We start from the raw sequence: 104,727 nt of genomic DNA, 5'->3' as shown, positions 1-104,727 counted from the left end.
GAAAAGTTATTTTAAATGACAGTTAACAACTGTTAAAAAAAGTCTTTTTAAATGAGTATTTATAACTGTTGGCAAAAATATTATATAAATTAAAGAAAAATACATTTAAACTAATTTATTATATATGAATTATTATTTAATTACAATAATAATATAAATTAATTTCAGCAAAATAATAATATAAATAAAAATTAATAAAATAAAATTTATAAAACATAAATTCAATTATCCTTTATACAACATTTTTTCAAGATCTACAAATTTTTCATATCAGAAACAATTACATTAAATAGTAAATAAATTTATACCCAAACAATTTTATTCAAACTTATATTCACAAATTCTATGAGTCTCAAGATTCAAAGCTGTAGCACCATGCCTCTAAAAAATAATTACACTCAAACTTATACCCTTGCATAGCCTAGTGAGTATAATTTTCGACGGTAACACCCTTGCATAGCCGAGTGAACCCAGAGAAGACGCCCATGCCCTGTACAAAAAAACAAAGGGACATTCAATTCTTAATTCATGCCAGCAAATGCCTCTATTTTCTGCCTAAGTTTGTTTGGAATTATTTGTATATGCATATGTATAGAATTAGGTCCTACACATTTGATTATATGTATATGTATAGATCCACTCATTCAGAGTAAATAAAAAAGAGAAAAAGAGAAGTAGAAAATTTACTTACAGCGAGGGAGTGGCCATGGCGGGCGGGAGAGATATAGGAGTGAGGTTGGCTCCGGCGAGAGAAAAACCCAAAAATGGCTCCGGCGAGAGAGAAAAATAAAAAATCTTTGGGATTTGGGTTTTGCCGTGGTTGCGAGCACCGTGGTGTGGTTCGTTTCGACTACCGTGGACTGGAGGATGGCCATCGTGGCCTAGCCGTCCGTGTGAGACAGTGAATAAAGAGAGAGAGAGGTCGGATCGAGTGGGAGGAAAAGGGAAAGAGGTTGGGTTAAGGGGTTTCGGAGGGTGGAGAAGACCTGGGGTGACCAGACTTCCGTCCAAGCACATCAGTTGCTCAAAAAAAAAAAAAAAGCCAGAGGATGAAGAGGCGGAAGGAAAAAGATGAAGGGAAATAGGGTTTGGATTAGGGTTTTCATATTTTCCATTTTATACCCTAGGTCAAATTTATTTACTAAAATAATTAAGTATTTTTTTGAAAAAATAAATATTTAAGTTAAATCTGATTATTTTATTAATTATTTAATTTTACCCTTAATTAATTATTTTAGGAAAATTTTATTTACACCCTTAAAAAGTAAAAAAATATTTCATTTTAATAAACATTTTTATAATTTTTATTTTATACAAAATATACATCTTTAATTATACGATTTTTTTTTAATTTTTTCTTCCAATAAATTATATTCTTAAAAAATATACCTATAAAATAAAAATAAATAATATTTTAAACATTACAAAAAAATTAAAATAAAAAGTTATATGAAATTTTCTTAAAAAAAAATTATACATGATTTAAAAAAAATGTATATAAAAATAAAATTAAAATAAGTATTAAAATTAATATAAAATAATGTGAGAAAGAATTAAAAATATTAAGAGTAATTTTTAAAAATTATTTTAAGTTTATTTTTTTTAAATAATGGGGTGTACTTATATTTTATGGAGTATAAATAGAAATCCTCTTATTTTATTATTTACACTATTTAATTTTACCCCCAATTAATTATTTTATTATTATCCTATTTAAATTTACCCTTTATTAATTATTTTATTATTTACTTTTTTAAAATAAAATAAAATTTGATTTAAAATAACATACTAAAAAAAACATTTCCCAACAGTTTATCACTGTTAGGAATACTAAGTATTCACTACAGTTATAAACCGTTGGGTATACTTAGTATTCCCAATAGTTGTAAACTGTTGGGTATACTTAGTATTCCTAACAGTTGTAAACCGTTGGGTATACTTAGTATTCCCAACAGTTATAAATTGTTGGCATTCATTGTTTTCTTTCATTTAGTATTGCCCACAGTTTTCCACCGTTGGCATTAGTTTTTCCCAACTGTTTCTTTGCTTCAGTTCTAAATCGTTGGGAAAAATCTCTGCTTATCTTTTCCAACGATTTTCATAATTGACCCCCTTATTAACCGTTGGGAAAAGTCAATTTTGTAGTAGTGTTGGTGGAGGCCATTCGCGTGAAAAGATCTCCTAATTGGAAGCTGACTGCAACCTTTTCTTTTATCTTACAGTTGTTATCAACTTTTTCTTGCTGTCATGTTGTTTTTGCTAAAAGAGATTGCCTTACTTACGTGGATAGTTTAGCCAAGTCCACTCGAATTTGTAATGGTGGCAGGCAGAATTTCAAAGGGGAGGGATTTCCCATCCCGATTTCTTTTAGCGTTAATCAATTTCGAACTGAGGTTCTTAAAAAAAAAATGATTCTTCACCATTGCTGCATAGAATATAGCAAGAATCCATGGCTATGTTAAACTTTTGGAGCCTGTCTTTGCTTTTGATCCTCTTAAGCATAGTTAGCCAAAAAATAAAACTATGCTTAGAGTATTGAAACGGCTCCAAACAATAGAACTCCAATGGACTTTAGTAACAACATGAGTAAGTAGTTGATATCCTTGGGAGACTTGGTACCTGCTGTTTGTAATGGCATTTCTATCAACCAAGTTTTTCATTTTATCTTTAATGGCAACAAGTTTCCTCCAATACCAACTTCCTCCTGTAGCCGTGGCAATGCTCATGTGGTCGCACCTTCCATTTTGGTTCGCTTTTAGTTAGATATCTTGTTACTATTGGCTGCATCATCTACCATTCTAGTCAGTTAATTTTTAGTTTGTTTTGTCCGTAATTTTCAAAATATGGATTGTGCCATAAAAAATGTAGTATTTTCTGAAAAACCGTGTTTTTGCAAATGTCAGTTGTATATAAGAAAATATAAAAACTGTAATCGTTTGCAGCAGCAGAAAGTAATTCTGCACAAAGAAATGTAGAAGTAATATAAAATATTTGCAGAAAAATAAATAACTTGACACAAGAGATTTATACGTGGTATCAGTGTTCTCACGAACACTCCTAGTCCACGGGGCCACGCCCAGAGAATGAAATCAATTAATAAAGTATCAAAATTACAAAGACAATTGACTTAAACAAGTTTAGACTCCCTCTAAAGTATTGCCGCAATCCTTTGTAATCCACTTTATGAATCTGACTTCTTGAAACACCTTCAAGCCCGAACTCCCTTCGTCTTTGAAGTGTGAGTGCTTACTTCCTCCCGAAGTAAGGCTTCAATAAGTCTTCTCCCGAAGACCAAGTGCTTACTTCCTCCCGAAGTAAGGCTTCAACAAGTCTTCTCCCGAAGACCAAGTGCTTACTTCCTCCCGAAGTAAGGCTTTATCAAGTCTTCTCCCGAAGACCAATCTCTTGTTCAGTCAAGTAGTTCTTCACAACCTCTAGGATAGAGTAAGAACAGAAATAGAACAACTAGAACCTAGATGAACAACTAGGCTCTCACAAAACAAAGAAAGATTCTCTTCTCTCAAAAGATAAATGTAGAAAATGAATAATGGAAGAGGTAATTCGAATGGTTGCTCTCTAGGCTCTATTTATAGACCATAGAAACCAAAGAGGCAACCACAAGTTCGAATTAGCAGCTGTACAAAAACTTTCCAAAAGAAACACGTATCCGCTACATCGGATTCGGATGCCGACGCAAATAGATCTGACCAGAAACGGGAAACTTGCTAAAATCGGGTCCGATCCTCTATCAATGCTTGATTCCTGCCAAAAACAGATTAGATATTCTGATTGTATCAAGATACAATCGAAATTAATAAGGAAAAGGCAATAAACAAAGTTTCCCTAAAAAAGACAACTTTCCAAAAGAGAATGTCTTCTCTTTTGAGAAGTTTTCAACAAAGGAAAGTTCAGCTGAAAGTGCAACTTTCCAAACAAGGAAAATGGCAACTACAATCCGAATTTATAAGGCAAGAAATCGAATATGAATGCACAACAATCTTACCATAAATGGAAAAATTATTTTGTCAACTAACTTGCCAAAAAAGGACTTTACAATCTCCCCCTTTGGCACTTTAGATGAACAAAATAATTTTTAACACAAAGTACCAGCAAGATAAAGTTAGCAAGACAAATGACTACTCCCCTGAGTAACACAATCGAAAACCAACAATAACCAAAGAAACATGCTAACTTTTAAACCAAATAGTTCACAAGTACTCAACACAACTCCCCTTGGAAAAAGGGTCCAGAGTTGATAAAAACAAATTGAATGTTCAATAAATATGCACATTAATTAAAAAATATTTTGACAACTAAATTGCCAAAAAAGGACCTAACAATCTCCCCCTTTGGCACTATAGATAATCAAAATATTATTAATTAACAAACACCTACAAAACAAAGTTAGCGAAACAAACATAAAAACTCCCCCTGAGAAGCACAACATTAAATCAAAATAAAAAGCTAACTTTGACCAAAGATGAACACAAACACAAACACAAACACAAACCTCAACTCCCCCTAGACAGTTGAGTATACAATTACTCCCCCTTTTTGTTTATCTATAAGGGCCAAAGACAAAAAGAAATGAAAATATGTCCAACAAAAACAAAAAGAAAGAAAACTTATGCCCCATAAAGCTTGATCAATGAGGACAACTGCTTGGACATCTCTTGCTGAACCTCCTCCATGGCAGCAAGACGATTGGAGCAGCAAGAAGAGCATTGGAGGGGGCTTGTTTAGATTCCACCATTTTCCTTTTTGGGATGCCCTAGGTTCTTTGTTCTCACCATTTTGATCTAAAAGAGACAATGAACAGCAAACAAGCAAGAGAGACAAAGAAATAGAATCGGGTAGGTGGTGAGAGTAAATGACAAAAATTGGTTGAAATAAACATGGGAGAGTTTAGCAAAAAGGAAACCAATTTCAAAATATTTGAGAAACCACCAGCCCACGATTACAAAAGGTAACTGCCCACTCCTTGCAACTTCTTTCCCCTTTTTTTTTTAAAAAAAAGGAAACTAGAATTACCAACAATATTTCCAAAAATAAGTCAATCTTTCAAGATTAAAGACACATTACCATATAAAGATTAATCTTTACTTGGAAAAATATCAAAATAAATCAAAGAAGAATGAATGTTGATACTTACCATTTATGCACAAGATTTTCTTAACCCATGAAGCAAGTCACACGCCTCCCTCCTTTTTTATTTTATTTTTTTTATTATTTTTTTTTAAATTAAAACTGAAAATAAAATACAGTGTGTACAATAGATATATGTGATTCGAATCAAGCAGAGAAAACAAATATCATTGACAATTGACAAAATAAAATACATGTTATGCTTTTAAAGAAAATAACTAGTCAGTATCTCAGGAACAAATCATACTTAATTGATGTTGAGGAAAAAGATATGCATGTTACTAAAAATTGTGAACCAGGATTTTCAATTTAATTCTAATAGAGGAGACTTACAAATTTGAACACACTTGTTAGACATAAGTGTGTGCAGTGAAAAAAGGATCATTGTCCTTGGCAAGATTTTTCATTTTCGCCTTTTTCAATTTGATCCCGCAACTGGATGCTTTCACACCATACTGAAGGTAGCCCTTTTCTATGGTAGTTCATCCTCATCATAATTGCTAATTACAATGTTCCAGCTTACTCAACAGATGGCTTTCACACCTCAGTATGGGTAGCTCTATTCCAGCAAGGGGCCTGACAAGACTGAAACAAAAATTGCTCAACTCTGTATAAGTACATTATGTAATCCTAGACACAAATAAAGAGTAACATGAACCTTTTAACACAACATCACAAAGTATGATCAGAATGAGATCCTAACTGATTATAATCCAAAAGCATAAACATGATTTGTCAAAATACAATGATAGAAGATTAAAAGCTAGAGAAGAATCACATAATACTATTGTACAAAAATTATGAACATGATAAAATTAAACAGTGCAAACTCCCAAAGACTTTTTGAGGGAGTCAAAGCGACTTGCATCTAGGGCCTTTGTGAAAATATTAGCTAATTGTTTTTCAGTATCAACATATTCTAATTGCAATGATTTATTTTCAACAAGTTCCCTGATAAAGTGATGTCTTATATCAATGTGCTTTGTTCTAGAATGTTGAACATGATTTTTGGAAATATTTATGGCACTAGTATTATCACATGCAGAATGACAAGTAAGAATAGATGTGAGAGAATAGCAATTATCAACAGATCTAAACCCTTGTAAAGTGCATTGTTTATCACTGTTAAAACAAAACAATGATCATTGTCAAAATTGACGGAAATCTGACTAATGCTAAGTAAATTAGCTTTTAGTCCCTCAACAAGCATAACATTTTTCAACCTTGGTAACCCTTTAAAATTGAGAGTTCCCATTCCAATGACATTTCCTGTTAAACCATTACCAAACGTGACCTCACCACATTGCATTGGTCTGATATTCACTAAAAAATCCTTGTCACCTGTCATATGTCTAGAACAACCACTGTCAAAATACCACATTTGAAAAGCAGCACTTTTATCAGAAAAACCAGCTAAACATTTTTCTTTTTCAATCCATTTTTGTTTCAAAGCACTATGTTTCTTTTGAAAAAATTTCAAATTACCAAAATAATTTGTTTTAAACATATTTTGCAACGTAAAACATTTAGGCCTGATATGTCCTTTAATACCACAAAAATGACAGATTGGAACAAACCTTCTTACCTGAGATCTTATCCTTTTTGAACTTACTGGAGACTTTGCTTCTGTAGACAACATTTTTGTTGCAGCAAATCTTAAATTTGCAGTAGCAGGTAAATTCGCTGGAACACTAGATTTTACAAATTTTGTTTTTCCAGAACTTTCAGTACCATTTGATCCAAGACCAGCAAAGCCTCTTTGACCTGCATTCTTGTAAGACTCAGCCAGAGACTCCTCACAGATGTCAGATTCATCAGAATCAGAATTAGAATTTCTTTTTCAATGGTATTATTCAAACATACCAATCTTTCTTTCACCTGTGAATCACAAACAAACTTGGAAGAAACTGAGGTTAGTGCAACATTTTTAAAAATATCTTCATCACTATCAGTTTCATCGTCACTCCATGTGACATTGAAACTTTTCTTATTCTTTTTCAATGTATTTGCACATTCAGATTGAATATGTCCAAAACCATCGCATTCCACCTTGAATTCCCTTTTTGTTAGTCATTGAGGGTTTTGAAAAAATATTACCTTTGGAGAATTTTGGAAAATTCTTTTTGTCACTTATCTTTTTTATGTATTTTTGAAAGTTTTTAGTTAAAACTTCCATCTCATCATCTTCTTCATCATCTGAAGTTTCTTTTTCAGCAACATTAAAAGCAATACCTTTACCTCTATCAGAAATAGACTTGGGTTTGTCCTTTTGCTTGATTTGCTGATTCAATTCAAAAGTGCGCAAAGAACCCATTAATTCTTCCACCTTCATTGTGCTAAAGTCTTTAGCCTCCTCCATTGCTAAAAGTTTAGTATCGAACCTCTCTGGAAGAACTCTAACAATTTTTCTCACAAGAACAGAATCATCAAGTTTTTCACCAAGAGCAAAATATTCATTACCAATATCAAATAGTTTTTCATAGAATTCAGTTAGGGTTTCATTATCTGACATCCTAAGATCATCAAATTTGGTCTGAAGCATAATATATCTAGAACGCTTAACATCAGATGTTCCTTCAAACTGTGTTTGAAGGATCTCGCATAACATCCTTAGCAGATTCACAAGAAGATATAAGCTTAATATAACCTTCACCTACTCCATTAAATATGGCATGTAAAGCTTTGCTATTATAAGCAGACAAATTATCATCTTCAATAGACCATTCAAGTTCAGATTTTAATTTAGAATTACCTTCGAAATCTACCACAACAGGAGGAGACCATCCTGAAAGAACCATCCTCCATGCTTTCTCATTTTGAGACTTGATAAAGGCTCTCATTCTAACCTTCCAATAAGGATAGTTGGAATCATTGAGGAGTGGTGGGCGAACAATAGAAGTTCCTTCTGCAAAGGGAAACATATTGCAAAAACACAAGAAAACGTTGAAAGGACCACACTAAGAGTTTAGTGTCCCGCTCTGATACCAATTGAAAAACCGTGTTTTTGCAAATGTCAGTTGTATATAAGAAAATATAAAAATTGTAATCGTTTGCAGCAGCAGAAAGTAATTCTGCTACAAAGAAACGAACGAGCGAGAATATAAAATATTTGCGTAAAAATAAATAACTTGACACAAGAGATTTATACGTGGTATCAGTGTTCTCACGAACACTCCTAGTCCACGGGGCCACGCCCAGAGAATGAAATCAATTAATAAAGTATCAAAATTACAAAGACAATTGACTTAAACAAGTTTAGACTCCCTCTAAAGTATTGCCGCAATCCTTTGTAATCCACTTTATGAATCTGACTTCTTGAAACACCTTCAAGCCCGAACTCCCTTCGTCTTTGAAGTGTGAGTGCTTACTTCCTCCCGAAGTAAGGCTTCAATAAGTCTTCTCCCGAAGACCAAGTGCTTACTTCCTCCCGAAGTAAGGCTTCAACAAGTCTTCTCCCGAAGACCAAGTGCTTACTTCCTCCCGAAGTAAGGCTTTATCAAGTCTTCTCCCGAAGACCAATCTCTTGTTCAGTCAAGTAGTTCTTCACAACCTCTAGGATAGAGTAAGAACAGAAATAGAACAACTAGAACCTAGATGAACAACTAGGCTCTCACAAAACAAAGAAAGACTCTCTTCTCTCAAAAGATAAATGTAGAAAATGAATAATGGAAGAGGTAATTCGAATGGTTGCTCTCTAGGCTCTATTTATAGACCATAGAAACCAAAGAGGCAACCACAAGTTCGAATTAGCAGCTGTACAAAAACTTTCCAAAAGAAACACGATCTGCTACATCAGATTCGGATGCTGACGCAGCAGATCTGACCAGAAACGGGAAACTTGCTAAAATCGGGTCCAATCCTCTATCAATGCTTGATTCCTGCCAAAAACAGATTAGATATTCTGATTGTATCAAGATACAATCGAAATTAATAAGGAAAAGGCAATAAACAAAGTTTCCCTAAAAAAGACAACTTTCCAAAAGAGAATGTCTTCTCTTTTGAGAAGTTTTCAACAAAGGAAAGTTCAGCTGAAAGTGCAACTTTCCAAACAAGGAAAATGGCAACTACAATCCGAATTTATAAGGCAAGAAATCGAATATGAATGCACAACAATCTTACCATAAATGGAAAAATTATTTTGTCAACTAACTTGCCAAAAAAGGACTTTACATTTTCTTAAGCATATCAATACTATTAATAATTTATTATAATATAAAAGTCTGGCTCGAATGTACACCTTTAGCTTATTATAGGATTTTAGTCTTTGAATTTTGATGTGTACTAAATTATACTTTTGAACTTTTTAGGTTGTTAAAAGTTTCTGATAAGTCGATATTTTGTCTTATAAGTATAGCAAATTTATGTAATAATATTCTTAAATTGATTCTTTAAATTACTGATTAGTGTGATTATAATTTGTTAGGCTATTTTAAAGACTAATCATGCATTTAGAGTCATTTAAAGGGATGTTAGCATATTTTGGTTGAAAATAGTAGAAGCCGCGTCAAGCTCGGTTTGAGAATATAGAATTTATTTACAAATTTAGATGACTTTAAAAGTAGAACTGGACTTAGAGTTTAACATGAAAGTTGTAGATCTCGTTCTCATCTTTCCAGAACATCTTGAATCGTCAAATTTTAAGTTGTATTGAAGAAGTTATGGCCAAAATACTAATCTAAACACGAGATAGGATTTTTTTGGTAGCAAGCTATCGCCGCGGTGAGGGACCTCTCGTGGCCACGGCGGGGATGCGATTTCTGCCAAATTTCAAATTTTTATCTTTTTTTTTTTTTTAACTAGAGTTTTAGGGATATTTATAGGACTTTTAGGGTTCGTTTTTAGCAACTTTTGAACTACTTTTTTGAGAGAGAAACTTAGAGAGAGAGAGAGAGAGAGAGAGAGAGAGAGAGAGAGAGAGAGAGAGAGAGAGAGAGAGAGAGAGAGAGAGAGAGAGAGAGAGAGAGAGAGAGAGAGAGAGAGAGAAGAAGAAAGAGATTGCAACATCAATTGTTCTACATATCATTGTTCTTTTTCTTCTCCTTAAAGTCTTATTTTTTATTATAATGTCTAGTTTAGATAGTTTTTCTTAGTTAAGGGTTATTTCAAAACTCAAGACATGCATGATTTTTTAATTTCATTGATGAATGTTAATTTTTAATTTCCATTATATCAAATTATTTCTATTTTTCTATGTTCAATATCTTTATTATTGTTTTAATCTTGTTTAAATGATCGCTAAATTAGGTTTTATTTTAATCTATTGTCATCTTAGGATTACTATTCACCTAATAGTTTAAGATTCTGAGTGTTTGTGATAAATTACAATTTCTAATATTGTCAAAGGTATATTTTAATTATGACGAAGAATAGAACTTAGGTTAAATAAATTATATGCTTCATTAATTTATTGCATAGATTAGTCTATCTCCATAAATCTAAAAGCTTTATATAAGTTAAATAAATTACATAGTTTGTGAATTTACTGCTTAGGTAAAAAATTTAATTATTGAGTGCTTCACCTTGATTACATATAATAGATAGATTGAGATAATTTAACTGTTTCAATTTTATCTGTGAGATTAATAGTCTGATTAGAAATTTGAAATTACATTTATTAATAAAAGTTAAGAATGATTGTTGAGGGTGAAGAATAACATTTAACTATTTATCTCATATCGTAGTATAACATTTAATTTGCTTTTTAAAAAAAGTTATTTTATTCCCATAATCAAAACTCCCTTTTCTTATTCCTGTTATTGATTTTTGAATAATAAATTGATAATAGTTCTCGTGTGATCAACATGTATTTACCGTTATACTGAAGTAATTGGTAATATAAAAATAAAAATAATTAGTAAATTTGTTGTGGCTTACGACACACATGAAATTATTGTATTTAAGGATTTTTGTCTAATTTTACTAACGAAGAAAGTCTAACATAGATAAAAGTTTAGAGGACACATTTTGATACGTATCAAAGTTTGGAGGACAAGATTTGGTACATGTCAAAGTTCAGAGGGTACAATTTGATAGATATCAAAGTTCGAGATGCAAGATTTAATACATGGACAATTGTTGCATTAGTAAACTTGAACAAAATTGGATAGAAGTTCTTAAATCTAAAAATCTCAACAGTTTGGAGATACTTTTAACAACTTAAAAAATTTAAGGAAACATAATTTAATATCTGCCAAAGTTCAGAGCACAAAAATTATAATGTGCTCTTCATTTAAATGTCAATTTCACTCCTTTTTTATATATTTGATGAAGCATGCATCTTCAAAAGTACAAAAGCATAAGCTACTTTATATGTATATATATTTTAAAATGTTCCATAAACTATAAATTAATTTTCTAAAGTTTAGATATATTAAGAGAGAGAGAGAGAGAGAGAGAGAGAGAGAGAGAGAGAGAGAGAGAGAGAGAGAGAGAGAGAGAGAGAGAGAGAGAGAGCATTAGAGGGTCGAGTGTGTGTTTTTTTGGACAAACTTTGTACTGGTTTATTGAGATTGAATAAAGATTTTCAATGCCCGTGTGGCTAAGAAACTGTGACTAAATCGGAGTTGCAAAGCCTTTGGTGGAACCATATCCTGTCAGGTCTATTTGCACCACCATCTTTTTCTGGAAAACCAATTTAAATTTTCCTCATTTGGGGTCGACGCTACGTTCCACAGCCGGAGTATTTGACGATGCTTGCTGCCATCGTCGGAGCTTCAAGCTTGCTTTATCGCCAGATCTGAGCTTCAACAACTCGGAGTTTGACGACGATTACTGCCATCTTCAGAGTTCGAAGCTTGCTTCTATGGCCTAACCTTGATGCTAACGGGTGGAGTTTAAATGCCGATTTGGTGGTCAGATTATCACCATCTGTAGTGAAAGAGAGAGCTACAGATTATCACCTCGGTGCTAACAGGTCTGTTTATGTTGGCCCATTCCTTTGGTCTTATTGGTTCCTCGTCCTCGGCTGGAAAAAGAATGGAGGAGCTGTGTTAATGCTGCCGGCGTCTACGGGCGACGGAGAAAATGGATCGAAGGGAGTTTCGTCCTACCTGTCTCGACGTCCGAGCCAACTTGTGAAAATGACTGCTCATGCGGCTGATGGTCTCGGGAAGTCCCACCGTGCTGTGTGGTTTCTTAAGAGTCGTCCGTACGGAGTAGAGAAGTCAATTGCCATTTCTGGCTTTGGAGGAGAGAAAGTTGATCTGGGTGTGAGAAAGGAACCTGAGTCTTTACCTGTTTTGCCTTCAAACAGCCAAGTCTTTGGTGTTAACGCTGGTTATTTCAGTTTTTTGACCGTTAGAGAAAAAAACATGGAAAGTGGGCCTTGTGTTAATGGGCCGTGTGGTAAGTTAAGTGGACAGGCCGGTTCTTGCGAGGTGTTTGGTCATGGGCCTAGTATTAAAGTTAGTAGTAATGGTAATGCTGATAATGGGCCTCATTTTATTTCTAGTAAGACTCAAGTGGGTGGGCCTGTTTTGGAGGAGACTTATGCTGAGTCTAACTTTAACCAAGGATTGGTGGGGCCGTGTATCTTGGGTAATGGCTCTAATTCTAATGGGCCGACTTCTCTAGCCAAAGACAAAGTTGGGCTTGTGGATGCTAATTTGTCTACTAATATCCACGGAGCCCAGGAGCAATTAAATGAAGAAAAAGCTTTGGCTCAATTTTTAAATGCTCAAGAGAGCTTATTGCATGACCTCAAGCACTTTGGGAAACTTGATTTGTATGAGTTTCAAAGCATAGGAGGTGACATCGGGGTCCCGGCTTCCTCTGAAGTTAATGAGCGAACGACACCTTTCAAGAAACGAAAATTTGAAGCGTCTGCTTCTCTCTGCGCTAGGCCCCATAAAGTTCCACGCAAGTACCCTGATGTTGTTCGTGTTTTTCCTTGGGACACCAGGAATAATGTGTCTAACCCTGAGTTGGAGATTGAAGATCCTTCGGAAGACAGCTCTAGCTCCCCGAGCTGCTCGGGTATCTTGAAGAACCCGATTGTGGGTTCCTTTGTGATTGATGAATCTATTTCGAGTGGGTCTGCTTACTCCCACAACCCTGTGGAGGAGAATGTCGAATCTCCTCCACAGGAGCCATGAGAGGTATCGCTTGGAACTGTAGAGGGTTAGGGCAGACCTCTACAGTTCGGGAACTGAAGTCCCTGATCCAGTCTCGTTCTCCGGATTTTGTGTTTCTATCTGAGCTCAAAGTGGACGCTAATCCTCTGGTACGCATTTTAAAGTCTTTACACTTTTACTTTAATATTTGTGTTCCGTCTATTGGTAATGCGGGAGGAATTATTTTGGCTTGGAAGGCGGGCTTTAGTTTTGAATGTATCTCTTGCTCGCGTAATCATATCTCGGGTCTAGTGTACTCGGACCCCCCGTCTTCCCCGTGGCTTCTTTCGTGTGTGTATGGTCCTCCTTACATGAATGCCAAGAAGAAATTCTGGCCTGAGTTATTGAAACTAGGGGATAGGTTCGGCGGGCCATGGTTAATTTTGGGAGATACAAATTTTGTTCTTAGAAGATCTGAAAGGGAAGGTTCCTCTGGCCGTGATCCCTTTATTCCGATCATTTCTACTCTGATTGAGGGTAGAGGACTTATCAACATGCCCATCCAAGGGGACTCTTTGACTTGGGATAACCATCGGTCTGGGACACACCACGTGAAATCTGCTCTGGACAAAGGCCTTGTGAATGGGGCCTGGATCAAGTTATTTCCAAAGGCTATTCTTTTCTCTGCTCATACGAGTAATTCAGACCACAGACCTCTTTGTCTCTTCTCTACGGGCTTGGAGCCCAAATTCAAGAGATGCTTTAAATTTGAGGAAGGATGGACTCGTGACGTTAGAAGCAATCTTGTAGTAGCCCATGCTTGGAATTCGGTCAATCATAATTGGGCTCCCTCTCGCCTTTTTAAGAAGGTTGGTGCTACCAGGGTGGCCCTCCTGAACTGGAATCGTTCCCAATTTGGAAAGATGGATGTGACCATAAAAGAGCTTGAACAAAAGCTCAACTCTCTTCAAAGCCTCCCGGCTGGTTCCCGGGACTGGAATCAGGAACGAGACATTCGTCGAGCGTTGAATGAATCTCTAGAAAGAAAGGCGATATATTGGAAGCAAAGAGCCAGAGTGTCGTGGCTAAAGGATGGAGATAAGTGTTCTAAATTTTTCTTCCTCTCGGCTGCCATTAAAGGCAGAAGAAATGCCATAGAGAGTATCTTGAATAAGGATAATGTTTGGATTACTGGCCGAGGGGCTATTGGGTGTGAATTCATCGAGTATTTTAAGGGTATTTTCGCGGGAATAGTCAATGATGTTGAGTACAATTGCGCTCAGTTATTTCCAGAAAGAATCTCTCCCGAAGACTCGGAGGCCCTGGTTAGTAGCCCTAGTCCTGATGAAATTAAGAGAGTTCTTTTTGCCATGAGTAACCATAAGGCCCCGGGTCCTGATGGGATGTCAGTTCTGTTCTATAAACACTATTGGGATTCAGTGGGAGCTGACTTCTGTGATGCGGTATTAGATTTCTTTGTGACGGGTAATATGCATAGAGGTATTAATGCCACAAATGTTGTACTTATCCCAAAGGTCCAAAATCCGACCCGAACCAACCATTTTAGACCTATTTCTCTGTGCAATGTGGTCTACAAAGTCATCTCCAAAATTTTAGCAAACAAGATCAAACCTCTGCTTCCCTCGCTCATCTGTCCGACTCAAGCTGCCTTTGTCCCGGGAAGGAATATCCATGATAACAATGTTATTGTTCAAGAAATTATTCATTCCTTTAACCGGAAGAAAGGTAAAGAGGGTTTCTTTGCTATAAAAATTGATCTGGTCAAAGCCTATGATAAGTTGTGTTGGAAGTTTATTGACCATGTGTTGGAGTGCTTTGGAATCCCCCAGAGATTCCGTATGTGGATTTCGCAGTGTATCACTACCACTTCGCTAAACATCTGTCTCAATGGGGGTCAGGTGGGAAGTTTTAACCCTTCCTGTGGGCTTCGGCAAGGTGACCCCCTCTCTCCTTATTTGTTCATCTGGGCAGCAGAAGTTTTGTCAAGACTATTTCATGTGGCTCTTGATCAGGGTTCTATTCAGGGTGTCAAACTAAGTCGAGGTGGTCCGACTCTTTCTCACATTTTCTTTGCGGATGATCTAATTCTAGTCGGTCGAGCTAATTTAACAGAGGTGAATAGATACTGGAGATGCTTAGAGAATTTCTGCTCGTGGTCGGGCCAACAGGTCAACAAGCTCAAAACTTCTATTTTCTTTAGTAGAAATACCCCAGTGAGCTTACGTGGGGAAATTAAGGAAGCTTTGGGAATCGATTCTCCTGAAGGATGTATCAAATACTTGGGGCTGCCCCTTTTTCGATCTAGGCAGAAAGATGCTGACTTCAATTTTATTCTGGACAATCTCACGTCAAAGCTTCAGGGTTGGAAGGCTAAAACTCTATCTAAAGCAGGGCGTGCTACTCTAATCAAATCTGTGGGCTTGTCTATGCCTATGTATGCTATGCAAACAACCAAACTCTCTTCTCGTATGGTTAACAAGATTGATGGCATGGTCAGAGATTTTTGGTGGGGTTTTGAGAAAGGAAATCATGGAATTCATCTTAGAGCTTGGGATAATCTGTGTCTTCCTAAGTCGCTTGGTGGTCTAGGTTTCCGAAAAACTAAAGAAATGAATCAGGCCTTTTTGGCCAAATGGGGGTGGAATATCCTCACCGGAAGCCAATCTCTGTGCTGCAGAGTTTTAAGAGCTAAATATCTAAAAGGGAAAGACTTCCTTAATTGCAGATATAAAGATGCAGATTCTTGGTTTTGGAAAAGCGTTGTTAAAGCAAACGCTATCTTAAGAAAAGGTGCCTGCAAGTTGGTTACCAATGGTGAGAACACTAAGATCTGGGAGGATCCCTGGATTCCGCATCGTAAAGGTTTCCGTCCGAAACCAATTGGGGGGCCCTCCCCCAATGTAAATTGTGTGGCTGACTTATTGTTAAATAATGGGCAGTGGGATGTTCCAAAGCTGAGAGGCTATTTCGACCAAGAAACAGTCTCTGACATTCTTAAAGGAGGCCACCCTTCTGGAACTGGCTCCGATAGTTGGGTTTGGACGCTAGAAAGTACCGGGCGATTCTCGTCTAAATCTGCGTATCTGTCTCAGGCTCAGGAAAGAGCTCCTCACTGTGAGGTAGCTCCGAAACTCTGGAATAAGTTATGGAATAGCAAAATTTTAGAACGTCACAAAGTTCTGTGGTGGTGTATCCTTTCTAGTGCCCTCCCGGTTAGAGCGGTGATTGGAAAAAGATTCCATATAGACGACACAACCTGCCCCTTATGTGGTTTGGGGGAGGAATCGTTTGAACATCTTTTCCTGTCCTGTGATGTGGCGTTTCATTTATGGCGCTCCTCTCCATGGGGCATCTTTCCAATTTGTGACACTGGCATACGAGTTTGGGATTGGGTCAAGTTTATCTGGGATTTAAATACCAGAGGGGTTCGAGTTGATGATGTGTTTTTATATGCCTCGATTGTTGTGGATACTATTTGGAGGGCGCGCAATGAGAAGGTTCACAATAATTGTTCTCCTGATTTAAAAAAATGTATTGACAATATTTGTACCTCTTATGCAGATTTACATGTTACTTTGCTTCCTAGTCCCACTCCAGATCTAAAGGAAGCTTGGTCCCCTCCTCCCCCGGATTGGATTAAGCTGAATTGTGATGTTAAGGTGGGATATAATAGTATGTGCATTGCTGTTGTTGCAAGGGATCATTTTGGCAGAGTCATTAGAGTTCAGACGGCTAGGGAAGATTTCTCGGATGTTCTTTGCGGAGAAGCTGCGGCCTGTTGCTTAGCTGTCTCCGTAGCCTTAGATATTGGTTCTAAATTTGTGATTGTGGAGAATGACTCGAGTGTGGTGATCAATGCTTTCAATGGGAAGGTCTCTCGCTGGGCTCTTGAAAATTACATCTCTTTTTGTACTAAGAACTCTCCCTTTTTTATTAGTTGTAATTTTGTTCATGTCAGTAGATCTTGTAACTTCGCCGCACATAATGTGGCTAGATGGGCGTTTGCTCATCAGGTATTTGGGTCTATCCCGATTTCGGATTTACCTAACAATATGTTGTGTAACGACCGCGAGGTCTAACTATTTAATTATATGATTTAAACGCTTTTTCTCAAAAAAAAAAAAAAAAAAAAAAAGATATATTTATTAAACTTGTAAAGCTTTAAGCCCACAATACCGTTCAACAGCTATCTCTATACTAAATTAATATAAATAAAATAAGATTTCAAAAAGTATCATATCATTTCGACATATGCTTAAGTATATGATATCATATTATTGATATTCAAATTTTGGGTATGTATAATAAATTAATTTGTGTAGTACAGCTGAAAGCGCTTCAAGTTCCATTAATAATAAATAAGGTGCTCCCTTCCAATTTAATTTTGATGCAGAGACAAGCCCAGTCTGCCAACCTATAATTTGAAGTTAGAACTTGAAAGTAGCTTGGTAAGTTAAAAAATGCTTCTTTTATTAATCAATTAATCAAATTTACTTCTAATTTTATATTTATTTGAAACATATTTATTTTTATATGTATTGTACCCAAAATATACTTTGACATAAGAGAGTTGGAGAGTATTTTGAAGTGACAGGAGCAAGATTGGTATAATATTTAAAAAAATAGGTAAAAATGATAAACTTTAAAAAAGAGAATAATAATAAAAGAAAATAATATAAAAAAAGTATAGAGTGTAATTTCGTCTGGTTAAGTTTGTAGACAATGAAGTCCTTAAAATTAAATTAAAAATATGGGCACCACAAGAGACAAGTTTTCCCAAAACACAGTGCGTAGTAATTCAGAGGTATAGTAGTTAAATGTAAAAAAGACAGGCCCAAAGTCAAACTCAGAATTTGAATTATCAATCCAAAGAAATTCAAATTCAATATACACATGTTTTGAGCAAAATTTAATTTGTATTGTCCACCAATTCGACCTTTTTTATTTATATTTTTTTCTAAATGAATGATATTTTGACTTTAGAAATCAAAACAGTATAAATAATAATAAAGAAAATTATGTATAAAAAATTGATAAGAAGTATAGTCACAATATTCTAAGTACTACCTCTAAAAGAGAAAAATAATGGAAAATAAACATTAAAGTAGCGTATGACTGAGATGAATGAAATAAAATTCAATATATATAAAAAAAATTAATAATATTTTGTAATGTGACATATTTTTTTTTATCTAAAATGAAATATTTATTTTACTAAAATTATAGAAAAATCATTCAATTAAAATAACATTCTAATACTTTAAAATATAACTAAACTAAAAAAAATAAAATAAAAATTATTTTATATCCATTTTATTTCCTCCAACTCCAAACAAACACATTTAATACACAAGTATAATTTGACAACTAAGATAATTAGGCATGCGAGCTCATGATCCAATAATATTGTATTAAAAAAAATCCTCCACGTTACAAAAAAGTATTGTTGATAAATTATATTTGATGGCTTTTGGTTTTTGGTTTTTATTTTTCTTAAAGGGATATGGCTTTTAGTTTTATATAATAAGAAATTCATACACATAACATAAGTACAGGCTACAGCGATTTGGAGGCAATTGAGAATTTACGAGTGAGACGCATGTTCCGGAATTTAACTTCACATGCCATTTTATTTTGTTATTATTATTATTTTCATTTAAAATGAACAAATTATTACAGCTTGTTTGTCAGAAAATGTGTTTGTATATTTTAACCAAAGATAAATATGTATTAATCGAGTACTACGTACTATAACAGATCAACAAGTTAGAAATGGTATGGTATAAATATGAGCCGGCAAAATTCAGCAGAAAGCATATAAGCAGGGGTATAATAAGGACCAAGTCCAGCATTTTGGGGACCAAATCGGCACCACACGGTTGTTTTTTTTTTTTATTTCATTCAATTCAATCCATATGGCATGGTATATATGCGTATGTGATAAAAAAGATATATAAGTTTTCTTTTTAAGGAAAATATTGGTTTGATAGGTTGTCATATTTGGGATTATTACATAAATAAGGCGGGTTGAAATTTTGGCCATTATAATATATTATAATGTGCATATATTATATATAAGACTCCTTTTCAAAAAAAAAAAATATATTATATATAAGACAAGATTTTGTGATAATAATTTTAATAAATAAATAATTCTTCTAATCTTGAACTTTAAGTTGAAAATGACCAGGATTTGTGATTTTTTTTAAGAAAATTTATTATATTTTCTTCCTCATAATGATCCCTTTTTTTTAATAACTCGAAATGGTCCCTCTTGATCATCAAATATATATTTTCTAAAAAATATATGGTAGGATATAGTTTTAATAAATGTTAATGGGTACCTTAAGGTGCCAAAGCATCATAACAGATTTTTTTTTTTTTTTTTTGAAGAAGACATAGCTCAACTACTAAACACCAAGAGCAATAAGTACTCTAAAAAAGTGGAGGTGAGGCCACCAAATAGGATTCTCTAGCTACCAAATTATACTATTGTTTGTTGTCATAGCAAGTTTGGCCAAAACATAATTACAAAATCTATTACAATGAACAAAGCTAGCACATTTGAGCTTATTACAGAGACCAAGAATATCATCCAACACTAGATTCAAAGAAGTAATGATAGATGCATTGTTTTTAATTTTAAGCACAATATTCAAATAATTCAAACTCAATAATGATATTTTCATACAAAAAAAAAATAAAAAATTGAGACAAAGCCTTTCAAAAAATCAAAGCTTCTGCTACCTCAAGCACGAAACAATCATTCAAATATCAACTCGATGATACACGAACAACGCCTAACTTATCTCTATACCACGCCCAAGCCACTGCAATTGCTCATAGAACAAATAATATCATCAATATTAATTTTGAGACAACCACGGGGGGTCCATTTGGGAACCATCGGAAGTGAAGGAGGCCGCAACTCAGGCCTACTAGAAGAGACAACCCTTGTCGGCTGTAATGGAGAGGTAGTCGCTACCAAACGCTACCTATTGTTAAGGTAGTCACGAGTCCAATAATCAATAATAAGCATATGAGATAAATCAATATTGTTATGGACCATTTTAATCTTTTTGTACCAAATTCTCCACATAATTGTCGTAACTAATTCAATCATCTCTTTAGCAAGGGGATTAGTAAATCTATGAATAAAGGTAGGAAATGATGATTAGTTTCTTCTTCCAATCCACATAAAGAACATAACCCATCAAATAAGAGACCATGACGTGTCAAATTGATTTTAGTAGGAATCCAATTATGGGATACTTGCCAAGTTACCAACCCACTGACGACTACCAACCCAAGATCTCCGAACGACGAACAACGCCCCATAAATGTAAGTTTTTCATTTTATTTTATTGTATTATATGTAATCTAACTAGGGTTGAAATGTATAATTTTATTTATAGGTTTGTTGATTAGGAATAAATTGTATGATTAATATTTGTTATCTGTGACTTGATGTTAAATTTAGGGTCGAAAACGACTGGATCTGAGTTTTGGACAGAAAACTAATTTTTTCCCAAGCTTAATGGTTATAACCTGATGTCTTCCTGTTGTTAAATGAGTGAAGGTTGAAGACGAAGGTCCGATGGTAGCTCGATGCCACCTATAAATGTAGGATATGGTCTGATAGTGGCCTGATGCCACCTATAAATCTAGGATATGATCCGATAGTAGCTCGATGACACTTATAAATGTAGGATATAGTCTGATGGTCGTCTAATTTTAGTCCGATGACTTCCTGACGAGCTTAATGAATGGAGCTTAATATCCATAAATGTAGAATATGATCTGATGGTGGTCCAATGGTAGCCTTATACTACCATTTTCTTACGTACAAAAACATAAAAACATAAAAAAAAAAAAATAGAAATAGGTAGCATTAGGCCACCATCGCACCCCCATCAGACCACCATCGGTATGGATGAGAATTAGAGTATGGATGGTGAAGTTAGAAGAGAAGAGAAGGGAGAAGGGTATTATAGGTAATTGTTGTAAATACAGGTTGAGTTTTTTGACACGACACGAAATCGGCACAAGCCCAGAAGGCACGAGCACGACTAGGAACGAAAAAATACAGGCTTGGGCACGACACAACACGATGCTACAAATTGGCATGACATGGCACGAAAAATATGTACTTAAGCACAACACGACACAAGAAGCACGAATAAACTAGCCCAAAAAGGACGACACACAACAAGCCTAAAAAGCATGACATGACATATTAAAAAACTTTATAATTTATTAATAATAATAAGATATGAATTTATCAATTATAAATAAGTTAAAATAATAAAAAAAAGTATAATACTAAATATTATAATTTTATAATTAAAACTATTAAAATATAAAAAATTAAGATTATATATTAATTTATTTATAGAGTACGATATAAAAATTTGAGTATTTATAAATAAATATTTAAATTATAATAATTAATAATTTTTGTATAAGATAATGTGTAAAAATATTATTCAAAAGTTATATAAATATAATTAAAGCTTTGAAATATACATATAATTTAATAATTGTAAAAAAAAAAATATAAAAAAGTAAAAGACAAATTTAAGCCCGAATATGAAAATGAGCTGACCTATATAAAATGAGCTTATTTTTTAATTTTGGTAAATTTGTGTTAAAAAATTTAATATAGACTAAATGTTTGCATATTAATTTAAAATTCCTAATTAAATTTTGTTAATTTTATAAAGGGAATATCAAGAGTGGAACTTTTCATATAAATATAATTCCAAATATTTCACAACTTTCGTGGAATTGAGAAAAGGAATTTGGAGTTGGACATCATTGTTTCTTATAATTTTTATGGGAATGAGTCAAACGATAGTGAGAGCTATGCCTAGATGTTCTCATTCTATCCATGATGCACTCTCTATCACATGGTTAAATATCAACTAATCAAATTCTGAAATAATTATGTAATAATTCTATCCCTTTTCATTTACCAAATTTATCTTATCTTTCAGTTTTTGGGTAAGTGCATACTTTCTAATTTCTATATCTAAACCAAAGAGATAACATGTCTTGACTATGTCAACTTTTATTATACAACACATATAATATGTATGTACAGAAGTAATCCAGTCATTATCTTGAATTGATTTTGTACAGGAAGAGTCCAGGTATGGTATGGTGGTGGTCTGTGTCAGTGTGTGCTTCACCTCAAATTCTCGACAATATATCAAAGTTTGTTATCAAAAAAAAAAAAAAAAGACAATATATCAAAGTCAAAAAAGAAAAGAAAAAATTGTTTTAATGATTGAACTTAAATTATACTTTTACTTTTGAGAAAGTGCTTTGAGGCTACTACAATGTTTTGTTTGGAATTAATTTAATCACATACATGCAAATGATTCATAATTATATGTGTGTCAACGTAATTAGCTTCAAAGAAAGATTCCCAACTCCCAAGTACAGTTTTATTACTACTCTTAAAATCATCATAAAATCCAAAAACAGCAAGGGACTCCAAACTAACTCAATAATGCTAATTATTATAAGGTTTGCATTGGCACATATGGTACCAAACCAAGATCAAAATATATATATAAAGATTAATTGCTGGCTATTTTCAAAGGCAATTATTATATATATTTGTACTCTAATTAAGTAGTTTTAGAACATGTACTTAAAATATTTTAAAGTTTCTAGCTGCTGTATTATTTTAGCTTCAACTTTTAATTTTACTTTGAATAATATCTAATATTAGCTTCATTTATTCCCAACAAACCAACAATAAAACAACCAACCCCACGCGTTATTTATTCAAACTGATGTGCTTCTTCATTCACATTTTGGCTTTTTATAAAGACTAATGTGTTGGGGTATGAGGATAAAGTGAAGAGTTTATATTTCTTTTTTTACTTTTCAGATGTTTCAAATTCACGATTTTAGCTAATAATGTTGTTTGAAAAATACCAATAATAGTGGTTAAGAAACCTCCATCTCTAGTTGAAAATTGAAACTACTAATGCATGTTAGTTGGACAAAACTATATCTGTCAATTACATACACCAAGGTTTATAATCTATATTGGTACTTTATCTATATATTAAAGCAAGTAGTTGGGAAAAAAATGCATCATATTTGAAAAATAGTTTGATTTGAAATGAATTGCTTTCATTCATTAATTAATTCATTCTTATAGTTGTGATGTTGAAGCATGAAGTTACTTAAAAGAATAAAGGGATCCCTTTGTATATGAGTGTACGAAAATTCTATCTCGAAGGTCATCGCACTCATAACTTAATTGGGCTTATCTTAATAAACAAAAAAAGAACATAATTGGGCTTAATAACAAGTACTGCTTGCTTCACGTGGATTTCATTATGATTGACTAAAACTTAATTATTTTTTTTTCTATCAAAAAAATAGACATTTTATTGGTAGCTAGACCGATATAACTGCATGAATAATAATTATTATAATGAAGTGTGCATATCGATGTGATAAGGGTTTGATTCAATCAAGAGGCAAATATTCGTATCGCATTTTTTCTCAAAAAAAAAAAATATTCGTATCGCATAATACTATATAGCCATACCTATAACTCATAGGGTGGTGTATCATCTAACTTTACACGCTAATAAATAGACAACTATAATTCATCCTATAATAAATACTTTTCTAAATTTGATTTGTTTCAATGAAAAAGAGAACACAAATGACGATATTTAGTTTACAAGTGAAAGAAATTTATTGTGACTTTCATACAAAATTTAATAACTTTATAGACTATGCTGATTTTTTTTTTTATGGATTTACTTAAATTATATTTTTACAAACAATATGAATACTTGTAAACAACATAGCAAAAATGTAAAAGTAATGTAAAAACAACGTGTAAACAATATAATATTATTATTGTAAAAATAAGGTCAAAAACAACAATATAATAGAATAAGAATAAGAATAAAATCAAATTTAAAATATATAAAAAAATTGATAAAAAATAATTAAATTTGTTCTCATCTTGCATTAGATGGTCTACCATTTTATTTCGAAACAGAATACTCATTCCATTAAAATAATAAAAAAATATTACATATTGGAATGACAGTCCAATAATTTAAAATGCTGGCAAATAAAAATATGAGGAAATTACACTTAGTATGGGATTTTAAAAGTTCTTATGATAAATATGGCACATTTAAGTTTGGCCAATTTATATGGTATTTTTTTGTTTTTAGGTTTTTGTATGGTATTTGATATGTCATATATATGTAATTAGGTTTCTAAATCCCATATTTACTGTTTTTATTTGTTTAGGAAGTTTTATTTGTCATTGATGCCGGAAAAGTCACCGGAGTTTGTCGTCATGCGGAAAAGTCACCGGAGTAGCGGTCGGTGCGGAAAAGTCGTCGAGTTATTGCCGGCTGGCGCGGAAAATTCGTCGGAATTGGCATTTTCGCCGGAAAAATCATCGAAAACTCACCAAGAAACCGGCTTAAAGTCTAAGAAACCGGTTTCTTGGTGATTTTTCCGTTGACAATGCCAATTTCGACGACTTTTCGACGCTAAGCTACTCCGGCGACTTTTCCCGCACCGACAAGAACTTTAAAAGTCATTAGAATTGGCATAGTCGCCGAAAAATTACCAAGAAATCGTTTTCGGTTTCTTGATGAAGAAACCGCTTTTTGGTAATTTTTCCGTAATTTTCTCGACGACAATGGCTCGACGAATTTTCTAAGCGTTGGTAGCAACTCGACGACTAATACACCGACAACTACTCCGTGACTTTTTCAACATCAACAAGAACTCTAGGAAATTCGTCAAAATTGTCATTGTCACCAAAAAATTATTCGGGCTAATCACCAAGAAACTGGTTTTTTCGGTTTCTTGATGAAGAAACCAGCTTTCTTGGTAATTTTTTTATATTTTTTTCTCTATTTGGTTGATTGATGAACCGGTTTCAATTATTTTCGGTATATCATTTTTGTTTTGTTTTCATAATCTTTATTATTGTTGTGTAACAAAATTAGTTCCTTGATGAAGAAACCACTTTCTTGGTGAAGAAACCGGTTCTTGATGAAAAAACCACTTTCTTCGTGATTTTTCTAATGATTTTCTTGGCGCAATGCCGGCTTCGACGACTTTTTCTACGCCAATAACTCTGCGATTTTTCCAACACCAGGAACTACTCGGCAACTTTTTCGCACCGACATCAAACTCGTAATAGTCGTCGGACTTGGCATTGTCACGTAAAATTACCGAAAAATCACCAAGAAACTTGTTCTAACATCAAGAAACCTGGTTTCTTGGTGATTTTTCCGCGACAATGCTAATTCGACGACTTTTCGGCGCCAGAATCTCCGATTTTTTTCAAGACTTGGCCATGGCTACTCCGGCGATTTTTTCAAGACTTGGCGGCGATTTCCGTGACTTTTTCCGGTAAGCCAAGAACTCCGTGACTTTTCCAAAGACGAGTGACAACTTTAATCACTATAGTTTTATTTGTTTTATTTTTTTTAAAAAAATAAATATGAAGGGAATTTTAATATTTTTTATGGTAATTTAATTAAGTTTTTATTTTTTATGAATTTTAAATTCAGATTTCTTTTTAATGTTTTGTATGGATTTTTTTAGAAAAAAACCATATTTTTAGTTTGATTGGTTAGATAATGCCATATTTAGTGGTATTTACTTTTTATGCCATATTTATCATAACCTTAATAATTTTTTCCATATTTTTGAAAATAGCCCTAAAAATATTGAGTTCCATTCCATTTTGTTACTACGCCACCTAAATCCATAACAAGAATGAATTATAAGTTTATGTTTTTACTTTTAACTTGGTAGTCATGAAAAAAAAAATCCCAAAATTATAAGTTTGATGATGAGCCCAATAAAGAGTTTAAGGTATGTACATTTGGGGCCTGGGGTCCATGTAAAATGGACAGGTGGAGGTGGTCCATGAATAAGAAGCCCGGACATTAAGCATTACAAAGTGTGTACATGTCCCCTGACCGACACTGTATTATATATTATGGTCCCAACACTCCCTCCCAACTCCAAAATTTCTTATTTCCCATTCCCACTAATCAATAATCTCTTGTTTATTTCCTATTCCGACTAGATTTTCTTGTATATTTAAATGATATATAAATGTGTATAGATCATTTTAAGCTTTTGTATTTTGCTTAAATATTGACTTAGTTATTGAGGTTTCAAATATACGATCTAATTGTATTTGTGTGTTTTGTTCACATGCCTACTTACTCTTTATGTACAACATAGTTATTACTTGTTACATGTGAAACGATAATTATACTTCAACATAATGGAAAATGCTAAATATTCTAAGGGGATTTATAACTAGTGTCATGTAGCATTTCTTAATTAGTGCCTCATTTTGATTTGACATCAACATAATCTTTTCATATTAGATTAAACAGACTTTTTTATCATTGGAATGAGAATTATTATTACTTTTTAATCTTCAAAAATCTTCCTCATTTCTCTGTTACTAAACAAATTCAATTGAAACCTTCAAGTCAACATGTGTGTAAAAAACAACTATGTACGAGTAGGGCTGTAACTTGGAAGATTACAAGAAATGGACCAAGCTAATGAGTTATATTACTGAAGGCCCAGCCCTGAAGCTGGACGGATTATATACATGGCTTGATAAGCGTTTCTCTCATCTCATACAAAATCACGGCTTTAAGGGGGCCAATTTATTTTTATTTTTAGATAAATATCATAAAAAGTTTCATAAGTTTATTTATTTTTAACAATATTCTATATCAATTTTTCTTATAGAAAGTAAGGGGAGTATAACCATTGAAAGTTTTCAATAAGTATTCAAAGTCTAATTTAATTTACTTATGTTTTATGGATCTATGATTGTATTAGTTATACATATAATACCCCTACATTTCTCCTTTTCCTAAATTCAAAATTCTAGGAGTAAATTGTCAGAAAAGGAAAAATATGAAATTGGTTTTTTTAATGTGCATATTTTCAGAAAAATCGTGTATGCTTGAGGTGATTAAAAAATATTTCACTGAAATAGAATTAACCTTAATTAAAACAACCTTAATCAAAAAAAAAATCGTGTATGCTTGTAGTGATTAAACAATATTTCACTGAAATAGAATTAACCTTAATTAAAACAAATGTCACCTATTTCAGAAACAAAACAAAAAAGTGACCCATACATGTATTAAAATGAGCAAACATTATAAATATAATAAAATTCAATTCAACACTGCCAAAATCAAGGAATATCGAAACTTAACATTCCCCACATACTTGAAGGGATAGACAGAATTTATAGAGGAACATGTGCACTAACTCGAAATAAATTGATGATAAAACTTAGAGGAAATTACACTCTATACCCTTTTTATATTGTCCTCTTTTATTTTTACCCTCTTTTTTAAAGTCTATCATTTTTACCTCTTTTTTAAAATATTGTACCAATTTTGCCCCTGTTATTTCAAGATACTCTCCATGTGACTCTCTTATGTTAGGGTATTTTGGGTACAATACATATAAAAAGAGGTATGTTTCAAATAAATATAAAATTAGAGGTAAATTTGATTAATTGATTAATAAAAGGGGTATTTTTCAACTTACCCCTAAAACTTGGGAGTATAATTAGGATGATTAAATTAGGCCCATTTAAAATTCAATTTTACAAGGCCCAATTTCATAGAGAAGCCCATCTATTGGGATATGAATTAAATTGAGCTTTAAATGCCTCCTGACTCGTTCGTTAATAAGCTGGAACTTATGGTGTAGTAAACGAAGATTAGCCCTTTTACTTCTTAAAAATGAAAACAAAAATGGAAGATTAAAACGTAATTCCCATGAAAATCACAGACTTCTGTTTACCTCTCACGACATGTTGGGGAAGTCACGTTTTGTTTTGATCAAAACTGTAGTCATATCAACATAAACGACAAGAAAATTACAAAGCCTGTAATCAGCTAACATACAAATGTTTTTGGGGAGAGCTACAGGTTTGGATGAGCTATCCATAGTGTTTGTGGTGCATTGTTATCCACGACTGCCATAAGTTCATATCCATATCCACAACTCCACACCCTCAATTTTCAGTTTGAGCATTCGACAAAAAAAAAGTTTCCATTTTCCACATTAGTACTACTATCACTCTCAATTTCTTTTTCTCTCTCACACTAATATTCTGTTTTATCTACGCTGCTTCCTTTAATGGCATCCATTTCTAGATTGACCATCAAAGATTGCTCCTTTAATAAGGCGAGCCCAGCTTTCTTTCACAGGGCTGTCCCTGCTTTATGGGATAGGAGACTTAAATCCCATCTGGGTAAGTTTGATTTTTGGTTCTTTGTGTTGGTTGTCTTCATGGTAGTATATATTTTCGAATTTGGCACATGGGTTTAATTTTTTGTTTTTATCTCTTGTTTTAGAAGTTTAGTGCTTTTTTGTACTTCTTTTTTTTTTTGGGCTATTTCCACTTTTTCTAATTTTTTTTGGACTGTTGGAAGTTTTCTTATTCATTACTGCTATATTAATTCAGATTTGAGAGTTGGCAATTGTGTAACTCTGAATGGAGAGAATTATGCTATTCAAAGTAAGCCACGGAGTCCCATTGCTGCTCTTTGTTCTCCTTGGTTATTCGTCAAAACTTCAAGGTATGTTAATGTTTTTAAACGAGCTTCTTACGTTAAACAAACATAGTGGTACATTGTTCATTTGCATTAGACTACGATTGGAATTAGCAGCATATTGAATTATGTTTATATTGGAAGTATATGTAATGTAATGGGAGAAAGGAAGTATATGTTTTGCTGACTTGTACTTGTAGACAGTCCCACGTTCAGTGCAAGGCTGCAACAAATGTATCTGGGGATGTTCCAAACAGTTCTTCCTCTTCAAATGAGATGAATCTGTATGAGAAAATAATTGAAACTTTGACGACTCTTTTTCCTCTTTGGGTATGAATAACCTTTCTCCTTCTCCCTGAGGTGGTATATAATGTAATATGTTATATGTTCATATGTTTTTTTAGTTTAATTTCAGCTTTACTCTTGACATGTTTTTTATATTTGGCACTTTTGAAGTTAATTTCTTAAGATGTGCTACTTGCAATGACAGGTCATACTGGGAACCATTATTGGCATCTACAAGCCTTCTGCTGTAATCTCTCTCTCTTTCTTTATCTGCTACCTTGTTGACTTGCATATCAACTGTTGTCTAATTAGTTCAACCTACAGGTAACTTGGTTGGAGACAGATCTTTTCACTGTTGGCCTTGGTTTCCTTATGCTATCTATGGGATTGACCTTGACTTTTGAGGATTTCAAAAGATGTTTGCGAAATCCTTGGACTGTAAGTAACATTCACATTGATGAATTTTCTTCTGTGCTGAATTTGGTATATAATTATTTTATAACTTTTGTATTTCAGGTTGGTGTGGGATTTCTTGCTCAGTATTTAATCAAACCTATGTTAGGCTTTGCTATTGCAATGGTAATTCTTCTTCATCAAGAGTTTTAGCTTATTGTGTGTTGATTGTTGTGAGCAATAATTTTGTATGTACCCTTTGATTTAAATCCCCTTTTTTATTCCACTGGAAACCAAGATATGACTGACAGCATCAATCATCTTTTTTCTGTTATGTTTTTTAGTATCTTGTCATTCTTCTTTGTCAACATTTCTTAAATGCCCTTATCTTGCCTCATCAACGTTTTAATTATTGATATTTTAAAGTGAAGGGAAACTGCTCCTGTATTTCCATCTTTTCATGTTCTAGTCTAAAAATAGTGTTTTATAACTCAAGATTAAATGACGAAAAGATGATGGTTGAGGAAGTGTAAATACTTGTCCTGTCCTGTTGCTATTATTGTAGTGGGATTTTAAACTTAATGAAAAGGGGTGAATATGCAGCATGCTACTGTAAATTAGATGCAAGAACTACGGTAGGCTTATATAGATCAATCCATAGATATTATATAATATACTTTTCTATTTAGTGACGGAGGATTAATGTATCTTAAAAGCTAACATTGTTCAGTCACTTCCTAAGCATGTGTAGTGTTTGATTACTTATACTACCCTAGTTCTAAGTTGTGAGAACCCCATCCTCTACTAGAACAAGAGGACATGTGGGAAAATTTACGATTTGTGGATTTCGATTTTGACTATTCTATTGAGGATGGTAACTCAATTTTTTGCTAGACATGTGAACAAATTACTATATCTTATATATGTCTAACAATTTTCAATATGACCTTCAGACTCTAAAACTTTCTGCACCTCTTGCAACTGGTCTCATCCTTGTCTCATGCTGCCCTGGAGGTCAGGCATCAAACGTTGCTACTTATATATCTAAGGGAAATGTAGCACTATCTGTTCTTATGACAACGTAAGTAACACGAGTTATATATGTTTTTTTTTCTTGTCATTATTTCTTGTTTCCAGTGGAAGTGTTAGAATTGAATTGTGTGATATTAAAGGTATCCCCACTGTAGCAACAAACTATATACTAATTCAGTTTGGATGTAATTAATTTTGGTCTATACCAGTCAACTGAATTTGAGTGGTTATGCCTTGATAGCTGTCTTTTTTTCGTGCTGGTTTAGTAACTATGTTGGCATGCATAATTTTGTGTATGAACTAATTTGTTTTCAATGATAAATGCACGAATGGTTTTAAAAATATGACAATGCATAAATCTATTCCAAAAGGTAGACTATTGCGCTGATACATAGAAGTTCGGCCTTGTGTATGAATGATAAGACCCGAGAACTCCAACTCTAGAACACAATAAAACAGTAGCAATAATAGGAGTAGAACAGTAGCAAACAATAGGAAATGTATATTGAATGTATGAGAAACCCAATTACAAAGAATAGGAGCCCTTAGGCCCCTTTGGTGCAAATAGAGATTTACTCAAACATTGCATACCCCCCAATTCCCCTCAATATTCTATATATATTATTGTATTCCCTCCAAAACACTACCCTTAATACAAAGACTCAATTACCCTTTTATTTAATATATGTTAGCACACCACACTAATCCTAGGTCCTAACAATGAATAACGCATATGACTAGGTAATGGTTGCGATGCCTTGATAGCTGGAAAGTAATGTCTGGTGATTTTTTTTGTTGACTACTATAATATACATGAGAACGATCTGCAATAATCTTGATATACATCTAAATTTATGCACTTAAAGAATGCTTATGTTTGTATTATATTTTGTGTAGCTGTTCAACAGTTGGAGCGATTATTATGACTCCACTTCTTACCAAACTTCTTGCTGGTCAGCTTGTACCTGTTGATGCTGCTGTAAGTTCACCGTAACTTAATTATTGCTTGAATTTTTGTACTATAAATCCAATATACAGTTGACAAGGTTGAATTTTAGTCTAACACTAGACAAAAATTTCGATAATATAATCTCAATCCCACAACCAACCTAGATATTTTATTTGTCGTAGTTATGAGGAGTATTAATCGTCTCTATCCTTGTTTCTCCATACTTTTTAATTCACCCAATGGGAGTCTTACTTTAGTCCTGCTTGATTTTCATAGCACCAATCTGTAATTAAGGAAAAAAAAGTAGTTTGTACAAACTATTAATATTTATATGGAAATTAGTCTGGACATCCAAATTGTAACAAAAATTCCACATCAGTGGAGAAGTATGGGGCATGAATCTTAAAAATACTTCTATATCTAGTATTTAATGTGTTATATGAAGGTTTTAATGTAATTACTGAGTAACCAGTGTCATATATTTCAATTTTAGAAAATTTGCTTTTACTCTGTCTGTGATGTTTCTTCCTTTAAGCTATGCAGGGTCTGGCGATGAGCACCTTCCAGGTTGTTCTAGTACCAACAATTGTTGGAGGTAACTAAAAGGTGTCAATACTTAAGTACAAAAAGCATTCATTATCAGTGCTTTCTGCATCTAATGGTTTGGTTTTTATTCCTGCTCTTTTCGGCAGTGTTGGCAAATGAATTCTTCCCCAAATTCACTTCAAAAATTGTGACATTGACTCCTTTAATTGGAGTGATTCTCACTACCCTTTTATGTGCAAGCCCAGTAAGTTTGAAAAGTATTCATAGATGCCTTAATTACGTTTCATTGTAGTGTAATAGAAGGATTTCCTTTTCATCAAATGAACTAACTAGAATATTTAAAATTCAGATTGGGCAAGTTGCTGAGGTCCTCAAAACTCAAGGAACACAGCTAATATTGCCAGTGGCTCTTCTTCATGCTGCTGCATTTGCTCTTGGTTACTGGCTTTCCAAACTATCATTCGGGGAATCCACTTCACGAACCATCTCTATAGAGTGTGGGATGCAGGTAATGAACTATCTCTGGATATTATTTGCTCATGATTTCCTTCTAAACTGTCACTGTTCTGCAATTTGCCACTGTTACTATGTGCTTGAATTTGAATAAATTATACTGTCTTTGTTTCTACATGTTAAAAAGTTATGTCCACATAACTTGGTGTGAAGAAAGAATTAATCATTACCAGTTGCTGGTTGGGTGACCAGATTTATATATTAGCTAATAAACACAAAACTACTAATGTACTTGTTTTTATATTGGAAGAAGAAGCACATCAGTAAATGCAATACTTTCCATCATAAAGAGTGAAATTTCAGAATCATTTATGCTCACCATATGACACGTACTTATGAACAGGATAACAAAGTACTATGGAAGCTAATAAATATTATTCAATTCCTCATCATTTATTATCTTATATATAAACAAAAAGGCATTATCAATACACTTGATAGAATATCTAGATTTTTATATTTTCATCATATAACTAGCATTTTCTTTTCCCAACTTCTTGATTTTACTAGCAGATAACTAAATCTAAAGTGGCTGCTATTATATTGACCTTGATTTTTTTTATTATTATCATTTGCAGAGCTCTGCATTAGGATTTTTACTTGCTCAAAAGCATTTTACAAACCCCTTAGTAGCTGTTCCTTCTGCAGTTAGTGTTGTCTGTATGGCGGTAAGACTCATTTACTACCCTTCACTCAGAACTCTTTTTTCTTTCCCAGTTAATTTTGAATGCAAATAACCACTAACTGTAAAATATAACCATGTCCTTTACAGCTTGGTGGGAGTGGTCTTGCTGTCTTCTGGAGGAACAGACCGATTCCTGTCGACGACAAGGATGATTTTAAGGAGTGAAGATTTCTCTTGATGATATGTTGGTTTAAGAGATTTCACACTTCTCATTCTTAGTTTTTTCTTTTATCTTTTTTTAGAACATGAGTAAAGGACATAGCTTTTAATGATTCGAATATCAATGTGGGCTGTTTTTTCTTATGAAAATTTTCATGAATGTGTTTTGGAGTTTCCTTTTTTCTGCTTTGCTTTTTTGGGCTCAATTCATATTTAAAAATTATAAAGTTTTCTATTATCAGCACATTAAATTAATCATGAGAATGGAAAACATGATGTATATTTTCCATGTGCTCTTCTGGGAAAATTCCTTGCAACAGATTTGAAATCTCTTCCCATATTTTTTGAGATTTGTGTGATGCTTTTCCTCTGATTTTTTCTTTTTCTGAAGTCACTGAATAAAAAAAGTTTCTGTAGCTAAATAAATGGTAAAAAACAAAAACAAAAAAGATTAAATAATTACCCATCATGATTGAATTTAAAGTAATAAATTTTCAGCAGGCAGAAAAAGGAGAAGCTAGCCTTAGACTTCAGTTGGGTAATTAATAACTATTCTAACTTATTTAATTTCAAAATCTAGATAGATTTTGTTTACAGAATATTTGAATTTATGTGGCAAAGAATATATTTTCTATTATTTGGTTGGTTTAAAGAATATATATATTTATGAAGTGAAGTGAAGTAATAAAATGTGTGGAAAAGTTTGATGGAATTTCATTCTAATATTTTTCCAAGCAGACAAAATTGAGTGGGTCTGTCTATCTATCTCTCTATTCCTTGGGTGGTGATTTGAAAGGAAATGTATGGTGTTTTGTAATTTGACTTTTAGAAGTCAAATAAGGATTGCTTTTTTGCCTTTGGGCCCAACCACTCATTTATTAATAATAGCTTCTTCTTCTTCTTCTTCCTCTACTTATTTCTTAGTACACCTAATACTGATACAGATAGTGATGCCAGCAGGGATCCATGGTCACTTGCATAACAAGTTTCAAATTACCAAAGCAATGATTCAACAATTTCTTCATTATTATTTTACTTTAAAACTCATATGATTGAATCTGATTGGAGGCCCCTACATATAAGTATCCTACTATCCATAAGTGATCCATTTTATAATACATCTTTCGCTTCTAATTTTATCTTAAAAGTAAAAAAAAATAAAAAAGATACATTTTAAATTATTTCCAACCATGACTTTAAACATATTTTTCTTTATTTTAAATCTGCAAATATTAACTTTATCTTTAAATAAAGTTAATTTGTATTAGGGCAAAAGAGGGCAATTGGCTTATTATATAAGAGTATGTCATATATTTAAGTGTGGTTTAGTGGTAAGTTGATAGGTTTATGTTTATGAGAGCAAAATTTCAAATTTTGCCTTCTATTGTTAATAAATTTTACCTCTCGTGACAATTTTTTAGGTCACCACTATTGTAATTTTTGTGAATAAACAAAGTATACATAAATAATTAAAGGAATCACTCTAAATTTTGTTTATTCATTCACATGGTATCAGAGCTCCAATTGATAATGTGTAGAAACTTAATGTCATATATAAAATGTACGATCTACTCCTTTTATTGCTAATTAATTTTGAGAATGAACCTCATACATCTTACCATACACTCACCTTATTCTACATTCTCCACCACACTCTTACAATCTAACATGATATCAGAGTCAGATAAAATATAACGAGTATTTGACCCAAATCCAAATATTAATTAAAAAGGAATAGCCAAAAGAATGACTTGTGATTTGAGAAAAGTGAGCCAGAAAAAACGCTTGAGCCAAATAGTCGCTTATGATCAAGTCATCCAAGATTGGTAAGCAAAAAAAAAAAATAGTCATTATTTTGAGGGAGAAAGTCTCACATTGATAATACATAAAAACTTAATATCATATATAATATGCATGAGTCACTCATCTCATTGCCAATTAGTTTTGAGATGGAACCTCATGTATTTTATCACACACTCATCTTATTCTACTTTCTTTATCACACATTCACATTCTAATAATTTAATGAACAATCCAGGATTTCATAAAAACTCGGGATTAAGATTGATATATTAATGGTCATCATTGTGATATGAATAACTCTTTTATGATAAACGACACGTTGATAAAAGATATTAATTCATATTGGTTTAGTCATGCATAATCAAATTTACACGGTACCTACATTGAATGTCTATCCACAAATGTGGTCCGAATCAAAATCACACGTGCTAGAGTATAATGCTTAGTAAATTGTACTTGGTGATTTTATTTTAAAGATTTCATACTTTGATACAGTTACCAACTTGTTTTATTCATATTCTATGATATTAATTCTTCATACTCCTTACAAAGAGTATACCTACTCTATATGAATAAATAATTTTTAGATATTTATTAATTATATTTTTATAATTAACACATTAATTTATCTTACACTTGTATATCATTTATTTTCTAATATATTATCCATTAAATATTTGCTTTTAGGGCATAAACCTTAACATGTACTGTTGCAAATCATCCGCTAACACTCTCAGAATTAACACTATAAGGAAATTAATATTCGATCCTTTCAGAAAGTTTTGATTCCATTATTGTATAGCATATTTCCAGCCACTCATGTTATTAGGTTCTCAAAACAAAAGTTGTAAGAATCATCTTATTTGAGAAAATTTAAGGAGTAAATCAAATAACTTAATGAACAAAAATAAGAGTTCATGAATACTCAGAATTAAGACTAGTCTACTAATGATCATCATTGTGATATGAATAACTTTTTTATGATAAACGACACATTGATAAAAGATGTTACTTCATATTGGTCGAGTCATGCATAATCAAATTATGCACGATATCTTTACTAAATGTCTATCCACATATGTGATCCGAATTAAAATCATACATACTAGACTACATTGCTTAGTATATTGTACTTGGTAATTTTATTTTAAAGAAATCATACTTTAATACACTATCAACTTATTTTATCCATATTGTATGATCTTAATTCTCTTATCATTCCTTACAAGATCATACATACTCTATATGAATATGGAATTTTTAGATATTATTACTCAAAATGGTAAACTACGTAAGTGTACATATCAAGTAGTACTCACATAAGTAAGGTCGAACCACATTGAATTGAAATTGAATACTACTAAACTAGATTTGTATTTCTATTTGGTTAATCGAAATAATCTTGACAAGAAAAATAATTAAATTTAACAGAAAATTTAAAGACAACTTTTAACGTTGTTCAAAATGGATGGAAGATTAGGAATATGAATCTCGTTGTTTCAGTTACCCAATTGTTAATGCAATTTATTAATTTTCTTTCTTTAAGTGATGACAAATTATAAAAATAACTACAACTCTTCTCAGATCATTAAGGTCCTAAATTATATATTATATATTACATCTCTAATATAAATTAACATATAATTTACATTAAGTAATAATCTAAATATCACACAAGCTCTGTGAATACTCTCATTTCACATAAACCTATGTTTGTTCTATTAGAGCATTCATGATATTCACTTCTCAGTAATTTGCTTACCCCTAGTCTTCTTCAACACTGGTGCATGTGCCTATTGATCTTGATCCTCATTTGTCACTCGCTGCTCTACTCTTGGCCTCTCATATTATTTACTACTTCTCAATGAAATTGCTTTGCAATATTCGTTGGCCTTTACTTCACTAGTGTCAGAAAAATTCCCTTAAGCATGTTGTGCCATAAAACTTGCCAACTGATCCATCTGAGTCTCAAGACTTTGGATTACGCCCTAGTTTCAGTCATAAATTGATTAAGAGCATCAGGTTGAATTTTATTCTTTGGTTGAGGAGGCTGCTAAAGTTGTGGTTGTTGTGGCCCAAATTTTTGTGGAGGGAAGCCTTGTTGTTGTTGTTGTTGGTTAGCTGGTTGCCCATGATAATTAGGCCAACGACAGCTTGCCATATCCCTTTGATACGATTCCTGGATTGTAAGGATTGCTTTTGTACTTCATGATGTAAGTCTTGAAACTGCTAAGTCTTGATGTATTGTTCGGATCGTCTACCCTTGCCCTACTCGGTCAGGTAGACTCTATCCGTGCAGATGTATGCTGAACTTTGTTTGGAATATCTCTTTCAGCCAGATGTAGGAAATAGGAGTCACGTGTCACCAATATGTGTTGTCACGTCATAGTGCAAAAAATGGGATAACATAATTTATTTAAAATTGATAAATAAATATTTATTTTCATTCTAATCAAATTATGGAGCTTTTTAATGTACTGCGCTTTTGAGCTACTTTATTTATGCTTATGTGACGTGCCTTCGGACTTGTTGTGTCGTGTCATGCTTAAGTTTATATTTTTGTCTCGTGTCGCGCCAAGTTTCCTTGCAATATCTTATCATATCGTGTCTAAGCTTATATTTTTTTTTTGTGCAGAGTCGTGCTCGTGCTTTACAGGCTCATGTCAATTTTGTGTCGTGTCAAAACTCTTAGCCTGTATTTGTGACACTAGCCTTAACCACCTAAATTCATCTGATGGAGTATCAAGATGCAATACACCATGATAACGACTCTCAGACCTATTATCACGACCATAAGTATCAATGTAGTCTTCTAACTAAGTAACCATCAAATTAGGAGGCAATTGATGATTAATAGTTGAACCACTTAAATTTTTAATTTTTATTTTATATTTCTTAAATTTTACTCGTTAATTTTTCTTAATCTTAAAAAATAGTGTTTTATATTTATTTATATTTATAGCTTAAAAATAAGCATGAATGAGTAATTTCCATAATTTATACTAAATAAATATGAAAAGAAATAAGAATGCACATGGTCATCGAAGTACATATATGATAAGTTGATTATTATATAAAATTCCCATGAAGAAAAATATAAAGAGAAAAGTTAAGGACAATCACAAACTAATCCTAATGATTATTAGGTAGGTGACTTGGATTTGCTTTCTTATCAATCACTAGTGGTGATTGCTTAATAAATTGACTTGCCGTTATTTGTAGAATGCTCATAACATAACATGTACATGATTGATGAGCAAATAATATTGATGATTTTGATAGGCCAACACAACTTGTGTAAAGGATATTACCTAATCACAAATATGAAAACTATGCACATAAATAATAATAATTTTTTATTTTTATCTTTTAATGTTAGAATGTTTGTTTATTTGGTTTTGTAAATGTTTTTTGTATTTTAAACTACAGTTTAATCTAATTTATTTGTTTTTCACTATTTGAGTAGCTTGAGAAAGTATGTAACCGTCGTGTTATATGTGTAAGTCGTTTCAGTGTGTTTTATTCTTACTCGCATACACACATTCTTGAAGAAACTTTTCTAAAAATCACTTATTTTAAAATTACACTAAATTAACTACATTTAATTTTAAAATTTTTAAGTAAAGAGTTACTAAAAACCATCAATCCATTTAAATTTTTTTCAATTTAATTACACAATCTTATAATCGTCACACTCATAGCTTTTCTTAGGTTTTGATGTGAAATTGCAATATGCATAACTTAACCTAATTTCCTTTCTGTAGATCACGAGACTCTCACTATCCTAAAATATTCCCTCACAAAAAACTTCCTCTTTCTCGTTATAAAAAATTAAAATATTAAAAATGATAAAATGCTTGGAATGAAAAAAGAAAAGAAAAAAGAGGACGAAGACTTTTGGTGCAAAAAAGGTAGCGTGAAATTTTGCAGTAGACTACAGTAGCAGGGCAGAGAGAGAGAGAGGACCTTCCAATTTTTAACTTCTTTCTCAAAGCTAAAAGACAAAAAGTATTCATTATTGGAATCCTAACCCAAAACCCAAACCCAAATCCATAACCGAACCCGAATCCGAACCCAGTCACTAAAGAAATAAAGATATTTATACATTATTATTATTTTTTTTAAATAGATAAATCAAACCAATCAGAAACGTGAAAAATATTTAATACTTATATATAAAAAAAAAGAGGCGACGACGCTATATCATCCTCCTCCTCAAATGGAAGCTTTTGTAAATTAGGGACCGAGAAAGAGAGAAAACCAGACAAATCTTCTCTGCCCCTACCCACCTTCAAAATTTCTGCTTCAATTTTCTTCTCATTTTGGGATTTTCGGATATTCTAACATTGATATAACTATGTCTCAGACTAACTGGGAAGCCGATAAAATGTAAGTCATATACACATACCCATACCCATGCCCATACACACTATTTTCTATTTTTTTTTGCACTTTCTAAAATTGTTCTCGTTGTTTTCTTTCTGGGTTTCTTTGTCCATGGTCTCTTCTACCTACACTTGGGGCTTTGGGTTGAGTATGTTTTTGGGTTTTTTAGGGTTTTCAGTTCAATGTTATCTCCCACTCCTTTTCTCTTTGAATGGGTATGCAAGGTTTATTTGAGCTTCGTCTTTTATTTTCCGTTTTTGCTTGTGTTAATTCCTTTTTTTCGGTGGGGTCGGGGAGGAGAGAAGGGAGAGAGTGGAGAGGGTTTACTTCTTTCGCAAGATTCTGCCCTTCGATGATGAAGTTTTTTGTGTTGTTGTTTTGGGTTTCTCTTATTTTCGTTTGCTATTTTTGGCATCTGGGTTAACGTTTTTCTCAAATGGGTTTACTGTTTTATATGTTTTCGTATTGGTATGCTAATATTTCATCAGGAGGGTATATCTATGCTTCTTTCACGTGGATTTTCACATATGCTTTTTTTTTTTGATAAGAGTTATCAAGTCTATGTTCTGGGTTTTTATCTGTGAACTTTTGTGTTTATTTTTGTATATGCGGTTTTCTGGGTTTTCTTGGTTGACTGGATGTTATAATTGAGAGTGGAGTGGAGAATTGGTAATTGTCTCCCATTCACTTTCCACATGCCTTTTGAGAACAGACAAATAGAAAATGAAGTCATAGTTTTGTTCTTTTGTACTTTCGCAATGCCCTTTTGCATTTTATTTTTCCTTTATACTCTACCAAGTTATAAGCCTCGTAGGTGTGGCTAAGTGGATGTTCTTCATATCTTACAGATTATTGAGTCTATGAACGCTTTTGTTTTAAAAAAACCATAGATTATTGAGTCTAGTTTTCTCATTTTCCTTTTTATAAGTTGCAATGCTCTTATTCCTACGTATTCATTTTTAAGCTGTTTTGGATGAAAGGACAGGCAAGGACGTTGAGTCTTTTGTTATGTGTGTTTGAGTGTCATACGACTGGTGCGTAAGTAGTGAGGGAGGCTGTAAGGTTTAGTTTAAAAAACACCTATATGCTCTGATTTATATATGTACATATATTATATATTTGCGGAATTTGGTTCCTAGATTGGTTTTCATTTGGATTTTGGATTACCTGTAACTGTTAATTAGTTATCAAGATTTTTCCCAATGAATAAATATGAGGTTGATCAAGCATTTCTGTTTATTTTTGTTGATAGGCTGGATGTGTATATCTATGATTACCTTATGAAAAGGAAATTACATGCATCTGCAAAGGCTTTTCAAGATGAAGGGAAAGTTTCTACAGATCCTGTTGGTAAGAATAAGTAGAGATGTTGTTGAATTAATATTGGGTTTTCAGTTTCTGTAGTTTGTCATAGCTTATTTGAGTAGTGATTTGTATATTTGGATTTTGATGTAACCTACAGCTATTGATGCACCTGGTGGCTTTCTATTTGAATGGTGGTCTGTTTTTTGGGACATTTTTATTGCTAGGACAAATGAAAAACACTCAGAACCAGCCGCATCTTACATTGAGGTTGGTTTGTACCTTTTTGTATATTTGATTTTTTTTTTTTCCTGACAAGGGAAAGGAAGGTGGTGGAGAGATTTTGGTCTCTAGATTTCTTTGCTTGTTATTGCCTTGACTAACTTGATGTCATACATTTTATTTTGATGGGACATGAGAATTGGACTCCACAGCTAGAAATAACACAAGAAATGTATATGTAGAGGACCTTTTTTGACCCACCTTTTTGTCTTCCCAATGTCTCTTTGAAAAATGTCAGACCCAATTGATCAAGGCTCAAGAGCAGCAGCAGTTGCAGCACAAACCTCAGCAGCTTCAGCAGATGCAAATGCAGCAACTTTTGCTCCAGAGGCATGTTCAACAACAACAGCAGCAGCAGCAGCAGCAGCAACAACAACAACAACAACAGCAACAGCAACAGCAACAGCAACAGCAGCAGCAACAGCAACAGCAGCAGAACCAGCAGCAGCAGCAGCAGCAGCAACAGCAGCAGCAGCAGCAGCAGCAACAGCAGAGAAGAGATGGGACTCAGCATTTAAATGGCACTGCCAATGCACTTGTTGGCAATGATTCACTTATGAGGCAAAACCCTGCGACTGCAAATGCTCTGGCTACAAAAATGTATGAGGATAGATTAAAGATTTCACAAGAAAAGGGTTCTTTTGATGATGCGACCATGAAGGTAATAAAGTTGGTATAAAGTCTGAGATGTTTCTTTTCATGGTATAACTTTCAGTTAGTTACAACATATTAATTGTGCAGCAAAGAATAGGTGAAAATGCGAGTCAGATTTTGGACCCAAGTCATGTGTCAATGCTGAATGCTACTACTGTCGCTGGGCAGCCTCCTGGGTAATGTCTTGAAGTGTATATTTTGCATGCTTATGTTGTTTTTTGTATGTAAACTTGTCTTTATGTGGTAGTACTGCTTTATTTGCAGGCAAATGCTGCATGGTACACCTGGAGGCATCCCTGGAAATCTTCAGCAAGTCCAAAATCGCAACCAGCTACCCACTGTTCCTGGGCCAATTCAGGTTAATAATATCTTCTTTATTCTGGTTGTCTACCATGTGAATCTGTTTCCAATTTTTTTTTACCATAGTATGTCTCCCACTATGAAGCAGGATGTAAAAGGTGATATAATGAACTCTAAACCTGCTGGTCCAGAAGGTTCCTTGATTGGCATTCATGGCAGCATTCACGGTATATAATTTTTGTTTCATCCATCACTCAGTTTAATTTTTTCTAGTCCTTCACTTTTGGAATTATGAGACTTATAATATGCTTCTTGAACATGTTTATTATTTATTTTCATTTCTGGATACTTGTAATGCAAATTTGAAAACAAGCTTTACCATTGTGATATAGACTTGTTATCATACTTTTATCGGTATGGTGTGCATGTGTTTAATGTATTGTATTGTTTGGTGCTTCAAAATTATGTCTAGTTTTAGGTAATCTCTTTTAACAGTTTTGCTTGTTCATACAGGACCAAATCAAGGCAGTAATAATTTGACTCTGAAAGGATGGCCTTTGACGGTATGATGTAGAACACAACATTTACAGTGCTCACATTTTTCTACTACATGCATTTGACATGTGCTTCATTTCATAACAAGGAATTGAATTTTGTTAGGCAGGGTAGAAATTGATTCTGAGGATGATTCCAATTTGTGCTGTTAAGGGAAATGTTGATGCTTAATAAGCTTCTAAATCACATATATCCTCCATATGAATGATTACTAGAATAGGAGGACATGAAATATTTGTTTTCCCCTTAATTAGTGATGTGGCTAGTATGTTTATGAGCTGGAAAGAGGTTCATGTTTTAAGCTATTAGTTGTGAGGTTTTTACTTTGTTTTTTATATTCTTCTCTTTAGGCACTAGAACGTATGCGTTCTGGACTTCCTCCCCAAGCAAACCCTCTGATGCAGTCATCTCAATCTTACAATCAAATTCAACAGCATCTTCTGCGCCAGGCACAACAAAGCTTAGCATCTCCATCAACCAATGAATTGGAATCCAGAAGGCTTAGAATGCTTCTCAATAGTCGTAGTATGAGTTTTGGGAAGGATGGCCAATTAGGTTCTGTTGGTGATGTCTCTAATGTTGGATCACCTGTTCAAGTGGGTTGCCCTGTAATACCTCGTGCAGATTCAGATATGTTAATCAAGGTATGTTTTTGTTTTAACATGTTAGACTTGGTGATTATATATAAAAGCTTCATAGAAGTATTTGCGTATGCTTATATATGGCTTATGTCTTAGCTACAGCAGCAGCAACTGCAGAAAGGCAATCAACAAAGGCAACAATATTCACAGCATCCACTTTCAAGCCAATCTCCTCAGAGTTCAAACCATCAAATGCGGCAAGATAAAATTATTGGTACTAGCAGTATCACAGCAGATGGTGGCATGTCTAATTCCTTTCAAGGAAATGACCAGGTTTGACTTCCTCCATCATTAGATTAGATTATATATGATAAGTGATAAGGTGCAGATTTGTTTTATTTGTTCGTTTATATTATGTACTTGGAGCAATGAATAACATCTATTACTTTGTTTTCCTCATGATTTACATCCCTAATTGTTTACTTAGGATCTCTTTTCTTGTGCTTCCAGGGTCAGTTGGATTTCAGTGTATTTTTTAATTGTTTATACTTGGGCTTTAGTTTTTTCTTTGCCTTTACTGCGGTCGTGGTTTCTAATTTAGTATCCTTGTTCAAGGCTTTGAAGAGTCACACAGGAGGACGGAAGAGAAAGCAACCGGTTTCATCTTCAGGTCCCGCTAATAGCTCTGGGACTGCAAATACGGCGGGACCGTCTCCTAGTTCACCCTCATCACCTTCTGCTCACACACCTGGTGATGCTATGTCCATGCCAACTTTGCCCCATACTAGTGGTTCCTCAACATCTCTGCTTATGTTTGGAGCTGATAATTTGGGGACACTTACTACATCATCAAATCAACTGGTATGATAGAATTGTTTTATTAACTTATTTGTGTTAGTGTTTCTTTTTCAGGAAAAGACAGGTTTTGGGTTAAACATTAGGCATCCTTGATGTATAATGTTCATGGTAATATTGACCCATTTTTGATTTTTTGTTAGTTTGGTATTTCCAACTAAAATATTTCTTTACAAGAGATTTTATGTTAATATAAGAACACGGTGCAAACAGACGTGCCCTGTGTTAGGTTTGCTTTCAAACAAGCATATACGTTTTACATATGATCTGTATTAGAAGATCAAGCATAATAAAGTCCTAAAGTACAACATAATATATTAAATATAACAGATTATTTCATACATTATTATATTATCCACCACAATTCACTTACTCTTAATAATTATAACAAACTACATAAAATATCATCACTAATGACAAATGTAATTTTCATTTGTAATTTATATTGATTCATGTTTTTTTTCTGAGAGGAAAAAAATAATATTTCCTGGAGCAGTATTATATTTCAGCATTTAATTGGTGTGGTGATATATCATTTATTGGAACAAAAATTTGCAGGCTGATATAGACCGCTTTGTGGAGGATGGTTCTCTGGATGATAATGTTGAGTCATTCTTATCCCACGATGACAATGACCCTAGAGATAGAGTTAGTCGATGTGCAGATGTCAGCAAAGGTATGATGAATACCGACCTTTCTTTTATTCTATCACACAAGCTCTTACTGGTTTATAAGATTCCTAAAATTTTGTTTCACATTATAGGCTTCTCTTTTTCGGAAACACGGCTTATTCGTGCTAGTACAAATAAAATTGAATGTTGTCACTTTTCACCTGATGGAAAGTTGCTGGCTACTGGTGGGCATGATCGAAAAGTAAGCTTTTCTGACAGAACATTATAAACTCTTGAAATGTTCAGGCTGTAAATTTTTGTTTCATTTTAACACTTGGAGTTAGCTCATGTATAGTACCCTGGTTCTTTCTTTCTTTCTTCTTCTTCTTCTTGCTCTTTTTTTTTTTTTTTTAAATTGCAGGCTGCATTATGGTGCACTGATTCCTTCACTATGAAGTCTACACTCGAAGAGCACTCCCAGTGGATCACTGATGTTCGGTTTAGTCCGAGTTTGTCAAGGCTTGCCACATCTTCTGCTGACAAAACTGTCAGGGTCTGGGATGTTGACAATGTTAGTATACATTCTCCTTTTAGTCTCTTGGAAAATTAGGTGTTCTATTGGAAAATTAGTATGCATTCTCTTGTAGTCTCTTGGACAATTAGATGTTCTACAGTGTTAGTATACTGAGCTTCTGCTTTCTGCTTTTATCTTCTTAGGAAGCTCTTCCTGAGAAAGCTACTAAAATTGGCTTTTCTTAAAATACCTTTAATAGAGCTAAAAGCTTTTCACTCACTGGTTACCCAACCAGCAATAGAAGTTCTTTTGCCCAAAAGCAGCTTTTAAAAGCCCAGCCAACAAGAGCCAATATGTTAGTAGTCGGTACAATATTAGCTAGGCTCTATATTCTTATTTCTTTTGAAATGCTATATCTGTGATTATGCTAGTTTGCCGGGTAAATAAATAGTAATAGAATTTAATCTGAAAGCAATTAGAATGAAGTGACAAGAGCTGTTACAAGGTATGCGGCTTTTCAGGGCAGTTTATGGATTTAACTTTTTAAGGTCTAATTTTGCATTCGTAGGCATATGTGGTGGAACGGCACGTTATTTTTTAACCTCACTTTCTTATTGTTGAGTATTTTTGAGGCTATGTAACAAGGCTGCCATTGTTATATTGAATCTTGGGTTGAGTGAATTTGAGCGGCAAAATTGTGATAGCTTTAAGCTGCTTCACACAATAAATGATCTATCTGAATCAGTAACGAGAAGGTTGAAGTATATGCAGTTAACTCTTTCGTGTTGACCTTAGTCATGAGGGGATGTTTAGTCGTTTTACTTTGTATAAATTTGTTTTATGTATTTAACATATTAATATTTCACCATGCAGCCTGGGTATTCACTTCGTACTTTTACTGGACATTCAACAGCTGTTATGTCTCTGGACTTCCACCCTAGTAAAGAGGACCTTATATGCTCCTGTGATAACAACAGTGAAATAAGATATTGGAGTGTAAAGAACGGTAGTTGTGTTGGAGTTTTCAAGGTATAGCTCATGTCTCATCTTCCAAAATGTGTCCAACAACAAAAAATATATGTTAGTAAACTTCTCAAACAATTGAAACAGCCTATTTCTGTCAATCAGGGAGGAGCAACCCAGTTGAGGTTTCAGCCTTCTCTTGGAAGGTTGCTTGCAGCAGCTGCTGACAATTCTGTATCAATACTTGATGTGGAGACTCAAGTTTGCAGGCATAAGCTGCAGGTTGGTGATGACATTTTCCTTAATTCTTGCTTCCTTGCAATTCTTCTTTTCAGGGATTTGTTTGTTACTTGAGAACTTCGGGTACTCGTCTCATATAATATATATATTTTTCTGCTTGAATATTTGGGCATCTATTTAGTATGTTCATGTTATTGTCTGCTGCAGTTTATTTTATTTAAATATATATAAAAAAATATTGTTTATTTTTTATTAATATACTAGAACAACTTTGTGCTTGAATGGCTCGCGGTGATTGTTAGTTCATTTGTTTATCAACAAATTTGGTGCTGAACATTTTTCTTCTCTGGCAAGCTTTCTACAGATGTAGTAGTCAGCTTGAAAACATTTCTTGAGAAACTATGGTTTAGACATACTATGGTTGCTCAACATTTTGTTACTGTTTCTTCAAGTTGTTCTTCTCCCTTAATAGGTTGTTTGTTTGTTTGATGGGAATTACCATTTCAGGGTCACAAAAACATTGTCCATTCTGTGTGTTGGGATTCTACTGGAGAATATCTGGCATCTGTGAGTGATGAGTTGGTTAGAGTGTGGAGTGTTAGCCCCAGTGGAAAAGTGGACTGTGTCCATGAGTTGAGCTGCACAGGCAACAATTTTCGGACTTGTGTTTTCCATCCAACGCATCCTTCTTTATTGGTTGTTGGCTGTTACGAGGCAAGTTTTGACCATTCTTTCCTTTCTTTTGGTTTCATAACCGAATCTTTCTGTTAGAATTTGTTATAATCATATAATGCCACTCACATACCACTTAGCATGCCCAAACTTGAGTATCTAACCGGGTTTATATTATGCAGACTCTGGAGATTTGGAACATGGATGAAAGCAAGACAATGACTCTCCATGCTCATGACAACCTGGTTTCTTCATTGGCAGTATCTAAAGTTACTGGTTTGGTAGCTTCGGCAAGTCACGACAATTGTGTCAAGCTCTGGAAGTGAGAGGTTGCTTTTGTTATCTTGACAAAATTGGAAATACTTTTAACTCATACTGCAACAAAAATAGTGGTCTTTTTAGAGTTGTTTATATTGGTTACATCGTATTGTAGTAGGGACAAGGGTCTTTAGGTGATGACACTACCCGGTCTCAGTAACCCAAAGAAAGAAAGTTCTCATACCAAAGCTAACCAATGTAGTCAGAACAAACTTTGGAGGAAGGTGTTTTTTTTGTTAAAATCACAGGGGTTATAATGTAAAGGGCTCTTTTGTGTCGTTAAATTCCCTTGTAAGAGATGATATACTTGTTGCTTTGTTTATATTATGTCTTATCTAATTTAAGGTCAAGCTTCCCATTATACGTATGTAGATAATAGATATGCCTTTTCTCTTTGTGGTCAAATTCTGGTGATTAGTTTATCTACATCGGTTATTAAGTTGGGTTGTCAACATTTCTTATGCTCATCCGAATTACAAGGGTATTTTGAGTATTGATGTGTATTTCACACATTTATGAGATAAAAAATGGTTGATTGAAATATTTTACCACATTTGTGTGTATTATATGTTAATCAAATTGAATAATTTTGATTTTGGTGACTGAAGGTTATTGAAAAGTAAGGAAAGACTGATTAGTGATTAACACAGTTGATCCTTTCAAAATATATTTCATTGACGAATTTTCTAAGGCAACAAGAAAAGCAGGATACGAATATAAAAGAGTAGTGTTAGGAGACAAAATGCTTTTTACCTGTCAAATGATTCACTTGTTGAGTAATTAACAACCTTTTTTATGCAATTTTTTTTAAGGTAAGGGTACTTTTGTATTTAACGTTATTTATAATTTCACACATGTGTAAGTAGAGCTAATATTATATTTATCAATGAAAATATCTTGAAACTCCATTAAGCTTTTTAGGAAAGTGACCTGATAATTTGCGAAGCACCTTATCACCAACATGATAGGGGCTTTACTATGTATAAAGGCCATATAATTTTATTTTGTCTATGTGCTGCTTGTTTGTTATCTTTGTTGGATAATTGTGTATCATTTATCTATGCATTTTCTTGTAGATTGTGTGAGATTGATCCTTCAATGACTTGTGTTGTGCTTGCTCATACTTTGTGATTCCACTTAACATGTACAGGACATGTATTCTGCCTAACTATTGAGTTTATTTGCCTATAAATGTCCTTAGGCTAACTGGCTAACTCATTGTCTTAACAAGTGTCGCACAAACTGTTTACTTGGAAGTGTCCAAATAGCTGGCCCGTAACACCAAACAATATGAATAATTATTTTAAAAAGTAAAGTCTCGAAGCTTGTTAGAATTTATTTTACTCGAATGAAAATATGACTCAAAGAGGGAAATGACAATTTTACTGAAAATAGAAAAAAATTTAATAAAAAACATAAGTAGATGGGAACAAGTTACGTTATTGAGCTTTAGTAATATCACTCCTAATCAACTCAAGTGCCTTATTAAAGTGATTTGCCTTAATTCCAAGATATTCTTTCCAAGTTGTTGGACGATATAAAGGAAAAGGTGATGAGAGTTGAATCAAAGGTTCAATCTTCACATCTTTTGGTGGGCCATAGAAATAAGCGGTTGAGATCCGATGATGTGTCTTGTTAACAACCGCACGATGTAACACACTCTTGAAACGCCCATTAGACAAAATTTGCATCAAATCTCCTACATTGATGACGAGTGCACCTTCCACTGCATGCACCGGTACCCACCCGATCCCTTCCTTCTGGACTTGGAGGCCAGTGCTGCTTTGCAATAGTAGAGTGAGCAATGAGGAGTCCGTGTGAGCAGCCAAGCCCATAGCTTTGGTTGGGTCCGGACAGACTGGGTATGAATTCAGCTGAAGTGGGCCATTAGAATTTTGGCAACCATATTTGGGCTTAATATTTTTTGTGTCTTGTTGTGTTAGGCCCAATGACCCAAACATCAAGCCCATTATATGTTCAGCAAGCCTGTTCATCTCCTTTTGGCACGATTCCATCACGTTGCTGCAGGAATAAGCCAGACAGATTCACATTAAAATTTAAAATTAATGTTTATGGGAAAACCCGTGCCATAAAGACCAAATTTGATTAAATGTTTTATAAATATAATATAATGCACGTTACTGGGTTTTGATGCTCCTGAAAATCATATATTGCGTTGCAGTATAAACAGGCCAATCAATAGCCATATAATCATCAAATAGTTTGAATATGATGAGCTGTATATATCCATTTAAAAAGTGAAAAAAGTGATCTATGAGCTGTATTTATATGTTTTCATATTCCCATTTAAATAAAAATTAAATAAATTTATTTAGCTACGAAAGTTAAGCAGATTTTGAATAATAAGCAAAGTTTATTTGTTGGACAAAATAAGGAAAATGTTTGACAGTGTTTTTAATTTTTAGTTTTCTGAAATTTATTTTTAAAGTTGAAAATAAAAAACAATTTTTTGTCATTTTTAAATTTTAACTGTGTTTGAGTGAGATGTTTTAAAATATTTACTTTTTACTAAAAAATACTTTAACATTCTATAAACCCAACTTCATCATAGACTTGGACCCAATTCCCCCATCTAGATCCAGACCCGGATCAGAGCTTGGCTCAAACCTCAATAAACATTATTTTTGAAAATAATAAACAACAATTTTTTAATGTTTTCTCATTTTTTTTTTATTTTCTATTTTTACAAAATTTGTCCAACCGCGTCCTAATTTATTTTTAAAAACTATTTGTAGAATAAGAGAAACGGCTTTCTAACAAAGAGAAATTATATAATTAAATAATATATGTTGACACTTGGGTATAGTATAGTAGTAGTATATAGTATATTCCTTATCTATAAATTTTTTAATATTTTGAAAAATAAATAAAAAAACAATCTATGGCGCTGTAGTCCCCTTTGGGGTTATGGTATAGGTAAGGGTAAAGAGAAAGAGGTGCCTCTGTCGCTACATAAAGGTACAGCTAATAAGTGTTGAATATAATATATATTGAAAAACGACAATTACAAGCGCAGTCATCAAAGTGAATTTGATAAACGATTTCCCATGCAGCAATCTACTCATTGATCGGTTGCGGTTGGAAACGGAGTGTAGTACCGATTCATTTTACCCCAATAATTACGGCGGCCGCTCCCCCCTTACTACTCACAATTTACATATCATATTTTGGCAACTCTCCATTATTTATCCATATCTTCATGATTTAATATTCTAAATTATCATTCATCGGACGGTACTAGCTATATATATAGACAAAACAGAATTTGGACAAAATCTGCATTTTCTTTTTATATATATATATGTATATACATATATGTTATAATTATATATATTGAAATCCAATCGGTTGAAACGAACATTTGGATGTACATGTACAAATATATATATATGTATAAATGTGAGGGGTGTTCATCAAACCGCTTACACCGCACCACACCGTACGTAACGGTTTAAAATTCTTTGCGGTGCGGTCGCAGTTGGAATTTAGCCTAAACCGCACGGTGCGGTGCAGTTTGTGGTTTTGAATTGTTAACATGCAGTTCAAATCGCACACAGCATATTATAAAAATACCAATTTTTTATATTTATTTAGGTCCAATATGTGAAGGCCCAACCTAAGCCCACTAATTATTGTATTGTTGAAACTTGAAACTTTTTTTTTCATATTTATTTTCAAGCTTTATGGTATTTTTGACAAGTTTGCTTAAATTTTGTTGTATTTTTGATAGTTTAATTATTTAGTAATAGTCTAAACCGCAAAAATCGCATAAACCGCACCGTATTGCATCATTTTTTGTGGTTTTTTAGTTTTGCGATACGGGTGCGGGAAATTGAAAAAACTGTATGTGCCAATTGATTTGAAAAAATAGTCAAAAACTACGCCATCCGCACCGCGAACACTAATAAATCTTACATATTTTTGTTTTTTCGTATAGGTAAATAATTGTTTAAATTTTATTTTGGATATGGTAAATTATATCAAATTTGATGGGTAAATAAATACAACATAAGAAAAAAAATTACACTATTTTTTTTTATCACAAAACAAGTAGTGAATCTATCAGAAGGACCATTTAAGGTATACTCATGAATTTCCTATATAAATAATTAGTAAATGACGTCACCTCATGAAACTTTATATTATAGTATACAGATAAATATGATGAACTATATATATAATTATATGATTACATAGTACTTTAGATAAACCGTTAAAATTTACTACGTAAAACGCAATGCATGGAGCTGCATGCTCGGACACATTAATTACCGTCCTCTCAAATTCCATTTTCCGTAAATGTTTTTCCACAAAAAATAATTAAAAAAAAAGATATCACTGTCCACTCAAAACTTTTTTTTGTAAAGAAAAAAATAATGTATATTTTATTATGTATGCCAAAAAAGGAGCAGAAAATAAAAATAAATTATTTAATTGTTCGGACGTACCAGAAGTGATCTCGTTGATGATGATCGTGGGGCCAGAGTTTGCGAGTATGTTCCAGCGGTGACTCAATGATGGTGAACCCTTCTGACCACATTCGCTTAGGGAAGAAGGTCGACATTCGGGGCAAGCCGTACCCGGAAAGGCTGTCGAGTGATCGAATGGCCAGGAGTTTCTGATCGGACGGTAGAGAAAACAATCGACGGCTCTGATTCTCGACTTCGCGGAGTAGGTTGGAAGGAACTCCATGGTGGGTGACATGAAAAATGCCCCAGTTCTCACAGGCATGTCGCATGAGAGAAATGGCTTTCGGGTCGGAGAGATTAATTACGGGTATTGACTCGGATTCGGAGGTTGAAAGCGGGTTGGGATGGGTGAGCTCCCAAGTGTGGGATTCGGGTAACTTTGAGACTGATTTGAAGTCAAGTGGGATGATGGAACATTGGTGATTGTTGTTATGATCATCTTTGGTAGTGTTTTTGGTATGGTGATTTGTTTTCAAACTAGAATATTGTGAGGTTGGCATATTTGTTTTGGCCATGGGTGTAAGAAAAGTATTTTTTTATTCTTTCTAAGGTAAGGAAAAGTATATATGATTGATTGTATATATATACTAGTTTGAAATAATGTAGAGATCAAAACTCTCTCTTCCCCATATATATATGTATATATATTTTTATATATGACCAAATAATCGAAGTGGACAAGATTACGTTTCCAATGAGGGACAAAAACTATATTCACTATATATATATATTTATATTTATATACTTCACATATTCATTTTATGTTTATACAGTTGTACTCATCTGATCTGAAAATTTGATGACATTTTCGTCTTTTATATACAATCCACCAAAGGCTATAATAATGGAGTTTAAGAGGTTCCCATTCACTCTTAAAATAGAGCATTAATTTTGAGGTGGCGTTCAAATATTAGCGATATTTTATAAAGATTATTACATTAAATGGAACTCAATATCTATAATAACAATATATATATAACACATTGAGTGGTAAAAAACACTATTAGTTCTTTAAGATATCATCAAATGACCAATTAATGAAAATGAGAAACTGTACATATGTGTGATGCAAAACACATTGGGAAGAGATTAGTACTCAGCGATTGGAATTCGAATTACTTTATATAAATATATTTATTTGAATTCTATCCATGTGAGCATTTGCATACATTATTACTGGTGCTGTGTGATTTCAAATAATTAGCAGTTTTTATAATTATTATTAAATTAAAATATTTATACATGAAACTTAATACTTATTAATTACACCCTTTTAATATTTTTTCTCCGTGCTATATTGAAACATAGTGTGTATATCTGTGTGAATCGAAAATAAAAAAACCAATTGTTATATCTATATATATATGCATTAGTTATGAAAACCAATTTTAATGAAATACATTAATGCATATATATGGATTCACATTTTTTATTTATTTACTTTTAAGGAGGGCATCAAATAATCCGAATTGTAACAGAAAAAGGTTGTATATATATATATTACAAATATTAGCTAGTATGTGCGCGCGTAATAGTTAAATATGGAATATGGAGAATGGGCAGTAGTGGTTTGGTGGAGAGGCCTTTAATTGCTTCCAAGTTGGTAGGTAATTAACCTTGGCTTGGCTTATAGCTCTCCTTTAGTACTAATTGCAGCTAGGTGCTTCCCTTTTTCTCTAGCTAGGGTGCATGGACCATGTAGTGTTTGGTTGGTTGGTCTTCTCTGAATCAGGTGTTAGGGACTCTATATAGTGTGTGGGAAGGATTCGGGTGGGGTCGCAGCCATCTCGGGGCGCCCCGTATATATAGTAGTCGCTGCCCTAATGTCAATGTCGCTTTTGGAAATCTTTAAATTTTGTTTCTGTTTTTATTATTTATACAATATATTTGCTTTTATTTCTACTTGATTAACTAGCTTATGTGCTTATGTTTCGCTTTTATGTACGTTTTCTTTCTTCAATAATGTTGACCCTTGTCCTCTCAGGAATATGCCTTAATTTGGTCATTACTTTTTTTTTTTTTTTTTTTTTTGGGGGATCTTTCCCTTCCAGATCATGACTGAAGATATATTTTACGTTTTGGTATCTTCAAATAGGGCTCGATCGATGATTTAGTATTGATTATCGATCTGCAGCTGGCTCACAATTATGTGTGTCTCTATAGCTTGCTCTATCAGTGTGTAATATTAATATATAGGCTTCATTTACCTTTTATTTGAAGAGCTTAATTATTTGAATTACCTTGTGAGATTTATATTAAGCAGATCACTTGTATTAATTGGATCCACTATAACTATTATTATTAATTAATGATTTTCTTAGGGTGTATACTATGGCTGGATCGATGTCAATCTAATCTATTATTTTTCTACTCATTTGATCTAATCTAATTATTATTTGGATTTATAAAATTGTCATATTAGACGCAAAATTTAATCCAATCCAATTCAATTAGTAATTAAATTAAATCGGTTTTGTAATTAGATATTGTTGCGTAAACTGCTAGCAAAATAAAAGAGGAACGATATTACCGAATGAAGAATTCTGGGTTGAGTCGCGGACTAAGTCGCTCTCTTTAAGACGTTCGCGGCACTGCCCAGGAGTGTGCAAGCAGTCGAAAATTGCCGGTCGTCCCCTGTGGATAAAATGTTCCCGCCGTTGCACTGTATCGGAACCCCACTGCACTGTAGAGCACCGTCGAATACACCCAAAAAATTTGATATCGCAGATGGAATTTTAATTTTATGAAAAACTGTATTTTTCTGATACGAAAAAGAGATGTTTTCTTCCCACCAGTTCAATCGCATTATATAGGCGAATGGATTGAATAAACATAACGGGAAGAATAACGTTTTCTGAAGTGGGGTGAGTTGGTCTTTTGAACGTGTCCCGTTAACTGATACGACTAAGTAATCAGTTTAATTAAACACGTTTCTTAATTAAATTAATAAATAAAAAATAATTATTTTATTAAATAATTTTTTTGTAAAAAATAATATTGTGTCACACCACACCACACCAACCCAACCCGGCTCGGATCGGACGGACGGCGCGCGCGCGTGTGTGGTGGGTCAAGTGTGTGTGTTCTTACCCATTCGCACAAAACTGGGTACCCCTTGGGGCCCAAACCCAAATGCCAAAGTTGCACTCTTTATACCCTTGTCAATGAGGGTTCATATCCCATGTGGGACTCTTTCCAACTCACACACACTAAGACACTTATATATTTTGTTAAAATATTCACAATATTTCCAACAATCCCCCACTTGAATTTTTTAAAAAAATATTTCCATCTACTAGTATCATTCAACAATAAGATTGAGCATAAACAAAGGTATCTTTCGATTTGAACCTCTGCGTAGTGAATACGATTTAGATTTTACTAGAGTGACCGTAGTCTTGAACTCTATCTCTAACATTGTACCACGCAACAACCTTTTCAAGGGTGTAATCAAAAGCCCGTGCGTTAATGGCCATGCACGTCTATCCCAGTATAGTGAACGCTCTAGAAATTTTGCCCAAAATTTCATAGGAAGCGGCCCCACTCCCACATTCACATAGGTGAGTCTATCAAGAGTACTCCCGTAGCTCGGTACTCCACTCCACTTGGAGTATAGATCTCATTAAGAGTTTCTATTAACTCAACCTTAAATCGCTTCAGGAATTCATGCTTCTCTTTTCGTATAATTATAGCATGATCTCAGTTTTATCACTTCATAACTTGTTATTACCCATTGAACCTATTTCTTGGGATCTCCAGTCTATAGGTTATGAGTGATTCATCAATCTAAGGGCAACAGTCCCATTCCTTTCGATGTTTTAAGGACTTTCTCTCTAGCTAAGCCTTTCGTCAAAGGATCAGCCAAGTTATCATCGTTGCGTACATGATCCACTCTAACAAGCCTCCCGTTGAGAGAAACTCTCTAACAGTGCTGTGCTTACGACGTATTTGTCGTCTCTTACCGTTGCAGTAACGGTTCGTACTTTTGCAATAGCCGCGTACTATCGCAATGGATCAACACACTCGGAATAGGTTTTTCCCATAAAGGAATCTCGCCCAGCAGCTTCTCACCAACTCCGCTTCTTCACTAGCGTAGCTAGCGCTATCATTTCGTACTCCATTGTAGATTGAGCCGAATAGTCCGTTTCTTAGATTTCCATGAAAACGTCCACTGCCTATGCTAAAAATATAGCCACCGGTTGCCTTGGAGTCATCCGATAAAGTGTTCCAACAAGATCACCGTACCCCTCAAGTACAAACTCGGAAACTTTTGATAATGTAATCCAAGAGTCAATGTTCTTTTCGAGGTATCTCATGACCCTCTCTATAGCATTCCAATGCTCGCACTAGGTCTACTAGTAAACCCGCATAGTAATCCCACGACATAGGCAATGTCTGTCTAGTACAATCGGGCATACCGAAGATCGCCAATGATGCTCGCATATTCAGATTGCCTACACCATCACCAAGTTGTTCTTAAATAATTTTACACTCGGGATCATATGGTGTACAAGCAGGTTTACAGTTAAAGTAATTATATTTCTTTAAGATCTTCTCAATGTAGTGAGATTGATCCAAAGAAATTCCCTTTTCAGTCCTAGTGATCTGTATACCAAGGATTACATTCGCTTCACCTAGATCTTTCATGTCAAAATTTTCACATAGCAAAGATTTCACATTGTTCACGACATGAATATTAGATCCAAAAATTAGCAAGTCATCCACATATAAACAAATAATGGTACACACATTATTTTCAGATTTATAGTAAATGCATTTGTCACTTTCATTTACTTTAAAGCCATGTGAGATGACAAGATTATCAAATTTTTCATGCCATTGCTTAGGTGCCTGTTTCAAACCATACAAAGATTTATCTAATTTACACACTTTATGTTCTTGACCAGGAACAACAAAACCTTCAGGTTGGTCCATGTAAATCTCTTCTTCTAATTCACCATTCAAGAAAGCAGTTTTAACATCCATTTGGTGCACAACAAGATTATGAATAGCAGCAAGAGCAAAAAGCACACGAATAGATGTAATTCTAGTAACAGTGAAAATGTATCAAAGAAATCTACATTTTCTCTTTGTCTAAACCCTTTGGCAACAAAGTCGTGCCTCGTACTTTTCAACAAGACTGATCGGTCTTAATTTCTTTTTCATAATCCACTTACAACCTATTGTCTTACAACCTGGTGGTAACACAACTAAATGCCAAGTTCCATTTGACTCAAGAGAGTCCATTTCATCATTAATAGCTTCATTCCATAAATCAGCATCTAAAGGAAGTCAAGGCTTTTCGAGGTTAGAAGGATCCTCCTCTGTGAGTATATGCACAAAAATCGAACCAAAATCTTTGGTAATTCTAGCTCTTTTACTTCGTCTAGGTTCAGTTTCTATACCCTTTTCATGCTCATTATCCCTTAAAGCAGTCATGTTACTAGATGATGCACCCCCACTATTTCTCAATTTAAATGGAAATCTATGTTCGAAAAATCAAAGATCATTAGATTCCAAAATAGTATGCGCTTTTAAATCATAAAATCTATATGCTTTACTATTAACAACATATCTAATAAAAACACATTCATATGCTCTACTAGCAAATTTAATTCTCTTAGGATCAGGAATTCTAACATATGCCAAACAACCCCAAGTTTTAAAATATGAGATATCGGGGTTGTTTAATTTTCAAACTTTCATATGGAGAAATTTTCCTTTTAGATTTAGGAACTCTATTAAGCACATAACATACAAGCTAATAAAATTTCTCCCCACCAATGAGAAGACCCGAATTCAATAAAATAGCAACAACAACATTCGCAAGAAGAGTTCTATTTTTTCTTTCAAAACTTTGCCATTCATTTCAAAAGAATAAGGTGCACTTATCGTGTATGATTCCATGTGAGTTATAAAATTCAATAAAAGCAAGTAGAATCATATTCAAGGCTCTATCGCTACGAAACTTCTTAATTTTTCTACTAAGTTGATTTTCAATTTCAGCCACAAATATCTTAAACATATCAAGAGCTTCACTTTTATTTTTCATTAAATACACATAGGTAAAGTCAGAACAATCATCAATAAAAGTGATAAAGTAGCGTTTACCATTTCTAGTCAAAGTTCCATCAAGTTCACAAATATCAGAATGGATTAAATCTAGAGGCTCGGTTTCTTTTTCTAACACAGATTTATGTGGTGTTTTAGTAATCTTGGCTTGGCTACAAAATTCGCATTTTTCAAAGTCATTTAAAGATAATTTAGGAATTAGGCCTAAACTACTCATGTTCTTGATTATGCGTTTATTTACGTGACAAAGTCTAAGCATGCCAAGTATTAAAAGAACACAACATATAAGGTATGATTAACTTTATTAACTTGAACATTCAATTTAAACATTCCCTCAGTTGCATACCCCTTCCCCACAAATATCCCATTCTTAGTTAAAGTAAACAAATCAGCTCCTATAGTCTGAGTGAACCCCGCCTTGTTAAGAAGGTAGCCCGAGACCAAATTCTTCCTCATCTCTGGAGTGTGCATCACATCTTTTAGAATCACAGTTCTTCCAGAGGTGAAGTTCAATTCCACATTTCCGGACAAGAACTATAGTGGAAAGGAGTCACCCAACAACACTTTCTCGATCCTCGCATATGCGCAACATATGTTTTAAACATATTTCTATCATAGCGTACATGGCGAGAAGCGCCGTATCTACCCACCACCCTTCGTATCCACCAATAAGGTTGATCTCCGAAATCATAGCCGTAAAAGGCACTTCCTTCGTCAAAGTTAGACTGCTGGGAGCGAACTAGGCCTCGTTCTTACACTTTCGTGCCATATGACCTGGCTTGTTACAGTTGTAACACATGAACAAACCAAAGTCATTTCTATTAGGGGGTGGTTGCTGCCTGTTATTATGGTTCCTTTGATGGTTCCAATTCTGATTGTTGTTATTGGTTCGAGGTTGATTGTTGCGGTTTGGATTCGCTTTGCGATTCTGATTCTTAAAGTTTTTCCCATTGGGTTTCGTAACAAGAAGTTGGATCTTTTATTAGTGTTGTTGTTGTTTCCAACAACAAGCACCTCTTCCTTTTGGTCTTGTTTTCGAGCTTCCTCCTCAATTCGAAGACGAGTGATCAGACTTTCCAACGAAAACTCATTTGTTTTATGCCTGAGAGTATTTTTAAAATCTTTCCACGAAGGGGGTAATTTATCAATCATAATAGCAACTTGAAATTGTTCATCAATAGTCATACCTTCAGAAAGAATTTCGTGAGCTATTTTCTGAAGCTCGTGAGACTGAGCTTCGACTGATTTATCATCGGTCATTTGAAACTTCAAGTAGCGGCCGACGAGGCCGTATTTCTTTGTTCCCGCCTCCTGTGATATTTTTTCCGTAATGCTTCCCATATCTCCTTGGCATTTGTCGAATTATAATAATCATACAAATCATCAGACAAACCATTCAAAATAAAATTCTTACACGAAAAAATCATTCTCTACCCGTGAGTCCCTTTCCTTAACTCGCATTCGTACTTCTCGACTTCATCCTTCTTCTCATGAGAGGTGGAGTCTCGTAAACAACTCGGTTTCAAAACAAGAAGCACATACGCAACTTTTTTCATGGTCGAAAAAACAACATCTTCGTCTCCAACGTTTAAAGTGCAAACCCTCAAAACGAAAAGGCTTGTTAATATCGCCAGTAGAACCGTAACATTCATCTAGTAGTCATAGCAGAAAGAACGTCTTAAAATTGTTGAGTAAACTGCTAGCAAAATAAAAGAGGAACGATATTACCGAATGAAGAATTCCGGGGTTGAGTCGCTGACCTAAGTCGCCCTTTAAGACGTTCGCGCATCGCCTGTAGAGTGTGCAAGCAATGAAATTGCCGCCGTCCCTGTGATAAAATGTACCGCCGTTGCACTATATCGGAACCCCACTGCACTGTAGAGCACCGTCGAATACACCCAAAAAATTTGATATCGCAGATGGAATTTTAATTTTATGAAAAACTGTATTTTTCTGATACGAAAAAGAATCGCATTATATAGGCGAATGGATTGAATAAACATAACGGGAAGAATAACGTTTTCTGAAGTGGGGTGAGTTGGTCTTTTGAACGTGTCCCGTTAACTGATACGACTAAGTAATCAGTTTAATTAAACACGTTTCTTAATTAAATTAATAAATAAAAAATAATTATTTTATTAAATAATTTTTCTGTAAAAAATAATATTGTGTCACACCACACCAACCCGGCCCGGCCCGGCCCGGCCCGGCCCGGCCCGACTCGGACGGCGCGCGCGCGTGTGGTGGGTCAAGTGTGTGTGTCCTTACCCATTCGCACAAAACTGGGTACCCCTTGGGGCCCAAACCCAAATGCCAAAGTTGCACTCTTTATACCCTTGTCAATGAGGGTTCATATCCCATGTGGGACTCTTTCCAACTCACACACACTAAGACACTTATATATTTTGTTAAAATATTCACAATATTTCCAACAGATATCCAATTACATACCAGATTATTTATGTAAACTTAAAAACACGAAAATTATAAAAAATCTAATTGATATTGAAATAAAGGAAAATGAAGGAATATCCTAGGAATTTAAGATTATATATTTGTTTGGAAAAACATAATAAGCCAAGCGTACTATTCCTTAAACTAGTTTAAGGTGGAAATTAAATTATCTTTTAGGAAGACCAATTAATTAAATGTATTGGTAAATAAAGATAACCTAAAAAAAATATATTTAACTGTTTTTGTAATATTTTTTATTATATATATAAATAATATTTTAATTTATTAATTTGTGATTGGATTGAATTAATTTTTAATAAAATTTTAATATTAACATTCAATAATCAATAAATGATCCAATCTAATTAAACATCTAACTTTTAAAATATCTATTTAATAATGTGTGTGTGTGTGTTTTTTTTTTTTTTTAAAAAAAAAGGATTGTTACCATGCATTTTTAATAATATTTATTAACTAGCTATGCCCTTTATTAAAATCATAAATATTTGATATCTTCCATTCAAATTTGATTAATATAGAACTTTATTATCATCTTCCATTTATGATATAATAGAATCTCTATCTATCTAAAAATATACATTTGGAACTCAATAAAAATTATATTTTAATTGAATTAATTAACAATAAGTAATTGATGCATATATTAATGCATGCATATGTACGTACAATAATTAACTATCAATGTTTAATTTATGGAAACACAACGTCTAACTCTATACTGCTACAAAAATTTTCTTTATGTCCACAAAAAATGTGGGATATGAAAAAGTTTTAGGAGATTTTATGTCCAACATTAATGAACATTAAAAAAATTTCATGTCCAACACTAGACGTGAAAAGTGAGTGAGGACGTAACAATAGTTAGTGTTATTTCATGTCCAATTTTGCCGGACACCGTATTTTGTACACTTTATTAAAAAATAAATAAATACAAAACATGTTTGAGTATGTTACGCATGTGTACATCTGGCTTGACACAACTAATTTTTTTTTTTTTTTTAAAAAAAGTAAAGTAAAGTAACGGTGCTCTCTCTCTTTCTGAAAACCCTAGAACCCCGACTCTCTCTCTCCTCTCTCTTCTTTTCTTCGTCACTCGATCTCTGTTTCATGTCTTTGTGCTTGATACTGCTAGATCCAGAACAACATCAACCTTCTAAGGACAATTTAATTTGACAACGGTGAAACCCAACCCAAATCTCGAACCAATCGTCGAAGATGACTCGGGAAACGGTAGGTCCTCCCTCTCTCGATCTCATGCGTCTCTCTCCATATCGTTCTCTCTTGTTAAGTTAGTGCTCTTATACTATTTTTTTTTTATTTCAGGTAAAAGAAACGACGCCAAGCCAACAGTGGTGATGATGGAGGCTCCCAGTCGTGTAGGTCACCTGTTCTCTTCGATCCAATCTCATTGTATTTTGTATTGTGATTCAGGTTTTTTTTTGGAATTTTCTTTTGTGAATAGGGTTTGTTTATGGATTTGTGTATTGTAACGTACTAATTTATTTTTATTAAATTTGTTACTAAGTCTGTTTCTCGAGGTGGTGTGTCACTAGAGTCAGAGTTTTTCGGGATGGGTCTTGAGGGTTGGTTGGGTTTCTCGTGTTCAGGTCTTTGAATTATTTATTAATTATTCTTTTTTTTTTAAAAAAATAAATATCCATAATATTGATTTTATATAATTTTGAGAAAAAGTAGTGTTAATGCATATTTTCATTAACAAATAAATAAGTTTTTTTTTGTAATAAATGGACTCAAAAATTAAATAAATAATAATAATAAATGAGAAAAGGATTTTTAACGTGGTTTTGAAGTTAATTTTTCATAATCTACGAGTCCATCTTATTCTATAATTTTATAAATGGTATACAGAGTACAATAAAAGATCGGTATGATTCTCTCTTTTTCTTAAATTGGTCATCTTTTGTTCTCTAAGTTTTGTCCTTATTTATAAGAGTTTTAGAGTGACAATTATTCTCTTTGGATCTTATCCTTATAATCGTTCATGAAACGTAAGCGTTCTTTAGCTTTATCTATAAGTGACATGACTATGCCTTTTTCTTCCCACAATGCAAGTAATCTCCTCAAGATGCTTTATTTTGTAGAGGATTGTAAGGGTCTAAGTATATTTCAAGTAATATTTTTTGCGTTCTTCTATAAATGTTGAGTGAAGCAGAAGCAAGACGCTTGCCACAGTATGACAATTGTGAGATGAGCCATGCTGTACTCACGAGTCTGTCGGTGTATGAGCTGCGAACTCTTTGAATAATTCATTATCTTCCATTTCCAAACAATCATTCTATTATGTATACTGTGTATCCCGAGATGGACCTTCTTTGTTTCACTACAAGAAATGTCACTTTTGCTTGCACATTATTTCGCTACTACGTACGCTGGTAAAAGTAACTTTTATCAGCGCATTTCGCAAATTGTACTGGCAAAAAGGTCAAAGTTTATCAGCGCACATTTACAGTGGCTAAAATCTAACTTTTACCAGCGTATTTATGCCTTTGAAAAAGTTATTTTTGCCAACGCTTTTTATTTAGTGCTGGTAAAAGTTTTAATACCAATATTGATTTGCCAACACATGAAGTAAGTTTCATTTACCAGCGCAATACCAAGTTTTTGCTAGCACAAAAATGTACTGGCAAATGTGACATTTCTTGTAATGTTTGTTGTTCATCTCGCTGGTCTCATCAATCCGTATTTATTATTCATAACTCGCCCTTATCTTTAAAAAGGTGAGTTCGAATATTTCTACTAACTGTACTTTTCGAGGCGAGTTGTTTGGACACATTTAGTGCTTTATAATTTGGGTGTTAGTTTATTTTTCAATTTCTTTACATGTGTCAATACCAAATTATTGCTCAAAATATAGGTATAACAAGTAGTACATAAATTATTGTGTAATTAATTAATAAATAAATAAAATTAAATTTTAGATCATTTAAAAATAAAGATTGCTAGACATGAAAAAAAGTAACAATAATAAATTATTATATTTCACATTGCTGGAATTTTCATGTCCACAGATATAATGTCCAGCGCAAAATGGAGAACTAAAACTAATTATCATCTCATCTTTAATGACATAGAAAAGATTTTTCATAGCATGAAATTTGAATGCATATTTTTATCTTATCAAAATCACTATAGAGAACTGACACATCAATGATATTAATTATATATATATATATGTTTACATTTGAAATTTGAGAAGCAATGTTATGATATATGAAAATAGAAATCCAATGAAATTCAACAATTAATCATATTCTTCTTAAGCTTCAAATTAAGTTACCATAATAATTTTCGATCGTTAATGTGCAAAACACTTGAATAGAGCAAAGTAAATATTTTGTCAAGTTTGGACAAGCTAGGCAAACAAGTGTTTAATTTTGTGTAACGTATGTTTTCTGCATTGTGTGTCCACGTACATAAAGATTCGAATCGATCTATGAATGTTAAAATAATAATTGTTTAATTTACATTTTTGTTTTGTTTAGAAATGTAGTATATATCTAGTCTGTATATTGATACTTATTAACTTTTGGCTATGTGTGGGGGTGCCTTCAATTTGTTTTTATTAATTAATTACGAAAGGCCTAGAAGATAGATGCAATTGCCACGTATAAGTGCCAATAGGCCATTTGTGAGGTGAGGAGGTAGCTAGCTTATCAGTTTTTTAAAGGGCATCGACCACCAGACTTACTACTGTGTCTATAACATGGACAAAAATCAAATGTATATATTTTTATTCATGGAAAAAAGGGGAGCAGGGGGCTACCAGCTTTGGCTCCTCTGCCCTAACCCTGAGACTGTGAGAAGTCTATTTACATTCTTAGACTAACAGAGGATATATATGCCCTCTCTTTGAAAATAAATATTGTCTAACCATTTTCTTTTTATTACATTAATATCCTTATTCTTATTATTTTTTTTTTCACTTTGCAATTTTTTACCTTAATTTGTTTTTTTTTTTGAAGTAATTTTTACCTTTGTTGAATATCATTTGGAATCATACCATTTATAAGTTGATATGATACGTCTAGAACAAATTTGAATTTAATTTTCAGTTTATTAATTAATTAGTTTTACACGTGAAGATAACCCGCAAAAAGAGGCTATAAAAATAAGTATTATAAAAAAATTTCTTCCAGAAACGTGAAAGTTGAGGTGCGGGCTAGTCTCTGAAGTTTAATTTATAACAGATTGCTCAGCCAAAAAATCTATATCTAAACGGTTGCACAATAATTATATATAAGAAACAAAGTTAATAATAATAAAATATAGGAAAATAATAGAGATTTTTTAAAACAGTTGACCATGAGGAATGAAATGGAAACAATGCATTTGATTATAGCTTTTATAATCAAATGTATATTCTAGTTTAGAAATGCTTTTTCATGTTCACGTAGGTTGCTAATTATTAATGTACTTTTTTTTTTAAGGCTTCTCGCCAAATTAAGAGTTAAAATTGCGTACGTTTTGTGAGGCGTTGGAGTTCAATTCAGTCCTCACAACATGAGTATCGATATAAGCATGATACTCCTAATTTAGAGGGATATTTGTCTAAGAATATCCTAAATATTTATAATTATTATATATATGACCAATTATTTTAATAAAAAACGTAGTTGTACTTGTAAAAATATTTTGACGATTTTGTTGCAGTCTTATTTTAATTGACTGTTAAGTGATAATTTAAAAACACTTAACAAAATTATAAGATGAGATACTTTTATAGCAATTTTTTTATGTGAGAAGTTGAAGACTACTTTTTTTTTTCATATACATTAACTAAATTTATTTTTAAATAAAATTTAATTTAAATATACATCTTTTTATAAGTATTGTACATACCTTCACATAACTAAACATAATTTTAAACATAATAGATTTGTGTTCTTTTGAGATAAATGTTTAAGTTTGTGGGAATGTTGGAGCAAAATTTTAGTTAGAGAAGAATGGAGACTATTGTGAAGTGATAAGGGTAAAATTAGTAGAATGATTAAAAAAAGAGGTAAATATAATACATTTTGAAAGAGATGTTAAAAATTAAAGGCATCAATTTAAAAGAGATATGTAGTGTGATTTTCTTTTTTTTTTTTTATTAGGATCATATGAAGAGTCGGTCCTAAGCTTAGGCAGGCTAAGCCTGTGTCCAAAGCCCACCCATTTTAGGAGCCTAAATAAAAAAATATTTTTAGAAAATATACAATTTTTTAATAATTTTTAAAAATACTATTTATTCTTATAATAAGAGTCTAATTTTTTTTATTCTAAGGCAGTTTTCAACTCAGGGCCGACCCCTCATGTATATGTGGTTCAATAATAAGTCATCACGTATTTTTAAGTTGACACGTAAGAACTAAAAATATACAGTTGCAACAAAATTGTAAGATAAGATACTTTTGCTGCAATATTTTTTTATTAGGGTCATATAGAGGGCTCATGAATCTAGGCTAAGGCGAGCTAGACCCGCGCCTAAGGCTCATCCGTTTTAGGGACCTAAATAAAAAAAAAAATATTTTTTAGAAAATATACATATTTTTTAAATAATTTTAAAAATACTATTTATTCTTATAATAAGGGCTCATTTTCTTTAATGCCCATTTCAACTCAAGGTTGGACCCATATGTATAATAATTATGAATATTAAGAAAATATCGCCGCAAATACAATAAAAAAAATTAGAAAAATACGGTGTGTACAGAATTTTTAATATTTTTACGGTTTTTTAAATTTAATTTACATAAAATATAATTTTTTACTTTATTTTTATGTTGTACTCTTATTATTTTATTGTTAATTTTATTATTTCTATATTATTTTTTTGTATTTATATAAAATACTTAAAAAATATAAAAAATTATTTTTTAAAAAAATTAATATTTTAGGTAATTATCCCTTTAACTCTTTAACTAATGATCCTCATCCACGTGGCTTTTTTTTCTTTCCTGAAGCTGCTAATACACGTGCATGATTTTATCTGTACAGTAAAATACCTGTATGGGAAATTTTTTAAAAAATTCCTTTATTTGCTAAGAAAATAATATGAGCAACAAAATGTCAGAAGTGGGATTTGAACCCACGCCCTCTTTCGAAGACCAGAACTTGAGTCTGGCGCCTTAGACCACTCGGCCATCCTGACTCTTTGTTAGTAATATTCCTAAACAATATATAATTTATAACTTGAGTTTGTAAGTATGTCTATCATTTCAACAAGAATGAGGTCAATAGTTGAAATAAAAAAAAAAGATAAAAACTTCCAATTAATATTTTTTATATCATTGTTTGATATTATATTTTTATTACATAAACAACTTTTTTTTTTCATCATTTAAATTGCTTGATTTGAAAAAGATTTTGACCATTTGAAATTTTGTTGGATCTGCTAATTGTTTTTTTTTTTTTTAAGTGTTGGATAATCTGCTTATAAAATTAATTCTCATGAGAATTTATAATGTCTAAAAATTGAGGATGGAACATGCTTGGCCATTATTTATGGTCATTTTTTTTAGTGGAGTTGATGTGTCAATATCTTTTTAAGAAATAAAATTTAGTTTATTTGGTTTGATTGTTTGTGTTCTATTAGATCCCTAGTTAAAGTTTTCCCTAAGATTTTTTTTTTCAGTAAAAATATGATTTGTTATTTAATTTCTTTTTTATTTTTATACTTTAAAAAAGTTTTTTTTGGTTGTATTTTTTAACAGAATTTTACATAAAAATCTCTATAGAAACTAATAAGCAACCTAAATGGCAATAAAAAAAAAATTATTGCAAGCAAACATGCATTAGCTTCACTAATAAGAGGATCTAAAAAGGAAATCTTTTTACAATAACCCACACAGCTGAACCCAAATGATCACGAATCACAACTACCATACACATAGTCTCCCTCCCTCCCATTTCTTATATCATAGTTAATCTTAATCCAGTCAATTGTTGGGGACTAAGGAGACACAACATGGGATATAGGGGAAAGGAGGATAAATAAGGTGTATTCTGCATAACAATTGTAATAGAGTTAATATAATACTTTATGCCAAACAAATTATTAGTGTAGATTGTTGGAAACAAGCCAAGTTTCAATCTGTATTCATATACACGCACACACACAGGAACTCCAATAGAACATGCACGAAAGTATCTCACAGAACCAAGCACAACCATACAAAACAGAGTTGAATGAATTACTCTATTATTGATTAATCTGTTGGTGTTACAAGATGAGAAAAGTGTTCTTTTCTATGTATTACAAATGATCAAAAGCTAATGCTATTTATAGAAGACTTAAGAGCTAAAATGCTAAAAGGCTACCAACTGTCATAACTGTCAAGAAGGCAGTTATGACAGCTGGATATACAACCGAGAAACTAGGAACAAGAATACCTAACTAACTGATCCACATATTAGGACATAACATCTAACAATTCTCCACCTTGAACTAATATGGGGGAACAGATAGTAGGCTAAGATTCAGAAATCTTTAGGATGTCAAGACAATGTTCGAACTTTGTTGTAGGTAAAGACTTGGTGAGCATGTCTGCTTCATTATCTTCTGTGCTGACTTTGGTAATTTGAACTTTGCCAGTAGACAGAACATCTCGAATGAAGTGAAGTCTTACATCAATGTGCTTTGTTCTCTCATGAAAGACTTGGTTCTTACTGAGATGCAAAGCACTTTGACTATCACAATGAATGATGACAGTATGTTGATCGATTCCTAGTTCCCTTGTTATTCCCTTTAGCCACAGAGCTTCTTTGACAGCTTCTGTACAGGCTATATATTCTGCTTCTGTAGTGGAAAGAGCCACAACAGCTTGGAGATTGGATTTCCAACTTATTGTACATTGATTCAGCAGAAATACATAGCCCGATTGAGACCTCCTAGTGTCAAGATCACCAGCGTAGTCTGAATCCACATATCCAACTACATTTGAGGTAGTTGAACATGCCCCATAAATGAGACCAACCTCAGATGTTTTCTTTAGATACCTAAGTATCCATTTGGTAGCTTTCCAATGTTCTACACCAGGTTGTCCCATGAATTTGCTCACCCTACTCACTGCATAACTAAGATCTGGCCTTGTACAGATCATAAGGTACATTAAACTTCCTACAATGCTAGTATAAGGTACCTTTTTCATGTAGTTGATATCTTCTTCATTGGTTGGAGCCTGAGAAGAAGATAACTTGAACAGCTGAGTAGAAGGTGTGCAAACAGGTTTCACATCATTGAAACCAAATTTAGATAGAATTTTAAAGATGTAGCCACTTTGAGAGAGCTTTAAGCTTCTCAATTTTCTGTTTCTTGTAATCTCAATCCCTAAAATTCTCTTAGCTGAGCCAAGGTCTTTCATTTCGAATTCCTTGCTCAAAAGTTTCTTAACTTTGTTTATCTCTTCCATATGTTTTCCAGCAACTAACATATCATCTACATATAAGAGGAGATAAACGATGCAGCTTGAGTGTCTAACATACACACAGGTATCATAGGCACTTCTCTTGAAACCAATTCTTAGCACATATTCATCGAATCTTTTGTACCATTGCCTAGGGGACTGTTTTAGGCCATATAATGATCTTTTCAATAAACAAACATGATCTTCCTTTCCCTCTTCTTCAAAACCTTTTGGCTGTCTCATGTAGATTTCTTCTTCTAAATCTCCATGAAGAAAAGCTGTTTTTACATCAAGTTGTTCCAACTCAAGATTCTCTGTAGCAACAATACTTAAGAGAAGCCTGATTGAGGTGTGTTTCACAACAGGGGAAAAAACTTCATTGTAATCAATTCCCTCCCTCTGTGTGAAACCCCTAGCTACAAGTCTTGCCTTGAATCTTGCTTCCTCGATTCCAGGTATGCCTTCTTTGTACTTGTATACCCATTTACAACTTATCACCTTACACCCTACTGGTTTCTTAACAACTACCCAAGTGCCATTCTTCCTTAATGATACCATTTCTTGCTGCATTGCTGAATTCCATTCCAGCTTGTAAATGGACACCATAGCTTCTTCATAGGAGCCAGGTTCCTCACCATCAAGTTCAGAGATATTAAGAGCATAGAAAATCAGATCAGCATACCCAAACCTGCTTGGTGGTCTGATATTTCTTCTCTCTCTATCTCGAGTCAACTGATAATTCTGATGCCCATCATCATTTCCAAGTTCTTCATCAATTTGCTCTTCAAGTTCTTGTTCAACTTCCTGTTCAACAGTATCATCTGTTATCTGAATTTTCCCAGTTTGCTCCACCTCAATTTGAACTTTCTCCTTGAAATTCTCATTTGCAGTGTGTGAATTCTTTGCCAGATCCTTGTACATGGTGTTTTCATCAAACACAACATCCCTACTGATGAAATTTCTTTGATGATTGCCTTCCTCTATGCTCCACATCTTATATCCTTTCACCCCTTCAGGATATCCTAGAAAAATACATTTTCTAGCTCTAGGATCGAGTTTCCCCTGTTTGATGTGTGCATAGGCCACACAGCCAAAAATCTTCAAGTGTTCATAACTGGTAACATGGCCACACCACATTTCAGTTGGAGTTTTGAAATTGATTGCAGATGAAGGACACCTATTGATTAAGTAGCATGCTGTGACAGCAGCCTCAGCCCAAAAATTCTTAGGCAAACCAGAGTATATCAGCATGCACCTAACCCTTTCAAGAATAGTTCTATTCATTCTCTCAAAGAAGGCCATTTCTTGAGGATTTCTTGCGGCTTGTTAAGTGCCTTCCAATGCCAAACTTCCTGCAATAATCATTAAACAAATCTGCACAAAACTCCAGACCATTATCAGTTCTAAGCTTCTTAATTTTTCTACCAGTTTGAGTCTCAAGCATGACTCTAAGTTCCTTGAACTTGCTAAAGGCATCATTTTTATTTTTCAGAATACTAATCCACACATATCTGGTATAGTCATCTATAATAGTTAGAAAATACCTTGCTCCACCTCTTGAGATAGTCCTTGAAGGTCCCCACAGATCTGAATGAAGATAGTCCAGTTTGTTGCTTGAAACATGCTTTCCTGTCCCAAACTTGACCTTTGTTGATTTTCCAAGCACACATTGTTCACACAAATCCATGTGAGTGATCTGATCCTTCCCAAATACCCCTTTCTTACTCAGATATTTCAATCCACCAAGGCTGATATGACCAAGCCTTCTGTGCCAAACCATGGTTGGTCGATTGTTATCTGAGGTGGTGGCATTGACATGGTTCTTTGCTGAAGATCCATTCAATATGTAGATACCATTCCTACTTATTCCAGTCATGACTGTCATAGATCCTTTGATTACCTTTAATGTCCCATTTTCAACCTTGACTGAGCAACCATCTTGATCCATCATAGCAACTGAAATCAAATTCCTTTTGATGTCTGGAACATGTCGAACTTGCTTTAATTCAGTAACATTTCCCCCTTCTAGATTTAGCATGACAGTACCAATTCCCAAGACTGGGCAAGATCGATTATCTCCAAGTTTTACAGTACCAGTTTTGACTGTGGCATAGCTCGAAAACTGGTTTCTGTCTGGACAAATATGGAAAGAACATCCTGAATCGATTATCCAGGCACCATCTGAACCATTCTTGGAAATTGTCAAGACACTAGCACTGTCATATCCATCAGTACCTTCTCCATCCGAAACTACATCAGCATCACCATCTTTATTGGAGTTGTAGTTCTTTAGGACAGGGCAATCTTTCCTTAGATGAGTAGTTTTGTTACATACAAAGCATCTCTTCTTGAACTTTGAATTATGGTTGCCTTTACTCGAATTGTTCTGACCCTTACTTTCCTTCTTTGGAGTTTTACGTCTAATCAACAACCAATCTCCAGCACCTTCTTCTTGCTATTCTGTTCTTCTCTTTAATTCCTTTGACATTAATGCATTTTGAACTTCCTCTAATGTCATGGAATCCTTACCATACATCATGGTATCCACAAAATGTTCATAACTTTGTGTGGGAAGACAATTCAGCACAATGATTGCTTGATCTTCATCCGCGATTGTGATTCCTATATTCTCCAAATCGAGTATCACCTTATTGAAATCATCAAGATGATCTTCAATGTTCTTTCCTGCTGCCATCTTGAATGAATACAACTTCTGCTTCAAGAACAACCTGTTGGCCAATGATTTTGTCATGTATAAACTCTCGAGTGTGCAGCTTGCAAACCTTGTTGAACAAGCAGAGCCCTCATCTTAACACGCCATATCCCAAAATCATTTTTCCCAGTAAATTTCTCGATGTCGAACTTGGTGTTTCCCATTGCTTCTTGGATCGATCTTCAAGAATCTTGATCTTCAAGTTCTTGATCTCCAAGCTCTGATACCACCTGTTGGAAACAAGCCAAGTTTCAATCTGTATTCATATACACGCACACACACAGGAACTCCAATAGAACATGCACGAAAGTATCTCACAGAACCAAGCACAACCATACAAAACAGAGTTGAATGAATTACTCTATTATTGATTAATCTGTTGGTGTTACAAGATGAGAAAAGTGTTCTTTTCTATGTATTACAAATGATCAAAAGCTAATGCTATTTATAGAAGACTTAAGAGCTAAAATGCTAAAAGGCTACCAACTGTCATAACTGTCAAGAAGGCAGTTATGACAGCTGGATATTTAACCGAGAAACTAGGAATAAGAATACCTAACTAACTGATCCACATATTAGGACATAACATCTAACATAGATTATTATTATGAGCTCTCCAAATCATATCAACCAAGAATGGATATATGCACAAAAAAATCTTAGTAACATTGATTCCTCTCGAATTAAGACCTACAGAAACTTAACCCAATCCTACATCCTTACTCTATAATCATGCATTGAAATGAGACCCCACGGGGACAAGCCCCAAAGATAGTAAACCAAATTACAATGAAGAAATAAGTACTCCATGACTCCTCATCTCCGCCACGAATAGGGGAAGTAGTATCTTCAATAGTTATGTGCTGCCTAAGAAGCTTGCAAATGGAGAGAGCATTAGTGAATATATACTCCACCTCATCATTTTATGGCCGTTCAAAAATTTTGCTGTTCCACAACCTTTCTAATAGGAAGGAGAAACCTTATACTGGAGTAGGGGCGGCCCAAGCATTGTGCAACTTGGGCCATTGCACAAGGCTCCCATTTTTTTAAGGACCATTTTTTTTTCTTATTATATATACATAAATAAAAAATTTAGAATTGAAAATTTATGAACGAATCTTAAAAAAAAAAAAAACTAGTAATAGAATTGTTGTTTTAATTTACACGGTTTTTTAAAGAGCTCAATTTTAAAATTTTGCACAAAGCCCCCAAAATGCTTGGGCCGACCCTGTATTGGAGGCTCGGTTTAATGCTAGGATCATTTAAGCAGATTTGGTAGAGAAATGGCTATTAGCTTTCTTAGTCCAAACCCAATGGTCCTTATACTGCCCACTAGGTCCAATTTATCCAATTTAAAGATTGAAGTTTTTGTTGTTAACCCAAATTTTAAGGTATTCGATAGTGTTGTAGGAAGGTATAGATAGAGTTTCCCAATCAGATGTCAGCAATAATAGAAATCTTTTATAAGTAATATAGCATGCAATTAAGTAAACAATTCCTTAAACATGTACTCATAAACCATAAGCATTATTAGTTTTACACGTAAATTTTCCAGCTTATTATGACCATTAGCCATCATCTGCTGTTCTCTATGAAAAAAGAATAGAATCCTTCTATATATAATGTTGTTACTATACAGAAATCCACTTAAAGCTTATATTTCCTTGAAATGGAAAAATTAATTCTGAAAACACACAATAAATATAAACTATATATAGTATTTTTATGTTGGTATATATGCAATTGAACTGGTTCCCATTTGTCATCTCCTCTGGAAGTTGAAAGCTTTTATTGCAAAGGCAAAAATCAATGCAAAGAACGCACAGAAACCAACCACCATAATACCTGCCACGCCCAAGTAATCGTGTCTGAAACCAAACACTTCTTTGAGTAATGTTTTTATAGCTACCTCGTGAACTCCATCTGATAGTTTAACAAGCCCATTATCATCTCCATATTGCGAAGCGAGCAGCCCATAAAGACTCCAGGCTACAGGGTTCGCCCAGTAGTACCATCTCCACCATACGGGAATTCTCTGAAGAAGTAAAACAAGTCATTGCAGTTTATAAATATATTGTACCTTCTGAAAAGGAAATGGGCATATATAACATGTTTTGCATATGTAATATTTTTTTATAAAACCCACACATTTTGTTGTGATTTGTTTAAAGAGTCAGTATAGATGGTTTTATTAGATTTGTTTTATTGTAAGAATCAAGATATGGCATGCTTGGTTAGTTTGTGTGTGGCTCATCTCATGTATACTTTGAACTAGATTGTCCTGTAATGATTCGGCATAAAAAATGTGTTTTACAAAAGAGCCAGAAGTTATAAGCAGGACTATTTACCTTGTGAGGAATCATAAAGCCGCTGAAAAGATTCCACAGCATATAAAATGGAGCAGCAATGATGGCAGCAACATTGTGGTTTGGCGTGATAGCAGTAGTCATCATTCCATAAAATGTAAAGTACAGCATCGTAAAATACATGAAGAATATGTACCAGATAAATTTCAAGAAAGTCCAGTCAAACTGAGCCATGGAGTAGAAAACTGTGCTATAGATCATTGATTGTGCAAATACGTAGGGGAACTCAATTGCAACCTGCACATATTCATTAGTTAAATGTACATGATTAGCTTACAGTTCGGACCACCATGGTAATCAGTAATCACTAAAAGAAGGATATTTTTATCAGAAAAACCTGAGCCATTGCAAATGGTAAAGCCGAGTACATCCCTGCAGCCCTTTCTCTGTAAGAGACGAATCTTTCAACAGAAACAACAGGTTGAACTGCAGTGGCATTAGTAATTCCAACAAATAGGATAGCTGCATACATGGATCCCATGGCATTAAATATATCCTGCTGGGTCTCCCTGTAAGGAAACATGACAGTTTAGAGAACTCCTAGAAGACACAAATAGACAGCAAGATTAATTAAACATTGGTTTAGATTAAGTTATTGGTACTAATGATGTACAACTTTGGCATTGGTCTAGTTTGCTGCAATTGCTTCAAGGATAATGGTTTTCATTTGAATATGACCATTTTTTGTTAATGCGTGACACTCAGAAAGAGGACACTACATAGTACTCACCCCTACTAGTCATAAACACTACTTGATCTCGGCCATAAATAGCATTATGCTTCAGAGAATGTCAATTAAGTACATTAAGAACTTATAGCAGGGCAGTGAAACTATCAAATGATTAAGAAAGTGAAAAAAAGAAAACCTTCTAGCACCAAATTTCCAGCATATTGTCCCAAACATCAATGAGATGATGACAGTGTAAAAGAAACGAACAGCAGTATATTGGGGGTTTCTCCAATACGACAAGTTTTGCTTCCAAAGACAAGTGACAAATTGTTCAAAACTTGATTGCGAATACTTGGTTGGGAAGTTTAGTTCTTTTGCATTAGAACTAGGCCTGCTTAGGTTTTCAACCAAATCTCTGTTACGTCTGGAACAGGAAAAGAGCAGAGTCAGATGAAGAAACAGAACGGAATATAAATCTAAAAGATAACTCCATGGAAAACAGCCATACTGAAATAAACTTGATCGTCGGTAAATTTCTGCAAAGTCTACTTCCAAACGGCTTTCTTCAGCTGAAGAAGTAACATCAAGCATCCATGTAGCAGGATTATATCCAGGCCTAATCGGTGTCACCCCTTCAATTGCCTAGAGAAAGAGATTTTACGAGGTTGAGTTTTACATTTAAAGACATTAACTGTTACATAAAATATAATTCTTTAATTACTGACCTCAAAATACTTGATGAGCTCACATGACCTTGGACCAAGAGGACCAGCATATATGAGCTCTCCTCCGCGCTTCATAAACAAAAGCTGTAAAGAGAGATGAGATTTGGAACTCAGTACAAGTTGAAGTGTTTAGTGCACTTGACAATTACAATAAGGGAGGGGATAAGGACAACCAACAATAGATGCAGGAAATCATTGGAAAGCATAATGCACAGGTAGAATAAACAGCAGGGTGATGAGTGTTATAGTAAAATACTTTAATTTGGAGTGAACATGCTCAAAACTAGGATACAATACCTCATCAAAAGATTCAAATATGTCTATGCTAGGCTGATGGATTGTGCAAACTATTGTGCGACCAGTGTTAACAATATTCCTCACTGTTCTCATCACAATGGCTGCTGATCTTGCATCTAACCCTGATGTGGGCTCATCCATAAATACGATTGAAGGGTTGGTAACTAGCTCTACTGCTATTGTTAGCCTTTTTCTTTGTTCAGTTGACAAGCCATCTACCCCAGGTAGACCAACCAATGCCCCACTCAGCGAAGAGAGTTCCACAAGTTCCATCACTTCATCCACAAAAGCCTGAAAAATATATCACCTTAAAAGTTATTCCCGTGCTAAGATTGACAAAAAGTGAAAAACAATACAAATACCTTCTGTGTCTCCAAGTCAACATCCGATGGCAGCCGAAGCCAAGCAGAGAATAATAGTGATTCCATAATGGTCAAGCAAGGAGAATGAATGTCACTCTGCTCACAGTAACCTGATACTCTTGCAAATGTTTCTTGCCTTTTGGGATAACCAGATATATATATGTCCCCTTCTACAATCCCGCCAGTTTTTCTACCAGCTAGGACATCCATGAGTGTGGTTTTTCCAGCGCCACTCACCCCAACTAAGGCAGTAAGAATCCCTGGCCTAAATGCCCCAGTAACATTAACCAACAGTTGCAATCTGTCTTCTACAACTCCTTGTTGCTTCAGTTCCTGCATTGAAACTTGAATCAGATAAACATATATGATAAAAAAGTTTCTCAAAGTAAATGACACCAATAAATGGAGTAATAACTCACCAAAGGGACATCGACATAATAATTGATATTACTGAAAGCCATGGAAAGTGGTTGAAATGGTAGAACCATGCCTCTTTGCTTAAAATGTTTACCTGCAATGAAGTTTAGGGGAACTGAATTTAGGAATTTGTCTTGAGATATCATATTAGAAAGACCAATGTAAGAATAGCATTAACAATGGCATGTCATTTACGAACCATTCAAAGACCCCGAGTGCTCCAAGTAGTGTCTAAGCTCAATAACAACAGGTTCTCCTTTTCTTCTTTTCTCTCTTTCTCGTAACTCTTGCTTAGAGACTACAGCCTGTTGCCTTCCCAAAGCTGTATATATAATAAAAAGTGCAAAATCAGCTTTAATTCCTTTTAATAATCTTGTTTGTTTGAATGTACTATAGGAATCAGCATTTTGTCCAATTTTAACTGAATGAGATTGCTTACGGTTAAGGTAAGAAAGGAAGAATGTGAACATCAAATTGAAGAGGAGTGTATAGCCAAGCAAAGCACCAACACCAATCCAATACCAGTAGCTCTCAGAAAACAAACTGCGAGCTTTTAGCAATGCCTCTCCTAATGTAGAAGAGCTGGTAGCATTTCCAACTACCTACATATATATGGGAACAAAGAGCCATAATTAAGTTAGGACTATGTGGAAAATGCAACTAGTGCCTCCATATATACACATATTACTTTAAAGAAATGAAGAATGAGTAACTAATTGCTTGTGTTACTAAGTTTACTTTCAAAAATGTATGAACAATATCATTTCAAATTTTACCTTATCCCAGGAATGTCCAAGGAATTCATTCACAGAAGCTGCATTTTGTGCATACATCAAAGGAGAAAACCAGAAACCCCATATCCACCAACTTGGAACACGATCTGTGTCCAGAAATTAAATCAATTCATGAACATCAAGAAAAGTTATAGAGATCGAGGCTCTGTCCCCTGAATTTATTTAGTTTTATTACCTCTTGAGATGATGTACCCTCCAAGTGCCATCACAACTAGCATTGCAAAAGATCCAAATGTGTTAGCAACTATCATATTTCGGCCCAAGGATCCCATAAGACGAAAGAGAGCTATCGACATTTGGTGCAGAGAGAAATACAACAAAAACTGCTTAAGAAATCTGCATATGAAAATTACAATAACAAACTCCATTGTAACTCAATCACTCATAATGATAAAAGTAATAACAGAAGAGAGTAGAAGATTATACCTAGTGACTGCTGGATCATATCCAATCACATAATATGTGACGGCAACCCAAAACCCAGACTCCATAAGTGACGTTGGGATACTCAGAATCCAAGAAGGGAGTGTGTAGACCCAGCTTGGGTAGAACCGCAAGTCCCTATGCTTGTAAAGAACTGGAAGCTTGGCCACCAACATTGATACCTCTGTAAAGCCATTGAAAAGAATAATAACCATTGAAAAGTATAGTGCCCCAAGATATAAGCCCCCATCATCGATTGTATCGTGGTGCAATGTCGTTCGAAAGAAGACACTCATCGTTATCAGAGCAACGAAAAGTAGCTGGAGTACAACAAATGGTACTTATAAACCAGAGTCGAATAGCATGATACTTCCAAAGAAAGAAATAAACAAATATGAGGTAAGTGAGAGAAACAATACCTGAATAAATTTGAAGACATATATAAATGAATTACGCTTCATCAACAGCTTCTGCCAGTTATAACTTGTCTTAAGAAGCTCAAGTCTTGGCATACCATAACGAGAGGTTGACAAGGCTGCTGGGTGGTTATAGCGTCTATCAAAAGGAAGGGCTAGTTCTGAAGCAAGATTTTTGCCAGTGTGAAATGAACGAAAAGCATCAGCGAATTTTTTCACTGGTATATAACGGTAAGGGAGGTCGAAATTCGACCAGTACTGTTCTTGGTCCTTCTTTGATATCACCTGCATGGGGAAATTTTGAGTAAAGAAATCCAAATATATATATATAGAGAGAGAGAGAGAGAGAGAGAGAGAGAGAGAGAGAGAGAGAGAGAGAGAGCAACACTTACTTCTTGCAGAAAATCTGCTACATTCTTTCTATCAGGACAGCTAAATCCCATAGATGCGAAGAAATCAAGAGCAGCTTCACGAGGACCCTGATATACAATCTGGCCTTCACACAAGAGAATGACATCATCAAACAACTCGAAGGTTTCAGGAGCAGGTTGAAGAAGAGAAATAACAGTTGTCCCATCAAGTGCGCGGGTGGAATGCCTAAGATATTTGATGATTTGATAAGTAGTTGAACTATCAAGCCCGTTTGATATTTCATCCATGAAAAGGACTCTCGCTGGACCTACAAGCAATTCACCTGCAGAACAAGTACGCTCTGTTAGTATTGAACTTTCACATACCATTAATACTTAACATTACAAAAAAATTGACATTCAATAATTCTGTTTATAATGAAAGTAGCTAAAATTGATGCCAATTCCAAAGTTATTTGAATCAGGTTTGGCTGTCCAGCAACAGTAATAAATTGCAGAACATATATAAAAACACTGTAGAAATTGTACCTGTAGTAAGTCGCTTCTTTTGGCCACCTGAGATTCCCTTAAGCATTTCATCTCCTACTAATGTGTCAGCACATATGTCCAACCCTAAAATCTTTGTCAGATATATATTAGTACTCTTGGTTAACCTTACAAAAGAACTTAGACTGTAGACATTAGACAACCCACATTTCAACGTGTAGTATATTGCTATTTGTTTACAAATTACAAACATCAAGCAACATGTTTGAGCCGCTAAAAATAAGCAGAATATATTTGTATGTCGAGTATCACTTTTGACTTTCTAGAGCAGTTCACGAAAAAGAAATCACTTAACAAATTACACATTTTTTTCAGAAAAGAAACAGTAACGAGTATTATTAAACTAAACACAGTATGAATCATAATCTGAATAACGATGCTTATTGAAACAGAAGGGAAACATTGAAAATTTAATTGAGACTGTGCTGTTTCCTAATTTCTATAAAAGAACTAGATTCGAAATAGGCAAAACTTTTACGCTCAAGAGATTTTGCCCAAAATTCTTTATACAGGTACAGTTTTTTCTTTTTTTTCTTTTTTGCGAATAGATTAGATTTAAGAGTTCAATTAAAATTTAAGAGTTCATCAAAAACGCCTGCAGCAGTCGTTAGTATGAGTATTTAATTTCATAAAAATTATACGGAGGCTTTCCCGTTTCTTTTCCAAAATTGGGGTACAATCAAACAATCTTGGATGATCTTTTCGGTACTCCTACACAAATTAACGAATTAATAGAAAATTGTGTTCAATTTAGCGTCTTTCTTGTTGAAGCTTCCATAACATCCGCTGGTTCCAAAGTCTCTCTTTGTTCCGGACAACATTCCGTCAAAAAGAGATACCATGGCCAACGACGCTACGCATAAAATTTTACAAGTTGGAAGAAGATTGCTCTTTTCATGTATGATATGAAGTTTTTGACTCATTTTTTTTTTTAATTGATTCATTAATTATATAGCATTTACTGAATTTACTAAAATTGCCGAAAGATCAATAGCAGTAATATTACATTTGGAAAAGATGATGTCATGATTTTTTTTTTAAGAAATATTTACTTTCATTATGACTTGTTTTAAAAATTATGTCCATTTGTTTAATAATACTAAAATTTTTGATAAGACATGTTTGATAATGCTAGGTGGTAATTTTTTCATCTAAAGCTTATTAATTAAGACATTTGCTGACTTCACTACTTTCCTTTATAAATTGCACCGCTTTTCCACGTGAAAAAAGCTTCTAAACAAGATTCAGTCCACAAGAATTTGGACGCTTATTGTGAGAAGTTTTGTCTTAGAAGCTTAAGAGAGATTGAAAAAATCCAGCAATTGGTGGTTAGGAATTGAACGACAAAAGCAACAATGGTAATCTACAACGTAAAATATAAGAATAAAATATAATTGAAGATATGATGTTCGCAACGTTATATGGCTCGGAAAGGCTGGTAGGTTTTTAGGTAAGAATATTGATTTTTGCTAGCTAACTGCGAGTAACTGTCTTGTTAATTATTATTATTATTATCAATAATATTAATATTATAAAAGATAATAACCAGAGCATAGAGAGAATACCTTCATGATATACTCCACCACAAGACCTGTCTCCTGGCCCCCAAGAGCTAACGACTGGAGTGAAAGAAATAACGTCACTATAAACACAACTGTCAAAGAAAACGCATCTAATAATAAGTTAGTTCAAATTCAAAAAGTACCTTCATGAATAAATCAAGATCTTCATCAGGTTTTATTCCTGCAACCTTTTCCCTTCTTGCAAGTTCCAATAACATATCTGTACGTAACAAAGTATTAGTAATCGTTATATGAATCAAAGTTAACACCAAGTCATAAATCATATATTTCCAAGAATCGTTCTTTACTTAGTAACTTACCATATTTAAATCCAACACCTTGACAACGCCCTGCTAACTCAAGAGTTTCCCTGACTGTCATCTCCGCTACATGCCAATCCTGTTGGCTTACATACGCAGATGTCCTTTGAGGAACAAACTCATGAAAATCATGCCCGTTATATGTAATGCTTCCTGACATCTTCAAAAACACAAAAAGCAATAGAAAGAAATGAAATAAAGAAAAGCCAGCAAAAAAGCATTATAATAATGCACAAATGTAACCCAAGTACCTGCAAACCTGGTCCAAGACGCCCAGCAAGAGCAAGCATAAGCGACGTCTTTCCAGAACTTGGAGGACCCAAAAGCAGGGTCAATCTAGAATTAGAAGAAGAGTTAGCCACACAAAATCAATGGAGTGACTTTAAATGAAATTCAAAAATTACCTTGAAGGTCTTATGATCCCATTTATGTTGTCTAAGATGGTCAATTTGCTCCTTTGTCCTCTGTATATCCGGAGTTGTCTTAACAAACTCTGTATGGTATTCACACAATGTAATGAAGAGTTCATCAAAATCTTCATAGAAATTGCAATAAATTGAAATTTTGAGCAAGAATTGAAGGAAATAATTCAACCTCCGCCATATTTGATACGAAGTTGGGAATGGTTGGAAGCGCTCTGCTTCCCACGTGGACAAATGATTCGACCTTCAAATTCTGATATCGAACCTCAACCTTGGGAAACTCTAAATCTACTCTGCAAAGCCACCATTTTCAGAACAAAATTATAAATAAGAGAGGAATTACTACTCAATTGATGATAAAAACACTCATATGCTACCATTAGACTTGAGCTAAGCATACTAACAAGTCAAATCTGAATAAGTGGCTAAACCTCGTATAATCAAAATTTTCCTTTTAAAAATAATTTTCTCAGCAGCCAAACAGAGTCACTTAAAAAATGTTCAGCTCAAACTTACGCATCAAATCTTCTTCTCATTCGATCAAAAAAACGGCCAGGATCATCTTCAACGGCATTGACCAACCGTTCCAAAAGAAGCTTCTGCTCCGGAGACTCAAGCTCGCTGACGTCGACCTCCTTGGTATCTCCAACGACGTCCTTAAAAATTCCACGCCGGACACGCTTGTATGTCGGAAGCCTCTCCAGCGCCGCCCATCGGAGCGCCTCCTCGTCTTCCCCATTCTCTCTGAACGATGACGATCGCGCGAAAACGTTCTCCGCCGAGTTCCACATCTCGGAAAAAAGCCACCACTATATCCCCGCAAAAGCTTCAAAATTCTCTGCCAAGAGATAATGCAGAGAGAAAAAGGTAGGGCTTCAATGCGAGCCTGGCATTTTTGGTAAGATAGTTCTGTGAGGCTCAGCTACTACTATTTCTAGTCCATAATTTGCCAACAAGGTGGTTGAGCTTTGCATTAATGGCGTACTCTCTCTCTCTCTCTTTCACTCTCTTTCTCTCTCTAAGAGTGTCTGTGTTTACTTTCTCTCTCTAAAATCTGTATCATATCATGCCATGCGTTAAAGTTAGTATTACAAATTGCACATTCAGAAATGAGAGAAGGAGCTCATTTAATGGCCGCGGGAAAGGAAACGAGATAGACACAGTAAAACACACTCGCGCGCGTGTTTAAGATTGTACGGTGCCAATGGGTATCTACCACGTAAAATCCTGCCATGTTTTTATTATTTTTTAAGCTAATTAATATTTGTGTTTATTGAGTAATTAATTGTTATTTTTTTTTTCAAATTATTAATAAGATTATTAAATTTAAAGAATTTTTTCAAATTTTATTCCATTCTACTAATGTAATAATTACCAATGTACTAAATTATGTCCCTCTATTTTGTTATGTATCAAATTATATTTTTTGAATTTTAATATGTACAAATTGTGTCTCCTAAATTTTTATCCGTGGCAAATGTCTATTAGTAAAATTATATAGAAGTTCTTGAATTTAACAATCTCAATAATTCGAAAAAAAAAAAATTCAACAATATAAATAGTCTAAAAAAACACGATTTGATACATGTCAAAAATTCATGAGCAAAAATCCTAATAAACTTCTTTTTTTTCACCTCTAATTTCTCTCCAAACTAAAATATATTTGCTTAATTTACATAAAAAAAAAAAAAAAAAAAAACAGATCACCTGCCTAATACCCACAACCCAAAAACCTCAGCCAACTTGAAATCTAAACTTGCACAACGATCACGAGCAGGTACGACAGTTATTTTTAAGGGGATTTTTTCAATATTATACCTAAAATTGATTTTATTTATAAAAATACTTTTAAGAAAATTATTGGCACAAATACCGTTATGCCACGTCAGCATACATACCAAAATTTTAAATAATTACCGAAAATAGAAAAAACTGGAAAATCTCGTTTCCAGAAATTTTCGCTTTTTAAGAGAGCTGAAAAAGGCAACCATTTAGTTGCTTTTAATGTAAATAAGATATCAATTGGTTACTTTTCTATTAAAAAAATTATTTTAGTATTTTACACATATATATAAATAATAAAATAACTATTTTAATATGTAAGAAATATATATTTTTCTGTCTTCAAAAAAAGACAACTAATATTAAAAGAAACTTTTTTGTTTCATTTTATATTTTTAAGCTATATTATGTTATTTTATTGTTTAAGATACCTTGGGATTACTTTTTTTTTTTTAATGTAACTCATATGATGTTTCAGATATTATTCAATTTATTTACAAATTATTTTATAAACCTATTAAAATAGTTTTATAAAAATAAGTTTATTTTTATTTAATCTTGTAGTGTCTAAATATATTGATGTCCATGTGATTACCTGAAAGGTATACGGGTTAACCGTAAGTATATTTAATTTTGTTTAAACTTAATGTGTGACTTTTTTTAAAATTGTAACTCATATGATATTTAAGATATTATTTAGTTTATTTATAAGTTATTTTATAAGCCTATCAAAATAATTTTATAAAAAAAAAATTATTTATAATTTAATCTTGTGATATCTAAATATAAAATAAAAAAAAATACTTTTTAGTAACCTATCAAGTTGTTTGGTACATTAATTTTGTTTAAGTTAAAAGATTAATTACTTAACAAAATATAATAGAAACAAAAATATTAAATTTGATTTCAGTTATCTTTTTATGTGACGTTCAAAAAATATATACTTCCTACATATTGAAAATGATCATCTTAAAAAATTAATTACAATAATATAACTCTTAAAAAAACCAAAAGAGTTATTTGTGAAGAAAAAATAAATTTTTTAAAACTTTTTTTTTTTTTTTTTTTTGAGATTGATAAATTTTTTAAAACTTGTAAAAGAAAAAAAAGTGAGAAATGAGTATATAAAGTTAGAAATTTATTTATATAGTTTTTAAAAAATATAAATAAAATAAAATAAGTGAGATATTTAAATGTCATGTCTTAAAAAAAAAAAATGAAGTTGTCAGATGTTTGATGTTTGAAAGAAAAAAGTTCAGAAATAAAATAATAAAAAAATAAAAAAAAGAAAGAGAGTCTCTAGAGACTCTGACTCTCGTCAGCTAAAAAAAAAAAAAGAAGAAAGACTGACTTTTTATTTAGGTACACAGTACCAATTTTGTTAAAATGGTTTCGGTAATGACAACATTTAATTATTGGACGGCATTTAGATAAATATTTTAAAAATTACGTATTGTAATGTAAATAACTCTATTTTTAAAGCCCAAAACTCGTATAATCCAAACCCATGCATACACCTAAAAATCGATCAATTTGCCTAATTTTCAATCCTAATATACCGTCCCTAATGAGATTCCATAATTATAATTATAATTATAATTAAATCTAAATTATAATTGAGATTCCATAATTAAAGTATAAGGAGTGTGAGGATGATTTTTTTCGATAGTAAAACTAATCAACATGAGTGGGAAGTTATTTTCGCTTCAGATGATTCATTTAATCATTTTTAATATTTAATTGTACTTTTGATTATGCTAGATTTTTATAATGTTTTTAGTTTGAGCTTGAGACTATAATTTTTTTTGTCTAATCTCTTGAACTTTGACATGTATCAAATCATGTTTTTGAACTTTTTAGGTCGTTAAAAACAGGGTTGTTCATCCGATTCAATCCGCACTTTTTTGGTCAAACAACATCAAATCCGCACTAAGTGCGGATTTCATTTTTAGATCGAATCCAATCCGCACAATAGCTCAAATCCAATCCAATCCAATCCGCAAAAGTGCGGATTGGATCGGTTACTTTGGATTGGTTACTTTTTATTATTAAATTATTTAATATTTATAAAAAAAATATTTTTTTTTCACATAACAAGCAATAAAATAAAACAAATTATAGTTATTTTATGTCTCTAACAACACGTTAAATAAATAAAATATCAAATAACAAATTCAAAGGAAGAAAAAAAATTGTATATATAAAAAAATATTTAATTTTATTTTAAATTGTATGTAGAAAAAAAATATATAAGAATAGAATATACATCTTATCTATTAAGTTTTGCAATATAATTGTATTATATGTATTAGACTTTTAAATTATTATTTTCTTTATGTTAAAATGTTATTTGTATATATAATTTTTTTTTTTTTAATTTTGTTATAAATATGTGTGGATTGGATTGGATCTGTTACTTTTACAATTAACATCCAATCCGCACAAGTGCGGATTTTGAATTTTTCAATCCAATCCAATCCGCACAAGTGCGGATATCCACACTTTGCGGATTGGATTGGATTGGATCGGCTATTTTATGAACACCCCTAGTTAAAAATTTCCCTTGAATTATTGAAATTGTTAGATTTAAGGACTTTTGTCTAATTTTATTAATATGACGATTACCCATATATGTATATACTAAATCTTGCTACTCCTCGAATTTTGATATTTACTAAATCATGACTCTTGATCTTTCAAAAGTATAAAATTGTGTCATCTAAATTTTTACCCACATCAGATTTTGTTTGGTAAAATTGGACAAAAATCTTTAAATTTAACAATCTCAATAGTTCGAGAAGAATTTTTAACGACCTGAAAAATTCAAGAGACATGATTTAATACATGTCAATTCGAGATGTAAAAATCTAAATCAGTCTTTTTCTTTTATTTGAGTCATGACATAAAGATGTATATTATATGACTTAATTGAATAAGACTTAAGGAACAAAATTTGATTATAGAGATGGAGTCAGACGATGAATGAAACTAGATCATGATGTTACTGACGAAGGAATGAGTTGCCCGTAAAATATATTCTAATTCCATTCACCTCAATTATACAAATGAATTAAATGAGAGCACACAAGTCTTCCCATAATTAATTGACATTTCAAAATAATCAATGACAAAATAAATGACACTAGCTTAAGATACAATAATTGTAATTTTGTCAATGTGAATTTGACCTTTACCTTATACATCTCTTCTATGTTGATCTAGCTATAGTCTTTGGTTTCGTAAGAGAATAGTAATAGTAAATAATGGAATAACAATAACAATAGTAATGTGAATTATGTGATTAAATTAGATGTTGGTTTGTTGTTTAAAAGAGTATTGGAATCAAAATTATTTTCTCGAGTGAAAATATAATAAAATAAATGGTATATTAATAAAAATATCTCTAATTTAATTTGGTAAAGTCAATATATAAGGATATTAAAGTTATTTTATTTAATTATTTTAAATTAATTTATTTTATATATAAATTAGTAATGTAATGTTCATTACATAGCTTTTTAAATGTGTGCATAAATCGATCCAATTTAATGATAATTGACCGATTTAATTACAACGACGGCTAAACATTAGATATTCAATTGTGATTGGATCAAATTAGATATTATTTTTGAATATCCAATTCAATCGGATCGAATATTAGATGGGGTGTTTAAAAATCCAATACATCCAACATCTTATCAAATTAATTAGTATTTTCATTTAGTTTGGATAAATAATTATATTTTATAATGTTATATGTAAAATATATATATATAAAAATTAACATTAAAATTTTACTCTTTTTTTCTTAGTTTAGATGAATCGAGTCCAATCCAATACATACTGGACTTAAAATATTGGATAGATCCGATCCGATCCAAAAAAATACTAGGTCCAAAATATTGAATAAATCCAAATTAACTAATAAATATATTTAAAATATATCCAATAGATAAAATTGATCTAATCGAACATCCAATGAATGTTTGATTGATTGGATGATTGAAATTAATTGGATCGGATAAAAAAATCTATCATCCAATATATAATTGGATCTGATTTGAATATGCCTAAAAATATTAGATGTGGTACAATAAACACTACAATTTTCAATGTAATAAGGATTATAATGGAAAAGATTATAAAAAGTAAAATGATAAAGTAAACATGATAATGGATACATGCATTTCATTACGAAACCTAAAACCAAACATGTCATAAATTTCTTACAATATGCATATTTTTTTTTTTTTGTAAAAAGAATATATGTTTATTTTTTTAAGCAACAATTCATATGAGTAATAATAAGATTTTTTTATTTTTACATTTAAAAGCATTTTTTTTTTTTTTTTGTATTTATACAAAAATATACGAAACAATCTAAATCGTAATTCAAATTCACAACTACGGTAACAATTTAAACTGTAAAAATAAAAAATAAAAAATGTTAAAAAATAATATATAGAGTGATTCTCCCGACTAATATGTTTACCCAAAATGTACACCAAATTAACCTAAATAATAAAATTGACTAAACTTAGAAAAAATAACTCAAAATTAATTCAAAACTAACTAATTAAAACATAAGAAAAAAAGAGTTAATAACATACTTAGCCTTTGGTTAAATAATAAATTTATAAAGACCGACAAAAAAACTAAAATACATGTAAAACTATAAGTAAAAAACAAATAAAGAAATCAAGCGCTATTATTGTCATTTTGATAAAAATAAATTAACTACTTAAAAAAAAAAAAAGACTAATTATTTTGTGATACAACACTGTCAAAGTTTGTCTAAAAAGGAAAGACATTGCATGTGTAATAAATTAATGTGAGAAAAGTACTGAACTTTGTGAAGTACTCGCTTAGAAGGGCGAGTGAGGATGGGATGTGATTTTAGTAAAAACAGTTGGGAAGATGGGCATTGCAAAGTTACCATATGCTGTAAATGGAAATAAAATCCCCTACATTATCTCACAGCTTGATTATTTTACCAATTCTGTCATTTTCCAGTGCTTGTAAATAACTTTACATTAAATAATAACTATGATGGAGTTTTTCTGATAATTATGTTGAATATTACTTGTATAACTGTTTTAAAGGAATGGGAAAAAAAAAATACGGTTTTGTTGAATTGTAAGTAAGGTGTTTTTGTTACAATTACTTTATTTTGAGGAAGGTATCTGTCTATTTTTTAAATATTACTATTATAAGTATAACAGACAAATTCAATACACAAGCCATAAAGGTGAATTCAAATGTTTGATATTATCCCTTCAAATAGAGCAACGGAAAATGAGTGAAAAATAAAATTAAATGAAGAGTTTTATTGTTGAAATAAAGTACATTTTTCCTTAATTATTTTTCGTCCAATATATATATATATATATATATATCTTATGGGGAAATTACTAGGGGACTACCGACCACGTATGGCACTTAATAATTTTATTATATTAGAAATTCAAAAGAATTAGAGAGGAAACAATTTAAAGAAAGAATCATCTAAAAAAAGAAAATGAAAGAAAATTGATATTGGTCTTACACTTTGTAGTTAATTCTTCACTCAAACTAATTTGACTTTCATTACGCATTTCATTATTGATGGGTTCTACTGTACTTTTTATATAAATGGCTGAACAATGACAAATTAATGTTGGTGATTATAGCTTGATAGTATTATACTACCAAAACAACCCTTTAAGTCATTGTCATTAATTCTAACATTTATTGGAATTGAATTTAGTTTTAAGCCATTTCTCCAAATAGAAAACAAAATGTTTTAAGCCAATTAAGCATGAGCACTCTCAAAAATTTTCTTTACTTTATCATTTAACATATTTCTCCATTTCACCTCAAATTTTATATTACATCATATAATTTAGGGAGTTTTTCAATAATATACGTAAATTGTAAAAATAATTACACAATTGTTGTCAGCTATTTTAATCAATCTTATACCGTACCGTACAAATTAATATCACCTCTTTTCTTGTCATTTTCTTAAGTCCTAGTTTATCACTTTTTTCCCCTTCTCTTTCTTTACTGCATTTGCATGGCAGCTTTTGTTTGTTTTTTTTTTTCTTTATTTTTTATTATTAATTTTTGTTTACATCTATGTCTAACTTTCTCTCTTATAATTTTAATAGAAGAATTTTAGCTTCATCGTAATTTGACTCAAGATTGGTACCTACTCAACCTATTTAATTATTTTAATACGTAATAAACATATATTTTTTCACTCTTACAATATAAGATACTTGGAATAAAAAGTAATTTTTTAATTTCTTTTACATATTTTAGATTATTTTTTTAAAGAAAACAATTAACTAAATTTTAAACTCAAACAAAATTAAATATTTCATAATAATCTTTTTATTTATTTTATATTTAAAAGTTACTATATGTAATTAAAAAGTAAAACGCTAAGATACGAATTAGTTTTTCTTTAATCATATACATTTCATTATTTAAAGAAACTAAATAGTATCTTAATCATAACAAAATTAATTACATTACTAAAACTCTGCTTTAAGTAACAATATATATTTTGTCTTATTTAAAATAAGTTTATGTTACTTTTTATATTCGTAGCAACATTTTTATTACTTTCCAAACATATTTAAAAATTTAATGAGCTACGATAAAGTATAAGTATTTACCACATAACTTATGAGTTATGAGTACAACTATAAGTATAATAATTTTCATAGTATAACTAATTGTATAATGTTTAAAATATTATTTAGTTACTTTATTGTTTTTTAAAAAATATATTAAAATAACTTTATTAATAGACTTGTTCTATATATATTATTTAGTAACTCATAAATTCGGTTACTTATTTAACATACATCTAGAGTACTTTTTTTAAACAACTTTTCAAGTTAATTGTAAGTATATTTAAAAAATTAATAATTATAATTACATATAAAAGTTTCAGATACTATTTAGTACCCTTTGGGGAACTTATTGAAATTGCTCTATAACACAAGCTGAAGAAGAATACAATCGGTTAACTTTTAATAACTCGTAATTTGTAAAATTGGTTAATTGGTTAGTTTATTAAATTTCAATAAAATTTAAACTTTGACCATTTTTTAGTTTTTTTCATTGAAATATATGGTTAATTATTTAGAAAAAACTAAAAAAATAAATATATTTTTTTCAATCATCTTTATTGGCGAAGGAGAAAAAATATAGGCTTCTTACATTTCAAAATGACCATCTTAAAGAGTAAATTACAATTGTGTAATTTTTGAGCCTAAATAATTAGGGAAATTTGATTTTTTATACTTAAAAAACTAAAATATTTTATTCTTAAACCAATACATTTTAAACTAACAAAAATATAACACTTTTCTCAAAACCCCAAAAATACCCTCAAACTCTCACAGCATCTTCTTTCTCTCTCTATCTCGGCATCCCACACCCCAGGTCCCATGGTCGGACCATGGGGTCCGACCAATCGGACCCATCGGACCCCATGGTCCGACCATCGGACCGGGCTTTTTTTTTTCTTTCATTTCTTCATTCGATTTGAGAGAGACGAAGAGAGAGAGGGGTCCGAATGTCCGATGGTCGGACCATGGGGTCCGATTGGTCGGACCCCATCGGACCCCATGGTCCGACCATCGGACCTGGGGCTTTTTTTCTTTTTCTTTTTTGTTTTCGAACTGATGGACCGGCGGTGAAGAGGGGGGCTGGGATTCGTGGGCTTCGACCGTCGGTGATGAGGGGGCCTGGGAATCGTGGGACCGGCGGTGACCTGGGCTTCGACCGTCGTTTGGGTTGGGGTTGGGATTCGTGGGTGAGGGTGGTTCGGGTTGGGATTTTCGTGGGTGAGGGTGGTTCGGGTTGGGGTTGATCGTGGGTGAGGGTAGTCGACGCCGTGGGTGAGGGTGGTTCGGGTTGGGGTTGATCGTGGGTGAGGGTTTTCGTGGGTGAGGTGTTAGAGATTTTATAACAATGGAAGAAAATCAAGATTTATTACAACTCTATTGTAAAATAATACAAGGATTAAAATAAGAGATTGATTAAATATATGTTACAATACATATATATACACTATATATATTACATATATATATGAAAGGTAGAAGAGAATATTACAACACATGTAATATAATATATGTATATATATAACAAGAGAGAATAATATATATAAACACTCACTCACAACCTTGAGTGTAGATTAGTGGGGATCACCATGACTTGAACAAGGTATTACACCTTTGTCCAAAAGCTTATTTCCCCCTATCTCTAAGCACTAAGGGAACTCTCTAGGAAATAGCTTTGGGAATTATCAAGCCTTTTAGGGTTTTCTAGCAATGTGCTTTTTTGATAGAAAACTTCTTTTTCTCTCAAATGAGCACATTAGACTCCTTTATATAGTGTTTAGGTGATCACACTTGGAATTCAAACTCACCATCTCATTTCTCTCATATAATGAGCATTAATATAGTTTGTAACAACTATATTTCAAACCATTTGAATCCTATCATCAAATTGTGTAACATCTCTTTTATTACACAATATTATGATCAACCAAAAGAAGTTACAAAAGCAATTAACTTTGTAACTCTTCTCCATGTTATAAAGTGTAGGTTACAATTTTAGGTTAAATAAATTATATGTTACACAATTTATTTACCAAACACCTAATACATATTATTCACATAATAATATATATTACTACATTTTAATCTACACTTATTATATTATAAAATAATATAACAATCCCCCACTAGATTAAAATGTGTAACACACTTGTAACATTTATTTAATCAATCAAAATATTATATCAAAATATAACATTCCCCCACTTTGATTGAATAAATACACACTTTCAAAGAAGTCTTGCTTAGGTGCATTAGGTAAAATGTCTTTCGACTTGAATTTTACCTTAGTGTAGTTACCACAAAGTTTGATGAAATTTTGGTTGCCGTAGCATTGAACCACTATTTCTTTAGTACAAACCGGTGATAACACACACACCCTCGCTAATGCTCACTTGAGACCGCTTGTCTCGCTCTTGCACCGTTAATGGCCATGTGCAAAATTCCAATTCATAGACTCTCTAGAGAATACTCCCAATTCTCATAAGAGGCGGCACCACCTCTAGTCCATATAGGTGGAGTTTTAGTGTCTCACCACTCGTTAGACACTTCTTAAGCTTAAGTGAGTTTTCTTAAGCTTAAGCTCCATTAAAAAACCTTTTGGTTTTAACCCTCAATTTTACAACATGTACTCATCCATAGATGGGACAATTGAGTACCACATTCACTCTATTGACTTGTTATTACCTATTGAACTTAAGACTAGATTTTTACTAGTGTTAAGATAGGTTACCATCAATGAGCAAAACGCTAAGGGAGTTCAGGTCCCATCCCTCGAAAATTCATGCTTTAATCTTGTACGGAGATTAAGCGATTTGTTATAACCTCTCACTATTGATTCCATGTGAATCATGCATGCCAAAAATATAGTGTTCACTTTGTGACCACTTTTCTCCTTAAGTACTTAAGCTTTGAAAATTTAATCATAAAAGATTAATTTTCACACAACTCAAATTCTCAATAATTTTGATACCATGCATATCAAAATTAAACACTAATTTAGACACCAAACATATCTAAATTATACTTTATTTTAAGACACCAAACATGTCTTAAACTTTTCATATTGGAGTATCACCCCCACACTTTCACATTTCACTATCAAGATAATATCTTGATTTTAAAATATAAAAGACCACTTTGTCTCTATAATTTTCTTAAATTTAATTTCCTTCTTGAAATTATTTTTACCAAAAATTTGACACCAAATATGTCAATATTTTCACTTATGCACATAGCCAAACTTGATTTAGAATTTGAATTCAAAATCAAATAAATTAATCAACAATGTCTCAACACATTGTGGCTCACCCCCACATTTCTAGCATAGTGTATATAAAATATCACTTTTGTGTATTTCCTCTTGAAATGACTTTTTAAGGTCACCTTAAAAAATATCATTTGACATTTTTAGTTTTCTCAATAAATCTAAAATGTCAAACTCACATTACTACTCATAAAATAATGTGATTATTTTACTCATAATTTATGGTTATCTCCTTATTGAAATTAGCCCAAAATTATACCAAAGTTTACAAAATTCTCAACAATTTTGTTCACAACTTTGATCATTTAAGATTCAAAATTGCTTCTCCAATTTTGTTATCTTTTCACTATTTTTGAATCCACAATGATTCATTTACTTTGAGTCTAAAATTGCTCTTTCAATGGATTACAATGCAAGTCCAATAAAAGTGTAACTCTCATAGTCCACTTTTCCTTATCTCATAATATGAGATGATTATCTCTTATAATCCAATAAAAGATGTAACTTCTCAAAATCCATCTTTTATTATCTCATAAAGTGAGATGTTCACCACCAAATTGAATAAGAATTCAAATCTATTCTTTATTCACAAAATAGATGATAATAATTTTCACATCAATAGTAATAAACACTATTATATTACTATCAACATTATTATCATACTATATAACTCCATACATTAATATAATAAGTATGTTACTAATCAACATCTTATATGTAACATACACATAATGTCAATATTAAATTCACAAATATATATGTTACATATCTCATATATATAACATATATACTATAATATACATATCATATACACATAATATATCTATTTATTACACAACTATATATATTACATACCTCACACATATATAACATATATATACACATTAATATACATAATATATATTATATACACATATATAACATATATTATATATGCATGTCTCACATAAATACATAAAAGTAATTATTTCTACATATTTAATCTCACTAATATATATTATATCACATGCTCTACATATATATAATATATATTACTCATACATACATATTATATATTATATATCTCACATATATACATATAATAGCATGATATAAAATTTAAATATCATATTATATACTACTATATATATTAATATGACACAAACACATAATCACATATATGTCACATATATATAACTCATATATATATATATTATATATTACTATCATATAAAATAGTAAATCACGTAATATTCACCATCATGCTCACCCATGAATGGCTTTCACATAAAATCTCTTATCCTTGTATTCTCACAATCTTGATTTATCACCTCTTCCATTGAAAAGGGATAAGCTTTTGATTGTTAGAGATTTTATAACAATGGAAGAAAATCAAGATTTATTACAACTCTATTGTAAAATAATACAAGGATTAAAATAAGAGATTGATTAAATATATGTTACAATACATATATATACACTATATATATTACATATATATATGAAAGGTAGAAGAGAATATTACAACACATGTAATATAATATATGTATATATATAACAAGAGAGAATAATATATATAAACACTCACTCACAACCTTGAGTGTAGATTAGTGGGGATCACCATGACTTGAACAAGGTATTACACCTTTGTCCAAAAGCTTATTTCCCCCTATCTCTAAGCACTAAGGGAACTCTCTAGGAAATAGCTTTGGGAATTATCAAGCCTTTTAGGGTTTTCTAGCAATGTGCTTTTTTGATAGAAAACTTCTTTTTCTCTCAAATGAGCACATTAGACTCCTTTATATAGTGTTTAGGTGATCACACTTGGAATTCAAACTCACCATCTCATTTCTCTCATATAATGAGCATTAATATAGTTTGTAACAACTATATTTCAAACCATTTGAATCCTATCATCAAATTGTGTAACATCTCTTTTATTACACAATATTATGATCAACCAAAAGAAGTTACAAAAGCAATTAACTTTGTAACTCTTCTCCATGTTATAAAGTGTAGGTTACAATTTTAGGTTAAATAAATTATATGTTACACAATTTATTTACCAAACACCTAATACATATTATTCACATAATAATATATATTACTACATTTTAATCTACACTTATTATATTATAAAATAATATAACATGAGGGTGGTTCGGGTTGGGGTTGATGGTGGGTGAGAGTCGGCTGAGCATTTACAAAGGGGAGGGGTAGTTTTAGAAAATTGGTAAAATAGTCATACATTACAAATTTTAATAAGTATGCATTTAAGAAAAAAATTATAAAGTTATGTAGGTATGGAAATTCAAATTTCCCAATAATTATCAATATGGCCAAAAAAAAAGTTTTTTAAACTTTTAAAAAAGGATAGAGAAAGGTTTTTTATAATATTATAAATAAAAAAGAAAAAACAAAAAAAAAAATAGTTGTCAAATAATTGGATCCCTAACTTTAGTCAACGAACAAAATAATAAAAGAAAATAGAAAAGAAAAAATAAATAAATTGTTTGTCAGAGGACCAGCGGTATTTCATTATGCAAATCGGCAGCGCATTACTATAAAACCAACGGTATTTTGTATAATAAAATACCTGACCAGAATTTTGTAATTAAAATAAAATTTGTGTCACTGTAAATTTCTCTATAATTTATCTATTTTCTATCTTTGATTATTTAAATAATCTATTCTTTTAGAGTAAACAAAATATTCATTAATAAATAAATAGTGTAAAATCTATTACATGAAAATATAATTTATTGAGCAAAATCAACAAAAATGGGTATTACAAGCTGCTTACCATAAATAAGAAGAAAATTCTAACAACAATCTCAATTTGTTAAGATTCTTTAACATGTTTGGACAGTGAGAAAGAAAAAAAAAATGCAGAGAAAGGAAGAAAGAAAGAGAGACAGAAAGATTGTCAAAGAGAATCAAATGTTGTTATTGATTAGCCATTAAATGCTCATTTATACAAGCAAGGTCACACTATAACTCAAGCTGAGTTAAACAAGAATTAGTTACAAAATCTATTAAAAACCAACAAATTACCACTAACAAACTTGATCCAAACCGATACCTCAAACTAGCAATTGGAATTATTGACAATTGCTAGTTTGTTTATGAAAATTGAAAACCTTGAACTAGAGATAGATTTAGTTAATCAATCTGCAACTTGATCTAATGTTGGAACATGTTTCACTTGAATGAAACCTTGCAAAGTATTTTCTCTTACAAAATAGAGATATCAAGCTCTAATGTGTTTAGTTCTAGCATGTAGAATAAAATTAAGATTAAGCATCATAGTATCGAGGTTGTCACACCAAATAGAAAGAACTTTGGGAAGCTGAATTTTTAGTTCTAAGAATAAAGAGTGCAGCTAAGTTACTTCTGCAACATTAACAACTAGACTTCTATACTCTTCCTCAATGCTTGATCTTGAAGTTGTGTGTTAGTTCTTGCATTGCTAAGTGATTAGATTAGACCCAAAATAGATAGGAAAGTCTGAGGTAGACCTCCTATCATTTAGATCAGATGCCCAATCAACATCACAAAAGCCAACCAAGTCCAGATCAGTAAGCTTATTTAGATGCAAACCATAGTCAAGTGTGCCACTTATGTACCTTAAGATTCCCTTCACTACAACCCACTGAACTTGAAGAGGATTGTGCATAAACTAACACACTTTATTGACACTAAAGGCAATCTCAGGTTTGGTGATAGTTAGGCATTAAAGAGCCCCAACTATTGACTTGTAAGTTCAACTGGATCACTCCCATAGCTGATAACTTGAGCTCACTAGTCATTGCATGGTGTTGTTGAACACTTGGCTTTCTCCATTATTGATCTACATAATAAGAAAGCATACTTTGTTTGAGACAAAAGCATCCCTTCAGTGGTGTAAGACACTTTAATTCCAAGGAAGACAGTTTGCCCAAGTCTTTAAGTGAAAACTAGTCATTCAAAGCCTTGATCAAATTGGAAATCACTCATTGATGATTTCCTGTGATGAGAATATCATCAACATACACTAAAACTAAAGTTGTTGATGGATTTAAATGTTGAACCAAATAAGGAATGATCAGCTTTAGATGGAGTGAAACCCAGGGATACAATGCATTTTTTGTAACTTCTCAAACCATACCCTAGGAGCTTGTCGTAATTCATACAAGGCTTTGTTGAGATTGTAGACAAGATGTGGGGAAAATTTGTCTTCAAATCCTGGTGGTTGAGTCACATAGACTTCCTCTTACAAGTCACCATTGAAGAAAGCATTATTTACATCTAGTTGCCTCATTATCCAATTATTAGACAGGGTCTACAACAACTTTGATTGTAATTGGTTTTATCACTGGACTAAATGTATCTGTGAAGTCAAAGATTAGTTAATGGTGAAACCCTTTACAATCAGCATAGATTTATACTTGTTTACTGTCCCATTAACATTCTCCTTGATTTTGTATACACATTTACACCCCATTGGTTCTCTCCCCTCTGGTAAGGAGACAAGAATCCAAGTCCCATTTCTGACTAAGGCTAAGATTTCATCTCTCATAGCACAATTCCAATGCTCTTGTTGCAGAGCTTCAAGTAGAGAAGAAATAACTTTTGTAACTATGTAGACTTTGGTTTATGAATGCCTGACTTGGATCTTATCTACATATTGTGATCAAGGTAGGCGAGCTGTGTGTGCCTCGGTCCCTGAATCGCTCAGGGCCCTAAAATTGTGAAAAAAGAAATTATTAATGTTTAGATAAAATATTAAATAAGAAAAAAAATATAACAAATATTATTTGGTGTAGTGGTAAAAGATTTTACTTTAAGCCAAGAGATCAAGGATCAATCCTTAATTTCTACTTTTTTATTTTCTTTTAAATATATTTAATGTGCAGTTATGAATGATTGAACCTTGGAGCTCTTAAGAGTTTTTTTAAAGCCTTACCATTACACTAAAGTATTAGAACTATCATTTTGATAATAATTAAACTATATATAGGGGTTCCGAAATTTGATTTTGTCTTAGGCCCCATATACCTTAGGACCAGCCCTGATTGTGATTGCTTACTAGAGAGTTACAGGAAAAACTCTCTTGGATTGAGTTGCAGGAGTATAAGCAGATGCATGCAATGTTCTGGTAAAATTGGGAGTAGAATTAGTGTGGCTCAAATGGAACTGGTTGAGGCTCAGACGACACATTCTAAACTAGATGGACTAGATAAGGTGTTTGTTGATGAAGAACAGTTGCACTAGTTCCAGTGCTGCTAATTTCCTATGGCCAAAACAGAATTAGCAGTATTTGAACTAGCGGTGTTAGAATCAGTATGAGCAAGCACTTGAGTATATATTGGAGTATGAGTGACTTGAGGAAGATAAGTCATTGGGAAACACAAGTTCGAAGGTTGAACTGGTAGGAGACAAAAGACGGGTGTGTTAAGTTCCAGTAAAAGAAAGAGGAAGAAGAAAACAAAAAGAAAGGGAAATTTTTTTTAAAAAAAAATTATCAGTCTTCATTTTTTTAAATTTTAAAAAAATTTTAATTATTTTTTTGGTAATATTTAATTTACTAATATTAGGTGAATTAATGAAAATTTATTACGTGTACACTTGTGTATACAATGACAGTCAATCTTGACACTTGACAAACCAAAGTGGATACTAAAACGGAATTGAAATTTGGAGAGTTTTACTTCCAAAATTTTAGTACAAAACTCAAAATTTAAAGAGTTTTGAACGCAAATTACCCAATTTCTTAATATATATATTTAAGGTGGGTTTTATTATACTTTATTTAAATTAGTTCTTTTTTATTTGAAAAGAGAAAATATTTAAAATATATATCTATATTCTATAAATCTATTTTTATTTTTTTACTTTTTAAATTTAAAAGTTTTGAAAAATAAAATCACTTTTAAAATTTTTTTAAATAATTTTTTTCTTAATTATAATCATTTATATTTTCTTTCATCAATATTTTATCCTGACTCCAACCCTTAATCTTGGGACCCAAACCCTGAAAGGACCCAGACTCGGACGCGCGACTATTAAATAACTAAAAAATAAATTTTGTAAAAAGAAAAACTAGTCAACCATATTTTTCTTGAATTAATTAATTTAATAATTAAAGTTTTATTTGAGTAGACTAGACATGTATTGCTTGCTACAACTATAATAAATATTTTATTTTTGTAAAATAATATATAAAATATAATACATTATTATAACATCAAACATTATTAAAATTTAAACACATGCAGCTTACATATTAATTAGTTGTGGTTCATATATGCATTGGTAGCCCGTTACAATTTTTTCTGCTCACTTGTTGATCCGTTTCACCGTATTGATTACTCCACTTCACCAGTATTAATCCACCACAGAATTAAATTAACTAACAATATTAACCACTTCCAAAATAAAATAAAAACAATTCTACACTACAAGCCTTCCCATTGGAATATTTGCTTTAATTAATAAAATTAAAATTTCGTTGAAGATTAAAAATAATCGATTCGATTAGTAACATAATTATCAACCTCCTTCTATCTAACAAATAAAAAAATTCACGTACTGGAAAAACATAAGTCTGACTTTGATCAACAGAAAGTACTCTTTGTTAATTGGTGACGTTCAACTAATTTTTAGGCCATTTTCAATGGTCCCTTTATATATATGATTATAGGTCATTCGATATTAGCTACAAACATGGTCAAAATTAGGTCTAACCACATATCTATCACATTATAATTTTGATTAAGAAACGAAAATTGATAATATGTACTTTAGTACTCCTAGATTAAGATAGCACTCATACATATTTGGATGATGACCTACCGACGTACGTGCATGTAAAAATTAAAAATTATATATTTATATGCTTATTTGTTCAAAGAAAAATATAATATATAAAAATTAATTAATTTCATTAGTTTAGTTGTGGTCCTTGTGGAAAATCTATATAGTTAGTTGTCATTATGTCACAATCGAAGTTGAATAACGGAAACTTGTTTCACAGATTCCATTTTAACATTTCGTTAAGCAATAATACTTTTTTTTTATGAAACGTTAACCAATAATACTTGGTGATGTATACACACTGATCATAGTATATATTTAGGCCCGTTTCACAAAGTTTTTGAAAAAAATTAAAACTTATTTTTTAAAAAAGTTGAAATAAAAATTTGTTTAGTAAACATTAAGAAATAATTTTTTAAAGAATTTATGGAAAAACTACAACTAAAAGCTAACAGTTTAAACTATTTTAATTAAAAGATTATAATAAATTTATTTGTACTAAAACTATATTTACTTATTTATTATATATTAGAAAAATAAAAATATATAAAATAAATAATAATTAAACTTCTTAGTTTTCTTAAAAAAATATTTGATATTTTATTTTAATATTAACAACCACATCAACCTATAATTTTTCTTATATACTTGAGTTTTTGATTTTTTTTATATTTGATAAAATATAAAGATAGTACTATAAATCTATTTTATCAAATGCATATAAATTTAAATTTTTAAAAAATTAAAAATATATAAAAAAAATAAAAATATTATATAAAATAAGTTTTTATATATTTATGATTATAAAAAACTAGATTATAACATTATTATTATCATTACAACAGATCTTAACAACTCACAGTACGTACTTTGAAACTTATAATTTACCAAATACTCAACTCAGTTTTTTTTCGTAGTTCTGATACAGCTGATTTTTCTCACAGCACAACTACAACTGCTTTTTCCCACAACACAATTGTGCCAAACTGAGCCTTAATGTTTAACTCGAAAAATATTTAATAGTCGTTGTTATGCACTGATCATATTATATAGGGTAAATAGCAGCATAAATACCCAAAGTTTTGAGTTTGTAAGCGGCATAAACCCAATGATTTTTTTTAGTGGCATAAGTACCCAATGTTTGTAAAACTGTAATTTTTCTCTATTTTCGTCAGTAAAGACTCCGTTTTAAATTTATTAAAAAAAGATTTGGAAGTAACTGATACTATATATTTTTTTTCCAGACCAAATAGTCTAAAATTTAGGTCTTATATGTGTCATAGTTAAGATAATAACAGAGTCTGTACTGATGAAACTGGAAGAAAATTACAATTTTATAAACATTGGATACTTATGCCACTAAAAAAAATCATTGGGTTTATGCCATTTACAAACTTAAAACTTTGGGTACTTATGCCACTATTTACCCTATTATATATACAATAATAACAAATCAAATTTTAACTCAACTTTTTCAGTCAAAAGTAAAATAAGAAATTAAAGAGAAAAATATTTTTATTTGATGTTTTGTTATAACATAGATTACAATTATACCATGTTATTATTTATTTATTTAATTATATAAAATTTTAGGGAGCATTTGGTAAAATTTTTATTTTTTAATATTTTAATTACAAAAAATAAAAGTGTACATGTTCTTTAACTTTTTTTATTTTTATTTTTTTATTTTATTTAAGTTGGGTTCAGGTCTAGGTCTGGGACTGGGACTGTAGTCTGAGTTCGGGACTAAGGCCGGGGCTGGAATCCGGGTCCTATGGTCCAAGTTGGGGTCAGAATCTAAAGTATTGATTAAGAAAAAAAAAAAATTTTAAAAATTGTAAAAGTGATTTTTTTTTTCTGTTTTCAGAATTTTTAATTAAAAAATTAAAAATGAAAACAGTTTTATTAAACATATTTTTGGAAAATATTTTTACTTTTCTAATTAAAAAAATAAAAAACTGATTAAAAAAGTATTACCAAAACACTCTCTTAATTAATACAAAAGTATAATTATATATTTGACTAAAATTGAGCATAAAAAATAATTTAATATTAATTTCTCAAATATTTGAAGTATTTACTTTGGATTAAACTGAAACGTGTTAACAAATATTTGGCAGAAAGAATTTGGTAGTAAAAATGCTTAAATATAATTCTTTATACAGTATTTATATTCTGAAGCTTTGAGAAACGAAAGAGAAATAACAAAGCAAAGTAAAAAACAACACGAATTGTTAATGTTTAGGGTAGAATTAGCTAAGCTGAAAATTAGTTACACTAACAACCTGCAACTTAGATCGTAACAAAAAGCTAACTAATAATAGAAACTTACTAATCCTAACAAAGTTAACTAATTATATTTTTAATAAACCCTTCAAACTAAGTGTGGATAGAAAAACCACGCTAAGCTTGCCTATGAGAAAGAGAAACCTTGTGCTTGAAATTGTGTTGGTAAGATTATGAGCAAGTTGAAATTGAGCAGGGACATGTTGAGTAGTAGTTGAGATTGTAAGACCCAGTCCCTAACAAAATAGAAGTCAATTTCAATATGTTTCGTTCTAGCATGGAGATTAGGATTGACAACCAACATCATAGTATTCAAATAGTTGGGATAGCTATTGTGATATGTGAAGCTCAAATAGTAGAGATTGCAGCCAAGCGATATCTGTGACAGCAACAGCTAGACTACGAAATTCATCTTCAATTGATGATCTTAATATGGTATATTTTTTTTAGACTTCCAAGAGATTGAATTGGAGCCAAACAAGACACAAGACACAGTACCCACTGGTGGAGTGCCTATCATCAAGGACCAAAGCACAGTCAACATCACAAAATGCAATGATATCAAAGTGAGAAGCTCTCTGTAAATGGAGATCATAGTCAAGAGTGCCTATTATGTACCTTAGGATGCGTTTAACAACTATCTAATGAGACCACAAAGAAGCTTGTATAAACTGAGAAACTTTGCTTATAGAATATGTAATAACTGTCTTAGTGATAGTTGCACACTGAAGTACACCTACAACTGATCTGTACAGAGAGTAGGATTCATAACCGAATCACTACCAAATTGAGACAGCTTGAGACCACTAGCCATAGGTGTACTACTAGAATTAGTACCTTGCAATTTAGTTCTACACAAAATATCTTGTATGTGGGTACAACCTCTTATCTGTATGAGTAATCTGAACACCAAGAAAGTAGTTTAGATCACCAAGATCTTTTAGTGCAAAAGTAGAACTGAGTTGTGTGATGAGACTGGACACTTCAAAGTCACTGCTGCTAATAACAATAATATCATCTACATACACTAGAACATATGTAGTATGTTGAGGATGAAGTCTTATAAACAAAGAGGTGTCAGTTTTAGCATGATGAAACCCAAGACTTAGTAGGACAGTAGAAAGTCACTACAAATATCACATTTAGCTTCTGTTTTGATGTTTGAAAAATTAGACAACGACACAAAAAATGAAGGGTCAAATTTTGCATCGGTTTTGCTTAGACACATCATTAGTGTCAATTTACATATATTTTTACGTCAGTTGTGCACCGATGCTAATATACTTAAAAAAATACAGAAACATTTATGGGCTTCGGGCTTCAGCCTATATATTAAAAAAAACCTAATCATATAAAGCCTCACTTATCTAACCCTAACTCATTTCAAATGTAGGAAATGACACTTAATTATCTAAGACATCTATATCTCTTTTCACATCCAATTTCTTACATCTATAAACCGTCAGGAATACTAATTTTTCCCGCCAGTTTTAAATAGTTACTTAATTTTTTTAGCGACGGTCCCCCAAAAAAAGCGTTTTTAGGACCGTCGCGAATTCTGACTTTTGTAGTAGTGCTCTCTCTCTCTCTCTCTCTCTCTCTCTCTCTCTCTCTCTCTCTCTCTCTCTCTCTCTCTCTCATATTGGCGAGCCCGAGAAACCCAATCTGAGCCAATCCTCCCTCCATCTCCTCCCTCCTCTCTCGCTACTGATTTCCTCCCATCTGAGCGCTCCACCACCACACTCTCTCTTCCTCCCTCCTCTCTTATAGGTCCACTCACTACAAAAAATTTTACTTTTTAGTCACAACAAAACTTGTGACTAAAAATGAAAAAATTGTGACTAATTATAAATCACAATTCTTATGTTGTGACTAAAAGATCTGCGGCTAAATGTATTAGTCACAAAAATTACAATTTGTTGTGACTAAATGTATTTTTAGTCACAATACTTATTGTGACTAAAGCAAAATTAGTGACAGCTTGTAATTAAATACTATGTTTTAGTCACAAGTAACATTTTATTGTGACTAAAAGTCACACTTAGTTACAAAAAAAAATTATGTTGTGACTAAAAATTTGTCACTAAATAAGTAATAATTTTTTGTAGTAAGTGCCTCCGCTGGCCACACTGCCACTGCCTCCCCCTCTCCTTTAGGTAATATAAATAGATATTTTTGTATTGAGTAATTTGTTGGAGATAATTTATGTGTGCACATATCTTTACTTTGTAAATAATGCATCTAAGAAATTATGTATTTAAGGAAAGCTGAAGTGTATAAGAGATCTCTTTTCCCCAAATTTTTGGTACTCATTTGGACTTATAGTTTTTCTCATTTGGACTTGGAGTTGGTATATAATTTTCATTGCCAATTTAATACTCTTGACAAAAGTATCATATATATTGAGAACTGACAAGTACTTTGAGATTAACATATATAAATTGAATGCATTTCTCCTTCCATATATAATTTTCTATACGACCATTGAAAATTGAAATTGATATAAAATAAGTTATAATAATTCGCATTGCCTCAGTTTCAAGCCCATTAGCTTGGTTGGTTGGTGAGTTTCTTTAAATTCTCATTATACACCATCGATCAATCGACGGACAGGTCACATGTACGTAATTGTGTGTATTAATTATATTAATAAATACATACGTACACTTTCTAAATATTACATATATGACTCATATATACCAGTAAAAATGTGTTT

The 104,727-nt window shown here is 32.5% G+C and overlaps 4 protein-coding genes, 1 long non-coding RNA gene and 1 other non-coding gene across 18 annotated transcripts; 2 read left to right on the top strand and 4 right to left on the bottom strand.

Moving 5' to 3' along the window:
- Window positions 1-191: 191 nt before the first annotated feature.
- Window positions 192-1,115, bottom strand: LOC133033489 (uncharacterized). The gene is made up of 2 exons (XR_009685621.1): window positions 692-1,115; window positions 192-490 (listed from the first exon to the last, which is right to left on the bottom strand). It is a non-coding gene; the product is annotated as an uncharacterized LOC133033489 (long non-coding RNA).
- Window positions 1,116-27,980: 26,865 nt separating this feature from the next.
- LOC115706929 (sodium/pyruvate cotransporter BASS2, chloroplastic) lies at window positions 27,981-33,578 on the top strand. 2 transcript variants are annotated; one of them, XM_030634706.2, is made up of 13 exons: window positions 27,981-28,539; window positions 28,753-28,867; window positions 29,041-29,170; window positions 29,331-29,372; window positions 29,450-29,563; window positions 29,642-29,704; window positions 30,472-30,599; window positions 31,448-31,529; window positions 32,043-32,094; window positions 32,192-32,289; window positions 32,395-32,553; window positions 33,137-33,226; window positions 33,331-33,578. In XM_030634706.2, exons 1-13 carry the CDS (start codon window positions 28,425-28,427, stop codon window positions 33,406-33,408), a joined length of 1,266 nt encoding a protein of 421 aa, XP_030490566.2. In that variant the 5' UTR covers window positions 27,981-28,424; the 3' UTR covers window positions 33,409-33,578. The 2 variants fall into 2 exon arrangements, with proteins under 2 accessions (XP_030490566.2, XP_060964254.1); XM_061108271.1 differs by lacking the exon at window positions 27,981-28,539 and having other exon boundaries at window positions 29,045-29,170.
- A 5,763-nt stretch (window positions 33,579-39,341) lies between these two features.
- Window positions 39,342-47,799, top strand: LOC115706179 (transcriptional corepressor LEUNIG). Of its 12 annotated transcripts, none has more exons than XM_061108270.1 (18): window positions 39,342-39,594; window positions 40,844-40,941; window positions 41,054-41,163; window positions 41,414-41,836; window positions 41,917-42,005; window positions 42,094-42,187; window positions 42,278-42,356; window positions 42,643-42,692; window positions 43,035-43,328; window positions 43,431-43,598; window positions 43,881-44,126; window positions 44,679-44,796; window positions 44,884-44,993; window positions 45,153-45,302; window positions 46,119-46,274; window positions 46,374-46,490; window positions 46,956-47,162; window positions 47,303-47,799. In XM_061108270.1, the coding sequence occupies exons 1-18, from the start codon at window positions 39,563-39,565 to the stop codon at window positions 47,444-47,446; spliced, it is 2,685 nt and encodes an 894-aa protein (XP_060964253.1). In that variant the 5' UTR covers window positions 39,342-39,562; the 3' UTR covers window positions 47,447-47,799. The 12 variants fall into 12 exon arrangements, with proteins under 12 accessions (XP_060964253.1, XP_030489593.2, XP_060964252.1 ...); XM_030633733.2 differs by having other exon boundaries at window positions 46,356-46,490; XM_061108269.1 differs by having other exon boundaries at window positions 43,428-43,598.
- A 959-nt stretch (window positions 47,800-48,758) lies between these two features.
- LOC115704454 (gibberellin 3-beta-dioxygenase 3-like) lies at window positions 48,759-52,574 on the bottom strand. The gene is made up of 2 exons (XM_030631662.2): window positions 51,908-52,574; window positions 48,759-49,460 (listed from the first exon to the last, which is right to left on the bottom strand). The coding sequence occupies exons 1-2, from the start codon at window positions 52,441-52,443 to the stop codon at window positions 48,878-48,880; spliced, it is 1,119 nt and encodes a 372-aa protein (XP_030487522.2). The 5' UTR covers window positions 52,444-52,574; the 3' UTR covers window positions 48,759-48,877.
- Window positions 52,575-66,542: 13,968 nt separating this feature from the next.
- TRNAL-CAA (transfer RNA leucine (anticodon CAA)) lies at window positions 66,543-66,626 on the bottom strand. Its single transcript has one exon. It is a non-coding gene; the product is annotated as a tRNA-Leu (tRNA).
- Window positions 66,627-73,076: 6,450 nt separating this feature from the next.
- LOC115706178 (ABC transporter G family member 32) lies at window positions 73,077-82,383 on the bottom strand. The gene is made up of 24 exons (XM_030633730.2): window positions 81,801-82,383; window positions 81,457-81,577; window positions 81,267-81,355; window positions 81,114-81,198; window positions 80,863-81,022; window positions 80,686-80,762; window positions 80,546-80,599; window positions 78,963-79,053; window positions 78,456-78,757; window positions 78,067-78,348; window positions 77,651-77,967; window positions 77,400-77,560; window positions 77,207-77,310; window positions 76,870-77,032; window positions 76,630-76,752; window positions 76,433-76,524; window positions 76,014-76,346; window positions 75,652-75,942; window positions 75,355-75,438; window positions 75,138-75,271; window positions 74,826-75,053; window positions 74,297-74,468; window positions 73,942-74,196; window positions 73,077-73,628 (listed from the first exon to the last, which is right to left on the bottom strand). The coding sequence occupies exons 1-24, from the start codon at window positions 82,073-82,075 to the stop codon at window positions 73,356-73,358; spliced, it is 4,266 nt and encodes a 1,421-aa protein (XP_030489590.2). The 5' UTR covers window positions 82,076-82,383; the 3' UTR covers window positions 73,077-73,355.
- Window positions 82,384-104,727: the final 22,344 nt, after the last annotated feature.

This window comes from Cannabis sativa, chromosome 1 (genome assembly GCF_029168945.1).
Source record: "Cannabis sativa cultivar Pink pepper isolate KNU-18-1 chromosome 1, ASM2916894v1, whole genome shotgun sequence".
NCBI lineage: Eukaryota > Viridiplantae > Streptophyta > Magnoliopsida > Rosales > Cannabaceae > Cannabis > Cannabis sativa.
Note: the sequence above shows the minus strand (reverse complement) of the source record. Positions and strands in the feature narration are given on the sequence as shown.

Bases quoted from the DNA above. Each gene is read 5' to 3' on its own strand.
- LOC115706178 (XM_030633730.2), bottom strand. From the start codon at position 82,075: ATGTGGAACTCGGCGGAGAACGTTTTCGCGCGATCGTCATCGTTCAGA. The intron at 81,023-81,113 runs GTACTTGGGTTA...GTGTTTTTGAAG, and splicing joins GTCTTGGACCAGGTTTGCAG to ATGTCAGGAAGCATTACATA. The intron at 78,349-78,455 runs GTAAGTGTTGCT...TTCCCCATGCAG, and splicing joins TAGCAGATTTTCTGCAAGAA to GTGATATCAAAGAAGGACCA.
- LOC115706929 (XM_030634706.2), top strand. From the start codon at position 28,425: ATGGCATCCATTTCTAGATTGACCATCAAAGATTGCTCCTTTAATAAG. The intron at 29,171-29,330 runs GTATGAATAACC...TTGCAATGACAG, and splicing joins CGACTCTTTTTCCTCTTTGG to GTCATACTGGGAACCATTAT. The intron at 30,600-31,447 runs GTAAGTAACACG...TATTTTGTGTAG, and splicing joins CTATCTGTTCTTATGACAAC to CTGTTCAACAGTTGGAGCGA.
- LOC115706179 (XM_061108262.1), top strand. From the start codon at position 39,703: ATGGTCTCTTCTACCTACACTTGGGGCTTTGGGTTGAGTATGTTTTTG. The intron at 41,164-41,413 runs GTTGGTTTGTAC...GAAAAATGTCAG, and splicing joins CAGCCGCATCTTACATTGAG to ACCCAATTGATCAAGGCTCA. The intron at 45,303-46,118 runs GTTAGTATACAT...TTCACCATGCAG, and splicing joins GGGTCTGGGATGTTGACAAT to CCTGGGTATTCACTTCGTAC.
- LOC115704454 (XM_030631662.2), bottom strand. From the start codon at position 52,443: ATGGCCAAAACAAATATGCCAACCTCACAATATTCTAGTTTGAAAACA. The intron at 49,461-51,907 runs GTACGTCCGAAC...TTATTCCTGCAG, and splicing joins CATCAACGAGATCACTTCTG to CAACGTGATGGAATCGTGCC.